The 137,880-nt window shown below is 42.6% G+C and overlaps 15 protein-coding genes and 4 long non-coding RNA genes across 26 annotated transcripts; 11 read left to right on the forward strand and 8 right to left on the reverse strand.

Moving 5' to 3' along the window:
• The first annotated feature begins 3,106 nt into the window (after positions 1 to 3,106).
• LOC4339994 (SPX domain-containing membrane protein Os06g0129400-like) lies at positions 3,107 to 9,321 on the forward strand. Of its 2 annotated transcripts, none has more exons than NM_001421019.1 (11): positions 3,107 to 3,308; positions 4,694 to 4,766; positions 4,986 to 5,106; positions 5,583 to 5,894; positions 6,049 to 6,153; positions 6,252 to 6,709; positions 7,129 to 7,430; positions 7,543 to 7,724; positions 8,136 to 8,326; positions 8,491 to 8,624; positions 8,730 to 9,321. In NM_001421019.1, exons 2-11 carry the CDS (start codon positions 4,714 to 4,716, stop codon positions 8,966 to 8,968), a joined length of 2,097 nt encoding a protein of 698 aa, NP_001407948.1. In that variant the 5' UTR covers positions 3,107 to 3,308; positions 4,694 to 4,713; the 3' UTR covers positions 8,969 to 9,321. The 2 variants fall into 2 exon arrangements, with proteins under 2 accessions (NP_001407948.1, XP_066167224.1); XM_066311127.1 differs by having other exon boundaries at positions 3,217 to 3,681; positions 8,730 to 9,143.
• Positions 9,322 to 12,663: 3,342 nt separating this feature from the next.
• Positions 12,664 to 22,392, forward strand: LOC9266623 (GDSL esterase/lipase At5g45910). The gene is made up of 4 exons (XM_015786665.3): positions 12,664 to 14,116; positions 14,220 to 14,445; positions 20,603 to 20,744; positions 21,514 to 22,392. Exons 1-4 carry the CDS (start codon positions 13,819 to 13,821, stop codon positions 22,042 to 22,044), a joined length of 1,197 nt encoding a protein of 398 aa, XP_015642151.1. The 5' UTR covers positions 12,664 to 13,818; the 3' UTR covers positions 22,045 to 22,392.
• Positions 22,393 to 22,802: 410 nt separating this feature from the next.
• LOC4339996 (nudix hydrolase 14, chloroplastic) lies at positions 22,803 to 25,445 on the reverse strand. Its single transcript, XM_015786236.3, has 6 exons — positions 25,074 to 25,445; positions 24,879 to 24,956; positions 24,277 to 24,369; positions 24,100 to 24,192; positions 23,821 to 23,919; positions 22,803 to 23,312 (listed from the first exon to the last, which is right to left on the reverse strand). The coding sequence occupies exons 1-6, from the start codon at positions 25,410 to 25,412 to the stop codon at positions 23,037 to 23,039; spliced, it is 978 nt and encodes a 325-aa protein (XP_015641722.1). The 5' UTR covers positions 25,413 to 25,445; the 3' UTR covers positions 22,803 to 23,036.
• A 3,088-nt stretch (positions 25,446 to 28,533) lies between these two features.
• LOC4339997 (uncharacterized) lies at positions 28,534 to 30,135 on the forward strand. Of its 2 annotated transcripts, none has more exons than XM_015788502.3 (5): positions 28,534 to 28,770; positions 28,851 to 28,900; positions 29,137 to 29,333; positions 29,584 to 29,710; positions 29,803 to 30,135. In XM_015788502.3, the coding sequence occupies exons 1-5, from the start codon at positions 28,584 to 28,586 to the stop codon at positions 29,932 to 29,934; spliced, it is 693 nt and encodes a 230-aa protein (XP_015643988.1). In that variant the 5' UTR covers positions 28,534 to 28,583; the 3' UTR covers positions 29,935 to 30,135. The 2 variants fall into 2 exon arrangements, with proteins under 2 accessions (XP_015643988.1, XP_025882336.1); XM_026026551.2 differs by having other exon boundaries at positions 29,809 to 30,135.
• A 195-nt stretch (positions 30,136 to 30,330) lies between these two features.
• Positions 30,331 to 34,005, reverse strand: LOC4339998 (cytochrome P450 704C1). The gene is made up of 6 exons (XM_015788501.3): positions 33,636 to 34,005; positions 33,010 to 33,225; positions 32,515 to 32,799; positions 31,869 to 32,207; positions 31,132 to 31,332; positions 30,331 to 30,759 (listed from the first exon to the last, which is right to left on the reverse strand). The coding sequence occupies exons 1-6, from the start codon at positions 33,978 to 33,980 to the stop codon at positions 30,568 to 30,570; spliced, it is 1,578 nt and encodes a 525-aa protein (XP_015643987.1). The 5' UTR covers positions 33,981 to 34,005; the 3' UTR covers positions 30,331 to 30,567.
• Positions 34,006 to 36,762: 2,757 nt separating this feature from the next.
• LOC4339999 (uncharacterized) lies at positions 36,763 to 44,331 on the forward strand. The gene is made up of 13 exons (XM_015788476.3): positions 36,763 to 37,117; positions 37,205 to 37,296; positions 39,761 to 39,786; positions 40,371 to 40,611; positions 40,700 to 40,795; positions 40,880 to 40,995; positions 41,078 to 41,158; positions 41,838 to 41,961; positions 42,463 to 42,512; positions 42,976 to 43,066; positions 43,627 to 43,662; positions 43,743 to 43,843; positions 43,925 to 44,331. The coding sequence occupies exons 1-13, from the start codon at positions 36,825 to 36,827 to the stop codon at positions 44,039 to 44,041; spliced, it is 1,464 nt and encodes a 487-aa protein (XP_015643962.1). The 5' UTR covers positions 36,763 to 36,824; the 3' UTR covers positions 44,042 to 44,331.
• A 93-nt stretch (positions 44,332 to 44,424) lies between these two features.
• On the forward strand, positions 44,425 to 45,769 carry LOC136356866 (uncharacterized). The gene is made up of 3 exons (XR_010741892.1): positions 44,425 to 44,518; positions 44,860 to 45,143; positions 45,259 to 45,769. It is a non-coding gene; the product is annotated as an uncharacterized lncRNA (long non-coding RNA).
• A 144-nt stretch (positions 45,770 to 45,913) lies between these two features.
• On the forward strand, positions 45,914 to 50,598 carry LOC136356867 (uncharacterized). Its single transcript, XR_010741893.1, has 2 exons — positions 45,914 to 46,205; positions 49,781 to 50,598. It is a non-coding gene; the product is annotated as an uncharacterized lncRNA (long non-coding RNA).
• On the forward strand, positions 46,666 to 47,619 carry LOC136356868 (uncharacterized). Its single transcript, XR_010741894.1, has 2 exons — positions 46,666 to 46,912; positions 47,004 to 47,619. It is a non-coding gene; the product is annotated as an uncharacterized lncRNA (long non-coding RNA).
• Positions 50,599 to 53,757: 3,159 nt separating the features above from the next.
• On the forward strand, positions 53,758 to 60,652 carry LOC4340000 (LRR receptor-like serine/threonine-protein kinase SIK1). Its single transcript, XM_015785764.3, has 26 exons — positions 53,758 to 54,278; positions 54,745 to 54,816; positions 55,041 to 55,112; positions 55,213 to 55,284; positions 55,566 to 55,637; positions 55,849 to 55,920; positions 56,018 to 56,089; positions 56,177 to 56,248; positions 56,333 to 56,401; positions 56,519 to 56,590; positions 56,716 to 56,787; positions 56,871 to 56,942; positions 57,027 to 57,098; positions 57,181 to 57,252; positions 57,341 to 57,412; positions 57,527 to 57,598; positions 57,690 to 57,761; positions 57,874 to 57,945; positions 58,042 to 58,113; positions 58,203 to 58,274; positions 58,361 to 58,432; positions 58,524 to 58,594; positions 58,680 to 58,811; positions 58,917 to 59,255; positions 59,338 to 59,708; positions 59,840 to 60,652. Exons 1-26 carry the CDS (start codon positions 54,040 to 54,042, stop codon positions 60,191 to 60,193), a joined length of 2,943 nt encoding a protein of 980 aa, XP_015641250.1. The 5' UTR covers positions 53,758 to 54,039; the 3' UTR covers positions 60,194 to 60,652.
• Positions 60,653 to 61,911: 1,259 nt separating this feature from the next.
• Positions 61,912 to 68,422, reverse strand: LOC4340001 (protein TPX2). Of its 3 annotated transcripts, none has more exons than XM_015785766.3 (15): positions 68,050 to 68,422; positions 66,613 to 66,762; positions 66,333 to 66,489; positions 65,816 to 65,924; positions 65,381 to 65,428; positions 64,724 to 64,845; positions 64,565 to 64,640; positions 63,754 to 63,863; positions 63,374 to 63,443; positions 62,986 to 63,051; positions 62,844 to 62,906; positions 62,688 to 62,762; positions 62,556 to 62,599; positions 62,369 to 62,454; positions 61,912 to 62,192 (listed from the first exon to the last, which is right to left on the reverse strand). In XM_015785766.3, exons 1-13 carry the CDS (start codon positions 68,300 to 68,302, stop codon positions 62,561 to 62,563), a joined length of 1,338 nt encoding a protein of 445 aa, XP_015641252.1. In that variant the 5' UTR covers positions 68,303 to 68,422; the 3' UTR covers positions 61,912 to 62,192; positions 62,369 to 62,454; positions 62,556 to 62,560. The 3 variants fall into 3 exon arrangements, with proteins under 3 accessions (XP_015641252.1, XP_015641251.1, XP_066167478.1); XM_015785765.3 differs by having other exon boundaries at positions 62,552 to 62,599; XM_066311381.1 differs by having other exon boundaries at positions 62,986 to 63,044; positions 63,370 to 63,443.
• Positions 68,423 to 78,019: 9,597 nt separating this feature from the next.
• Positions 78,020 to 81,767, forward strand: LOC4340002 (1-aminocyclopropane-1-carboxylate synthase 6-like). The gene is made up of 4 exons (XM_015788647.3): positions 78,020 to 78,589; positions 78,691 to 78,840; positions 80,183 to 80,343; positions 80,426 to 81,767. The coding sequence occupies exons 1-4, from the start codon at positions 78,131 to 78,133 to the stop codon at positions 81,282 to 81,284; spliced, it is 1,629 nt and encodes a 542-aa protein (XP_015644133.1). The 5' UTR covers positions 78,020 to 78,130; the 3' UTR covers positions 81,285 to 81,767.
• Positions 81,768 to 83,337: 1,570 nt separating this feature from the next.
• Positions 83,338 to 84,269, forward strand: LOC4340003 (peptidyl-prolyl cis-trans isomerase CYP18-1). Its single transcript, NM_001421020.1, has 2 exons — positions 83,338 to 83,421; positions 83,511 to 84,269. Exons 1-2 carry the CDS (start codon positions 83,419 to 83,421, stop codon positions 83,988 to 83,990), a joined length of 483 nt encoding a protein of 160 aa, NP_001407949.1. The 5' UTR covers positions 83,338 to 83,418; the 3' UTR covers positions 83,991 to 84,269.
• Positions 84,270 to 84,764: 495 nt separating this feature from the next.
• On the reverse strand, positions 84,765 to 89,123 carry LOC4340004 (barley B recombinant-like protein D). 2 transcript variants are annotated; one of them, NM_001421022.1, is made up of 3 exons: positions 88,860 to 89,123; positions 87,261 to 87,374; positions 84,765 to 86,028 (listed from the first exon to the last, which is right to left on the reverse strand). In NM_001421022.1, the coding sequence occupies exons 2-3, from the start codon at positions 87,327 to 87,329 to the stop codon at positions 85,102 to 85,104; spliced, it is 996 nt and encodes a 331-aa protein (NP_001407951.1). In that variant the 5' UTR covers positions 87,330 to 87,374; positions 88,860 to 89,123; the 3' UTR covers positions 84,765 to 85,101. The 2 variants fall into 2 exon arrangements, with proteins under 2 accessions (NP_001407951.1, NP_001407950.1); NM_001421021.1 differs by having other exon boundaries at positions 88,855 to 89,123.
• Positions 89,124 to 90,791: 1,668 nt separating this feature from the next.
• Positions 90,792 to 92,038, reverse strand: LOC4340005 (histone H1). The gene is made up of 2 exons (NM_001421032.1): positions 91,719 to 92,038; positions 90,792 to 91,629 (listed from the first exon to the last, which is right to left on the reverse strand). The coding sequence occupies exons 1-2, from the start codon at positions 91,971 to 91,973 to the stop codon at positions 91,162 to 91,164; spliced, it is 723 nt and encodes a 240-aa protein (NP_001407961.1). The 5' UTR covers positions 91,974 to 92,038; the 3' UTR covers positions 90,792 to 91,161.
• A 1,636-nt stretch (positions 92,039 to 93,674) lies between these two features.
• On the reverse strand, positions 93,675 to 94,562 carry LOC4340006 (histone H3.3). The gene is made up of 2 exons (XM_015788057.2): positions 94,391 to 94,562; positions 93,675 to 94,282 (listed from the first exon to the last, which is right to left on the reverse strand). Exons 1-2 carry the CDS (start codon positions 94,460 to 94,462, stop codon positions 93,944 to 93,946), a joined length of 411 nt encoding a protein of 136 aa, XP_015643543.1. The 5' UTR covers positions 94,463 to 94,562; the 3' UTR covers positions 93,675 to 93,943.
• Positions 94,563 to 96,834: 2,272 nt separating this feature from the next.
• On the forward strand, positions 96,835 to 102,435 carry LOC4340007 (protein DECREASED SIZE EXCLUSION LIMIT 1). Of its 3 annotated transcripts, none has more exons than XR_001546876.3 (13): positions 96,835 to 97,005; positions 97,152 to 97,214; positions 97,292 to 97,360; positions 97,741 to 97,797; positions 98,625 to 98,779; positions 98,909 to 98,964; positions 99,108 to 99,201; positions 99,995 to 100,058; positions 100,285 to 100,367; positions 100,491 to 100,582; positions 101,259 to 101,382; positions 101,646 to 101,709; positions 101,878 to 102,435. XR_001546876.3 is itself a non-coding variant. In XM_015788055.3 (13 exons), the coding sequence occupies exons 1-13, from the start codon at positions 96,872 to 96,874 to the stop codon at positions 102,016 to 102,018; spliced, it is 1,179 nt and encodes a 392-aa protein (XP_015643541.1). In that variant the 5' UTR covers positions 96,835 to 96,871; the 3' UTR covers positions 102,019 to 102,435. The 3 variants fall into 3 exon arrangements, 1 of the variants encoding a protein (XP_015643541.1); XR_001546877.3 differs by having other exon boundaries at positions 101,293 to 101,382; positions 101,878 to 102,393; XM_015788055.3 differs by having other exon boundaries at positions 101,276 to 101,382.
• Positions 102,436 to 109,806: 7,371 nt separating this feature from the next.
• Positions 109,807 to 111,108, reverse strand: LOC107281348 (uncharacterized). Its single transcript, XR_001546655.3, has 2 exons — positions 110,725 to 111,108; positions 109,807 to 110,192 (listed from the first exon to the last, which is right to left on the reverse strand). It is a non-coding gene; the product is annotated as an uncharacterized lncRNA (long non-coding RNA).
• Positions 111,109 to 122,284: 11,176 nt separating this feature from the next.
• LOC4340008 (arginine decarboxylase 1-like) lies at positions 122,285 to 125,646 on the reverse strand. The gene has a single exon (NM_001421035.1). It carries the CDS (start codon positions 125,011 to 125,013, stop codon positions 122,905 to 122,907), a length of 2,109 nt encoding a protein of 702 aa, NP_001407964.1. The 5' UTR covers positions 125,014 to 125,646; the 3' UTR covers positions 122,285 to 122,904.
• Between the last annotated feature and the right edge of the window lie 12,234 nt (positions 125,647 to 137,880).

The following is a 137,880-nucleotide window of genomic DNA, read 5'->3' on the forward strand; positions in this document are numbered from 1 at the left end:
CGTCAGAACTAGTGTACAAATGTACATCCTTGGATACTTCTGTATACTGAAATAAATACAAGAGTGATTCCTTATCATGATGAAATTAAAAAAACAGAAGTCTAGAACTACTCCAATATTCATTTCTGAATTCTTGCCCGTTAATTCCACGTGAAGTACTTGCCTTTTTTTTTTCTTTCTGGCAGATGAGATCTAGCTACTGCTCATCGTCTCAATTACTAAATTCTCAATAAGAATTTAGAAGCTAATGTCAACTAATCCTCCTGGTTTAATTTAGCGATCGCTCTCGATCGTGCTATCACATGCAGAAGACCTATGCCTCGTACTAAGAATGATTAATTGTGAGATATATATATATATATATATATATATATATATATATATATATATATATATATATATATATATATATATATATATATATATATATATATATATATATATATATATATATTCCTATATGGAACGAAATAATATATGAACCCTACACTCTTCCAAACAGGCCTGATCATTTCCCTATATTCAGGTGACGGCAACATGCTACCAAAAAGGTTTCTTTAATTATCATCTTCATATATAATCATCCGGCAGTTTATTGATTCCGTCCCCGAAACGGCATATTCGCAAACAAAAAATAATTTATAAATAAAACTTTTGCATAAGTGTTTTTAGCGATTTAAAAGCAAAGACTGAAAAATAAAACTTCGATGAAAAAACCTTACAATCAACTTCAAATTTAAAATTGAAAATTTAAATTTTAGCTTATAAATATAAGTATAATCGAAAAGATAATGTCGTTCCAGCACAAATCCACATGCAGCGTCTCGTCGCCGTCGATCATATCTCATCTCATCTCATAGCATGATTGATCTACACTGTCCGAAGATAGCGTCGTAGTGAGTATAGCCCACATCAGCAGAGCCTACCACGATTTGAACCATTGATTACATTGCCTTTTGTTTTCTTTTTCCCTTCTAGCCTCATCTCGTTTGCTCTATCGACCGTTGATAAGTCATAGAAAACTTATATGGTAGAACTTTTATATATTTATATATTTGTTCTTCGTCAATCTCAAATACGTCAGTTCAGTCTTTCGCCGATGCTTATAAAAATAAAATGTGATTGCGTGCGTTTATACAAATGAGTGTGTGTTTTATGAACATCTACATCTGTGTTGTATTTTCTAAAATATAATCTATCAAATTTAGTTAAAGAATAGTAACTTTTAAAATTTAAATTTTAGCTACGACAAGTCACATGGAAAACAATGTGAGGTTGGTTGGCGAATTTTTTTTAAAAGCAATATGATTTTAATGGAAAATCGCAAAACTATAGGTCAGTTAGGCGAAATCGCAAGTTTAGCACCCTGTCGAACAACCGCGGTTCGACAGGGATACCTATCGAACAACCACAGTTCGACAGGTACATGTCGAACTGCGTGAGTTCGACAGGGTAGGTGGTCCAAAAATAAATAAAAAATTACATGAACAGTATCACTACAATGCTAGGCAGGGACATATCGAACAGCCAAAGTTCGATAGGGTTGCGTGAACAGTGCGCTACAGTGATGCTACAGTGCTCGCAGGCACATATCGAATTGCCTTAGTTTAAAAAAAATTCGTTGGTTGGCGATCATAAGTCATGGTCTGGCCTGAAACTGAAAGCTCCATTCATTCCGGCCATCTCAATCGGTTTGGATTCTATATTGATTCGATAGATAGACAGACAGATCGTGATGATGCACTAATCCGGCCCAGTAGTGTGACTAGGAGTAAATATTTCAGTTGATTAATACTCCATAATTAGGATAAGGATGGCCATGTGTTGCATTATTATTATCATGGTATTTATTTTGATGTCGGCTTCAGCTTGCTGCCAAATCAAGTTTTTTTGTCCCGATCGGACGCGAGCTAATCTTCAGCCGGTTTGAAGGCGAGAAGAGCCAAACCAACTTGGCTTTTGTAATCTGGCTGTCGATCTTGTGGTCAGGGTTAATGACTCGCCTGACTGCCATTTTTGACGGGTTTTAATAATTGCTTTTCTTTTCATCTTGCGTTTTGCCGCATGTTTATGGTGTGGTGTTCAACTTTATTTTTTTTTCTTTTCTTTTTTTTTCGGGGAAAGGGAAATAAATTACTCAGGAATAATATCGTTTCTTACCAGACCTAAAATACAAGTGCAGCTATTACCGCACCAGAGATTTTCTTTTCGGAATGGTGTTCAACAGTTCTGTTGCGTGTGTGGCCATCGTCGTATGCTTGTCAACTTATTATTAATTATTCACTGCTAAAAATTGAGTTTTGTAATTTAATTCTAAATTTTTTTATCATGGTTTATTTTTCAATGTTGATTTTATAAACCGCAAACAAAAAATACATAGAAATTTCGACTTATAATAAAATATTCGTTTTACTTATCAATCATGGCTCAAACAATTAGTTTAAGATGGAATGTTTGTCCACCAACCAGCAATGATGTGGACTTGTTGAGCCGCCGGCGCCAACATTTGATCGGATTATTTATTTATTTTTTCCCCTCACGATGCAACATGATCCACTTGTTCACTGCATACTTAGAGTAAAAACAATAGCGGACTATTAGCCAGTTATAAACATATTTTAATAAAATAAAATATGAGAGAAAAAAGCAGCGGGCTACAGATCTGTAGCCAATTGCAGTATGGACTTTAAGACACATTGTGCGTATGATAGATGGGACCACATATAAATAGCATAGTAAATAGCTGTTGTATGAATTGACTATAGGTGAATTGGAGTCATTAATGGGCTATACTATTGAACTTGCTCTTACGGGTGGGCCCCAACCTAGTACTGCTGGAGCAAGAGAACGTGCGGCCGCCGCAAAATCCCCACCACCCACGCGCGCATCGGTCGGCTGCCAGCTAAGCCGAGAGCAAACATTTCGTCAAAACCCCCTCAACCTTTCGTAATATTCACAACCGTACCCCTCGATCTACCCACCGCCGCCGCTGCTGCAATGATCGGAACAAGCGAGCGCCACGTGGCGTGTGATGTGGACACTCCGGAATATATTTTTTTTTAAAAAAATAAAAAATATATCACCGCGATTTAAGCGGAAAGCTGGTGTTCCCTTTCCGAAATTGGCTCGCCCGAGAAGAGAAGAGAAGAGAGGCGAGCTCGCCGCCGCGGTAGCTTCTCGCGCCTATAAATACCCCCCGCCCCGCCGCCGCCTCCCGCGCTCCTCCTCCTCCTCCGCCTTCCCCCCAATCCGCGCTCCCTCGCGGCGGATCTCCGATCTTCTGCTGCGCTGTTGGGCTGAAGAGAGAGGTAATGGCGAGATCGCCTCCGGCTGCAAGCGAATTCGCGCTTCGATTTTACTTGTTTACGCGAGGAGGGTTAGCGCGGGGTGGTTCGGGGATAGGCTGGGAATGCCGGAAGAGGAGCAGCTGCGAGTCGTCGGTGGCGGAGGCGGTGGAGCGGAGGAGGGAGCCGAGGAGGCTGCGGTGCGGAGCCCCCGCGCGCGGAGGAAGGAGAAGTCGGCCTTGGCGTCGCGCAGCGCCAGCGTCACCTCCCGGTATAGCCGCCGCCGCCGTCTCCCGCCGAGGAAGATCCCTCCGCTCCCGATTCCGCACCCGCGCCCCCTCCAGCCGCCGCCGCCACCTCCTTCCGGCTCATCCCCGCCGGTTCGCTCGATTTTGGCGTAGGTGTTGCACCTGTGGTAACTGCTAACTTGGGGTTGGGGTTGGGGTTGGGGTTGGGAGCAGAGTCGCTCCGCTCCGATTTGTGATCTGTTACAGGTTTTGGGAATAGGTTGACAAGTTAGGATTTACTTAGCTTCTACTACATGTCTGTCTAGGGTTGTATGATTTTCGTATTTGTTGGTTTATTATGCTTGGAATTTGTAAGGCTGGAATTGTAGAATTTATGCTATTAGATTCATACCTTCACTTTGCGATCTACATGCACGGCCCAGTTGGAAAAAAAAACAAGTTACCTTTACACTGAATTTCGCCAGTCTTCGAAAAGCTGTCTGTAGCCATTCCCTCGGATGTATTTACGAATTATAGGTTCAGTTCTAGTTGCCTGCATGGGATTCTGGTGCTAAACTGTTACAGTTAGTTGCATAGTTTGCTTTTTGTGCCTTCATTTTCCATGAATCATTTTTGTGTTGTCCAAGTTCATCCATGTTTTTTTTTCTTAATCATTGGTCCAATATGTTAGGTCAACTGAAAAGGACCGGGGAATCGTTGTCAATATAAGTTCATGCATGTCTCATTGGTTACTGAGAACAGAGTAGTGTGTGACTGCCTAAATAAAATTAAGAGTATTGAAAGGGCGTCGGTTACGCGCACAAAACTACAACATGATTTTGGTTTTATGCATAGTAAACCTTGCACTTGAATGACATCACAACAAAGCGACCTTATTGCAAACCAGTCATATGAAGTGTATTTCTGGTGCACTTATTTTGATCTCCGCTACTAAGTTTGTCGTTTTGTTCCGCTTAAAACAGCTTGCACAGTTTGTCTGCACAAAGGCACTGAGATACATTGAGCAGTGCTCATTTGTTCAGAAGCAGATTACTTTCCTAACTTTGTAAATTGCCAGTCCTGTTCCATTTTGATGGCACGCATCTCATCAATTGTATTAAATATGTTCATAATTCCAGCTGTGCTGCTGACAAGTATTGACATACATAAGTTCCTTTGCAGTTTAATATCTCCAAGTCAAGATGGTTAACTTTGGGAAGAAATTGATGGCTGATCAAATTCCGGAATGGAAAGGGTATGATTCAGGGCTTTTATTACTTTAATTTTTATGGACCATTCTACGCTTACCAGTTCTGTAAATATCATCAGTCTTCCACCCCTCACCAGATAATTTTTTCTATGGAAACTTATTATTTTTTTCTTAACAAACCTGATAGTCTAATGATACATTGAAATAGTTGATACTTAGTTACCGAAATTTAGCTTTGCCTCTTTTTTATACCGATGTTTCCAGGTACTACATAAACTACAAGTTGATGAAGAAGAAAGTAAAACAGTACGGGCAGCAGGTTCAACAGGGTGAGAAAGATCGTCGCCGGGTTCTTAAGGATTTCTCGAAGATGCTTGATGATCAGGTAATGCCAAGAGATAGATGCTATGAAAAGCCATTACTTCATTCTCCCTGATCTGCTTTAATTGCAGACTTTAGCTTCTCTGTGGATATTTAGCTTGCTGAGTGTAGCATCAACATGGTGAGCATGTGTAATCTGTATGTCAGTGTTTACCCACATATGCTCATATATCAAATTATCCATGCATGGCCTTTCTAAGCAAAGGAATTTCAATAGTTTTATTTTAAATAAACTGTAGCGGAGTTTTGTCACCAATTTTCTTGTAGAAACTGAGTAATACTATCAAAATGTTACAAGCCAACAGTTCTAGTTGACGACTTACTGTTCTTTATTTTTTTTCTTTCTGGTGCTCACATGTGAGCCCTGTTTTCACCTGGTTCCATCCCTTGTGCGAGATTTTGATGCAACAAATTTATCTAATTGACCATACTAAAATTTGTGTTTTACATTACTGATGTTCTGTTTTCCTGTGGCATCAGATTGAGAAGATTGTCCTATTTCTGTTGGAGCAACAAGGAGCGTTGGCAAGCAGGATAGAGAAATTAGGAAAGCAAAGGGCAATATTAGCAGAACAGCCAGATATATCTGCCATTGCTGAGTTGCGAGAAGCTTACAGGGAAGTTGGCCTGGATCTTATCAAACTTCTCAAATTTGTTGATCTCAATGCGACTGGCATTCGGAAAATTTTGAAGAAGTTTGACAAGCGTTTCGGCTACAGATTTACTGATTACTATGTGACAAGTAGATCGAATCACCCATATTCTCAGCTACAGCAGGTCTTCAAGCATGTGGTAATGTACTGACTCCAGATTAAAGTATCATCAAATTTTTATACTGCTTTTCATTTGCATTGTATTGTACTATTTGCATCTATGGATCTGTGATCTTGCCTTTTGAATTCCATGAAACACAAACCAGTATAACTTACACGTTTTATGCAACCAGGGTGTTGGAGCTGTTGTTGGAGCGTTGTCACGTAACCTTGCTGACCTTCAAGAGCGGCAGGGAAGTTACTTGTCAATTTACGATCAGCCATCTACTGCTCTTAAGGTTCGTTCATCTTTTTTGCTGCTATCCTGTACGAAAAATGATAGAATAGCTTGTTATAGGGACTTCATTTTTACTGAGTTGTTCTTGATTCGTCGCAGGACCCAATCATTGATATGATAAATTCATCAGTGGATAAGCTAACACGCTCAACAAATTTTCTTAGATTTTTGGGGCAACATGCCCTAATTGTTGGTGAGGAGTCTCCTAGTACTGCAGAGGAAGAAGAAATAGAAGATCAAAAATACCATTTCATGTCCCTTATGCTGAACTTGGTGAACACATTCCTTTACATGGTCAACACATATATCATTGTCCCGACTGCAGATGACTACTCAGTGAGCCTTGGGGCTGCTTCCACTGTTTGTGGTGTTGTTATTGGTTCGATGGCTGTTGCGCAAATATTTTCCTCAGTTTACTTCAGCGCATGGTCCAACAAGTCATATTTCAGACCACTTATTTTCAGCAGTATTGTTCTTTTCTTGGGTAATGTCTGCTACGCAATGGCATATGATATGAAGTCCCTAACAGTCCTCATTATTGGCCGTCTACTCTGTGGGTAAGCGTCCTAAATACTAGTAAGCATCTTCTGTTTTAGCTTTTTTGTATGTTTTTTTTGGGGTGTGTGTGTGTCTGCACGTGTGTTTATTGCTTCAAAATTAGTCTTATGTTTGCATTTTTCAGTTATCATCCCTATATTCTAGTGTGGGATAGAACGTGTTTCTGTTGAATATATATAACACACCCCATTTGTTATTTTCCTGTGACATCGTTGGTTGCAACCATAGTAGGAAAGCAAGTTTTTATTGATTAGAAAATTCACATACAACTACAAAGGTCATATTGTTTCTATCTGAGCACAATTTCCTGTCAATAAGTTTTTGTGGCCACAAGAAAATTTTAGTGATATTGGACATGCTAGTTAAATATCTTTTCAGCATTGTCTCATGTTTAGTTAATGTAATTGTTGTCATGCAGAATGGGTTCTGCAAGAGCTGTCAATCGCCGATACATCAGTGATTGTGTCCCTGCAAGGATACGCATGCAGGCTTCAGCAGGATTTGTCAGTGCAAGCGCACTTGGCATGGCTTGTGGGCCTGCATTAGCTGGCTTACTTCAGTGGAAATTTAAGATTTACATGGTTACTTTCAACCAATCAACTCTACCTGGTTGGGTGATGGCTGTTGCATGGCTTCTGTACTTAGTTTGGCTATGGATCTCGTTCAAGGAACCAAATCGTGCCACTGAGGTGAATGGTACCCAGCAAAATCCTGCTTCTGGTATGTACTGCCTCTAATGCTTTTTATTACTTCATAACTGGTTGGATATTGCACTATAAAGAATTATCTAATCCATCCTCATGATTTTATTTTATGTTCATTATGATGGCAGTACAAAGGGCAGATATCGAGCAACTAGAAAATGGACTTGCACAACCATTACTAAGAGATTCAAGCAAAAAAGATGAAGATGATGACGAAGAAGTCGATGATAGCGAAGAAGGCACACATGATTCTCGCAAACCCGCGACTTCGATTGGTTCAGCATACAGATTGCTTACACCTTCAGTAAAGGTATAATATTATTTCAGCTAAATTGATCACTGCTTGCATTATTTGCCTGACTTTCTTTTTCTTTTACCCACATAAAGTTGTTTCTTTACTAATTTATTCAAGTCAATAGAGGAAATCTAGCATTAACTTGATATCATGCATCTTTAAGTAGCACAGTTAGCCTCATGGTCCCCAATATGCAATTTGGGTTTTGATTTTTAGTTGACTCGTTCATTCTTTTATATAAAGACGATCTGTTGTTACAACTGAATTTTTCACTGAAAAAATAAATCTCGGGATAGAATAAATCATTAAAGAGCCTTAGGTTCCAACCCCTACATTGCATTGCATTGATGGTAGGCCAATTGTACTGCTGAAAACGAAGTCTGTGACCACAATTTCTTTATTACTTACTCTGCTTCTCCTGTGTAGGTCCAATTGCTGATATATTTCATGCTCAAATACGCGATGGAGATTTTACTTTCTGAGTCAAGTGTTATTACCAATCACTATTTCAATTGGAATACAAGTGCAGTGGCGATATTTCTAGCAATTCTTGGCCTAACAGTTCTTCCTGTTAATGCTGTTGTTGGGACATATATCAGCAACATGTTCGAGGACAGGTTTGTGCCTCCATGCTTTATCGCTGGCATCACATGATTCACTTTCCTTTTGTTTTGCAGCAAGTCCATAACCAAGGGATAACCTTAGAATCTTGATCTGCATCTGAAAACAATATTTCAGACTCTGTTGACCTCTTTACCAAATTGCGTGATGTTTTTGACAGGCAACTCCTGATGGTGTCTCAAATCACACTGCTGGTCGGCATTATTTTCAGCTTCAAAATCACGAGCACATACTCGGTTGTCCAGTATGTCGTCTCAGCACTGGTCACATTTGTGTCTGCTGAAGTTCTTGAAGGTGAGACATCTGAGAAGCATTTTTTTTTCTTGGAATGTTCATCTACGGCTCATTTCTTCAGCCAGCACTGAATAAACCGTCTAAATTTTGTATCTGCAAATGCAGGAGTGAACCTCTCCCTCCTATCAAGCGTGATGTCGTCCCGTCTCTCCCGTGGCACCTACAATGGCGGGCTCCTCTCGACGGAGGCTGGGACCTTGGCCCGGGTGGTCGCCGACTGCACAATCACTGCAGCAGGGTACCTGGGAATCGGAAAGCTCCTCAATGTGACCTTGCTGCCGTCTCTGGTGATCTGCGCTGCTTCGATCGCGTCAACCTTCCTGACGTACAACTCCCTCTTCTGATGGCATCAACCTGTTCCATGATGATTTTAGAACTGTCGTTGCCCGAAGGGACAACAGTATGTAGTTATCTCAATCGATTCGATTTGGCTGTAATATCGCAGCTGAAGCGTGCATGGCATGCTCTGTAAAATTTTGATCAGTTTTGATCTATGATCGATGCCTCTCCATTCTGTCATGCATCTTCTCTATGATGTGCTGGTCACATTGGACACTTCGTTAGATGGATGCATCTCTGTTCTCTCGTGTTGTATGCAACGAGAAGACGAAGATTTTGGTTAAGATCAAAACGTGCTTTCTATCTGAAGTTCAGATTTTGAAGGCCGGCAAAGCTGCTGATTGAGAAACTTGTTGCCATGTCAGTCTTGTGGATTTGTGTTGTCTTGTTAAAGAACCTAAACATTGCCATAAAGTGAACTTTCAAAGTTTGGTAGGTTGAAAATGGAATGGACCTTTCCTCTCCAGGACTTCTTTTTCTTCTGAACGGTTCTCCAGGACATTTGAGTAGTTCTATTTGACACAAACACAGCGGCGAATTCACAAGGGAAATGAAGGCAATTTGGCCGAGACAGCGACCATGGAAAGACGGGACACACACAATGCAAGACAATATCAAGGAGAGATGCTATATACCATCATCTATGGATCAGCGTGGACCATTGGGGCGATTTCGATCGATTATTCTCCATATCGAGAGAGAATAGGATAAAGTTGCAGGGTCGAAGGAATAGCTGGGGAGGATATCCATGGTACAAACCCTCCCTAAAAAGTCAGAATGCATATATCTCACTGTCTCATCTCACCACCACAATGGCATATGCCGTTTCGCTGCTGCTTCATCTTCTTCCTGTCGCCCTAGCTATAAGAGGAGCTAGAATTCTGCCAACAGAAAGGCACAAGAGGCACACTACTCAGGTCACCAACAACCAAACAGATAAAAATTTTAAGTTTTCTGATGCATCCATGTGTTTGTAGGAAGACAAGAGGCAAGTCTTCTAAGTCTTTGTGATGCATTCGTAGGTGTGTGAGTGTGAGCGTGGATGTGAGAGAGGTGCAAGAACTAGTTGAAGACAGTAGTAGGCAGCTCTCCTCTGGCAGGTGCATTCTAGGTGATTTTGTAATTGTATATGCATCCAAGGTATATACAGTCCGGCCATGGTGCTACATTGCAATCATCCATATGTGATTGCATTGTGTATATATATACATGGTGGCCTTTGATAGACCATCATATATCGGTTGGTTATGTGCATGTATGTATATACCAGCTGCTACTAGCTTTGATCGATCGCCATGTAGCGATTGAATTCACCAAAACGGCCTGCCAAAGGAGAGTTGCCCTGCGACTGTCTTTAACTCGAAGTAATTTAGATAGTGTTTTGTTTAGGAGTTTAGCCCCTGCCGGTTCATATTGATCTCCAAGTCCAAGGTACGTTTGATTTTGTCAGAATGGAAAAAAAAATATGCTCCTTCTTGTAAGATATATATCGGAGATATGTTATTAAAGCACAAGGTGTACTACTAACTCTCTTGTCTCTACTAGAAGCAGATTATCGCCTATGACTGGCTACTTCAGTTGTGGAGTTCCAAGCCTGAGTGATAAAGAGCATACTGTAGCAATTAATAATTTTTACATATGTTACCGAGAAAAGTAAACGAAGTCTGGGCGGCAACTACTTCTAATAATTTTTACTATAAATTTAGTACTTCTTTCATCCCAAATATAAAATTTATAGTACTCTTTTTATACTGCCACCCATTTTGTCCTAGATCACCGGCGGCAACTGAGGTCTACGTGCAGCGTGGCTGCTGTCTCGAGTGCTAGAGACTAGAGTACTCGCATTCTGAGTCATGACCGGAGTGCACAATCTGCGAATATCAATTTGTGCAGAGCTTCATTGGAATTTGAGAGTTTGGCCCATAACTTGAATTTGTTGGACTTCAAAAGAGAAAAATAGTGAAAACCTAAGAATTACTGTTAGATATAAAAATAATGTTTGAACGTCTATTTTGATTTAACGGGAGTTTTCCGGTTTTCACTACATATGTATTTTGTACACATATTTTTTTCCTTCAAAGTGCCAAGGATGCAAGATTAGATATTTTTTAAAAGTCTGTGGTTACGATATAAGATTGACCATTACTACGATACATCTAATTAATTATTCAACAACCACATCTACCTATCTGGTTATCGTGATCCCATTAATTTATATGATGTTTAACTTTTTCTTCATGGTCTTTGATGCATGACCTTTCAAATTTTATATTAGAATAAATTTATACTAAGATACATTAAGCTTAAGAGATATTATGAAAAGTACCTTTCATGAAAAATCAATATGTACATATACAACATTTATTTTTTGATAGTAAGCCTTAAGCCTTATAAAGTTATTGATGGACAAAGTATCAAATACTTCACTTAATTCCATCCAAAACATCAAATAGAAGTAGTTGTCAACAGGTTTATTGCATGGTCTGTTGTCACAGCTCGTGCTTGTTTGGAATTAATCTCAATTCATTTTCATTATTTAAATTTTAAAATTATGAAGTAATCACTACTTATTTGTTCTCGTGTCCGAGTCTTAGTTTAGTATTTTCCTTAATTTAACAATATGCAAATAGTGAGTTGCTAATTGAACTTATATAGCTTAGAGCCCGCGGATTTCCAATGACATATGTATTTTATTTATCACATACTAGATTATTATATGGGCTTTAAAAGTGGGCCAAAACATAACAACGGCCATATGCATGCCATGTTGCATGGGCTTTGCAAAATGGTCCATGATATTAAACATCGATTAGCTTACATGGCAACGATCATATAATTCATCTAATCAATGGTTAATTTTTTAAGTTAACATAGGAATTTTGTTAAAGTATGTAACTTCCCCTAGTAAAGCGGATTCAAGATCATGTTGGTAAAGTGCTCTCTCTCTCTCTCTCTCTCTCTCTCTCTCTCTCTCTCTCTCTCTCTCTCTACGACCTTGGGCCAATTGGCACTCTCAGGTTGTCTAGTCTAAACTCTCAATCGCCATTGAAGACGGTCGCACTAGTCAGTATCGGTACCACTCAGCAAAGGCACTAGTAGTATGCAGCAGGGTTGGAAATTTTGGAATTTCGGTCATTTCGGTGACCCCCGATACGATATTAATTCGACCGAAATTTTTGAATTTTTTCATGAATTTGGATAATATTTGTTCAAATTCAACTAAAAATTTTGTTCAAAATTTCGAAAATTTTGGACCGAAATTTCGGGATTTCGGTGACCCCCGATAGAAACCCCTGAACCGATAGAGTGAACCCTGGTATGCAGTATGCTCTCTGTCTCTCTCTCTGGGTAGTTGGTAGTAGTATCAAGTCTTAATCGCCATTGAAGATGGTCAGTACTCCTCAGGAGTAATCACTGATCACAGTACTCCTACACATGAGTGATCAACCTTAGTTACTACTTCATCAGTTCTATAATGTAATACAATGGATCCAGGGATATAAATTTTGTTTCAAATTAGAAAAAAAATCCATTTTACTATCCCAAACTATTTTACCTGAGGATCTCTTATACTAAGGGGTATCTTATATTATGATTTATGGGACATGATTTTGTCAGGTTTCCGTCGGGTAATTTATCAGACTATTTAACCATCTATTTCAAAAAAAAATCATTCTAAAAATAAATATAAATAAATACTTGTTCACATTTATTCTGAATGATTTTTTTACGAGAGAGTGCCATAAACACATAATATTTATTTTCCTAATCCATAAACACATAATATTTATTTTCCTTAGGGTTCTTAATATTAATATGTAGGTACCACACCAGAGTCACCAAGCTTCTCGCTGGAGCTCTGGGCGGTGAACGTTGGTAGTGGAAGGGTGGATGTGCGGCTAGGAAGGAGGTGGCCCCGGCATTGGCATGGAGGAGGCAAACATGGTTGAGCCCATAGTTATGGGCTGACTTAAGCCACAGGAACCTGGGCCCAGTATTAAGAGTTTTCACTATGTTGTCCAACCTCATGAAAAATCAGTAGGTTGGACCAAGCCTTACATTTGGGCTGGATATGCCTTTGCTCCTAGTCCTTAGGACGCTTCTATCCCATGGTTGTGGCACTAGGAAACACCACTTCCATGGGAAGCATGGTGTGGCGCCGACGCTCATCCTTCTAGAACGCACACGTCATCCTCCGCCACCACCGCCATCTCCTCCTGTCCGCATCCTCGTAGTCGTGGTCATCGGAGTCAAGATCCAGCTCCGAGAAACCTTTTTTGATGGAACCGAGGTGTGATGGACACCCCAGTATTTAGCTGTGCATGAGTGCATCTCGACCATAGCAGCAATGGTGTTCTCCCTGCGGGTAGTGGTAGAAGCTATATTGTCACTGTGGTCGTCATTGTAGTCGGAGTACATCTTGGCGCTGGTGAGACATTTTGCCTGCATCAGTCCAAACAATTGCACCATGTTGTTTATTGTTTTGGGGGAGGGGGGAGAGAGGATGAACACAAGGGAATAGCTAGGGGCAAAATAGACTTTTCTCATCATTAGTACATTGACATACCATACAGCCAGAGTGGCAAAAATGGTTTTTTTTTTTTTAAGAAACCATAACTCTCTAGTGACAAATATATAGTGCCAATTATTGTATATGTGGCAAATAAAGAGTGGAGCAACAAATAGTTAAATTTCCCTCAACTTTGCTCGTATATATAACTTAAATTAATTTGTGGCCTGGTCGTGTGTATATATATCTACTTTGTGGACTGTGGAGTGTGTGCTAGTATTGTCCGGCCGGCTTCGTGCAGCCAGCAGAAGTGAAGTGCAGAGAGTGCAGGAAAACGAAAGCCATATGGCGCAGCAAGCACACGCTGCTGCCGTCGTCGTCGGCGTACTGCTCTACTGCTGCCTCTGCTTGTTCGTCGGCGTCGTCGCCGGCGAGCATGGCGGCGGCGGCGGCGATATTAAGAGGCAGTACAAGGCCATGTTCAGCTTCGGTGACTCGCTGACGGACACGGGCAACATCTGCGTGAACATGTCGGCGGTGAATCGTACCGAGCTCACCATGGCGCAGCCTCCCTACGGCATCACCTTCTTCGGCCACCCCACCTGCCGCTGCTCCGACGGCCGCCTCGTCGTCGACTTCCTCGGTTCAATTCGATCGCCATTGCTGATCGATCGAAGCTGCTTATTATTTCATCGATATATATAATATATGATCATGAAATGATATCGATGTATAATTTGATGCAGCGGAGGGGTTGGGGCTGCCGCTGCTGCCGCCGTCGAAGGTGATCGGCGGCGACTTCCGCCGGGGAGCCAACATGGCCATCGTCGGCGGCACGGCGCTGGACTTCGACTTCTTCGAGTCCATCGGCGTCGGCTTCCCGTTCTGGAACTACGGCTCCATGAACGTCCAGCTCCGGTGGTTCCGCGACTTGCTGCCCTCCATCTGCGCCACTGCTGCACCACAGAGTATGTACGTTGTTTCATGTGTTTAGATACTTGTAGCTGTTTTTTTTATAAGGAAAGCACAGTGGAGGAGGCTTTCACGGTATATATATTAAATAAAAAAGGGCTATATAAAAAATAAAAGCAAAACAAAATAAAAGCAAAACAAAGCAAATTATATACTTGTACCTGTTGATCAACAGGAGTACTATTTTTAAATTTTAACCGATTTTCAAATGTTTGGACTACGTGAACAGAATTTTAATGTCTTTCTAAATGATGCGAAATATTTTGATAACATAAGCATCTTTTTTAAGAGTTGTATAATTTTTTTCTGTTGGAGTTAATTTATTTCTAGAACATACCAGCCTACTCTCTAACCCTCTCTACTACTCGTGAAACTAAAGTCAAGGTTGAAGTCCTTGCTCTATAAATTTTCTAGAACAGTGTAGTGTGTAGACATGCATGATGTGATTTGACAGTAGTACTAGTACCAGTGAAGTTTGACAATGTAGTAGTACTACAAGTCTCTAGCTAGGTCCTGAAGCTTCCTACATATCGGTTTATCAAGCCTATAAATAGAAAGCCAGTGCATGTGTATAGACTGATGATGGTGTGCTGCCCAACGTACAAGCAAGTGTACTGTTCAGCCCTCAAGCAAGCAAGTAAAGAAACCAGTTAAAACTAGCACAAGCTTCTCTGCTCCTCTTCTCTGATCCCCTGCTTAGGAAATATTTAGCACCAACATGGACTACGTGAACAGAATTTTAATGTCTTTCTAAATGATGCGAAATATTTTGATAACATAAGCATCTTTTTTAAGAGTTGTATAATTTTTTTCCCACAAAAAGACCAAAGATCATCAAATTTAAACAAGAATAATGTCGTGGCAAGTACTTCCTTTGCCCCCCACAAACTCCATTTTATAAATAAAAGTTAACAGGTTAATGGTGAGGGTAGGGACGTAGGGTTGTCAATTTTGTTTTGGACTAAAATTTCGGTGCACTGAAAATTTTTAGAATTTTCATACTTTTTGTCCAAAATTATTTGAAAATGCAATAAAAACTGATTAAATTTTAATAAAATTTGATCAAATTTAAAAAATACAAAGAAAAACCAAAAAATTTTGGCCGACATATTTGCTTGCCGACGGAGGACGAAGTTACCAAAATTGACAACCTAGGTCAGGATAAAAGATTAAATTGTTTATTATTAAGAATATGGACTGTATAAAATTTCTCGATTTGCGGGGTTAAGGTTAGTTATAAGAGAAATTTTTTCCTTTTTCAACAAAGATGAAGGGCCAACATGTTTTTTTTACCAGAGGGAGTATTTGGCTATCTGTTCGACTGTTCCTAGTAGCTAGCTAGCTGTCGTTACAAACACCATTATTTCTTTCAGCTAATTACTCCCTCCGTTTCAAAATATTTGACACCGTTGACTTTTTAGCACATGTTTGACCGTTCGTCTTATTAAAAAAAATTGTGAAATATGTAAAACTATATGTGTACATGAAAGTATATTTAACAATGAATCAAATGATGTGTGTCGACGTTTGATATCTCGACTACGGTATTTGCATGGCATGGGGATCGTTGGTACTAGGATATACGCGAGACTGAGGTAAAAGAGATGGAGACAGGGATTTTTATACAGGTTCGGGCCCCTGAATTGTCAGGTAATAACCCTACATCCTGTTGGCCGAAGCCGGAGTTGCTTTTTATTCACCATAATCACACCAGTACAATATGTGAGGTAACCTATCTAACTGTTGTCGACATGGTGGTCTGAAGGTCTGACTCGTAGTCGACAACAGGGTAGCCTTCCTCCTCGAATCCGTGCCCGGCGAGATCAGAGATAGCGCATTCGTCTCTCCTGACAGTATCCGGAGACACCGTAGGGGACTAGCCGTGCCTATCTTTGATGTCGATATCTGGCGTCTTGTCTTGGCGTATGTTGGCTTGTATCGGCTTGTGGCTTTGTGGCGTCTATATTGTCCGTGTGTGTTGGTTGTTGTAGTGCCCGTTCCGTCGTGGCGCCTAGTGGGAAAACTATCTTTTAAAAATCCTAAATACGAAAATTGTTTCTTTATTTGTTGTCCAGTGTCCGCGCCATTTCAGATCTCAAATCCCCAATCCATCATCGAATCCAAACCCTAATCTCAAATCTGTCCCAAATCAAATCCTCTCGAAAAGTCTATTTTGCCTCCCTCAAGTTTGTGGGCCGATCTCTTCTCCCCGGCCCATTTCCTCTCAGCCCATCTCTTCTCTCCCCTCCATCCTTGCCCGCACGTGCGAGGCACGTGCGCCGCCCGGGCGCAGACCGAGAGAGAGAGAGAGAGAGCTCGCTCTCTCTTTCTTTCCTCCCTCTCTCTCTGCTCTCGCTCCCTCTCGCTCCCTCTCCCGCCGACGCCGCCCAAATCGCCGCGCCGTTGCTTCCCGCGCGCGCGCGTGCCGTGGTGGCCGACCGGCCAGTCGCCGCTGCCATCAGCACCTGCCACGCCTGAGCCCGCGTCTGACGCCCTGTAGCCGCGCCCTTCCAAACCACCCCGCCAGCATCGCCGTCGTCATCGACCCGGCCCAGCCACTCCCAGCCACTCCACTCCAAGGAATGGAGGCAGAGCTCCTCCTCCTTCTGCCTCATCGCCCTCTCTCCCTCTTTCTTTTTCCAAAGTGGCAAGAGGCAAGCCTCCTTTCCCTCTTTCTTTTCTTCTTTTTCTTCCTCGCCGGCGTCATGCCCTCTGTCGCCGTTTTGGCCGTGAGCGCCGAGCGCCAGCTCGCTCCCTGACCGCCCTAGGTCGGTTTCCAAACCGACATTGCCCTCCTATTAAACCAAGGCGCCCTTTCTTCCTTCCCCTCTCCCATTCACTCTCGCTCCACCGCGCCATTGCCGCCCCCTCTGTCTCGCTTCCGCTGACCGCCGTCGTCGCGTGTGCCGGAGGAGCCGGTGCGCGCTAGGACGCGGAAGGGGACTCCGGGCGCTCGTCTTCTTCCTCTTCCCTGACCCGAGGCCGGAGAGATCACTCCCGTGCCGTCGGCCTCTCGTCACAGCGCTCGTCTCGTCTCGGTAGAACACCTCTCCCATTCTTCCTCCTCGCTCTCTCTCCTCCCCTTAGATTTGGCGGTAGCGATCGTAGCACTCCTCGTAGCCTGTAGGCGCCGCCCCAAGTCTCGCCGCCGCCCGGCACGGTCTCGCCGCCGTTGCCGCTCGCCACCGCAAGCCACCGCTCGTCGCCAGCCCCTCTCGGCGTAACCCCGCCCAATCCGGTGCTAGGAATGCAATCCCGTAGCCGCGTAGATGCTCTCGCCGCCAGGAATCGGCCCCTCATGGTCTCGTCGCCTTTTCCCTCTTTTGCCGCCGCCGGTGTGCGCCGCCGCGATTCAACGTTGTCGAGCCATCTTCGGTGCATCCAAGCCGAAGGCATGATCCCTCTCGTTCTTGTCGTCACACCGGTGCATCTCCCCTTGGCCGAAGATGTCCCAACGAGCTCCGGTGAACACCGCCGTCGCCCGCCGTCCATTTCCGGCCGGTCTCCCTTCGTCCTCCTCCAGCCGGCCCATGTGGCAGCCACGAAGGCGCCACGTCGGCGCCAGCTCGGCCGCGGGCCAGGACGGTTTGAACCCGGTTAGCCGTTCCTTCGATCCGTTCTCTCGTGCGCGCGTGGTCCACTGAGAGTCAGCCGGCTGCGCGTGGGCCCGCCGCCTCCTAGTCCACCCGGTGCACCATCTGTGAACCGCGTCCGCAAACCCTAGCTCCCCCGTGCCGCGTAAACCCTCTCTCCCGTGCACCGAGTCACTGACTCGTGGGCTCGCCCCGGGACCCTGCACGATGGATCCGGGTCTCCCTCTCTCTCTCCCCGCCTCCCTCTGTTGGACCGCCTCCTGAGGCCGCGTCCGCCCAATTAATTGGTCGAGCCGCGCCAACTCCTCTCGGGCCGCGCTCAAGCCGCCCGCGAAGTCTACATCTCCTCCCTATCTCGTTTCTAATCCAAAAAGGAGGTTACTAAATCCTTTTCTTTTAGCCCAGTAAATCCTTTAGTCTTAGAAAATTCCAAATCTTCTCAACCGTACATCCGTTTGACTCCGTTCAACTTCCAAAATTCCTCAAATCTCGAGATCTATCTAATGGCACGCTTAGAGGTCAATAATAGGGCTTTATTTTTGCCGTTTGTTGAGTTGTCCCGTTTCGCGTGTAGTTTCGGAGCCCGAAGACCCGCAGTGCAAGGATTTCGAGGATCAAGCTCAAGATCTCGAGCAAGGCAAGTCACATTTGATCATCTTGCACCTATAATTTAAATCTAAGTATTTCTCTTCCGCAAATATTGCGTGAATAGGTTTAACACAAGTAATTCGGCCGCGGCTTGCGAGATAGCCTACCGGCCCCAATCCTAATTGCTGCAATTACCCTCCTTGAATTATTGAACAATTAAAACTCCTTTGTCAACTGTTGTGCTTCGATGCACGGGCCTTCGAGCAAGTGCATGGGAGCACCTCCCCTCAAACTTAAAATATCCAACGATGGGTAAAACTTGGGGTTTTACAAAAGACTTGGAAAACCCGACACCTGGGTCGGTGCTTGCGAACTAAATGAATTTCCAAAAATCACAGACCGGGGGACGTGCCGGGAGCACGGTTTCCCGCTCTTGCACTTAAGGACCGATTCCTTTGGAATTTCATCCGTACATATAACAAGTACGACCACATGGGTGGAATGGGACACCCATGGCTGAGTAATTAGCTAATCAGGGGAGCCTTGATGCCGGGAGACAAGTGGATTCGCCAGGATAGTGTCGGGGAGGACCCCTGGGCTTCCTGGCACAGTATTATCTGGGACCTAACCTGTTGTTGGTCTGGCATATAGTAAACCTGTGTCGGCTCTCGAAATGCCTTGTCATGAAAACCTCAAGGTCACCAGACGTGGCTGTTCTGCACGGGCTGGGTGATCCGGGTTAGTAATGTCGTGTGAGTAAAGTGTGCCCCCTCTGCAGAGGTTATTAAACTGTTCGAACAGCCGTGCCCACAGTCATGGACGGATGTAAGGTGATTCCTTAGCGTAGTTTTGTTTGACTACTGCTCTGTGAAATTGCTGTTGTGGACTTGGGTTCGATGTTTGGAACATCTGTGGCTGACGGGATCAGCTAGGCCCGGGTGGCCATTTGAAAGTTGTGGCCGGGTGGCAAATCTTGAATCTATCAAAGACTGATACATTACACATACTCCGACCGGACGAGATGCACTGTCTCATCCGTGTCGTTTGAGAAGCACTCACTTAGTTGTTTTAAAAAGGAGTTTAACTAAAAATCAATTGTAAAAACAACAGCCTTTCCTTTGAATCCTTCATTAAACACAAAATTCCCATGACTTTGCGGAGTACTCCTGTACTCACCCTTGCTCTATATAAATATCCCCCCCAGTTGCTGAAAAAGATGAGATGGATCCCGCTGACGAGGAGTTCTTCCAGGAGCAAGTCGGCTATGATGAGTTTTAGGGTTTCGATCTAGTTCCTAAGTCGTGCCTGTGATGTATGGTCCAAGTCTTGGCTTCCGCTTTCCTCTTTTGTAATGCAGTTGTGAGCTCGGGGTCTGTCTGTAGCCCAACATGACTGTAAACCTACTCTATAATAAAGAGACCTCTGTTGCTGTGATATTCTGTCTTCCTGTGATACCAGCACTGTTTCCTGGGACTGGTATCCGTTAACAGGTTAATTTGGAGCGTCACGGGTTGGTTCCGTTCGAGGCTAGTTCGGGGCGTGACAGTTGTCTTGGTTGTCCCCTCTCCTCCTAGGGGGTCTTGTATTTATACCCATAGGTGTCCCCTTGTCCAAGTAGAATTAGGGATACCAATATGGATACAATCCGAGTATTTCTTGTCGTTTCCATGTAGAACTCTGGTTGTCTTTCCTTATCCGGAACTCCTCCTATATCCGCAGGTTGTTTCCGTATAGAACATGGTATGTGGTGGGTCCTGCCGAGATCTAGTCGACTACTATTAGATATATGGTATCCATAACCCTGATAATATGAAAATAATAAATAATTACTTAAATTTTTTGAATAATACGAATGGTCAAACACGTACTAAAAAGTTATCTGTATCAAATATTTTGAAACGGAGGGAGTAGTTGACAAAAGTACAATCTGAATTAATGTTATTATTTGATTTTGACCTCGATCGATCAAGTTGCAGAGCCTACCTGGCCGAGTCCCTCTTCTTGTTCGGCTCACTAGGCGGAAACGACTACAACGCTATGGTCTTGTTCGGCTTCACCATTGATCAAGCCAGGAACTACACGCCCAAAATTGTCGACCAAATTGCAAGTGGCGTCGAGGTAATTAACATCACATATACTCTTTCCGTTCCAGTATAAGTATAATTTAATATAGATGTGACATATCCTATTTAAGACTAAAAATCTTGACACGTATATACTAGCTTACACTTATATTGGAACGAAGAGAATATTAATTAGAGTAAATTGTATCAAGTGCACAGATTTATATGGTGGGATACTTTTTTTTTCGTCTTTCCTCCTTAATTGGTCTAAATAATCTTACAGATAGAGGGAGTAGCTAAGCTAGAACCGGTCATAATCAAATAATTCGTGTGGAGTTAACCTTGATTAATTGATCTCTGCAAAATATTTTTGAAATATATTTTCGTTTATATTTGAAAAAAAAAATCTGCCACCAACATTTTCATATTACATACTCCTTCCATTTCATATTATAATTCGGTTTGACTTTTTTCTTAGTCAATTATTTTATGTTTAACCAAATTTATATATAGCAACATCTACAACACCAAATTAGTTTTAATAAACATAATTGTTTGTGTTAAAAAATTATTATATTTTTATATAAACTTGATCAAATTAAAAAAAATTGACTATGAAAATAGTGAAAGCGATCTAATAAATACCAAACAGAGGGAGTACTATATATTACAAGATAGTCATTCTATAAACCGTGGTTATCTATCATCTCTAAAATGAAGTTTATATATCTGTAGGGACGAAGTGCATATATCTCACATTTTTCCATAGTAAAGTACTGCCATTTAGCTAGTAATAGTAAATCATATGGCAATCGCATATGCAGAAGCTGATAGCGATGGGTGCAGTGGACATCATCGTCCCGGGAGTCATGCCGTTCGGATGCTTCGCGCTCTACCTGACGGAGCTCAAGAGCAGCAACAAGTCCGACTACGACGACTACGGCTGCCTGAAGCCGCTCAACGAGCTGGCCATCCACCACAACTCGCTGCTGCAGACCAGCCTCGCCGCCGTCCAGGCCAGGCACCGCAGGTCGCCGTCGTCATCGCCGTCGTCGCCGTCGCCGGCGGCGGCGGTGAGGATCATGTACGCCGACTACTACGCCGTCGTGGCGGAGATGATGCAGGCCCCGGCGCGGCTGGGGTTCAGGAGCGGCATCGCGGCGTGCTGCGGCGCGGGGGGCGGCGAGTACAACTGGGAGTACGTGGCGCGGTGCGGCATGAGGGGCGCCGCCGCGTGCGCCAACCCGTCGAGCGCCGTGTGCTGGGACGGCGCGCACACGACGGAGGCGGCGAACCGGGTCATCGCCGGCGGCTGGCTCAGGGGACCCTACTGCCACCCGCCCATTCTGCTCTAGATCGAATAATAGAATAAGATATATCATTCAGCATATGGATATATCAATAATTAAACAAGAACATCATCATCATATATACTCCCTTCCCTCCGTCCCAAAAAAAGATAACCTAAGATATGTCCAAATTCGTTGTCCTAGGTGATATTAAATCACCATTTAGGTTGTATTTTTTTGGACGGAGGGAGTATGTCGATATCACATTATTGTCTGTCCGTCCATCATCATTTATCTTTGGAAAATGTACTCTCGTAGAATTAAATTCAGTATTGTAATCTTTGGACAAGTTTGTATGGGGAGTAGATGTCATATAGCGAACTCTCAGTAACAAAGGGATTTGGTTTGTGTCAAGTGAAGTTTGTTTGTGAAGATACATAGTGGCCGCGTACATGTATTTGGGCTTAATTGGTTGTCGGTCATATTTTGCCACGTCTAAAGTTAGCTAACTATGACTTAAACAATTGTATGGTTTCAACTATAGTTGTGATAAGATTTTCTTTGAACTTATCTTCCAATATATTGACGTGCAATCCTTTTGCGCATTCGAGAAAAAAGATTTTCTTTGAACAAATCAGATCCCACGCGTTGATGACTTGAAGAAATGTGATAGAATTTCTTGGACTTGCTAAGGTGTGGTAAAGATTTTAATCACATAACCTTAAGCAATCATGACAACTTTTGTTGGTAAACGGTGGTCAGATTCTGATCACATGAACTTAGACAATTAAGACAATTTTGTTGGTAAATAGTAACAGACTATGGGTTGCAACTGATGGTCATGTATATCATGCAGATAGCTGTTTGCCGCGTGACTGACGGTGTTTACATACGCTTTATTAATTTCTCATATTCTACATCAAAATGCATGCAATTAGTCATTTACACAGGTCGATCTTGCTGTTGTATTAAGGCACACACTCCACAGTAATTGGCTCGCTCTGCTCATTAGCTGTTCTGACAAAGCACACGGCTAGCTAGCTATAGCTGACTGGCTCTTACAAGTTGGCCGACGACGAGCTGCCACGGCGGCGAGAGGTCGTCGGAGACGACGGCAGGAGGCCTTCCCTCTTGGCCATCTCGTACAGGGCGATGGCGCTGAGCGCCTTGGCGTCGGCGGTGGCGCGCCACAGCTGGCTGTACGGCACCACCCGCAGCTTGATCAGCTCGCCATGGTCGCGCAGCCCAGTCTCCTTCCCTTGGAGAGCCCTAAGGGTGTCCTCGTCGGCGTGGCCTCTGTACAGGAACAGCCCAATCTCTTCGTCGCAGCCACCCTATGGGTAAGGAGACAGTTGGTCAAGACTGAAGAGCTCGTGATAGATCAAAAAATTTGTAATCTTTTATGCAGGTTACTGTACATAGCACAGATCTATAGCACATTCAGAGTTTCAGACCCATAAACAGTGGAAATCTCTTGTAATTCTTGCTACTCGATTACATATAGGCAGGAGGGATTCTGCACAGAAATGTAATTTCCCATCCCTCTGCATCGCATCTGCATCTTGACGCTATTTTAATTCCTCTTGCAAGAAAACATTTTTAGCTTCTCTATGTGTTGTCTAAATCTGACTTGCGACAAGTAAAACACAAGGAATGACCAGGCAAGGACTAGTGGACGACCAAGCAAGAATAATATGCCCCCCTGATGCAGTGATGCCTAATACTCGAGCCAAATTGAGTAACACACTAACACTATACACCTATATGCTTATACATAGCTTCATTTCTTGAAGAGAAGTTATGCCAGATATTGCGCAGAGAAGGGAAATATTTGTCATTTACCGGTGAAGGAAGCATTCTGCATCCAGTGTCAGGGTTCAGCAATGCAGTAAGGTCAATCATATCCTCTAAATTTAGCTTAATTCCAGTTTCTTCTTCAACCTGTCAGTAATGAAAGACCCTTTATCACTATACTTCAAATATGGTGAACTTCTGACTCAATGTTATATACAGTATTACTATGGTCTGTGAACCAAACTGGCAAAGACCGGACGAGTGCTAGCATTACTAATCTCCAACAACAGCACATACCTCTAGATAAAGAAAAACAGGGATACTAACCTCACGGACTGCAGTGCCAACAAAATCTCCCTTTTCATCGTCTAGCATCCCAGCAGGTAGTTCCAATATAAATTTTCCAACAGGAACTCTAACCTAAAATTTTCAGAGCGGTCGATACTCAACACAAGGTTCTAATACCAGAATATGAGCCATTCACAGTAACTGATGATAACATACCTGTTCTGTAAGAACAGCGTAAGTTTGCCCTTTAGACTCCAAAAGAATCAACACAGCAACAGCAGGCCCTCTTGCAAATACAATTCCTGGAATCTGGATATATTGTCAAAACTCAAAATATAATACACACAAAATCCGCTTACTTTGAATCCTATACAACGACCACATCTAATTCAACATGCTACAAGGAATATCAATGAATTCACGAAACATATACATAGACACAGTCCAAAAAATTCATTTGAAACCATAACCATTTTGTGCCACGATCAAAGCAAAACCTGGTGCCACTAAAACTTACTCGTGTGGAGACTATGGTTATACGATATTCTGCATCAGCAATTGCAAACCATGGTGGCAAAAAACATATTTCAGATGAAGAACATCTATTTGTAACAAGCAAAACTTGAGATATTCATATCAGTTTCAGTAGCAACCAATTTTCAAGGATACTCATTCCAGTAGAGTAATCAGCAGACTATCTAAGATGTAATCGTTTTTTCAGGGATCTTCCTTCTAGATTTCTAGTAGAGCAAGCTGCAGATTATCCAAGGTTTTAATAAAAAGAGAGCAGGGAACGGCGGCAGCAACATTTCGATCACCTTGGCTTTGGTCTCCTCGTCGATGATGTCAGCCTTGAACTTGACAAACCCCACGCGTTTCCCAAACATGTCAACCCCCTGCACCCAATGCAGCGACGAAAATTAAGATTCACGCAAAAAAAATTTGCTTGCGCAGCTCATTTTTGATCGAGAAATGTAGCGGATTCAACACAGTGAGACAGTAGCGTGGCTCACCTGGATGAGGATTTGCCTCAGGTTCAGCCTCCCGTAGGTGAGGACCCCCTTCTCCTCCTGCAGGTTCTTCAGCCACTGCCTGAACAGCGAGGATTCCACCGCGCTCGTGAAATCCGCCTCGGTGAGGCCCGGCGCGGCCACGACGCGGACGGGCGCGCCCGCGCCGGGCACCGCGACGGCGGTGCTGAGCTGCGGCGCGTGGTCGCCGGACGAGGCCATGCGCGCGCCGCGGCGGCTGGACGGAGCGGGAGAGGGAGCGCGCGTGCTCAGGAGCGGGAGAGGCGGCGGCGCTGCTCGTCGGAATCCAAGCAGACACTGACGCGCCGCCGCCGCCGCCATCTCGCCGAGAAGAGAAATTCCACGCACCCATCCAGGTCCAGTCCAGTCCAGTCCACCACCATCTGCTATCCTTCGTGGGCCGGAACGGCCCATCAAAAGCCCATTACAATGTAATCCTAGAGTTTATCTCCGGGTTAAGTCCACCAAACGTTCCTCATGTTTTCATCGAGCTTAAATCATATCTCTAAACCGCAATACCGAAAATATTCACCCTCCAACTTATAAAATTGGATCAAAGCAAGAGAGAAAAAGAGGAGACGGGAGAAAAGGGTAAAGAAGAGGGAACAGAGATGGTGACCCGGTCGGTGACTCTTTTTGCCTTAAGCCGCTTCGCCGTCAGCACTCTTGGACTCCTCCCTCATCCATCCACGCCACGACATGTTTTTTTGATGGCCTGCATGAGAGGGGGTAAAGCGGTGGAGGGAGGAGTCTGGCGGTAGCAACGCCTCCACATCGTGTCGGCAATGACGACGGCTTCACATCACGTTAATGGCGGCGGCTCTCCTCGCCCTGAGGCCTGAGGGACAAGGGGATGGATGAGGGAGAGAATAGGGGAGGAGAGTGAGGATGATATGTGAGGTCCACTTTATTTTTGCCAGATAAACTTCTAATTAATACGAGTGGATCAGGTCAATTTGTCATGTCGGTAAACCAACTATCTCTAATACCGGAGGACCTAATCTATCTATTATATCTTTAAAGTAATAGAAAAAGGAGTCTCCACGTTCGCTCTCATGGCCTAAAAATTCTCACATTAATCAAAAAATAAGAAAAAGGAAAAATAGAACTAGATTAGGATTAGTTAAAAATTAAAAACTGAAGAAAGAAAGAAAAAAGGCATATTAAGAAACTCGAATCGGACAATCGTTAAAAACAAAAAAAAAAGGAAAACCTAATCATACTACTGGAAACGGAATCGGACAATCTGTCTTAAAAAAAAGAAACAAACAAACAAAAAAAGGAAAACCTAATCTACTGGAAACGAAATGTACAATCGGTCAAAAACAAAAAAAAAAAGAAAAACATAATCATATTGGAAACGGACAATATTTTGGGAATACGTGTGTTCACACCACTTTTAGAAACATTGAAAGGCAAAACAATCCTAATCAAACTCTGCCGTTTCCGAATTGTATCAGTATTGTCATGCCAATAAATACATAACCAAGCCAAAAATTAGCAAGCCAAAAATACATAACCACGTTTGCTGTGGAGGCTAGAAATTCCCACATTAATCGGAGAAAAAGAAAAGAAGAGTCCAAATAGAAATACAATCAAAAATAGCTGAAATTTGGAACTAAAAATATGCAATATTGAAAGAGGAGTCCATATAGGAACTCAATACGTGATTAATTAAAATTCGGAATAAAAATAAAAAAAATCGAAATTAGAAAAAGGAAAAATAGGAGTTCGAGTAGGAATACAATTTAAAAATAACTGAAATTCAGAATTAAAAATAAGGAATATTGAAATAAGAGTCCATATAAGAATCCAATACAAGATTAATTAAAATTCGGAATGAAAATTTTTAAAAAAATCAAAATTAGAAAAAAGAAAAGAAGAGTTCAGAATACAATTTAAAATTAACTTAAATTCGAAATTAAATATAAGAAGTGTTGAAAATAAGAGTACATATAACAACCTAATAGTAGATTAATTAAAATTCAAAATAAAAAATAAAATAAAATCCGAAATTAGGCGAATTAAAAAGAGAGTTAAAGTAGGAATACAATTTTGAAACAATTGAAATTGAAAATAAAAAATAAAAATACCAAAAGAACACAATACGAAAAATAAAATAAATTGTGAAATTAGGAAAAGAAAAATACTAGGAATACCATTTATAAATAACTAAAATTGGTGATAAAAAATCAAGACTATTGAAAGAAAATACCATCTAAAACACATGGCGAGATTAATTAAGTAACATGCCTATAAAGGAGTAGAATGGTGGCGGTTGATACGACATATAAAAACTGTTAATAAAACACCAAATAGAATCCTAATAACGATTGAAATGAAGGACGACGGGTAGGCCGTGAAGCAATCGATCAAGGCGGTTGCCGGGACTTCTAGAAAGTAAAAAAAAACAATGCTAATCATATTGGATTTTTAAAATCTCAATGATAATAAAAAGGAGAAGCAGTGGGCGGGATGTATAGTAGAGCCGCCGACGGTTGGCGGGACTTCTAGAATATAAAAAATGAATTCCAACGATAGTTATGTTAGATTTTTAGAATCTCAATGACAATAAAGAGTAGGTGGCGGAAGGGCAGAGGAGTATAGTGACATCATTTAACGGGATTTCTAAAAATTATAAAAAAGAAACCAACAAGACTATAAACTCTAAAAACTACGAGGTCCAATTTTTAAAGGTTTGGAACTTCTAAAAAGTAAAAAAAACACAATGATAATCATGTTCGATTTTAAAATCTCAATGACGATAAAGAAGGGAGGCAGCGGGCGTGCCATAAAGGAAAACAATGGCAAAGCCGCTGACGGTTTAGCGGGACTTTAGAACGTAAAAAATGAACCCGAACGATAATTATGTTCGATTTGTAAAATCCCAATGACAATATAGAGAAAAGACAGTTCACGGCTCGTAGAGGAGTATTATGACTGCGTTTGACGGGACTTCTAGAAATTATAAAAACTATATGATCTGATTTTTAAAGGTTTCAAATAGTGGTAGATCAAGCAAGCAAATAAAAAGGATATGATAGAAGTAAGGGGTAGTAGCTGGTGTGACTTTTAAAAACTATATAATTAGAAATACGGGGATGATAAGCTTTGGTCTTTCAAAGTCTTAAGACAACGTGATAGCAATTTAATAAATTTTAAGTAAAATCATACTGAAAAATATATGATTTTGTTTGGGTGCTAGCCGCGCAATTGCACGGGCCACCCAACTAGTTTAACTTGATTTTATAAGTTGGAGGTTCAAGATTTCAGTTGTTGCGGATGCCAATTAAATAAGAGGGATTGTTGGTAGACATATTCCATTATATCTACATGGGCCTAAAGCCTAATGATAAATAGGCTTTGGGCCCATGTGGCAACTGGCCCATTGTGTAAACCTCGCCTTCCTCCTCGAATCGAACCGAGCGGCGGCGGCGGCGGCGACCAAGGGAGCAGTGAGAGGCGGCGGCAGCGGCGGCGGCGGAGGAGGAGATGCCGGGGAAAGGGCAGAGGCGGAGGGAGAAGAACTACCGGGCGGCGCACGGCGGCGAATCGCGGCTGCCCCCACCACCGAAGCAGCGGGAGCTCGACGCGCTCCCGTCCAAGCTCCGCCGCCTCATCGCCATCCAGGAGAAGCACAAGGGCGGCGAGAAGGGCGCCGTTGCCGGAGACTCCTCAGGTGCGCTCCCCTTACGCCTTTCACCCCGGCTGCCGCTGAACTGTAGTTATAGCCTGATGAAATTCCTACGTCCTCTACAGGGAAACAAGGAGAGAGCGATGCGGCGAAGAACAAGGCTCGCAAAGACAAGGTACTGCGGATTAATTTCCTGGATAAACACGGTATCTTTAAGTACATTTTCCTGCTATTACGTTGCATTTAGTCCGTTCATCTGGTTGCTGTAATACTTTTGTTCATCGCATTCTATCGTTTGCTCTTTGGAAATGCAAGAGAACTCTACTACTCTAGTATTAATGCAATTTGTTAGCTTGTGCCCGATTTGCTTCCGCAGTTGGTACCTTGTCATATTCTGTATGTTCCATGTAGAAAACTAAGAAGCAGAACTTGGAGCCTACTGCTGATAGCAAAGCCGCAGAGATTAGTGGCAAGGATGGACCGGTTGGCGATGAGAACGCGAGTGTAGATGAAAACCGAAGGAAGCGGAAGAGGGGGAAAGCTGTGGATCTTCGTTTTAAAGAATTAGATGAGGCAGTTGCAGTTTCAAAGAAGCAGAAAAGGAAGAAGTAAGTTGTTTATTGTCTAAATGTCTGATACACTAGAGATATCACTTTGATTATTTCTTTGTTGCATCATGTAAATCGAAGATTGCCCTTTTGTTTCCAAGAACACGGATATTCCCTTATGAATTGATGCTAGTCTAATAATCTCTATTGGAAGTTGGACATGTCTGATGATTGCCTAAAGGGAATCGTTGTGCTATCTGTCTCACCCATTGGAAGGTATAGACATGAATAACATATCTCAATGTCACAGGTACCTGGATGAAAAGAAAAAGAAGCGCAAGGGCGACAAGATGGAAACTCTTCCAGAATTCCCTGGACGTGAAAAGGTTAAATTCGGTGAAGTTGTTGAGGCTCCACCAAAGTTGTCATTCCCTAAGGTATCTTCCCTTCTCCGCACCCTAATCTCTCAATCCAAACTCCTTTCACTTAATCTATTTTCTGGATTAAATGTGGTATTCTTCTTTCGAAGGTGAAGAATGCTTTAGACGCTACTCGTGAGATGCTAAGAAAAGAGGCGATTGAGAACTACAGAAATATCAAGGGTTGGACATCAAGGCCTGGGCTCCAGCTTCCAACTCTAGCTGAAAATAAATCATTGTGACCATTTATTTCATATCTTCTCATTGTATCCTTAGCGAACTTACTCTGCTGAAATCAGAGTAGCTTATAGTACAGGTCTTGTACCCTCTTGTAGGCAATTTTGTAACAAACGTTGATTTTTGTGTTCTGGGTCATCTACTCTGTTTATTTTCTTGAAGTAATCTTTTTAATACTGGTAATAGGTTTTATGTGATTGATAAAATGTTTGGTTTCATTCTCAGTAGGTTTTTAGCACAATGAAGGCTACTTTTCCTTACCTCATAGGATTGGCAGGATGCTTACCTGGCTCTGGATTGATACTTAAAAGTTTCTTATGCACAAAGACTATCTTTAGTTATGGACAATATAAGCTATAGCTTTCCAGGCACATACAAAGAGGTTCTTGCATCCAAAGAAATGAAGCTTAAATACGTAGTTGATGATATAGCTGCATCCTCTTTCTTTAAGCACCCTATTACAAGCATATTAAATTGTACAAGCACCTTACTTTTACCGGGCAAATTGTCCCATTGCTACTTTGTTGTTTTCATACGACTACTTGGGACAGATTATTATTACTTGCCTAATAGGACGGATGTTAGAAATGCATATGTTCCAATAAAATAACAAAAGGATGCAGTAGCTTGTTTGGGGTTCATGGTGAAATTTCTCGAGGGTTTGCAAGCAGATGGAGACCATTGTCGATATGGAGAGTGAACATTGTTTTATAGATTGGCTCCTTGGATTCATCTTCCAGTCTGAACTTGAAGAAATGTATCAGGGTAGCAGCCATGATCTTCATCTGCCTGTGTGCAAATTCTTTCCCCAAGCAGATACGTGGCCCAGCCTGATCATGGTAAAATAGACTTATTAATGGAGATTCTTGTCTACAGGAAAGTGAAATTGTCTTGGGTTATTTTTAGAATATGAGAACTGGTGTTAAGTGTTAACACATGCAATTATGGTTTTATTTGGCTAAATGTAACCGCATGATGCAAGTTTCAATCCTCATCCTCAAAATACAGGTGATATTATCACCTCATTCTGAAAAGAAAGACATGCATGGGATGATTTATTGTTACTTGCAATTTTGTAGCATGATATTCTTTTTCCCTGCTTCAGTTGGAATGCGGTATTGTATATTTGACTTTTCTTCTTGATCTACAGAAGGCTAGATTTAAACATGTTGAGGTAAATGATTCTTGCTGGTAGTACTTACATTGAAAGACACAAACTTGAACGGGCTCTCTTGCTGATAAACTCCATTCACAAGCCATCTTTCAGGCCTGAACTCCTGTGCATCCTCACCCCAAAGGTATGTCATCCTCCCCATGGCATAAATCATGTAGTTAATTCCATCTCCTTTTACCACTCTATAGCCATTTGGTAGTACATCATCCTCGTCTGCCATCTTAGCATCCTGCAAAAACAATATAAAAGTATTTTTACGAAGGCGATGATGTTTTTAGTCATATTTTTTTTTTGTGCGTACAACGTTTGAGAAATGTGATATTGATTTTCCCTTTAATGAATATTGCAGATTGCACTAAAATCTAACAGTACCATAAAGCTATGCTGCATAATTAAGACTTCTCTTTGAACAACACTTGCCTTGCAGCCTCTTCCTATAATATTTCCTTACTTTACAAAAAGATGGTGGACAAATGAAAATACTCCTTAATATTTTTTTCTTTTGGGCAAGAATTCCCAAGGATAACTAAGATTCTCTTTACTTTGTTTCTCATTATTTACTGTTATATTCAGATATCTCATGGTAATGTAGGTTTCCATGCTGAGGAATGAACCCTTCAATATGAGATAACACTTCCAATACTAATATCCATTGTTGGCATGTGACCTACTTAATACCAGATCCATATCGAGCCAAATCATGACTAGATTTATTTTAGTTCAACTCCACTCTATACAGGGAATAGCCGTGAAAGTTATTCATACCACTGGGACAGCAGGATATAGCCGGAGTGTCTCGGAAATTGTAGCCTGGAGGTAGTGCATTTTGCTAATTGCACCTTCGTCCAGTCGTTTGGTGAAGCTTTCAATAGTGTTATCTTCCTTGCTCCATTCAACAAACTCTCTGATTTCAAGGGCAACCTTATCCTGCACTATGGGGTTCTTGCATAGCAGGTAGAAGAACCAGGTAAGGGTATTTCCTGTGGTGTCTTTCCCAGCTATCAGGAAGTTGAGGACTATGTCACGCAAGTAGCGGTCATCCATTGTTCCAGGATCTTGCTCACTTGCTAGTACAAATCTTGATAGGATGTCCTCTTTGGTTTTCTGCGTGCCATAAAAAAGAATTAGAAATAAAACAATGCAGTATGTTAGCTCTGTCTTATATTTTTTTGTATTAAGAAAACTTAGAGTGACTAAATTCAGAGTTCATTTTGGATTTGTGGAGCACATCAGACCACAGAACTGCATTCAAGCAAGTTGAAAATGAAATATTTGGGAAGCTGCTGTTATTTCACTAGCAAATTCAACTTTATGCATCTACTTGTTGCTCCAGAAACATGAGCTATTTGGAAAGGCATGATATCATAAACTGTAGAAAACAACATTACAGATAGAATTTTGAGTCCCTTACATAGTCAGCTGCAATCTTCATTTGCTCTCTCTTCTGATGGATCAGTTTCATCACAAAGCTGTCGATGATCTGAATGTTCCTCTTGAGTTTGGCTTCTGATCCAATGTTAAGATACCTTTTCAGTTTCCACATTATGTCAACAAATCGGTAGTAAACAAGGGAGTTTGCCTCATCAAAGGCCTTGCTGAATTGAATGCCAGATTCATCTGATCCAGATAGTGTGTTGAGCTCAAAACCAAACCCCACTTTAAAGATTGAGTCCATAGTTGCTCTCATCAAAAGATCCTGAGGAAAATTGAATGACAATAACTTGATTTGCAATTAAAAGGGTGAAATAGTGAGAACTACCAGTTTTTTCATTTATATGTAGGTTTTGTTTTAATTTTTGCAGTTCTGTAAAGGTGCTGAACTAAAACGCGTATAGATTACAGCTATAAATTTGATCTTAGCATTTACCAAAACTTTCTTTTGTGCTGATCTTAGTCATGGAAGTACCTGAATATTTATGCTAATTCTGTTAGCTGCTGCACATGAGATCTTCTCTGCCAGTTTTGCAGCATTCCTTCTGAATGTGTCACTGCTGAAGTCACGTAACACTTTGGTTGAGAATTCGTAGCTCGCTAGCTTCCTCTGATGACGCCACATATCCCCATCTGTTGCAAAAATTCCATCTCCAAAGAGATCCTTCATGGCTGTAGTGAGGAAGTCCCCCTGTGAATCAGGCTCAAACACTGTAAGATCTCATAGGCTCAACTATATATACTTTCCATAGTTACTAGTAACTTGCTTATGAGTTTAACTCATATGGACATGCTAACTAACTTTATATAAATATACTGTTCTCTTAAGTTAATTATTTATATGGAAATGTGTTTTTTTTTAACCGAGCCATATATGGTAATGTTACTCGGTCATTTTAGCTTTTATTTCAGAAATGAATATAGTCATGTGTATTGCACTAAGCTATATTTTTTTTTATAATAGAACATATCATAGCATATGCCGTATTGTACAGCATGCAAGCTTTTGATCATCGTTTGTACAAATCTTGCAGGTAATAAACGCCTGACATACAGAATCACAGGCGGAAAATTTTGGTAAGAAAGATTGAAGTAAAAAACCTTGCTGTATTTACTGAAGCTGTTCTTGAGGACATGCTCAACGACGGCCGGATCAGAAGTAAAGACCTCGCAGTGACCGGGATACACAATCCTGCTGGTGCGATGCGCGGTTGCATAGTTGACATGTTCATCGAACATTCTGTCGAAGTTCTTGAGCTGCCGGAAAACTGTTCCGACGAGCGGCGGCCGGTCGTGGGCTCTCTCGGCGAACTCCTTGGCGCAGAGGACGGCGAAGGAGGCGACGACGCCGATGATGTAGAGGGCGATGGACAGCAAGGCGATGGCTAGAGCTGAAGCCAAGCACACTCCTGCTGATGCAGCTAGGTAGGTGAGCTGGGTAACCATAGCTGCTATACTGATGTTGCTTGCTGATTTGAGTAAGCTCACTTCTCTACTTTATACTCACTGAATCTTATCTCTGCAGTTGACAAGGTCACAAGGCTAAAGGCAACAGCTATATTGGCCTTGTTTGGATCCTCTGAGCTATTAAATAGCCCTTCGAAATCTTGCTATTTAGAAGTATTAAATGTAGATTAGTGACAAAACCCATTCCATAACCCCTAGGCTATTTTGCGAGACGAATCTAATGATGTATATTAATCCATAATTAGCGACTGATTATTGTAGCATCACTGTAGCAAATCATGGATTAATATACCTCGTTAGATTCGTCTCGCAAAATAGCCTAGGGGTTACGGAATGGGTTTTGTCACTAATCTACGTTTAATACTCCTAAATAACAAGATTCTGGAGGGCCTCCGGATCCAAACAGGGCCATTGCTTTTGTTTTTGTGTGCATCCCTTGCCTTCTAGAAGAACACGTCTCTTTTCAATAATTGATCCCGTTTCTGAAGTACTACAATGTCTACTATTGTAATATGAGTATCTATTTAGGCAGTCATGTCATGTGCTATGGCATATGGATAACAGTATATTGTTTGATTGCTCTAAAGAATCTCAAATGTTTTTTCTTTTTCTTTTTTTGGTTGGTGAAGAATAAATCTCAGTTCTGAACTGTTGAGCAGAAGTGAACTGCAGAACTGTCATCCACGAGATCTTCAAATTCAGTGAGACTTTGCAACCAAATACTACTCGTATTTTACAAGTCTGCATACGTAAATGCATACTTTCATTTCATCTTATATAACGACTTTATGATAATACTACCTCCGTCCCACAAAGGTGGACGTTCTAGTAGTTATGAGATAAATTAGCTCACAGTTAAAGTTACCAATGTGCCCTCCAGTTGTCAGTGTGTTTAAGTGCTTGAGAAATAAAAAAGAATTAATGTGTATGCACTCAGTTCAAATGAATGGACCAGAATCACCAGAAGAGGTAGTAATGGCAGCACGGAACTGCAGCGACAGTCTTTACGGGACATTTAGCAAGGGGTAAAATGACTACTTTTATGGGACGGAGGGGTACCTGTTTTTGGGCGGCCTTCTCTCCGACTTTTTCCTTTCGGAAGGCGACACATACTGCTGGGGACAATTGCATTAATTATGGAATAGTGCATTTTTGTGGTTTCCTTCTAGAAGCTGAAGGCCATCGCCACTTCACTTCATTGTCACGAGCGTTGTGGCTCTATCTGATTGGGATGCAGAAACGAAAAAAGTCTGTTGATTGGAACTGGCAAATCTGACAAACTGCATCTGCGTGACGTCGCAGCTGTCCGAGACCATCCAATTATCCAAAGTGCGTGTATGTTCAGTTTCAAAATCACAATTGGATTCCTTTTTATAGAGAGAGTACACGCCCTATCATTTGGTTTCTTGAGGGAATAAGTTAAACAGGATATTTATAAACGAAAAATATTTTATAAATAAAATTTTTATATACATGTTCTTAACGATTTAAAAATAAAGGTTGTAAAATAAATTTTGATAAAAAAAACTCAAAATTAACTCTAAATTTAAGGTTGAAAGTTTAAATTTTGGCTGATAAGCCTAAGCGAAAAGATGAGACTCTACGACTCTTTATCAGTTGCCGTGTCATTGTCATTCACCCCAAGGTTTCCAACTTTGCATGGCCATAAATCTAATCTTAGTTCATATCAAGGGAAAATGGAGGAAATATCGGCTTGCTTTCATCCTTGGATTTGGTTAGCAACAGGGGCGGAGCTAGAACAAAATGGAGAGGGGTGCCATTCGCTTGCTTTACTCTACTTTAGGCCGAGTTTAGGTTGATATGAGTGCCTGAGTTTGGATTAGAGGGGTGCCTATATGGTGAAAATAAATGAACTACAACTAAAAAAATTTATTGACCGGGTTTCTGGGCACCCCCTCTTCAATGTAGCTCCGCCCCTGGTTAGCAACAAGCTAACAGTCGAAGCACTGGAAGTCTGCAATAGAAAAACAATTAATTCGGCAGAGAACATACTGAGTCATTTTGGAGATTTTTTTAATCAAATATATTTAGCGAGAATAATTACATGACTACACGAGAAGGTAAATACTGTAAATAGGTTTGACCTTCCTCGCCTCTGGTCTAAAAAAAATATACTACTCCCTTGTTCTTGTCTGAAGTACTACAATGATTCGAAAAGCTCCCTTGTTCTTGTCTCAGGGAAGATGAAACTGAATTCAACAATGAGAGGCTGAGTTCTGCAGTAAGCCAGTAACAAGAGTCTACAAAGGCAAGGAGCTTCAGCAGAAAATAACTCCAAGGGCCAATTTTTTCATCTGAAATAATACTATGACTTGTGCAGCCTGTATTGGAGTATCTCTGAAGTAGTGTATTACTCTTTTCATCACAAGAGCAAATCAATGGCACATGACTTGAAATTGAATTATCAGGATGCTAACATAACAGACATGAATAATCCTATGCCTGTGTAGTAAGTATTGGAGTATCTCTGAAGTGCTCTTATACGGAATAAGTCTGGAGGTATGCGATGCAATTCGACCATGGGCAAGACTGGAGGGATGCCAAATAGACTTATTTAGACTGGGAGATGAATCAGTGTGGCCCACTGGTCTGGCCTGATAAGTGTATAGCGGTATTGTATTGGGCTCAGCCCATGAGCCCATGTAGCCCCGAGCCCGATAGTGTTCGTTCCCCTCCGCCGCTTGCGTGGACTAGTGGACGCCCACGCGAATACGCGATCCTCCCCTTCCTCCTCCTCCCCACCAACTCGATCGCGCGTCGCGGAATCCGGATGCTCCCGGCGGCGCTGCTCGCCGTCGGCGCATGAGCTTCCTCCGCGCGCTCGCGGACTCCCTGTCGTCGCTGCTGTACTCGGCGGCTGCGAAGGGGGGAGACATGGACGGGGCCGCGGCGGCGCCGTCGCCGGCGGCGGTGGTGGGGGAGCGCGTGGCGGTGAAGCTCAGGGGATACTTCGAGCTGGCCAAGGAGGAGATCGACAAGGCCGTGCGCGCCGAGGAGTGGGGGCTCCCCGACGACGCCGCCGCGCACTACCGCAACGCGCTCCGCGTCATGCTCGAGGCCAAGGCCGCCCGCGTCCCGGACGCCGTATCCTCCAGGTCCGTGCGTGCGTGCGCCCTTCCCTTCCCCACTGCGCGGTTAGGGTTTGTGATTGCTGATTGGCGTGAGTGCGTTTTTGATTGCAGCGAGAGGGGGCAGGTTAGGGTCTACCAGGAGAAGATCGCAAAGTGGCAGACTCAGGTGGAGGAACGACTCCGGGTGCTCGGCCAGAGGAGTGGTGAGTCGATCCACTTCTTTCCCCCCATCAATTTACCTCCGTCTTATTCGTCTAGAGAGCAACTACCACCGAGCTCATGAAATGTGGTTTCCCAGCCATGTCCTCCACTTATTCGTCTAGAGACATTAACTTGTACTCCATAGTTTACTCGTGAACCATTGCGTGTTGGCAGTGGTGGAGCCAGGATTTCTCGACGCCTAGGGCTCAAATTGAAGGCTAAAACTACCCATGAAAATTTGTACACTGCAGTACGGTAGAAGTATAGTATAATCCGCCGATTTTCAATGCTAGCAAACAAATCTAGCGCAATATAGCATAACATGCAATATTCATCCAGCCATCATTCATCTTGTTTGTGAGCTATGTTTTAATTATATACATAGCTAAGAAGGCTCAGTCTTAATTAACAGTGTTGGCAATCAAATTAGTTTAGTTTTTTTAAAAAATCTAAGATAGAAGAGCAACACTTGGCAACGGAAACAATCGATTGCTTTTCGCCATCTCATGCCTCATCAATTAATACCGCGAGGAATCATCAATTTATACTATTTATGAGGTTGGTGTGGATTCATTGGAAGACTTGATAGAATGATTTTATCACTCTGCTCTTCATCTAGGAAATCAAACAAGATTTCTAATTGATTAATAGCTACCAAATGCACAATGAGAATACGGATCGAACATTTGAGAGAAGACCAACCTATATTTTAGGAATCAAACTTTCTTGGGTGCTTGACTTGAGGCCTGAGACTTGAGCAAAGATGCTGGGTTGGGAGACGAAGTTGCTGAGGAAGGGGAAACGTCGTTGCTGTTGCTAGCTCGCTGCCGATGCCGATGCGTGCCGTGGCCATCTATGTGGCGAGACGAGAGGAGGTGAGGTGAGGGCGAGGCGACGAGCATCCTGCTGCGTCAATGGCTGTGGTTGGGAGCAGATGCGGCGCAAGCGCTCGTGTGTCGTGGCTAGGGGGACGGTGGGATTGGTGGGGATTAGGGTTAGTTGCTACTGGGCTGCTATGGGCTTCCAATTGGGTTGAAGGACACGAGGCTGAGAATGGCCACGCATAGGGCTGGGCCATTGGAGTTTGACAAAATCTGAAAATATATGGGTACAAGTTAGGGATGGCAACGGGGACATCCCCGACGGATAGTGCCCGCCCGTCCCCTCCCCCGAGCAGTTGGAAATCCCCCGCTCCCCATCCCTGTCCCTGCAGTCGGGGGCAATCTTCCTCCCGTCCCCGCCCCAACCGGGGTTCCGGGGCTCTGACGGGGGCGCGCACCCGAGAGGAAACACAGTGCAGCACGGTGCATCAATTTGGGAATTGAGAGGAGACACAAATACAAATTCAGAAAAGTTTGGGAATTTGGGAGTAGAGAGAATAGATGCACAAGAATTAAGAAAAGGAAATGCTTAGTCATGCACCCAGATGACAAATCCTTTCTTTCTTTCTTTTTTGATAAAGACACACATCAGATCCATGAATCAGAAGAGAGAAGTTACATGATTCATTCCAATTCCCAAGAGCAAGCTATGCACCAATCAAAAGCAGTAGAATCAAAGTTCATGTGGCTGCTGTGCAGCTCTCACGCTGTGCTTTGCATCGGCAGGCCGCTACATCGGCGGCGGCTCAGCCCAGGCGCGCAGCGAAGCGACGACGCGGCCGGTGCCCAAGGCGAACAACGGCAGAGGGTCAGGACGCGGCGTGGGGCACAGCCTGGAGTCGTCGCTGCCTCGGTGATGCATCGATCTACGCCGGCGTCTGTAGCTTGGGTGTGTGGCGGCGCTTGGGTACCTAGCCGAGTGACTAAACGAGCTGTGTTGTGACCTAGGGTTTCTCTATTTATATGTGTATCTGTCCATGTGAATTGGGCCTGGATAGTTGGGCTTCTGATCTCTAGATGGGCTGAGGAGAGGTGCACATGTGCTACACTCGGGGGCTCGGGGATTCGGGGACGGGGGCCTAGAGAACGCCCCCGAACCCGCCCCACCCGACGGGGCTTGCTTTTGCCCGTTAACAACCCCATGGGGAGTAATATGGACCTATTTATAGCCCCTAATAGAGTTTTTCCCCACGGGGATTCAGGATTCGGGTCCCCGTTGCCATCCCTAGTACAAGTCCACTAAAATTTCTCTCACGAGTAGGCCTCGGGCCCAAGCTGCCCTAGGCCCAGTTCCGCCCCTGCGTGTTGGTGTTAATTTAGGAATTTACGTATATGATATAGATAGAAGCTTAGAACGTCCATTGCTTGTATGCTTGGATTAAACAACAAGCAAGTGGGGTGTGTTTTCAGTTACAGGTCTTAATGTTCTGCTTTTCAGTTTCTATGATAGTTCATACCAACATAATACATGGACGCTTGAGTTTCTTTTGTCTTTTGTTTTGTTAACGTACATAAACTTGTGCTTGCTTTGGTTTTGTATTGTAGTTCACTGGGAGTTAACTATCTATATCATCTGATTTTGCAGGAGCGGCTGCACCAGTGCCAAAGAAGGTATGGATTTCATTGAACTGTAGTTGTTAACGTTGTAATTCTGTCAAATTTAGCTTTAATTGTTTTCCAGGCTGTGAATCTTAGTGCATTGGTGTTTGTTTGTTGCAATTAACATGAGTGCTGCATGCGAAACTGAATATGCAGTAGGGTCAACTCTCTTACTTCTAAATAAGATGGCATGTTTTCTAGGTGGAGCGAGCGTGCCTGTTGGTTTTTTTTCCTTTTGTTCAATAATTGTTTACTCAGCTGTTTATTTTCTACACTTCACTTCTGACTTAGCCATTCAAGTGTGATTGCTATCAATGTAGCCTTTTCTAATGAGTATTTGTAATTTCAATAATAAAATTTGAAAATTGAAGTAACTCATGAAACTTCAAAATGCAATTAGGTCTCTACTTATTTGGCTTTGACGGTTTGCTGCTTTAATGACATGCGTTCAGCAAAATGTCCAATCTAAGAAAATTAAGTAAGATTGTTTGCAAAGTTATGTTGAGGTTTTGAACACTGTATTTTCTTAACGAGTTACTTGTGGCAAGCGAATCGATTATGTATTTTTTTCAATAGCTGTGTATTATATTTTACAGGTTGTTACAAACAATCCTGTTAATAGGAATGACAGAGCCGCATCAACTAGCTTCCATAGGCCTACTTCGCAGCCTAGCCCTACCTTTAATAGAGGTGGTCAAGCATCTTCTCATCAGAAGAGTAGCAGTGGAGGTGCCAAACCTGTGCAAAGAGCTGGTGCAAACTATGATGATAAGCTTGTTGAAATGATAAATACGACCATTGTGGATAGAAGTCCTGCTGTTAAATGGGAAGATGTTGGTAGGAAGCTTATAATTTGTTTTTCATGCTATGGCAAATAAAACCTAGTGTTCATTGTAGTGTTCTTATCCTCTGCTTTGATCTGCAGCTGGCCTTGACAAGGCAAAGCAAGCACTCATGGAAATGGTCATTTTACCTACCAAGCGAAGGGATTTGTTTACTGGTCTTCGGAGGCCTGCTAGAGGTAAACATCTTCGCTCTGATAATTTCTGTTATATACATTGTTTTGTAATAATAGCCATCTTATGTACATCATAATATACCTTAGGGCTTCTTCTCTTTGGTCCCCCGGGGAATGGAAAGACGATGCTTGCCAAAGCTGTTGCATCAGAATCTGAAGCAACATTTTTTAATGTTTCAGCTTCTTCACTGACATCAAAGTGGGTATGTGGCCATCCCTCCATACGTTACATGCTTACACATATTCCCCACTCTGAATCAAGTTTATTCTTTCATTGCAAAACAGGTAGGAGAGGCTGAAAAGCTTGTACGGACACTCTTCATGGTCGCTGTCGATAGACAACCATCTGTAATTTTTATGGATGAGGTCCTCATTATAAACCCTTCTTGTAGTGCACTTGTAGTTAAATTTATGAAGTATAAATTGATGTCAACACAAAATGTTTTCTCGACTCCATTTTTTTCCTTAGGAGTGTTTTTAGTGTAGCCCATCAACATGAGTTGGAACCATGTCTATCATCTTTTTGGAATGAAAAAAAAGGATGTTTCTCTAAATAGTTTGCTTCTGAGAACTTCTATCCATTTAAACCATGTGATTAGAACATGTAAATATATGTGTTCTGCATCACACGTGTTTTGTGTAAACTTTCCACAGAATACCAGAATGTGCTCATCATAGCATTCTGCTATTAGGCTTACTCTGTTATGCTGTGATGTTGTCATTAAGGCTTCTATGGTTTCATGTCACCCCTTTTATTATTTTGAACTTTTGTGATGCTTGCCTGCTGAGGTCATTTGTTTAATACATCGAGAATATTTTTTTATTGTTATTGTTGTCCACAAATTCTACCAGAACGTTAACGTTTGGTTCTAAAGCATTCCTTTCCATTCAAATCTATCAAGAAATATAGATGAATGCAAAGATGTTATCTGCATATCTGGCTTTCTGTGCTAGCTTAGTCGGTCTAGGATCTTAATGTGTTTAGCTACTTTATTTTTATTATTTTAGATAGTTGCTTATTGCCCATGTTGACTGCCTTTTACAGATTGATAGTGTCATGTCAGCAAGGTTAGCTAATGAGAATGATGCTAGCAGGCGGTTGAAATCTGAATTTCTTATCCAGTTTGATGGGGTCACTTCAAACCCTGATGATCTTGTTATTGTTATAGGTTAGCATCACTATCTTTTTCTAGTTACTTAATTGAAGTTAGCTTGTGTTATGATTGGTTATGGAGAAAATATTTATTTACTACTAGTATCGTATAACTATTTGTCATGGTCATATATTACTGAGTGTCCATGTTAAAAGCATTTCTGAAATAGGGAAAGTATTTATGACATGCTACTGATTTGTTTCCTGATTCAATTCATTTATATAAGAAATTGTTAAAAGTGTGTTCGGGTGTTGTTAAATAACTCCAAACTCATTTTTTTGGTATTATTTTTTGTATACTAGGATACTTCTAAATAGTTTCCAACATTATCAGCAAAAGTTTGTGATCTTGAGTGATACAGCTTTCCTGATTTTAGTGCATGTATGTAGGTCGTTTTCTCACTTAGTGAGTGTATGTTAAAACGAAAAACAAAAATTCTTTGTCGCCAATATTTTTTTATACTAAGTGTCTTCTTTTATTACTTGCGTCATCTATTAATGGAATTTATTTGTTTAGGTGCTACCAATAAGCCACAAGAGCTGGATGATGCTGTTCTCCGTAGACTGGTAAGATTGATATATATTTGGGACTACTGCCACTATTTTGGCTTCATGTTTCCTGCATTGCATTTAGGTCTTCAAAATTTCTATGCAATAGTTTCTGCTGCTTAATGCCTGGTACAAGTTCCACCTTTGCCCGTGGGTATTGTGGTACAAGCAATTGGTTAGGAACTGGACTAAAGAAAATGCTATTTTTCACTGTTTACAAGCAGGCAGCTTGTTGTGGTAGCCAGGTTCTTTTAGAAAGAAGAGTCTGAGGTGTTATTACTTATAAATAATGCATATATCCATATTCTTGAAAAAAGGCTGAGCACTTATATTTTGGTACATAATGCAGCTTGTTTATATAAACCTTTTACTCCTGAATTTCTAGTGCTTATATATTGTAGTAGTATGTATAGGAGCCAGTAATTTGAACTAGCTTTGCTCCTTTTTTTGTGAATGCCATAACATTTATTCCTATAAACAGGTAAAGAGAATATATGTGCCATTACCTGATCCAAATGTCCGAAGATTACTGCTGAAAACTCAGCTCAAAGGACAATCATTCAAATTATCCAGTAAGTAGCTGCTTCTTTATTACGTTTTAGGTTTCACAAATGCTCTGTCTAGTTGTTGTTTAAGGCCTTCTCTTGGTAGCTTCTTTGGACTACAGCACTAGTGTTCATTCCTTCACAGAAGTACATTAACCAAAAGTAAAATTTCTTGGAAACAAAAGTTCGCCCTGGATTACAGTTTATATATTTGAATATTTGACTACTGGAGATCATTAAAAAATGATGTTTTCGCCTCTTCTTTTAATCCTAACATGATTGAGTCTATATCACAATTTAATTTTTCCTAGATGATCCCTAAATAGTTTTCAAAAATCACAGTGACCTAAATTTGCAATGGCCCCCTTCAAAAGTCACCAACTCTGGATTTTCATACTAAAAGCTTCTTTGGAAATCAGCCTTTTGTTCCTTACCTGAAACATGGACTTCTCACTTAGTGATCACTGCATTGTGGAAAGACTAGTTCGAAAGAACTGGGGAATTTCCCAGATTATTCTGTATGTCTGCATGTCTTTCGGCTTTTGTATATGTAGTACCACTCTAAATCTGGAACTGTCCCCTTTCAGGTCATGATCTTGAAAGGCTTGCTGCAGATACTGAAGGTAGTTTTATTTTTCTGGTATATTGCCATTCTGATAAGACGACATATGTGTTACTTGGTGCTGAAATAAATATGTTATAGGATATTCCGGGAGTGATCTGAGAGCATTGTGTGAGGAAGCTGCCATGATGCCAATCAGAGAGCTTGGTCCACAAAATATTCTCACTATAAAAGCAAATCAGGTATTTCGAGTTACATCTTCATACAGTGTGAGCTTTCTGAAGTGTCCTAATCATATCCCTCCTTTTCTTACTTCATTGTAGTTGCGGCCCCTGAAATACGAAGATTTCAAGAAAGCCATGACTGTGATTAGGCCAAGCCTGCAGAAGAGCAAGTGGGACGAGCTAGAGAAATGGAACGAAGAATTTGGTTCAAGTTGACACTAGACAATGGTGCGCCCTATGCATCAGCAGTTTTAATTTGGCCAGTATTACCATCTCCTCAACATAACTATTGGTTTGCAAGTGGTCGCGCGCCCATTCAGGCATTGATATCCCTTGCCATCTGTAACATGTACATGTACAAGAAAACCCTATATTTCATGAGCCATTTGAGAGGGGAAGCTAAAGATGAACTCACGGTGTAAATAAACGCCCATAGCTTCAACCCGTACCAAAACAGTCATGTAAACAAACACTGCTAAAAATTTACATATACCACTGTTCCGTTACTTTCTTTGTACCGTGTGCAGATACTTTCGAATTCCATGCCATATACTGGTATTTCAGTTATCGTCACTTAAACCGAACTCTTTCTGCCCTCTTGCAGGCCTATCTGAAAGCCTGAAAAGATCAAATTCTTGAGATGCCATCACAACTGAAACTGAACACACGAGCGAACCATCAGTTGATGCCCAGGTCTATTAAAACCTTTGGCTTTAGTTCTTTTTGAATTATTTATTGGATTGTTGAAACGAATTATTTGCGCTCCACGCTTTAAAAATGCATTTTCTCAAAAAAAAACTTTCTTATATTATATATTGTATTTCTTAGATCACTTATTTTAGGTCATTTGTTAAGTTTATTTATCAAAATATTTTGTCCATCCATATAATCAAAATATAATCAAGTAGATAATCTGCAGCAACAATATGTACAATAACCTATTTCAAACTGAGGCAAATAGCTCTACCAATCCAGAATCATATAGCCATTTTTATCAGCTGATGCCCAGATCTAAGCAAGCTCTACAAATCCAGAATCCAGATAAGCCATCTCATGATTGGAGAAGAATGATTGGTGGTGGCCAATTGGTGAGGCGACGAGGAGCTAATCATGTCCCGGACGAAGCCAGCGTCGCGATCGCCATGGCAGCAGCAGCAGGTGGACGTTTACTCATCCGCATGGCCCATTTAGCGCCCCCATTTGCGATTTTTCGCAGCATCACGGAGAAAAGAAAAGAAAAGAAAAGGCGCGGATGGACGCAATGCATGTGCCGTCGCACAGAGCTGGATCTCGCAGCAGCAGCACCACACCACCTATGGTTGGTCCACCTCCCCTGTACATCCTGATCATGAGCATACGAACTTCACTGTTTCTTATTACCAAGAACCAAGAAACAAATCCTCATCTCACCACCGGTATTCGATCGATTGCAGATGACATGTGAGCTGGGACGAAGTTCACATGCTGGCGAGGGGCCCACCTGTCAGTGAGTGATTGCAAACCGCCGATATCCGATGACACGCGGCGAGAGTTTACTGAACTCGACCAATTACATCAAGATGATACAACCGTCCTGAGAATGCTTCTGATCCCTGTATAGATAAGAAATTGGAGAATTTAGGCTGCAGTGGCAGCTGCGAGCTACTCGTGACGGGTTTGATAAGTAGATTTGGTTGTCGGGTCGGCTGGTGTCGGTGATGGCGATGGAGGCAGAGGAGGGAGCAGTGATTTTTAAGTTGGGCGGCCGAGTTAGTTAGGAGGAGTGATGTCCATCCACAGTGTCGCCAAAGACTTGTTCTTCATGGCCATGTGACAAGGAAGGAAGGAAGCAGATCAGGCTGGGATCATCAATGCAATCCTGGCTTAGGATTCTTGTTTTGGTGAGCTGACCACCACTTGACCAGAGTAATTAAGCCAATTAAGATGGTTATTACTACTACTACAATCACATTCTCTGGTCTCTCTCCACAGATAGTGATCTGATCTGATCTGATCAGATGCAAAGTTGTTGCTGTAACTGAAAAGCCATATCTTTTCCTCTCAGCTCTACAGCAGCTATCTTCTGTGCAAGATATTCAGAGAGGGAATATGTGTCACTGTGTGGCTTTGGCCTGCAAACGCCTACTAATCCTGGGGAATTGCAGTGGCAATGGTGAATGGTTCTGATAATCCTGTTTTGTGCTGAGGTGTGGGGCCTGTGGTGAGGGCCCAGTTGTCTGTGCTCCACTGGTGGGTGGGCCAGGTTACTTGGATCAGAATGTTCCTCTTCTCCTACATACCCTGGCTGGTGATGATGTGGATCTCAGGTTCAGCAGTTTCAGCACCAATTGCAGGTTTATGGTATCATCTTGACGCCATATCCCAATGCCCGAATTTCAAGGTATATATATTTTGCAGCTTTTCATACAGTAAGTACAGTCATTAGTCTAGTCTATTTACTTACTCCACTAGTTACTATTTTTGCATAGACAAATGAAGTTTAGTGGTAAAAGAACCCATGCTCTTCTGGCACCTACTCTAAGAAACTGCATGCTATCACATAAAAACCCATTAGACCTCAATAATTCTTCATAAATCATATACTCCTAACAAAGAGTACTGGATAGAGTATAAAGTTCAGATATCCATCCAAAATGCAGCATTTTGTCAATCTTGAAATTTATGGAGCATGGACACACACATACTCCAAAAATGCAGCACTCCTATAGGAAGGTGATAGAAGGACCTTTGGTTGGGAGTAGTATAATTAATAAATAAAGTTTTCTACCAGCATACACTCCACAGTCTACCACCATACATATACGAGTACTATGCACTGCAGGTTCCCATCCCCCTAAGATGATAGCACCAGCTTTTGTTTTGATTGTTCGACCATGGCCCCACATGGCAGCCACTTTTCACACCTACAAGAAACCTCTCACATCCTTAACTACAGTACTACAGTACGGCTACTCTTCTACACAAGGGAGGCTATCTCTATTCCATGATGGATCTAGAAATGGTGTTCAAAGAAATGCTTCAGTTCAGGAGGCATTGATGGATGAACGGATGGATGTGGCATGTGGGTGCCATTGTGAGTGCCAAGATGTATGAGGACTCCTATCCCATCACTCTTTTCTCTTTTCCTTGTACCAATTGAAATGAAATTGAAAGAAACCTCCTCTGCTCCCCTCTTCAGGGCCATGCAACTGAGGGCCTGTTTGGGAAACAGTGACTTATTTTAAGTCCCTGTCACATCGGATGTTTATACACTAATTTAGAGTATTAAACATACACTAATTATAAAACCTATTCTATAACCTTGGACTAATTCGCGAGACGAATCTTTTGAGTCTAATTACACCATGATTTGACAATGTGATGCTACAGTAAACTTTTCATAATTATGGATTAATTAGGCTTAAAAAATTCGTCTCGCAGATTAGCTTTCATTTATGAAATTAGTTTTTTTATTAGTCTATGTTTAATACTCCAAATTAGCGTCAAACATTCGATGTGACACGGACTAAGAAGTTTTAGCCCCATCTAAACACCCCCTGAGTGAGTGCCGTGCCACAGTCATCACAAGAACCTGCCTAAAAGGAGGTCACTTGTCATGGGAATAGATCAACTAATGAGATGCCATTACTATCAGGCATCCAGAGAACTAGTAGTGGAGTTATTTCATTTCAAGGAGGGACAAAAGTTGGTCCTTTATGTATCTAACATATTAGTCCGGCAGTTATAAAATATAATCATTTCCGACTATGTATCATCGTTATAAATACTTATATTTTGGAACAGATAGAGTAGAAGTACATCTTTTATCTTGTTGCAAATTACAATGTACTACACATAGAAAACACAAGAAACTCATGTTGTACAAATCAACATCAGCTTTCCCTAACTGAAATGTATCATCATAGTGCAAGTGTTTGGCACACCCTGATCAGATTAGCTATAGGCTTAAAGTAAGTAGTTTTCACCTTGCTGTCCTTACCTCTTGTCACCAGACCAACAAATACCAGAACTTTTGTTATCTTATCTATCCTCATTTCTGGGTGTGCCATCATCATGCTTTGCTCTGCCTTCACATGGCCTGTGCCCAACAATAATATGTCCACTGGACCCAGTAATGGGGCATCAGTACCTCTGCCACACAGCCACTGTGCCCTTCTTTTGGCCTCCCCTTTTGCAAACAAACCCCTCAACTTCTCAACCACATCAACTTTTACCCCTCCCTCCCCTTTCAGTCCTTCCTTTGGCTAGACATGAAGTAGGTTTGCATTGTCTGCAGAATAGCTAGGCTGGCACCTGCCCTTAGCTGTGGTCCATGGTGTTTCTCATTCTCTTTGTTGTACAAATGCTTTAGTTATTATCCATGGATAATATGAAGTTGCAAAAAGAAAAAAGTTTATGTCATACTCTACATGCAAGACTGTAGCTCCTTTGGAAACACAGGGATAGCGAAAATGTAGCATCTTAAATCATATGGATGGAGCACAGGAAAAACACACGAATCAAAAGACAAATAGATACAAAGGAATTTTTCCGAGAGGTTGAAGCTCATGTTGTAATTCCTCCAAAATTCCTATAATCTGAGACAATCGTAAGGAATTTCAAAGGAATAAAGGAAAGTCATTCCTATTTTCCAAAGGACCATATATGAATTATTTCCATAGGAATTCAATTGTTCAAAAATCGTCCAAAATTCCTTAGTTCCAAAGGAGCCCTAAAAGGAGATATGGGTTCAGAGGCTTCTAGAGTGTATTCATTCATATTTTGCTTATGGATGTTGCTCAAGCCCATCAATATCCAACTCTGAAGAGTGGGACATGTGTGGAAGCAAAACACACATTTGCATGCAAAGCAAACATGTGTATGCCATTGCCAACAACAGCCTCTCTCATGCAGACACACACATGTACTACACTACTACTACTACTACCCATTTCATTTCTTTTTGGATGCTATATGTTTCTTCCATCATGTCTTCTTCATTAGGAGAGGAGTAAAGGAGGGCTACCCATCACGGATTCTATGATGGGTTCAATCAATCCATCCTCACTGCATGGTCCTAGCTAGCTAGTGTATGTAGTAGTAGTAGTATGATCCATGGGAGTACATACATTAATTGATTATGAAATGCAAACAAGTTGAGAGAGGGCTCTACTGTTCACCTGCATTATCCATTGTAGAGTGCACCTACATTATCATTAGGGTGTGTTTAGTTCAAGCCAAAATTGGAAGTTTGATTGAAATTAAAACGATGTGACGGAAAAGCTGAAAGTTTGTGTGTGTAGAAAAGTTTTGATGTGATGGAAAAGCTGGAAGTTTGAAGAAAAAGTTTAGAACTAAACCAGGCCTTAGTAAAATTCAACTCTCAGAGCAAGAAGGGGGAGAAATGAAAAGAAAGAAAAATTAGAAAGAGAACAATATTATTATTTTTTTGGATAAAGGAGGACTGTTATCCAACTCAGCCAATTACATCAAGTTAATACAACCGCACTGAGAACATTTCCGGCAATGGCGAAAAAGAGAACAATAGTAGTATATACTAAAGCCAATATCTATTGAGTTCCCATAGTTTTTTGTGTATAGAAAGAGGGGAGAAACTACTCCTACATGTGTTGGCCTGTTGCTGATTGATGGGACCTGTGATCTTGCACAAATAAGGGTCCTGGATGCATCTGCATACAGCTGTTGCAGGGCAACAGCATTCCTTAACGTACACATTGCACTGTACTCATCTTGCTGAAAAATATACTCCCAAAAGAAAATACAGTGCATCTCTGAACATGCACCCAAAAGAAAATCTACAAGCTAAGCAATCATGGCACATATGATTGATCAGAGTATATTATGAAGCTTTAAAGAAACTAATCATGCATTTGGCTTAATTTGGTGGATCACTCACATAGTATGCATCCTCTTTTTACCTGATCCTTCTGAAGCAGTGAAAAAACCACCGTGCAGGGATTCAGAACATTGCAGGGGAGCCTGAAACCTTCCAAGGAATTGCCATGAGACCCAGAGAAGATGGTAAAAATTTCTCTCTACTGTTGCAGCAAGCTGGTCCCCTACCACATGCCTCTCTCCTGTTGCTGCAGCTCTTCACATTGCCAAAAACCGGTGCCATGTAATCGTACCCAGTTCAGTTCAGATCCACTCAGAGCAATCAGCAATGCAAATGGGCTGGCTGATCTGATCATCTCCATGGTGTTCTTGGCAGCAAGAAAACGAGAACCAAACCAAGAACAACATGGCAGCAGCAATGGTGTTCCATGGATGGCATTGCAAATCGATCTCCACAATGGCAGCAGCAACCTTTTGACTAGTCCAGAATAAGGCACGCAGCTCTTGTCCTCCCATGTCTCCTGGCTGGATGATGCTATTGCTGCCGCTGCTGCAATTGCTTATTTACCCACTGGTCATGGCATGCATGTATTTTTATGTATGTGATGTGTCCCCATGCTCTGTTTGTTACTACACAACAGTTATAAAGGTGCAGCTCCTTTGCATACTTCTGGCAAAAAACTTTCACCCAAAGCAAAAGAAAGAGATTCATCAGCAATGTCATGGATTCATTGAAGGCAAAGATTTGATGCATCCTGTTGGCAATTGCTAAACACAACTTAGAGAGAGAGAGAGAGAATGAGAAAGATAGAGTCTTTGGAATGTTCATATTTGTTTGGTTGTGGTGTGTCATGTGCATGAATGAATCTGCTGCCTGCTGTATGGCTAGCTGAGCTGAGCTGCCCTGACCCTTGTGTTTAATTTTTTTTCTCTGATCTGATCTGCTCATCTTTTTATCTTGTTTTTTCCTTTGGGGTTCTTGGCTTAGCATGGCACACATGGCTCACAGTGAGAGGAGAGCTAGCTGGCTAGTAGCTCTAGTTGTGGTGAAGGCTGCAAAGTTTCAGCATAAAATCTGAGCTAAGCTAGTCCTAGTTGGCCTGAGGCCCTGAGCTGATTTGTGGTATGACTTTTGCATGAGCCATTGAGATTGTTGTTGCTATCCTCTTGCAAAGCATTGCTCTCCTCTACATCTACTCTTTTTCTTTGTCTCAGCTCTGGCCTACAAGTAGCCAGGCATTGCATTGGGCTGCTCAAAGGAGGCTACATCACACACATAACATGCATAGGTCAGCTTTGCAAAGGTTGAAAGGAGGTAGAGGCATGTCTAATTTCAGACACCTGTACCGTCTTGGTCACATCAGCAATGAAAACCAATAATACACCTATAAATTTCAGATATGAATAAGTGCGCTCATTATGCAAAGTTATAACAGAACTCTCAACTCTGAATATTAACCAAGCTAAGGCAGGTAAAATAATCACAACAAAGGCCTTCAAAATTTTACTCATGTAATCATATGGAGTTCTCCAAAAAAATAAAAAGATCAACACATGGTGGTTCCCATCTTGGATCCTGTGATCTGGTGAGTTGATCAATGAAAGGATTAATTCCAAGCCTGCAATTGCATCTGCTCACTCTGAACCATTGGCATATATACACAAACTGGGGCACACCTAGCTAGATATATGTAGTAAGTACATATATACACACGGCCTATGTGTGTGTGCATGATGCAGAGGCGGCATTATTTGCTGGATAGCCTTGTGTGCATCTCGATCGATCATGTAGCAAGTGTGACAATGCACACACTGCATATATATGCATATACATATATGCAGCAGCAGCAGCAGCAGTTATACTATATACTAGTATAGTAGTTAGCTGTAGGCTTGATGAAGTGAAGAAGGCCATAGCAGAAAGATGCAGGAACACATACTATGTGTAATTACATTGCATGCAGTAGATGCTGCACAAGAGAGGGGGTCAGAGCTACATGTTTGTGTAAGGTGTTAATGTCCTTAATTGGTATTTCTCTTTCGTACGTACGCATGCATACGTGGCTGCCTGCCTGCCTGCACAACTGCATATGCATGCATACTTGGCAGTTGGCAACTTGGCATGCAGAGAACAGTTGAAATTCTGGAGGCTGAGAGGAAGCTAATTAGCTAAATCAAGCTAATAACTAAGGGTTCATTTCGAAAACATAAGAATAGAGGGCACAGGATCAGTGGCGGAGTGTCAAGTCCGGATGACTAATAGTGTTTTCTAGTGATCGATTAATTTTTATAGGTGTCGATGGCCATCGATAGTAGAGACAGCAACAGCGAATCCTGGGCAGTTACCCGACCTGCCCGAGAGGTGGCTCTGCCACTACATAGAATTACAATGTCTTATATTAAGAATTCCTATGGGAATTAGAAATGTAGGAATACTCTAATATAGTCATTTAGACGATATGCAGAAAAAACAGAGAAATTATAGACACAATAAGAGAGAACTGTGATGTACAACCTCATGTTTTGTTTTCTTCCAAAATTTCTATGAACTAGCTCATTCCATGGGTTTTCCAGAGGAATTTTCGGACATATATATCCTTTGTTTTGAATGAGTTCATCATAGGAAGTTTATCCTAAGAATTTAAATCCTCTAAAAATCCTTCACATTTTCCCTTTGTTCCAAAGAAAGCCCAAGTGTTTTTTTTCCCCTTTTCAGGGTAGGTTGGGTGGGCAATTTTAAATATTTTTACCTTTTTCGGTTTTATGTACACGAGATTCAGAGGTCATCTCTATAAATGAATGCTGATGGATGATCATGTTAACTATAGGAATGGATTAAATATTATATGAAAATTTGAAAAACACCCACAATAGCCGAGTTAATTTGCATGTATAGGTTGTGTTTAGTTCCCTCAAACTTCCGAAAACCAATTGCACAGTTTGCATGTAAATCGCGAGACTAATCTTTTGAGCCTAATTACGCCATGATTTGACAATATTGTGCTACAGTAAATATTTGCTAATGGTGGATTAATTAAGCTTAATAGATTTATCTCACAGTTTACCAACGGAATATGTAATTTATTTTGTTATTAGTCTACGTTTAATATTTTAAATGTGTGTCCGTATACGTAAAAAAAATTAAAAAGGAACTAAACACAGCCATAGTATTTTAGTTTACCCATATTTATATCTCACCTCCATCTTCACGAATTAATAGGAATAATCTCAAAGGTGCATATGTCAATCAGCTAGCTCATGTGGGATGCATGCATGTGTACAATTGAGCAAACCCTACTCCAGGGACATCTGGTCTACCGAGACCACCACCTACCACGATTCATACGATTGATTGGTTTAGCTAGCCAGAAATTAATTGGCAATCAAACAGTACAAAAACATCCATCCATGTTAGTATCATCTGCTACACTCCTCATTGCCTTCATTATCTTTCTCTCTTCATCTCTTGATCAGCTCTTGACGATGGTTTAGACGACAGGCCGTACGGTGCACGGCTGGTCATGGCCATCACTCATCAGTCATCACCAACGGCGCCACACATTCCGTCTTGTACTACAAGATTAATTAATTGAAAATAAAATTGTACTACACGAGATGGCCCCGGTGGGCCCACCTGGCAGCCGCTCACAGAGTTACGGCCGCAGAGGATCCCGAGCCCCCCCCCTAAAATTAACCAACCAAACCAAATCGCGTTTAATTTTTCGCGCGCCTCCTCTAAACCCGCCTAGCTTAAACCCCCTCGTCCACCGATACACTGACATGTGGGCCCACACCCACTGACATGTGATCGCCCAAGCCGACCCGGGCCCACATGTCATCGACTCATCAAGCAGCCAGCCAACCGTGGTAGAGAGATTTTTTGAAAAAAACTGGAAGCCACGGGCCCCTACGCCTACACGTACCCCCCTACCCACCGGGTCCACTCACTGACGAGGTGGGCCCCACTTTGTCAGCCTTCCTCCTCCTCCTCCTCTTTCTCTCTCCTGCCACCACCACCATGGCACCAGCTCAGCTCAGCTCAGACACCCACACAGTGAGCCCCTCTCTCTCTCTTCTCTCTCCTCTTTCTCTCTCTTGGTTGCTGCTGCGTGCTGCGGTGCAGTGCAGTGCAGCGGCTGCCTCCCGAAAGCAACAACAGTCACGTCGCTATCGGCACCACCCCCACAAAACACCATTGCTCCCCCCCATCGATCGATCAGAGCTCAGAGAAAGAGAGAGAGAGCCATGGTGGTCGTGGTGGTGGTGGTAACTCGGCCAGGGTCGATGCACTAGTGACACAACGAGTGCGAGTGCCCTGAAAGGGGGGAGGAGGAGCGGCTTGAGAGGGAATAAGCTAGGTGGTGGTGGTTCTTGGATCAATGGCGGCGGCGAGGGCGCCGTGGCTGTGGTGGTGGGTGGTGGTGGTTGTTGGTGTGGCGGTGGCGGAGGCGGCCTCCGGAGGAGGAGGAGGGGGAGATGGGGAGGGGAAGGCGCTGATGGGCGTGAAGGCCGGTTTCGGGAACGCGGCCAACGCGCTCGTCGACTGGGACGGCGGCGCCGACCACTGCGCGTGGCGCGGCGTCACCTGCGACAACGCCTCCTTCGCCGTCCTCGCCCTGTACGTCCTCCTCCCTGCGAAGCTCGGTGTTCTTTCCTGGGCAGACATGGCGCGCGGCGGCGCGGGTGGTTGCGTTCTTGTTCTTGCAATCTTCTCTTGTGGTGGCTGTTGGTTTTTTCTTTTCTTTTCTTTTTCCAGCGTGCACTCTGTGCTTCATGTGATTTTTCTCTCTTGCCGTGCTCGCTCTGGCATTCTGATCAGGAGGAGCAAATAGTTCAACTGTTCTGTTCTATTCTTGCCTCCCTTTTTTTTCTGAATAAAAACCTTTTCTTGGTTGGTCTATTTGTGCCTAGATTGCTGTGAATGTTTCTTCTTGATAATCTTGTTGTTATCGTATATATCTAATGGAAAAGAAACGGGTTTTTCTTGTTATCTTGCGTAGGTCTTTGGATATTAGTGAGGCTATCTTGTTTGTTATGCTAAAAAGGATTTTTGTGATGAGAGTGTTTCCCTGTGTGAAAAACAGGAACTTGTCAAATCTAAACCTAGGAGGTGAGATCTCGCCGGCCATCGGAGAGCTCAAGAATCTACAGTTCGTGTGAGTACGGATATGAGTAGAGAGTACTATTTCCCCTTGCTTTGCATCTACCTGAGTTTTTGTGCATTTGACTAGCCTGTATTTTCTTTTTATAATCCTGCACACTTCACCTGATTTGACCCCTCATGCCATGATGTGACACAGTTCTTTACTATTTTACTTTAAGCCTGTGGATTTGCTCGCTGATTAGTTTATTTGTGCTCTAATGATTTGCCTCTCTGCAGTGATCTCAAGGGGAACAAGCTCACTGGCCAAATCCCAGATGAGATTGGGGACTGCATCTCCTTAAAATATTTGTACTTCACCTAATCTAAGTCTTCTTTTATTCTGTTACTTTTTGTAACAGGGTGTTCTAGCTAATTTTTTAATTGGGCTCTTTTGATTCTTGCCATGCAGGGATTTGTCTGGCAACTTGCTGTATGGAGACATCCCCTTCTCCATCTCCAAGCTCAAGCAGCTTGAGGAGCTGTAAGCTCTACTTTTTTTAAATCTTTTCCTACCTTTTCTTTAGCAAGAGCTATGGCCTATAGCTGTTGAGATATGGGCACTTCCTCTCCCTTCTTTGGAAAGTTCAGGCTAATACTGAGACATCAGAGACTAATTGATTTACATTAAGTTTTGGAACATCTTGTTCTAGAATCCAGATTATGATACTGAACATCTTGTTGGAGTAGTAGTAGTTTTTTTCATGGTTTTGCGATGCTTGGGTTGTAGTGGTAACATTTTTTCTCTCTCATTTATTGATGCAGGATTTTGAAGAACAACCAGCTCACGGGACCCATCCCTTCCACATTGTCCCAAATTCCAAATCTCAAGACATTGTGAGCCTCTTAGTACCTTACTCTATCCGTGACTATTTACTTCTTTGGGGTTCTTGGACAAACTGGGTGATCTGACTTCTACTTGTTTAACTGTTTTTGTGTTATAATGTGCGTGCCACGGGAAACATGGCTTGCTGTGTCATTTTTTGCATCTTAAGTACTACTAGTTCTTACTTACTGATAAAATCCTTCCTTAATTATCTTGGAATAGGGACCTGGCACAGAACCAGCTTACAGGCGATATCCCAAGGCTCATATACTGGAATGAAGTTCTGCAATACCTGTAAGAATCCTATAAAAGAAAATTGTCTAACTGTTTTAGCTGGTAGTATAAGAAGGTATTTTTCAGGCATTAACACTTTGCTTCTCTTAATCTTCAGAGGTTTGAGGGGTAACTCACTGACTGGAACTTTGTCACCTGACATGTGCCAACTGACTGGCCTGTGGTACTTGTAAGTCATCTCCTCTCCCTTTGGAGATGTTGCTGCATATTGTGCAACTTGGCCTTGTTGACAGTGGTTACTGTTCTTAATCTACAGTGATGTAAGGGGAAACAATCTCACAGGGACCATTCCAGAGAGCATAGGGAACTGCACCAGCTTTGAGATTCTGTATGTTCTTGCTAAGATTTCAGTAATATTTCAGTGTTCATGAGTTTCAGACACCATAATGCGAGTTTCTTATTTGTATTGCAGGGACATTTCGTATAACCAAATCTCTGGAGAAATACCTTACAACATAGGCTTTCTTCAAGTAGCCACACTGTAAGTGTTCCTGAGTTATTGCAAATCCTCTAACATGTAATCTGCTGTTTCACTCTTATGCATATAGATGCTTTACTTACAGCCTTTATGTTGAACCATTTCTATTCATGTTCATAGGTCACTTCAAGGAAATAGACTGACTGGGAAAATTCCAGATGTGATTGGCCTGATGCAAGCTCTTGCTGTTCTGTGAGTAGAGCACGACATTTCAATCCATAGGTTTTAGTAGTTTCTGTAATATTTTTTTGACTGAAATTCAGTAGTTTCTGTAATATTGGATAATGAATTCTTATATTCATTTTTTTTATTCTCAGAGACCTGAGTGAGAACGAGCTGGTAGGGCCCATTCCTTCTATACTGGGCAATCTATCCTATACTGGAAAACTGTTAGTATCATCAGTCAGACTTTCTTTTTCACTGAGATTGCTTTCTTCTCTTCTCTAACACCTACTGTCACCTTTTCCTTCAGATATTTACATGGGAACAAACTTACTGGAGTCATACCGCCGGAGCTTGGGAACATGAGTAAACTTAGCTACCTGTAAGTGATTATATGGTATGCAGATATTGTTGTGCTCCAGTTGGTGTGGAACACTATAAGATGTTCAGAAATTTTTCCATGCAGACAACTGAATGATAATGAATTGGTGGGCACAATTCCAGCAGAGCTTGGCAAACTTGAAGAGCTTTTTGAACTGTAAGAAATTTTATCATGTCTATGAGTTACGTAGTATGCTTTATTTTATTCTGTGCAATTGTTGACCAAATTTTGCATGCAGAAATCTTGCCAACAACAATCTTCAAGGTCCTATTCCTGCAAACATCAGTTCTTGCACTGCTCTAAACAAATTGTAAGTTAGCCGGTACTAAGTCAACTTATAAGTTAACAGGGCATTTTTTACTCCACATGATTAAACATGTTTTTTTTTTGCCTCTCAGCAATGTTTATGGCAATAAGCTAAATGGTTCTATTCCTGCTGGTTTCCAGAAGTTGGAGAGTCTGACTTACTTGTGAGTAATTGTATCTGTTGCATTATGCTTACAGTAATCATTTAATTCACTCGGCGAAATTATTGTATTTCACCTAATGTTTTTCTTGCTTAAAAATACATTTAAAAAATACAGGAACCTATCTTCAAACAATTTCAAAGGCAATATTCCTTCTGAGCTTGGTCACATCATCAACTTGGACACATTGTAAGTAGAAACTTTAGCTATAATTATTTACCTGGTGTTACAAGACCTGTGGGCGCTAAATGATGTTCCTTTATTATTATTTTTTGAACAGGGATCTTTCCTACAATGAATTCTCTGGACCAGTTCCTGCTACCATTGGTGATCTAGAGCACCTTCTTGAACTGTATGTTGCGGACCAACCTCCTAGAAACCATACTGTTTTTAATGAAAAAACCATAACTTATTTCATATGGCCATTATTACTTGATGCCTAAATGGTTATGCTTTGACTGCAGGAATTTGAGTAAGAACCATCTTGATGGGCCAGTTCCTGCTGAGTTTGGAAACTTGAGAAGCGTCCAAGTAATGTAAGTGTGTTCCCTTGAAACACATGTAACTAACTATTATCTGTTTGAAGCCATCCTATCATCATGATTCAGCTGAACCAAAATTTAAATTCTCAGTGATATGTCCAACAACAACTTATCTGGTAGTCTGCCCGAGGAACTTGGACAACTTCAAAACCTTGATAGCCTGTGAGTTGTATATCATCATAAATTCATATTATGCGTGTGAGATCGAAAATCACCTAAATATTTTACTGAGCTATGGTGTTATCATGCAGGATTCTTAACAACAACAATTTGGTTGGGGAGATCCCTGCTCAATTGGCCAACTGCTTCAGCTTAAATAACCTGTAAGTTTTGTGTGCAAGCTCTGCTCTGTAGCATTGTATACTGGTGATAACTTGGGCAGGATTATTTATCCTTAAGTGCATTTCAGGAATTTGTCATACAACAATTTATCTGGACATGTCCCGATGGCAAAGAACTTCTCGAAATTCCCAATGGAAAGGTATAAGATGGCACCATGCACAATCTCTGTTATCCTTCTATTAGCATCTTCTAATTTCTGATTGCAACCAGTACATAAATCATAAATGCAGCTTCTTGGGTAATCCATTACTGCATGTTTACTGCCAAGATTCCAGCTGTGGACACTCTCATGGACAAAGAGGTATCAGACAAGAAGCTAACCCCTTGTAGCTTTTCACTCCATTTGCTTTTCTGCTAAACACATGTTCACTTAATTTCTATTGCAGTTAATATTTCAAAGACAGCAATTGCTTGCATTATCTTAGGCTTTATCATATTGCTCTGCGTTCTGCTGTTGGCTATATATAAAACAAATCAACCACAGCCACTTGTCAAAGGATCCGATAAGCCAGTGCAAGGTATGTGTGCGCTATATCTCACCCCTCCAGTTGTCGTCGATGAAATTAACAGCAAGTATGCTGGCATAATGGAATTCATCTTAACCTTTTCTTAATCATATTCAGGACCTCCAAAGCTAGTTGTTCTCCAGATGGACATGGCTATCCATACTTACGAGGACATCATGAGGCTGACAGAGAATTTGAGCGAGAAATACATCATTGGCTATGGCGCCTCAAGCACTGTCTACAAATGTGAACTCAAGAGCGGCAAGGCCATTGCTGTCAAGCGGCTTTACAGTCAGTATAACCATAGCCTCCGAGAGTTTGAAACAGAACTAGAGACAATTGGCAGCATACGGCACAGGAATCTTGTTAGCCTCCATGGCTTCTCGCTATCTCCACATGGAAACTTGCTCTTCTATGATTACATGGAAAATGGTTCCTTGTGGGATCTTCTCCACGGTTAGGGCTTGAAACCTTTGGCTCATGGATAATTTGTTATCATTATGCATCTCCCTTATGATCTATATATGATCCTTTTCAGGTCCATCAAAGAAAGTGAAGCTCAACTGGGACACAAGACTGAGGATCGCGGTCGGAGCTGCACAAGGGCTGGCCTATCTCCACCATGACTGCAACCCTCGCATAATCCACAGAGATGTCAAGTCCTCCAACATCCTGCTCGACGAGAACTTCGAAGCGCACCTCTCAGATTTCGGCATAGCCAAATGTGTCCCCTCTGCCAAGTCCCATGCCTCCACTTATGTGCTAGGAACCATCGGCTACATTGATCCGGAGTATGCCAGGACTTCCAGGCTCAATGAGAAATCTGATGTGTACAGCTTCGGCATCGTCCTTCTGGAATTGCTCACAGGGAAGAAGGCCGTCGACAACGAATCGAACTTGCATCAATTGGTAAGCCACCCCACTTCCACAGTTCCACTCCATCCTCTCATCACATTGTGCAAAATTATCACCAATTCTAGAACTTTTCTAGCATGATCCAATGGATGATTTGTATGACAAGATCTTGTGTCAATGTTCAGATACTCTCCAAAGCTGATGACAACACAGTCATGGAGGCAGTGGACTCGGAGGTGTCAGTGACGTGCACGGACATGGGACTGGTCAGGAAGGCCTTCCAGCTCGCCCTTCTGTGCACCAAGAGGCACCCTTCAGACCGGCCGACCATGCACGAGGTTGCAAGGGTGCTGCTCTCCCTGCTGCCGGCCTCCGCCATGACAACGCCCAAGACGGTGGACTACTCCCGGTTGCTGGCGTCGACGACGACGGCGGCCGACATGCGAGGGCACGACGTGACCGACATCGGCGACAACAGCTCCTCCGACGAGCAGTGGTTCGTCAGGTTCGGCGAGGTCATATCCAAGCACACAATGTGATCTTCTCCAAACCTCCAAAATTTTCTCCTCCCCAAGATGCTAAAAGGATAGTAGCACAGTGCAGGAAATAGTAGCTAGATGTAGGATCTGAAGTTAGATGACCATGATGATGATGTTAATGCCATTGTTCTTGACTCTTTCTTCTTCTTGGTGTTGATCTAGGATTGCCCAAAGATTGTCCCTAGGAATTTGCAGTGACATACTAGTGTTGTTCATGGTATTCAAGAGAGAGTGAGTAGATCAGTGTCAGGTTCAGAGATGTCTCGTGAGCGCCATGAAGTCGCCGTCTTTATGATGTAATATATTTTGATCAGAGAGGCAGAGGGAGGCCATCAGTTCTTGGATCCTGGGGTGTGTGACGACGCCGCATTGAATTGAAACCATGCATTCCTGCATCGACAGGATTGTGCTAATGTAAATGCCCTTTTTTTGACGGTATTTATTAGTTGCTCTGCCTCACTCTTGCTGTGCTGTTAGTGTACGTCTGTTTGCTGCTGCTGCTGCTGCTGCTGCTGCCTCTGAAACTCTGAATCTCCATGCCTAGTATTTATGTCCTGCTTCGTTGGCTCGTTGCTGTGTCTGTTCATCAGACATGGAGTGTAGCTGGCTGGCTGCTCTTACTGTTGAATGATATTCATAGCTGCTGCCTGTATCCACTCCTAGGCATGTCACTGTTAACTTTTGCATTGAAAGAACAGTAATCCAATTCCTTGTCCTTTTACTTGTTTCCTAGGCTAAGGGTTTATGATCTTGATTGGCTAGCGAATTCCCGAGCCCCTTCAAGACATCAATTTTCCATTAATTTTGAATGAATTTCAGAAAATTTTGAACAAAACCATTCGATATGCACATTTCGAGCCAGCTCAAAAGATGTTAGAAATTCGTCGAGACGTTAACCCTTCCTAGCAGTAGCAATCTTCTCGGCTAGGACTAGGGTTCACCTTTTGGATTGAGTGCTGGATCCCAGCCCCCAACGAGATTGCATTTTTCTGCAAATTTTGAATAAATTTCATTTGAATTTAACCATTTCAAATTTGAATTCTCAAAAACCATTCGACATTTCACCCGGAATCTACTTTCGTCCTGCGTTGGAACCTCGAAATTCCGTGGTTTTTGATTGGTTTTCGTCAAATGATGTTGAATCTGTCACAGGTTCTAGCAGAAACTGGACTGGACTGTGAACTCCTATTGGGGCGTCAAAACGCAAGCCGTCCTAGTGTCCTCCACGGCCAGGGCGTCCTGACCATTCCGTGCATCATCGTCTGCTAGTCAATGGCAGATCTGCGAGCAAATGTCCCTTCCATGCTTTAGCCGGCCTGGCCCCGGTCGACGCGACGTGCCAACACGCAGCCACAGCAACAGCAGCAGCAGCAGCTAACTTTTGTTGAGATGAGATGCCTGAGCCGTTCTGATCCCATGCTACTCCAGTATGATGGCTACACTTGTTTGACATGTACAGTTTGGCTCACACGTACACCGTGACACCACTGCCATGGCATCTACTCTATGTAGGTCAGGTCAGGTCATCAGCCATCAGGTGCTCACCCTGACCATGCCACAGTATTTTTCTGGTTGGACAAGCCTGTATGCCCGTCTTTGCCCGACCAGCATCAGAATTCAGAGCTACGGGTCCCATGGAGTTAGTATCTCTGTGACTATATCTCCATGGTTCCTGGCTAACATTGTTTTCCCAGTAATTTGAACGATGCAAGGAGAGAGAAGCAAGCAAGCAACTTTGCTGGATGATGATTGGCAACAAGTTACAGATCTGGAGTACACACCGGCGTCATGGTTAGTTTCTCTGTACAAATCGATCTCCGCCATGGCCGCGAGCAGGTACGGAATTATGTTCAGCTGCACGGCAGCGGAGACGGGAGGTTGCCGGGGATGGCCGGGACGGTGCCTTGGTCGGTGCCTTCAAGTCAAAATAATGTATCGCTCCATCTTTGTCAAAACTCAAATGAAGTCGAGATCCTACTGTCCAAAACAGACGCTTAGCCTACATGGTAGTAGAGAGCAATGTCAATGCAGTAGTTCACCCCAAGTATCAGTGTCATGAAAATACCCAAATGTATTGCTGAAAAATAATGGAAAGTTGCCAGGGTGTGAAATGACATGATGCACTGTGCGAAATTGCGAATCATGAAACCTGAAATATTAGGAGTTAACGTTTACCTTTGTTCAGGTGGAGAAAAGGAATCTGAACCAGGAATTGTCAAAGAGAAGAATTCCTATGTTTTGTATGTCTTGACTGACTGGATCTGAAAAATGGTAAAATGTGGAAGGGTGTGATGCACTTGTTTCTAACTTGAGAAGCGACATGATAAATGCCCCGTATGGCAGTGAAATATTACTTACCTACCATAGCTAGCTTTGCATGTTACCAATCATGTTCTCTTTGCAGTCCTTGCATTAGATTAGGAGTGATATTTTAGTTACTTTGTTTAAAGGCGCAAGGGAGTAAAAACAAGCTAAATTGAAACAAGGAAAGAACCTTGGTGGTAATATAATTTGGAAGATCAGCAGTCCGGTGATCTAAAGCACGGCGTGCTTCAGTAGTTAAAGTGAGCTTCAAAAATAATACGAGTAAACATCAGAGCAAATAATCTAAGGAGTAAGGGCAATCAGTTTCTGTTCTATCAGTACGTACCTTGTTGAAGAGTTCAGATAATGGAGCCTGCTTACCCTTCCTACCAGTTGACAACTTAAATTCCTAGGATTTTCAAGCAAGAAATATGAGTGAGGAATTTATAACAAACCACAACACACACACACACAGAGAAAGAGAGAACCTTAGGAACTGTTGTGCTCCTTTTGGCATTTTGAAATACACCAATATCTCCTTTGCTTCCTAGTATCTGTTCCAAGGCAAAGAAAATGTAAGATTCAATGGCTGCATTTGCAGTTAATCAAATATGTGAAACTAGAACTTTCCTATATTCTGTCTGTAGGGTTGTTTCTTAAGCAACTGCATATTCAGCAATTAATTCCTATCTGTATTATAAAAGTAGGGCCACTGACACCCAGAACATGAAATTGCAACAGGTATATCAATCAATACAACTAGGCGCTATCCAGGCCATTGGAAACTAGGGTTCAAACTTCAAAGATAAACAGGTCCAGAGCAGTATGAACTAAAAGATTCAAAGCAAGCATAGAAGATCCATCCACAGCACCAACCTTTTTATCCACTGGTCGAGCTTTAAATTTAAACAGGTCATCTCTGCACTCATCCGGCGTTTTGCAAATGCTGTTAACAGAGCACAGAAAATAGCCACAAGTTCAGCTCTATTTACAGAAGATCACATCATTCTGAAGTTTCACTGCCTTGGGAAAATCATAGGTACTGGGTAGAATCAAAAGCATAACAGTCTTTACTATTGCATTATTTGGTTCCATGAAGAAACCTGTCCTGACCAAAACTAGAAAATTACAGGAAATACTTACAAGAGAATAGTAGGAGGTATATTTTACTTTCCTTTGTACTGCCGAATAGGATGGATATTATGTAAATAGTAATGGGACTAGAAGTGAGGAGGTATATAAAAAACAAGCCTTACTTGTCAAGATGCCTTGGACGATTAGCAGTACACACTGGCACATTTGACCCAATACCGCGATGTGGAACACTTGCATGCTGATGATCATTGCGCCCAGAAGGTTGCACAACCTGCCAGAGAACCAAGTTTTTAGTAGGCATGGATAGTGTGTATATGATAAGTCGTTTCAACCTATTCACAGAGAATAAAGATTATATAGTGCAAATTAAAAGTTAACCATCTAAATGTAGAGGTGCCTGTCCTAGTACAGGACAATGATTCAACTTTGAGGGCAGAAAATAGCAGTAAACAGAACAGCTTCAACCATGCAATTAGATCCAGAATAGTGTACAAGGGCACATAATAAATTGGAAAAGATGATTTAAAAACTATGTGTATGACTTTCACTGATTGAACTGAATGTTTTTTTTCTAAATATTTCTACAAATTATTTGTTTCTTTGGACAAAACATAAATGAAACCATTTCTGAACTGTCACAGTTACAGTTACACTATCAGCCACCAAGACGCTGTGCTATTATACATTAAAAAAGCAACATTCTCTTGAGATCTTGACATGTACATCTCTGCTATGAATATTTCTGTGGCCTCACAGGTGCCACCGTCTTCTAAAATTCTTTGAGATTAGGGAACTCTATCAAACAAACTGAGTATTGCCATCCTCCAAAAATTGAAAACCATAGAATGAGTCATACATATTGTCTGGCAGGGCTCGCTCATGTATGTAAGTGTGAGTAACCTACTTTATTTTTTAATAGTTAGTGAAGACAACCAGAACAAGCTGCAAAAACCCAACAGTAATGTAATCCACCTTTCTAATCGATGACGCTTGTGTCATAGAAATGGATTGTGCCGCCTGTTTGTTTAGCTGCTTTGAATTAGTTGGCCTGAAATTTCAAGAAAAGGACATGAGCTGCCTAGAAGTACTTGACATTCAGGCAAACAGGAGAGCGAGAGAAAATGACTTTACACTGCTCTGAGTATCCTTGACCTCTCTGCTCTTAGCTTTGTTGCCAATTCAGGTTCTCTGGGAATTGTAATCTTCAATTTTGGTACAGCAATGGCATGATCAGAGCTACTAGTCATAACATTCTGTGTCAACCATGAGAAAGCATCGTCAAGCAAAATTTGAGGCACAGCCTCAGAGAAATCATGTATAAACTTGCACGATGAGCATGTTTTGTATCATAAAAGGTATATTCTATATTAGAGATTGTTAATAGGGGTGCAAGTGGGCTTGTCCGCGAACCCGCTTATAGGCAAAATTAGTACGTAACCCGCGGGTTTGACCAGCGGGTTACCTATTAATTTGACCTATAAATGGATTTATGGATCGATCCACTTGCATATCTAGATGCGGCAAACCGGACCACGACGCGAAAACCCATGAATTATCATTTATTTGACCTATAAGTGAACTTGCGGGTCGGCCCGCTTGCATCCCTAATTGTTAATGCATAGTATAACAGCTATGATTGGCTAGTTGCAGGAGTATGTCAAGCACTTTAAGAAAAACTATAGTATAAAAAGTCCAAATAATTTTCTAATTTTTTCTATAGAATTGAAATGGAACAGCTGAAATATTCCTAGGAAATGAGAGAGAAGTAAATGTTTGAGGTGTCTTGACCTTTGCATGATTCTTATGGATCAACTCAGGTTGATTAGTTGAAACAACCTGTGCAATAAGTAAAGAAGCTTCAGTGACTAGTTATGCAACAAATCAATATCAAATAGGCACTGATCACTCTGTAGTGAAAAAACAGTATAAATGGTTTTGTGGCTATTACTTTGGCGATGCTAACAGAAAAAATTAGCTGCCATTGTCAGTTGCCATGAGAACCATGACTGTAGTCAATTAAGTATTCTCGATTAATCCAGACAAATATAATCTAGTTTCTAGTATGCAATCTCAAAACTAAAGGTAAATGCCCTACCAAAATTATGTGGTATTTCAAGTTAAAACTGTACCGACAAACTTCACTGTGTTTTACAGTTAAGAAACAACTTCACCAGATAATTTGGGGTGGTCATACCCCCCAGAAAATAAAAAACAGCAAAATACCTTGTTGAGATGCCCTCTTTCTAGTCTCTGCCTTTTAGCAGCTTGGTAGGTGCAGTCATTGGAGCTCATGGTACTTCTATCACTTCTCACCCCAACCGACTTTTTACTCCTGATAGTAAAGCAAATTGGTACATAAGTTCAGAAACATGAAGACAGCATTTGCTTTAAATGTATTGAAAAATCCTTGCAGTGCAAATCTAAAACAAAAGGAAAGGTGGTGAAAGTCCGGAAATAATGAAGTGAAAGAGAAAAACGTGATGGCTACACAAGCATATACTGACATAAACGGTTAAGATCAATGCTAGTGGATGGTTAATTCATCAAGAATGGCAGGTGAGTAAACCAACAAGAAACACATGTTCATGGAACTGCAAGTATGGCAGGGTAAATGCATCTCTTCAAAATCAGAAAATTGTTATAAAATCATCCAACAGAGAATAATACTCCAAATTTTGTATGTACCAACCCTAGGACAGCTAAAGAATATGAATTAGCATAAGGCATAACATTTACATACTGTGTGGAGTTCTTCACTTCAATTTGTCTGTTTTGCCTGGCTAATTGACTGGCTGTAGGCTTCATCAGTGTAGACCTCTTTGGGATAGTTCCTTTTCCAATAGTTCGAACGCCATGTTTTCGCTCGTTCGCTGAAACTTGATGGCAAGGTATCCTTCCTATTTTACATAAAAGAAGCTGGGTAAAAGATCAAAGCATAACAGGCTAAATGAAATGCTCAAATATGGTAAGAAATGCAATAGGAAAAAACATAATGGAGAAAACTTTGGGCTTATAGGGACCTTCATTTGGTATATGTGGCCGATGGATCGTTTGTTCAGCACCATTGGAACATTCATGAGAGGATTTAGAGCAATGTGCTGCATCTATATCCACAGTGCTTCTTAAACTTTGCAACCCAAGATCTTCAGCCAACATCTTGGCAATTAAGGCTGCAGAAACAACAGAGAAAATTTCAGTCATATTAAGTTGACAACAAAGGGCAATAACCAATTAAAAAGGAAAAATGAATGTAATGACAGTTCAATAGCGAGTTAAACTGTAAAAATAACATCTAACGTTTCCATAATTCATACAGGTCAAATAATCAAACAAGTGTCATTATAGTAGTAGTACATATTTTATTCACTTCTTGTTACTGTTTTTTATGCTACCTTGCTAGTGTTGTAACCATAAGTTTCCCTGTCATGTAATATGATAGTTCTATCTTTGTCATGAGCTAAACATTAAAACTACAGAAATAACCAAAAAAATATTTGTACTTACATATTAATGATAATAGAAAAGGCTTGAGTAGTAAAACAATGAACTATCCATCGTAGTTTTGTCCAAAAATTGATGCATACAACCAAGGATGATATTTCACTTTCACCTCCCATATCATTTTGGGTTTGTAACACATGTAAATTTAATCAATTCCAGAAGACCAGAAATACCAGGAAAGTATATACTAACAAACATAACTCTACCAGCTTACAATTTATATCTAGCATTAGTTGTCAAAGTTTTAGGGTGAATACACCAAATTAGTTGCAACTAACCAAAGTCTGTTTGTTGCAGTCACATGTTCCAAGATGTCTCTTAGTTGTGGATGCTCATGAAAGAAACCTAAAAGGCCAATGGCCATTGCCTTGCTACATCATACATTCCTTTTTGCTATGGGCCTGGATACCTGTGGGTGCCTTCTCTACCATTAACATCTCAAGAACATCAGTTTTCCTTGAGAACAGCATAGCTTTTTCTTCTTCATTTATTATCAGGAAAATGGACTCATTGCGGTTGACAATCAAACTTTAACATCGAGGCCAAATTACACAATTAGAAACAGGAAAATCTCTGTTAAATGCATCCCTCATCCATCTAAGTGATCAATGCTGACCCGAATTGATGACACTCAACCATTTCACACTCTATTGAATCATGCTGGTCTGAAAATGTTGGGAGTATTTCAGAAAATTCATGTGCATGCTGCCCCTAGAAGCACTTCGAAATTAGGGACTCCCAAACCTCCTTTCTCGGATCAATAATGCAAGGGAGAACACACTGCATAATAGAAATCCCACCAATGGCGCACATACTAAATCGACGATTTCAACCGCGAATCGATCGATCGAACTAAATCCCATCCCCAAGGACCCAACCCCCCTTCCCGAATCATCCCCGCCATGCAGAAAAACATCACAATAAATTAAGAGGTGTAGGGATGGATGGGCACGCACGAGAGGGCGGGTAGCTGGGCGCGGAGGCGAACCACAGCTGCGCCGCCGCCGCCTCCACCGGCGACTCCTCCACGGCGAGGTCGAACCACCTGGGCGCGTCGAACTCGTACTCCAGGTCCACCTCGAACCACCTCACCTCCATCACCATCACCCCCTCCCCCATCCCCTCCTCGAACCCCGCGCCCTCCCCTCCGCCGCAGGAGGAGGACGACGTGGACGAGACGTCGCGCATATCCTCGTCGTCGCCGTCCATGGCTAGGGCTCGCAGGGTGGGGTCAGGGCCGCCGCGGTGGTGGTGGTCGGCGGCGAGGTATTTAACGGTGGCCGGAGACGAGGAGGAGGAGGCGGAGGAGGAAATTTGAAATGCGGGGTCGGGACCGGAAGAAATCGGGCCAGTGCCGGATTTGACCCCGGCAGCATTTACAAATCACCCCCTGCACTTCATCACATTCACCTCCCCGTACTAAAAAAGCGTAAGGTTGAACATGGAGGGGATTAGGAGAATTTTTCAGGGTGTCATCTGCAAATGTTGCGAGAGCGCTGTGAGCCTTTTGGGTGGGTCCCACGCGCACGTAATCGGCGAGTCGTCGCCTCGTTTCGCCCCGGAGCGCAACAAATATTTTTCTGTTCCCGATTCTACCCTTCGCTCCGTAAGGAAAAAACCAGAGGCCCGTGCAGTTATTCGCGGGGGGCAAAACCGTACTTTGGCGTGTGCCTCGGAAACCGCGCGTGGGTATCCGATGTTGTGAGAGAGCAGCTCTTGTCGGGTTCCATTCTACTACTACATACAGTACAGGCGTCCGTCCATCCGCAGGGCGTAGCGTATCTCACTCGGCGTCCAGTGTGCGCATCGAGATCCGTGCTGTTCCTTGATTGCTGTGATTTATATTTAATTTTTGAACCGAATTTGGGTTCAAAAAAATTCGAATCGCTATGCTTCACACTTTGCTTGGAAGACAGAAGCTTCACACGAGTTTCAGAGCAGAAAAGGTTTTCTTTTCTTTTTTCCAGGGAGTAGTGGATGGGTGCGGAATTGCAGATGCAGCCTGAAATTTGTCCGTTCAAAATGGATGCAGGAACGGCGGTGGTATTTGGAGTGTCGTCTGCTTTAGTTTTGTCCTGTTTCAGTTGAGTGTGATGCCATGTAGTGTAGCTGCTATGGTCACGACTCACAACTTACAAAAACAATGCTGAAAAATAAATTATAACAAAAAAGAACATCAGCATCAATTCTAAACGAGTTTTATAGTTTAATGACATATTTTGAATCGCAATAATGGAAAAGCATATAAAAAAACACAGGATTCTAACAGTAATTCAAGTGTAAAATAAATGATTGTAGAACACATAAAAAAACATAAGAATGTTTGTCTGATTTAACCACATGAAAAACATATAAATTTGAGTAGACATAAAGACTCGACGGAAAGCTTTCTAGAGATTATACCTCATGTTAAATTTACTTTAAAACTTGTATGGAATGAGATATTCTGTAGGATTCCATAATATTCATTCTTCTGATTTTAAAATCCATATAAGAAAATTCCTATAGAAACGAAATTCTTATAATTTTTCAGTGAATCGAAGAGGGCCTAAATTTCCGCTAGCTGAAAAACAATTAGTGTTGTCCCGTGTTGAATTGAGTGTGATGCCATGTATGGCCAATCTAGCTATGAGGACCACCCTCACCTGCGTCCTGTAGCGGCCGCGGGTGGCCGGCCGGCCGGCCGGCAACCGTAGTTGTCGCAGTAGCACGCGCAAAGTGTACACGCAGCAGCATGCATCCTCCTGAGACGTGCCCTCGCATTTACTCCAGTGCTGCGTTGTTGGAGTATAAAACAAAAGTAGAGGAGAAGAGTACACGTAGCAACAGTGGCTGTACTCCTCGCGGCATTCATGAGACGTGCCCGCTACCTGTGCTGTTGCTGCGCATGCATGATCATCATGAGCACACCAGCGGACCAGCCTTGTGAAACATCTGTCCTATAAAGAACAAATTTCTCACGTTCAGATTCATTGATAACAGATGATACCGTTGACTTTTTTTAACATATTTGACTATTTATCTTATTCAAAAATTTTATGCAAATGTATAAGATATAAATCACACTTAAATTACTATGAGTGATAAAACAACTCATAACAAAATAAATTATAATTACGTAAATTTTTTGAATAAGACGAACATGTGAGAAAAAGTCAACGGTGTCATCTATTGAAAAACAGAGGTAGTACAAGTTACTCTGCTCCATTCGTCTCAAAATATAATTAACTTTTAAGTTGAACACGGTTATTAAGAAAGTAGTTAAAATTAAATATGGAATAATTTCATTTATCCCATAATATAAGTATTTTTAAAGTTGGACACAGTTATTAAGAAAGTAATTAGAATTAAATAGGAAAGAATTGTGTTTGGATGAGAAGTAGATGTATGTGAAAAAATTGAATGGTAGAGGGTTGTGATTACCTGATTGTTTGAGAAAAGAATGTTAGTGTAGAAGTTGTTATATTTTAAAATAAACTTTAGAGAATACAAGTTGTTATTTTAGGCTGGACGGAGTAATAGCAGTTGGCGCCGCGTGGCCATTGCCAGGTGCATTGAGTTATCAGGTGACAGATATCGATGCACGCAGTTAACGCGACACAGAGAGCCAGACACGCATGCAGACGACGAGCTGTTTCTGTGCAGCAGCAGAGAGAGATAGAGAGAGCGACGAAGGGAAGGCCCCGGCCGAGACGTCGGCGAAGAAGAAGATGGTGGATGGCGCGGGGCGAAGTCGTGTGTTCTTGCCCATGGTTTCTTTCTCTAAAACCGCTCGTTACATCGGCCGCCGCGAGCACCAAAAGGCGTCGTCGGCGACTCGGCGGCGTTGCTGTTGTGGTGGAGTTGGGCTGGTCGGAGATTCAGAGGCCCAGAGATTGGCCTCTGTGTTTTGGTTCAGAAGTAATGGGCCAGAAGGATATTGCTGGGCTAGATTTGCACAACGCTTTTGTTTGTTTAAAGCCCACGTGTGGTCCGGCAGATTTTCCTCCTCTTCTTCTTTTTCTTTTCTTTTTTTTTTTAAAAAAAAAACAGGAAGAAGACGGGTGCGCCGAAAGGAAGAAACTCGTGTTATTTAGACTTTTGCTGAGAACACGAGGAAAAGAGGGGTAAAGTAGGAGAAGCGTAGGCACGCAATATGCTTGTGTACTGAAGTGTTTTCCTCGTCTCCTTTTTGTAAAGAAAGAGAAAAAGAAGACGTATGTATGCTGCCGTACTGACTGACAGCAAGAAGAATTTCCTATCCAAACCTCTCGCCCTTTAACCAGCTTTCCTTGCCCCCAGATATCTTCAGTCTCCCTTTTATTTAAGGGTGTGTTTAGTTCACGATAAAATTAGAAGTTTGATTGAAATTGAAACGATGTGACAGAAAAGTTAAAAGTTTATGTGAGTAGGAAAGTTCTGATGTGATGAAAAAGTTGAAAGTTTGAAGAAAAAGTTAGGAACTAAACCATACCTAAGATCAGTTCAATATGTGTGAAGAAGAAAAAAAATCAATCATAACTTCATAAGAAGAGTCATCTCATCCGTGAGCAACAGCCATGACAAATTTTCTGGAGTACTACAGTACTAAAAAACGAGTCAAAAAAATCGCTGCAAAGCAAAGTCAAGTAGCAGCCGTTCCTGTGTGTTGTGTCACGATAGAAGTTTGCAAGCAAACCGGAGGAGGAGGCCAGCGTGCCCGTCTCGCTGAACCAACCAAAGGCTAAGGATAACACATACTGACATACAAACACAGAGGCAGTCACGCGCGGGGTGGATCCGCCACGCTACTCGCAGTGATGGAGTCAGAAAGAATTTTGAGTCCGAACAAATTTTAATATAACTAGTATTTGCTATAGAAATTTTACCATCAATTAACTTATCAATATAACAAGCGGTTGCTGGTAAAGTCGGAGCTGTTGTGTCGCTTTGGCGGCAAGCTCGACAACGATAACACGGTTGCAAAGTCCAAACCCTACATGTTGTTTTTATCAAGCTTGGTAACGACAACTCTACGTTGGGTTCCATTAGTGGTTTCAGTTGCTAATGAATTGTGGCGTGTGCTGTGTAGCTGTTCAACCAGCCGGTGTTTTTTTTTTCTTGTAACCCATTTAGGGTTTTTACTCCTACTTATTAAAAATATAATTGGCTGTTCTTTTGCCGGTTTAGTTTTAAAAAAAAAACAAGCGGCTGCTGGGTCTAGCCGGGCGAGGGCTCCGCCACTTGCTACTCGCCAATCTCTCGCCGTCCCTCTCTTTCCGGGGACAGCGGCGCGCTGCTGCTGCTGCTGTTCCTGTGCAGAGAGGCTTTGGACCATGCCTCTTGGCGTTGATGAAGAAGAGGTAAACGTTACGGTTGGGAGAGCTGGATTTTTCACATTTTAGTCCTTTTAAAAAACTTATTTTACAAATAGATCCCTAAAAAAACTTATTTCAGAAATGGTCCTTTTGGGGCGCCAGAGTGGCTGGCGCCGTCCCCCTGCCAACGTGTCGGGGCGATGCTGAGGTGACTAGGGGGAGCGCGCCAGAGTGGCTGGTGCCCCCTCCCCCCCAAAATTTTTTATTTTTCTTTTATTTTTCTTTTATTTTTTTGATATTTTTTTCACGCTTAGGGACACATAGGAACCAACCATAAAAAAAAACTCAAATGGACGTAATATGTGACCTGTATAATTTTTTCTCTTCTCTCCTCTCTCTGAACTAGTGCAGAGAAGAGAGATGTGCAACTTTTTTATTTTTATTTTATTTTTTTGATATTTTTTTCACACTTAGGAACTCACAAGAACCAACCATATAAAAAATAAAATCAAACGGACGAAATATGTGGCCTGTGAAATTTTTCAAAGCTCTATCGAAATACTTCTCTCCTCGAAAACATAATCTTGCAAGTGGAATTTGGAGGTTTTAATATCGCCGAATCCGGCAAAGCTGAAGAGAATCGGGTGTAACTTTTTCTGTAAATGTCCGTGGATATATTATTTGCTTGATTCCGAGTCCGTATGAGAAAGTTACGCCTATTTCAATAAATGGCATATTTTGTCCGTTTCGGTAGAGTTTTGGAAAATTCTACAAGTCACATATTTTGTCCATTTCGGTAGAGTTTTGGAAAATTCTACGAGTCACATAATTTGTCTGTTTGAGTTTATTTTTTATATGGTTGGTTCCTATGTTCTCCTAAGTATGAAAAAAATATCAAAAAAATGAAATAAAAATAAAAAAATTGCATCTCTCTATACTGGTTAACTTATGGCTATTATTTCATGTGGTTATATTTTGAATTAGATTAAGTAATTTTATATAGTCTAATTTACTAAAGGATCTCTCCTATGTTTAACATGTTGATCAAAGAGTTTTACTAAAAGAGTTATGGTCTAATTTTAGTGAAGGTGCAAAGTAGACTAATTAAGTGGTATGCTAGCTATTTTCAGACTTAGCTAAGTGGTAGTTCAAGTTTAATTTTTTTTGTGGTTGGTTGTATCGTGATCTTAAGTGTGAAAATACATCCGAAAAAATAAAACAAAAATGACACCGTTGCAACTCCATACAGAGAAACAAGAATGGAGGTGAGGGGTGGGGGGGGGGGGGGGCCAGCCATGCTGGCGCCCTCCTCCCTGGGGCGGTGCCAGCCACTTTGACGCGCTCCCCCTAGCCACCTCAGCATCGCTCCGCCACGTCGGCAGGGGGACGGCGCCAGCCACTCTGGCGCCCCAAAAAGGACCATTTTTGGGATAAGTTTTTTTAGGGGTCTATTTGCGAAATAAGTTTTTTAAAATGACCAAAATGTGAAAAATCCAGGTTGGGAGAGCCTACGGGGAGGAGACAGGTGCTGCACCTGCATTGGTGATTTGGTAGTACTACATGGTTGCACCTGTTGCTGGGGACCGGACGGACCCGGCAGGTTTCTGTAGCACGGATGGGATGTGTGATGCACTGTGCTACAGTGGGATCTGCACGGTCTGGTTTTGGTCCAGTCCTCATGCGTGCCGACCGATCGCGTTCACTGTTTCAAAATGGGGTTGCTTTCACTAATTCCTTGGTAACAAGTAGTATTTTTTTTCCGGAAGGAATAATATAAAGGGTTAATTTGATCCGTGATATTGCAAATATATCTATTCAGATAAATGCCATTACATTTCGTATCCGTGCTACTTAAAATTTACAAAATTAGATCCATACCATGGTCGTCACATTTTTTTTATCTTCTTCCTTGTCTACACATGGGACATAGTCATTTGATTCAACTTCTTCCTTCCTCATCTCTATGTCGCAACGAGGAGCGAGGAGCGCGGGTAGGACGGAAAGAGCAGCGATGCCCTTGGTGCGTTCGCACTAAGGCCCTTGACTGGAGTTCATGGCCATGGTCGCCCCAGGGCTCACGCGTGCGGTGCGCGAACGTGATGGACATGTCGCCAATGTCCAGCTTGATGCGCACTGTGTCGTTCGACCTCGTTGTAATCGTGTATCCACCGACAATTCTCCAGGCCGCACAGGTTGAACTCACCTAGTCACCGTGCACCAAGCATGAGTAGTTCTTGCATCGATACGCATCCCACACGACGATGGTGTCTGGCGGGATGGCCCAGAGGCTATTCGGTAGTGGTGTTGGCTGCACGTACCCCGCTGCTCCTCCCATCCTGTCCGCGCTCCTCGCCACGACGGAGAGATAGGGAGAAAGAAGATAAGGGAGGGTGAAAAGAATAAGATGAATATGACGGGTGGGTTCCACGTGCAGATGGGGAAGAATATGGAAAACGTGACAGGGATGACATGATTCCAATTTTTTAAAATTTGAGTGGCATGACTACAACCAGACGAATTGTGATATCATTTATCTGAATAGGCACATTTTGCTGAAACTTGGATAGTAAAACTTTGAAGTTACTATTACATGAGTACTTTTATGTTTAGCATTATGATTTCTTTGTAATAAAGTATAGTACAACTTTCGATTTTTCAACGAACCAAATAACAAAGTACAAATAATTTACATTTTATTAGGTAGAATCATAGAAACACGATTTAGTGTGTTTAGTTGACGTCAAAATTGGAAGTTTGGTTCAAATTAGAACGATGTAACGGAAAAATTGAAAGTTTATGTATATAGGAAAGTTTTGATGTGATGGAAAAGTTGAAAGTTTGAAGAAAAACTTTAAAACTAAACAAGGGCTTAGTCATCGCGTTAACGCTCACCGTTGATTGCCTCAACGGAAATGATAGGCCTGTGCTTCTACTGTGACTGTGGCCAATCCGACAACTGCGTGCCACCAGAGTCGCCCACCGCTGCGGGGACAGTGCTTCTGCATGTATTCTACTTGTACCAGTCTACGACAATTTTTGTGGTTGGACACAGGAAACAGCCAACAGTGCAATCCCATTGTGTGACCCAGATTCTCTCAGGGGAATCTCACAAGATCAAGAGAGTTTGCCCGATGCTCGGGTTGTTTCGAAGTGTGGGCACTGGGCTATTTGCCAACAGAGAGTATTTCTCTTGCTTTCCTCTTCAAAATTCAGATATCTCTGCGAACAGGGGTCTGAACTTCGTTTCATCAGAGAAAGGCATTCCTTTCTAGACAAACACACTGCTACACTGGAGCAGAATTTTTTAAAAGATAATATAATGAATTTCGAAATTTGCTTAAAAAGCTACAACTACTTATTACACAATTCGTTTAATGAAAAACACATAAAACCCCAGGAAATAATGATGCAGAAACTAATAACACCAACACTTAATAGATAAACATTTATTCAAGTTTATTTATATACATACATCCGTAGTTGGCAAATATTCGCATAACCATTTATTCTAGGTTTCAATATGTGGTATGGATTAGTTTGTTATCCTCACTACACCAAAATTTCGAAACTTACTTTTAGAATTGTTTTAAAGGGTATTTTAAACCTACTTTCTTTTTCAGCGTTAACTTTTAAGACGTTTATATAAAAAATATATTTATAAACTATTTTTTGTCGCTAATAAGGTGTTATGATTTATAATCAGCCTAGCCAACCGACAGTGCTGCAAAGACAGTGTATGCGTATCTGTTTATAGCTAAAACTGGACTCGTTTGCCGCCAGCAACATGAAAAGATCGTCGTCTCGATCTTCAAGAGTGTATTGCAGGTTAACTGAACATGTCCAAGATGCTAGTAGTAGCATTTAGCAGCTCCTTTATCCCTGGTTTGGTACATGCTTAACTGAGGATGCATTTCACTGTTATTAAACAGAAAAGAGAAATCACCGAGGCTGCAGAAAAGCGAGCAATGCTTCATGTTTAACTGACTTCCACTGCTGCCATGGAATCTTTCTTAGTACTATTCTAAGCTGGATGCAGCAAACGATTATTTAACGCTTCCAATGCAATCAAAGCTCCTTTTTTTTTAAAAAAAAGAATCTTGGGATATAATTATATACTTTCTGCCCAAGTGCTCGTCTCTTGCGGCACAACTGAGGCGATGAAAATTTGCACTAGAAGGCAACAGGCAAAGGCCAGCAGCTTCGGAAGCTCCTTTTGTTATACAAAAAAAACCAATACGGCTCTTGGGAATTCAGAAGCAGCCAACCAGTCCCTCTCTGCAACAGTTGGCAGCAGGTTGAGATTTCGTCCTAGGCTTCTTGCAGCAGATGCGAACAAGAGTGTTTTGTTCACAACCCCAGCTGCGTTTTCTTCCCGGTTTCACCTGTCCAATACATTGTTGTTGTCACTGAATTCCATATGCATCTCTCGTCCGTTTTTATCTTCAGGCCTGAACGAAAATACGAAATGAGTTCTCTGAAGAAGAAAAAAAATGATTGGTGAAATGAACAAAGCCTGAGTTTGCAAGTACTTCCAAACAGCAAGAGGAAGAGAAGATGAGAGTTGGGAAGAACACGCCCAAATCAATCCATTTCTGTCACTCCACTTGACACAATCACATCGTGAACCCCAGGGTTGCAATTTGCAAATTACAAACAAGCCTCGAGAACCACTCGAAAATCCTATCCTAACCACGACGATCACCAACTCCGAGTGAAGTGTATATTCTTTTGCTACGCTTATAGCATGCCGTGGCAACAACGTCGTTACGTTGAAGAGATCACTAGATAGGCAAAGCTTCGAACTTTGGGCTGAAAACAAATTTTGCTCGTGCAGAAGCTAATTTAGAGAAGCTGAATTTTCTTGCCATTTTCAGGTACGACTAATAAATAAGCCGCGAGAAAAAACTTCCAAACTCAAAAGGTTGAAAAAGGCATAAATAATGATTTTTAGATTAAAATTTTATTTCATGATATTAGCAATACAAAGGAAAATCCCTAAAATTAACTTGGAAAAGCTTTAAAATTATAATATTAGCTACGATAAGCCAACGTGCAATTTGTTTGCGGAATGAGTGCAAAAAAAATTATCATTCTCTGTGCGCATACTTTTTAAATTGTTAAACGGTGTTTTTTTATATAAAATTGTTGTTTTAGAAAATCACATTAATCTATTTCTAATCTCAAAATAATAACTTAATTAATTATGTACTAATGACTCAATTTTAAAGGTTCATTTGTAAAAGCTGTGAAAATTGGAGGCATGTTCAGATTGATGGCCATACCATTATTTGGTTGATAATTACGTGTCTACGTTTATTTGTTACCATTAGTAATGTGAATAGAATTTGGCAACATTATTAAGTCAATTTTACCAAAAATTTTATAATACTATTGGTATTATTAAATTTTGACAAGGTTTATTTTAACATCAAACAGCTGGTTACCATCCATCACTAACCATTCGTCCATTCCCCGGTCGTTCGTTCGACCGCCGAAACCAGCGGAATCACGGCGAAAATCTCAATTTTTTTTACCCCCGGCGTCGCGTCGTACTCGTACGAAAGAAAGAAGAGGCAAGACGCCAAATCCGGCGTGCCCCTCTCCTCCTCCTCCTCCCCCCAAAACCCCCTCCCAAATCCCTCTCCTCCCCGCCAACCCAACCCAACCCAATCCCTCCACACCCCCCGCCTATGCACGCCCGCCGCGCGTGGCGCCGGGCGGCGGGGTGACGTGACGTCATCTCCTCGTCGGTCGGCGTCCCATGAGGCGGAGCGGCAACGGCGGCGCGGCGAAGAAGAAGAAGAAGAGGAGCGCGAGCGCGGCGTCCGAGAGGAGGCCGCGGGCGGACGGCGGGATGCGCATCGTGGTGCCGCTGCAGGGGGTGGTGCAGGGACGCGGGGGGCTCGTGCTCGGCTCCCTCATCCCCTGCGCCCTCTTCTACTTCTTCCAGCTCTACATCAAGCGCAACCGCGCCTCGCCGCCGCCGCCGCCCGGATCCCCCACGGCCGCCTCCGCCGCGGCGGTGTCGCCGATCCACCGCTCGCTCTCGCGCGGCCTCCTCGCCCCGCGCGCCGCGCTCCCGGCCATCTCCGCGCGCGGCGCCTCCGTCCGCGACGACGACTCGCTCTACTACGCCGGCCTCCGCCGCTGCGCCGCCGACCCCTACCACCCGGTCACCAACCCCTCCGGCATCATCCAGCTCGGCCTCGCCGAGAACTACGTACGTTCGCAATACTCTCTCTCTCTCTATCTCTCTATCGTTAATTTCGAAGCCGACGATGGTGATGACGCGGTTTGGTTTCTGGTGATTGGTGCGTGCAGCTGTCGCTGGATTTGGTTGGGAGATGGATGGAGGAGCACGCGGCGGAGGCGGCGTCCATGGCGGGCGGAGAAGACGAGGACGAGAGGGAGCTCTCCATCAGAGGCCTCGCCGCCTACCAGCCGTACGACGGGATACTTGCCTTGAAGATGGTAAGCCAAACGTTTCCCCCCCCCCCCCCCCCTGATTCCATACGACGAAAAAAAATAAACATCCATTTCTGTCAGAAAGATAGGTTCTGTCTCTGGCAACAAAAATGTTGCAGAATCCCCCCTGATCCCATCCATGAGAACATCGAATCCAACAACTCGCCCTGTTTTGATTCTTCCAAAGCTTTTTTTGCACTTAGCCCATTACCCCAGTGATGCTACCTCAATCTTTTTGTTTCTTACACAAAAAGAATACTTTTGTTTTCTCATGTTTCAAGAAAGCTTTGCTTAAAATTGATTGTTTTAAGCGGTTGTTCTGTTTAGATGGATGTGGTCACATAGACAAATTTTTGGATGACATAGCTCGATCAATAACAGTGTTAACAGTGTGTGATTCATTATTGGATGGATGAAGAATTATGGCAATTACAACTGACCTTATTAGCGATTAAGCCTGAATTGGAATATTATTGTTGACGCGGTACTGTGCATTTTTGTTTCCTTCTGCTCTTGTTTTTTTGGTAGCCACATGTATGTTATCTGCAGAAGAGGTGTCGCTTGCGTTTATTCTTGGATGTCATTTTTTGCTATGGTGGCTGCAATTGTGCCATCTGTCAAACCTTGACTTCAACTGAAAAGATCCACTATCTTGATCAGCTCTTTCGTAGAATTAAAAAAAATAATCAAGAGTTCCATATTATTGACTTACTCTGTATTACGCTGCTGTAAATCCGCGTGAATTTGAATAAAATTTCATATTATATCATACCTGCTAGAATGGTCTCGCTTCACAGTTCATTGTTGAATGGCATGCTGATAATCACCAGTTATCATACTGAAGCTGGCAAATTTGTCATGTCTGCTGTTGGACCTTAACATCATGCGGGTTTACTTTATCTTTTTGCTTATTTTCTGTATTAGCTTGTAAATTTTGGTTGACCTATTTTCCATTCAAATGATTAGAGGAATCTATAAAGCTTTTTTTTTTCAATTGTGATGTTTCATTAGAACTGGACTGTTCCACCAATCTAGTACAGCATATGATTCTCAGGAACTCATTGTTGTGCAGTCACTGAATTTATTATTGAACATGTAAACACATGACAATGTGAGCATTGCAAGATCAGTACTTTGTATTGCTTATAGTTTTCCTTTCCCCTGTCTTGTGCTTCATGCTTCAACATTGTCCAAAATCTGCATATCTTTGCTAGCATCCCTCAGTTTTACCCTTTTTCCACACAGTGGTTTTGATCTGTTACCTGACATTGAACTATTTTCTCCATGATTAATTTGTGTTCTTCTGTGTGCAAATTTTCCGATATGAAGTGTTAAATTTCTCTTTCAGGCTCTTGCTGGATTTATGAGGCAAATCATGCAAGGATCAGTGTCCTTTGAACCATCTCAGGTGGTTATAACATCTGGTGCAACTCCTGCAATGGAAATACTGAGTTTCTGCCTTGCTGATCCAGGAAATGCATTTCTTGTTCCATCACCATACTACCCTGGGTATGTCTCTTCTCCAATCTCTAGGTTCATCTGTATGAACGTATTGGAAGTGAAGGTACTAACTGTCACTTCATTTCTGCAGGTGGGACAGGGACATAAAATGGCGCACTGGAATTGAGTTGATACCTGTTCCTTGCCGTAGCACTGACAACTTCAACATTAGTATCACTGCTCTAGAAATAGCCTACAATCAGGCAAAGAAGCGAGGAATAAAGGTTCGTGGGGTTCTCATATCCAACCCAAATAACCCTACAGGAAGCTTTGTGCCCAAGCAAACACTGCATGATCTTCTAGAGTTTGCTGCAGAGAAGAACATCCACTTGATATCTGATGAAGTGTTTGCTGGCTCAACATATGGATCTGGAAAATTTGTAAGTGTGGCAGAGGTTGTTGATGATCTAGAAGACTTTGACAAAGGCAGGGTGCACATAATATATGGACTCTCGAAAGACCTATCTCTTGCCGGGTTTCGGGTTGGGGTAATATATTCCTATAATGAAAGCATCGTGACAGCAGCTGCTAAGATTGCTAGGTTCTCGTCTGTGTCAACTCCAACACAACGCTTGCTTGTTGCCATGCTCTCGGACCAAAAGTTCATTTCAGATTACCTAAAAGTTAATAGAGAGAGATTGCGCAAGATGTACCATTTGTTTGTTGATGCTTTGGATCAAGTGGGGATTGAGTGCTACAAGAGCAGTGGAGGGTTCTACTGCTGGGCAGACATGAGCAAGTTCATCAGGTCTTACAGCGAGAAAGGGGAGCGCAAGCTTTGGGATAGGTTATTGGAGGAGGCAAAGGTCAATGTCACTCCAGGTTCATCTTGCCATTGCATCGAGCCTGGATGGTTCAGGTGTTGCTTCACGACATTGAGCGAACATGATATCCCTGTCTTAGTGCAAAGGCTCAGGACGATTACAGATAGCCATAAACCGAATCATTGAAACACCAGGATTATCCTCTCGAGCTTGTCATGGAATGGAATAACTGCTTTGCCAGGTACTCCACAGAGAATCCAGGGGGCATAGAGGAAAAAGATGGTATAATCCTTCTTTACCATGGGAACTACTCCTAACAACCAGTAGGAGCAATCGTACGCCTTTGCTGGAACAAAGACAAATCAGGACCATGTTTGTATTGATCTGTTGAAGAACAACAGTTCTTTTGAAAGTTGTTGCTGAGTTGCTTTTATTGATCTGTAGGTCTCAGCTGCTTCCATTGTAGGGGTTTCAGATAGAAAATTGCCCATCTGTTGATAGGTTAAATCAAGCATAAGTTCATTCTCTCTGTAGGTCCATTGTGACATAAGCTAGTGTTGGGTTTTTGTTTTGTGAGTTTGTAAATCAGTTCCTGCTTGTGCCAGGGTTTTGGACGCGACTCATATGTTGTCATCAAAATTATTTATTTATTGGGGTTCATTTTTGTCACTAGAACAGTTTCACAAACAATGGAACAATCATGCATAGGAAAAAAAGAACATGTTGGTTACAGAATTCAGATGAAATGTATTGCAAAAGCCCTATTTGATCAGTTTTTTTCTTGTGTGGCCGTTGTCTCCTATCTCCAGAAACAAATATTCAAACGCAAAACTCAGGAGCTGACAAACCGTGAAGAAATAAATAAAGGAGTTAGAAGTAGTTTATAGATAAAATTATATTTATGTTTATATGAAAAGATAACTTATCAATAATTTATTATAGGTAAACTTTTATATCCTGTTATTAATGGTTTAAAAACAAATGCTGAAAAATAGAATATGAGAAGACCTTAAAATCAATTTACAATTGAAGTTTTATAATTTAACTATAACTGATAAGCTACTAATAAGTACTACTTTTTTTAGAGATAATGAGAGGCTAAAAACTTTTTCAGAGGTAAAGAGGCTAAAAACTTGAAAGATACAAATCAAATTTGTTAGCTACCTCCGTCTCTAAATATTTGACGCTGTTGATTTTTTTAAAAAATATGTTTAAGTGTTATTTAAAAATTTTATAAAATATGTAAAACTATATGTATATATTAACAATAAATTAAATAATAAGAAAAAAATAATTACTTAATTTTTTTAAAGAGTAAATTTCACTTTGGTCAACCTTTATTTACCAAAATTTCACATTGGACTAGAGTTAGACTTGTATTTTCACTTAACACCATATATAGTTACCATCATTTACACTTTGGACTGGGTTTCACAAATCACACATAGTATAATGATTATAGATCTGATCTCATTTCTTTTTTGTGTTAGAAAACTTAGAATTCAACAATTTGTACTAACACTACAATTGGGTATTGTAAAACATGTAATATATTTTCTAAAAAAATAGTTCTTAAACTCAATATTTCTCCAATTTTGTCTCTAGTATAAGGGTTGTGAATGTTCATATGTAGTAGTAATGAAGTCCCATTAATCTGATAGGATATCCTGTAACATGTTACAATCATTGTTCTTGCGCTAAGCATATTTGCATGGCAAAAATTTCCATATCATTGTTTCTTGTAAAATACTAAGCACCTAGACAACAACTCGTGTGATGGTAACTATAAAACCAGGTCTAAAGTGCAAAGAACGGTAATTATACGTGGTGTTAAGTGAAGACATGAGCTTAGCCCTAGCCCAATGTGAAATTTTGGTCAATAAACATGATCCAAAGTGAAATTTAATCTTTTTTAAATAAAACGAAGGTCAAACATAATGGAGTACTCCCTCCGTTTTTTAATAGATGACGCCGTTGACTTTTTATCACATGTTTAACCATTCGTCTTATTCAAAAAATTTATGTAATTATAATTTATTTTGTTATGAGTTGTTTTATCACTCATAGTACTTTAAGTATGATTTATATCATATACATTTGCATAAAATTTTTGAATAAGACGAATGGTCAAATATGTGAGAAAAGGTTAACGGCGTCATCTATTAAAAAACGGAGGTAGTATTTGTCAGTGCGAATTCTCGATCCATAAAAATGGCGGCCCAGCCCAACCCACCAAACCGTCTTCCCCAAAGACTCGAGACTTCTCTACGCTTCTCCTCGCCGCCGAAACGAAGCAACCCGTCGCCTCGCCGCCGCCGCCATGGTAAGCCCTCGCCGCTCGAATCTCACTCTCCCTCACCGGAAAATCTCTTCCCTGTGGCTGACCGGAGGACCGATTGATCTCCGCCGCAGTCGGTGACGCTGCACACGAATCTCGGGGACATCAAGTGCGAGGTGTTCTGCGACCAGGCGCCGCGGACGGCGGAGAACTTCCTGGCGCTGTGCGCGAGCGGCTACTACGACGGCACCATCTTCCACCGCAACATCAAGGGGTTCATGATCCAGGGCGGCGACCCGACGGGCACGGGGAAGGGGGGCACCTCGATCTGGGGGAAGAAGTTCGCCGACGAGTTCAGGGAGTCGCTCAAGCACAACGCCCGCGGGGTGATGTCGATGGCGAACAGCGGGCCCAACACCAACGGGAGCCAGTTCTTCATCACCTACGCCAAGCAGCCTCACCTCAACGGCCACTACACCGTGTTCGCCAAGGTCATCCATGGATTCGAGGTGCTCGACCTCATGGAGAAGGCGCAGACGGGGCCCGGCGACCGCCCCCTCGCCGAGATCAGGCTCAACCGCGTCACCATCCACGCCAACCCTCTCGCCAACTAATCCTATCTACTCCATCTAGTTTAAAATCTTTGGAATTCTGATTGCTTTTTTCTGTGTGGATGTGTTGTGTTCTGCTGCTATCTGAATCTTTGTTGCAAGAACACCGTACAAACTGAGTCTGTAACTGATATCCCAAAAAGTGTTTGGCTTCACGATTGATGCATCTGCAGACTTGGGTTTTGTGATTGTGTTTTCATGTTTCAACTGGCTGTGTGATCTATGGCTAAGTACATCAATTAAGCTACTACTCCCTCTGGTTCTATAATAATTGACTTTTTTTTTTATAAGGTTGAGATCAAACTTTTATAACTTTGGTCGTCATCAATAATAACTTTAAAAATATTTAGTTTAAAGAAACTAGAATAACATATATAGATTTTTCTTTCAAAACACTATAATAAAAGTAAACATGTATTTATTTCTTGTGTATATTATAATCGAAAAATAAGGTTAAATGTATATTTTGTATATTGTGTTATTATCTAAAACGTCAATTAAAATTAAATCGAAATCGGAGTGAGTAACAGATATTGATTGATACAAAGTGGCATGATTTAGCTAACTGAATCCTGTAGAGTTTGGGGATTTCTGTTGTTTCTTGCAGGCCTCTTGTCAGAGTAGCATCATGTACAGATTCCCTTGAAAAACAGATGTTGTGCAAGCAGCCTTCCGAACGAGCAAAAAAATGTTGGTATGAATCGTTTGGTGGCAACTGAATGTTTAGCTTCACATTCAGTCAGTTGCTAGCTACCAAACGATTCAGGCAAATGGCCTCTTCGACAAATATGCCATTCACTACTGGTCTACTACCACATAAATCTGGTTGTCAAACTATACAATGATCTGACGATGAATACCTGCAGACTACGGTTACATTTTTTAATTCTCGTGGGCTGCAGCGTTCTAGAGCCACGAGAAAATTCAGAGTTCAGAACGGGAGAGAAGAACCTACAGAACTTTAAACACAAAATTCTACCTACATCCGCTACAAACCAATGACAACCTTACAAAGACTGGCCCTAGCAAAGGGTTTAGGGAATGCAGGAGAAGCAAGATTTGCCTGATCTTCCCCATCTTTCCAGCTTGAATCACATCCGCGTTCATCAGCAAGCTACCGGATGGTGATGTACCGGTTTGTACCATGCTTAGCCCAGTGGTCCTTGAGGTCGACCGGCGTCGAGAGATCATGACCTTCGGCCGCTAGTCGGCTCAGCAGCTTTGTGAAGGCACCGCCGCTCATCTTCCGTCCCCCCATGCGAGCATGCCGCTTGTTCGGCATCACTGGGAGTGGGTACATGGAAATGTTCATGGTGCAACATGATGATTGCCATCCCCCGTTTCCCCACTTGTAGCATTGGCGAAGCTTCCCCGTGCATGAACAGGCAGGCGCGGGCATCGTGGAATCATCAAACGCAACTTGATTCAGACCAAGGTTTTGGTCCTTCCACTCGTTCTTCATCACAGAAGCATGAGCAGAATCATCTCCACAACCAGACATCCCGACATTCTTCCAGTCACCAGAAGGTTTCTTGGTTTTCCGGAGCACACCTGATGGCCTCTTCAATGGAGAGGCTTGGGAACTATTCTTCTTTGGCCTCTTTGCTTTTCCAGCACTCCCTGGAGCTGTTGAGATAGGGTATGCTTCTGATATGTGCATTTCTCTAGCATGATCATATGGAGAATCTGCCAGTTGCAGCGGTGATGACTGAGCATGAGAAAGCTGGTCGTGGTGGTGGATGTTCTTTGATCCGCTGAGAGATCCTTGGGGGAATCCATTCCCGTTATTCATGTTCAATCCGTTTGTACGTGCTAACTCAAGAGCAGCAAGGGCATTGTCCCTTTCCACGACTGCAGCATTACGCTCAGCCATTGCAGCATCCCGTTGAGTAAACGCCATATCGCGCTCAGCTATGGCTGCCTTCTTCTCAGCCAGAGCATGGTCCCTTTCTCGGATGGCATTATCTCTATCATTCATCAGTGCCAAGAGATTCATACTTTGATGGTCCTTCAGATGCCTTTGGGTCTGGGGCATCATCCACTGAAAAAAACATTGAGTGGATATATTAGTTGACATGGTTGGCACATTCTTTTAGAGAATGATTCTTTATAACAACTATCTTCAGAGAACTTTCATAAATGAAATCAATACATGCTGGTAAATCAGTTCATAATGTTATTTGTTTTGTTTGTGATCTAGCTGAAAAGTTATACATTTAAAGCTGAACAGTGCACATTTCTGAAAGATCTTTTGGAGGTTGCAATATCCACCTCCTGCTATAACAAGGACATACATAGCACAGAAAACGTAGAAGAAAAGGACAAAAAAAGCTCGCAACATGAAAAGATACATCAGCCTGAAGCTAGTTCATAAAACTCAGATTGGACACAGACACAGACATAACACAAATGTTCCACAAGAAATGCATGTTCCCTGCAAGCCAGCATTCACACTTGTAAAGCATAAATTACAATCTAACAGAACTGAGTTATCCTGTAAATTGCAAGAGAACTAGGACCATCTAGAGCACTTATGTGAGATATCTTATTGACAAAGAATAAGATAGGTAAAGCCTATGTAAACAATAGTGCTACGAATGCATGCTAAACGCAAGCTACACCAAAAGGTCTATTTTCTTAAAATCATGATTGACATAATTACATTGGACCCGCAGTAATTAATTTCCAACATGGAAAGCAGTTAAATACCACACGCACCATAATACAGGAATAAGTACAGAAAAGTAGAACATACATGAACAGTTATAAATGATTGCGGCTGATTGGATATGTTGTACCAAAACAGTTCCCACCCATCAAAATTTGTCATCTCCATAATTTGAGTATTCGGTTATTTTCCAAAATACCAACAATGTGAGCGTAATACACTCATTAAAAACTTGCATATGTGGAACTTTTGACTGGACAGCACACATAAGTTTTATCTAAGTGCCGTAGCAGAAGGTGTTCTGTACTTTGACATGTATATGCCTTTGTCACGCAGTACAGCAAAGCAGGACAGCTGATATCCCCATCTTTCAATTTGTTTGATTTGCACCTTTTTTTAGATAATGTTTTGATTTGCACTTTTGCAGTCAGAATTTAAGCAGTCTTTTATCTAACCAAAACATATATGCACATTTTGAGTATTCATCTAGGGAAATAATCCAATTGAACATCGTAGCAAATATATTAAACAATGGTAGATATTGCATGTGCCATACTAATATAAATAAATCTAAAATCATGCCTGCATTCTTATGATGCACAAACCTGGGTATGAAGTCCTTTATATTGGTCTGGCCTTTGCCTCCCATTTTCTCTATGGCCAAGGTTGTCCATTATCACATTTGCTTGTAACAGAAAAAGGGGCAATTATTCGATCACCTGAAAAATAAGAAAAGAAACAAAGATAAATGGTACCGCAAATGTTACTCCAGGGAAGGTATGTGCCAAATGCCAATGGTAAACTAGCTAGGTCAGGACCAAGCTTGGGGCTCAAGGGGGAACTAAAGAAAATGCGATAGAGGATAGACGACAGAGACAATTCAGTATAGGATAGAGTCTAGAGAGGGTTGACTTTTGAACCCAAGAGGAAGAGGAATGACTTCTTCAGGCAAGATGTATCTGCCTATAACTGTTCGGTATAGGATAGCCATGCAGAGACTTTAAAGTTGACAGGTATACAAGGAAAAAAGGGTACAGTAAAATTCTAGAGAAGTATTAAGGTAAAAACGAGTCCAGTAATAATAAGGCATGATTTGGTTCATGGTTATAAACAAGCAATAAGTCAATTGTGCGGATTATCCCTTTAAAGCTCTAGAAGAAATAGATTTATGCATTGGCTCCACAACCAGTGCACAAGTACTGAGCAAAGAAGCAATGTGAGGATCACCAAAGCCTTGGCTATTCAAATTACTACATGATACTGAAACTGAATACACTAGTACATGATTTCCTGATCATAGCCCAGTGTTCAAACACCTTAACCGAATCCTCAGAAACAAATCTGCAAAGTTTTATACACTCAAGCCGCACATGACGACAGCATTGAAGCTAGCTTTGCCCTATCTCCAGCTGCTTCCTACTTTACAGAGGTTGATTCGACCAAAGGTAGATATCTAAACAGACAAAGCTCATGCTCAGCAGAAAATGTATGGAGCTTGAGCCAGCACGGCATAGAGAAGAGCATCCACACTAAACTGACTTTTTAGATAATCGACAAACCAGCCGTTACATCTAAGATGCACGAAGTCACAAACAATTAGTGCAATAGTTCCACGCCATTTTGGAAAGATAAATACGCAACAAGTTCAACAATCATTAAAGAGGAACACAAAATTTCAACTCGCATATCCATAATCCACACCAAAACTGGCTATGAGTGACTATAGCACCTGATTCTGGCTCCACTACTACCATGGAAGCAGTCAAGCAGAAGCACTCACACGCTCGTCATCCCAACGCGCATGCTCGAATCACACCACCAAAACGATCTTATCAAACATGAACACTGCTACTACCACTCCATCATCCAAGTACTACCTCACATCACATGCATGTGCATTCAGCGCTTTGAAGCAAGACGAAGTAATTTGGAGCTCCAAATCAAACCTTTTCCTCCGCTGGCTTAATTGCAGCAGGAACTCCAAACCCGACGCTGGAAAAACCCACGTCTAAGCCCAAATCGGATTCCGCTAAACCCTAGATCACCCACCCACTCACCGAGCAACACCGCCGCCAAAAAAACGCGCGCGCCCTCGCTCGCGGCGGGAGCTCCCTTATCCAATGCGCGAAACCACCCGAAAAATCTGGGGGGAAACCACTCCTCAATTTGCGGAAATAGAGAGAGAGGGAGAGAGTTTACCCTACAGTATCAGCAGCTTCCCCTCCTTCTAGAGGCTTCCATGTTGGGGGTGGGAGAGGGGGCGGGGCCCCGCGCGCCAGAGGGAAAGGAGGAGGACCCGCCGCGCCGCCGGCGAGCGCAGGAACGGGAGCGGCGGCGCCGCCGGAGGCGGGTGAGGTGGGGGTCAAAGCTGGCAGCCGCTACGGCGACCACCACCACCGCTGCTGCTGCTGCTGCTGATGATGCCGCCACCGCTACTGTTTTTTCTGTTTTTTTTTTTTTTTTTTTTTGGCGAGGGTTGGGGGGAGCAAGAGGAGGGTAGCAGCGACCGGGATTGCGTTGGGGAGGGGAGGAGGTGGTGGCCCACGGTTCAGTGACACATGAGTGCTTGCGGGTAGATAGCAGATGGGGGCGGCTTGATGGGGAGAGGGGAGGGATGGATTATTTGCTGGTTGTCTCTCCGGCAAGGTTTATAAAACCGTGATATTGTTTTGTTTATCACGTATGATAATCCTTTTATTTTAAAAATACGGTACATATGTTAACTGTTAAATCGTAAGGTGACGGTAACCCCATCTCAAATGGTTTAGTAAATTCTAGTCTCTAGTGAAGCAAAGATTATTATTTGTGTATTCTTGTGTTACTTCCGTGAAACTGCTGAAATTTAACGTGGCACAGATCAAGAGTATTTAGAACAATTTAATGATTATTATTGTAAATTGTGAATTTGAGATTTGCATATACTACGCTGAAAGTTGTTGAGGTCATCTTCTCCTGCTCCGGAACTTCCAATACAACCGAGTTTTAAATTTAAATTACAATATCGATTTTGAATACTGTATTTCAGATTCCTTTAACGAAAAACTGTATTATGAATTATCAGAAGCGTGGAATCATTTAGCTTGCTATTTTTTACAAAAACATAGAGTACATTTCACACAAAGTTATAGATATTTAGATATTTTGATCAAATTATTATAAAACCGCAAATTTAAGGTGATGCATCACAAAGCTACATATTTTAAAAAATTATCACAATATTATAGGTTTAAGACTAAATATCATAAAACTAAATATTTAATAATAAAATTATTCCAAAACTATAAGTTTGTGGCTTAAATCGTGTCACTAATGTTATTTCTAAGTTATAAACGAAGATTTTGTTAAATTGTCATTAGACCTTCAGTTTTGTGATAAGTACGCTACTAAATTTGTATTTTTTTCAATACTTCGCATTAAATCTATTGCAATACTCGATATTAAATTTGTTGCAATATTTCATATTAAATTTATTTATAGTAGTATACAATAAATTAAATGTTGGACATATAGTATCATGTTGAATTTAGTGTTAAATCTGATTAAATTCCAATTTCTCCCTAGTAAACACACAGGCACAGCATAAAGAGACAACGGTGGACAGATGCAGAGCCGAACGAATGTTGGGGTGGTTTGACCTTACTAAATTTTGACAAGTTTTAGCGTAACTAATTTTAGTAAGATAAAATTATGTTTAAATTAAAGCTAAAATAGTCTAAGTTCACTATTGAAATGGTATATTTTCTTAGACATACCAAAATTTGGCTTCAAACCAAATAGACACTAAACATTATTAAAATTGCCATGGTAAGTCTAATTTATGTCTCAAACCAAACCAGCCTATTGATTCCACACAACCTTAGCAGAAATCAAAAATCAAAATGACGCTTTAGTGGGGCACAGATAATGAAGAAGGATCAGATGCAAAATATCATCACACCAATCGTGACAGCCACCGCGAGTCACTCAGCACTTCAGCAGTCAGCACACACCGGCCGTCCTCATCCAACCTACAGTGCGTCTTTTGCAGTTCATCAGCTTGCCCAATGCCCCAATGCGAGTGCCACACTGCCACGCGGCACCCTACACCTTGACATGGAACAAAATCATTCTCATCCTCCCGCGAATGATCCAGAGGCTGAATGAACTTGATGATTCTTTTTTTTTTTAACAAGAATTTAACTTGATCAGAATTCAAAACAGAAACTAACTGAAAAAAAGAAGAAGAAGAAGAATATGAACAGTTTGTTGATCATAAGGCAAAGCTGCGAGCGCCAGATCATCTTATTACTACAGCTTCTTGGCGATATGCTACAGTAGCTTCTTCCTCCCTTGCAAAAAGAAACCCAAACCTTATCTACAACGCAACACACACACCGGACACAGAGCGCTCGATCGATCGAAGCAGACGAGACGACGATGGCGAACTACTACTAGGTAAGCGACAACACCTAGGCTATACAGGGATACAGCGCGCGGCGGCGACGGGCGGCGAGACGGCGGCGATGATCAGGCGCTGGCCTTGTTGGCCTTCTTGGAGATGGCGGAGCGGATGGATTTGGGCGGCTGCATCGGCTTCGCGGGGGCGGCCTTCCTCGCCCTCTTGGCGCGGGCTGGGCGGGCGGGGGGAACCGCCTTCTTCGCCTCCGCCGACGACGCGGGCTTCTTGGCGGCGGCGGCGGAGGGGCGCGGGGTCCTCTTCCTCTTGGCGCCGCCGACGACGCCCTTGGCCGCCTTGGACCTGGCCGCCTTCGCCGCCGTCGCCTTCTTCTCCTCGGCAGCCGACAGCTTGAACGAGGCCTTCACCTTCACGAGCCGGCCCTTGGCGGCGAAGTTCCGCAGCTGCACGGCGAGCACCTTCCGGTAGTTCGCCGGGAGAACCCCCATGTGCTGCTCCCCCATGTACTTGGCGATCGCGTACGGGCTCGATCCCGCCTTGCCGTTCCCGTCCAGCGCCATGATCGCCTCCTTGATCATCTGGCTCAAAACCACACAAAATTCTCACAAACTCGAATCAACCCAATACATGATCACTGCATCGATCGATCAATTGATTTTCCCCTCACCTCGAAGTAGGGCGGGTGGTGTGGCCCCGCCGATCGGGGCTTCCTCGCCCTCGGTTTCCTCTCCTTCTTCGCCTTCTCCTTCTCCTTCTCACCCTCCGCCTTCTTCTCCTCCCCCTCCTCAGCCTTCGGCGCCTCCTCCGGCTTCGGTGCCTCCAAAGCCTCCTTCGCCTCCTCTACCACCGCTGGCGGCGGCGGCGGCGGCGCCTCGCCGGCGGCAGCAGCCGCAGCGGCAACCTCCTCGGTCGCAGTCGCCATGGGAGAATACCAGAGTGCTACTACTAGTGCGTAGTGGAAAAAGAGCTCAACTGCTGTGTGCGTGACGAGGTGCGGATTCGAGAGGCGCGCGGTTTATACCGGAGGGCGGAGCGCCGCGATTGGCTGGAGGAAGCCTCACACGGATCGGGATCCGGGGGAGATGAATCATGGCCGTACACGTGGCGCGCCGATCCGCGCATGCCGATTCTGGGAGCTTCTGGACCTTTTCGCCGCGGGGAGGTGGGGGATTGGGAGGGATTGGGGAAATGGGGAGTGTGTTTTTTCGGGTGTTTTTTCGGGAGGTGTTTCTGAACCCGATTTGGAGTTGCGGGTTTGCGTTTTCGTTTGGGGTTTTTAGTTTGGATTCAAATTGGGAGAGAGGCGGGTGTTGGGTGGTTTGAATTTTGAGAGATGGTTTTGTTTTTGGGGAGAATTTGAGGGTTTTGTGAGGTGGGGTGTGCTTGTGTGCTTCTTTCGGTTGAAGGTTTTTGGCTACGTGTTTTGGGGTTGGTTGGAGGTTGCTTGTTCTCACAGTTTTATACGCAGAAAACGAGATGTTACAAGTGATTTCTCTCAGTAATAAAATTTATGAACAAAGAAAAATATTATGCAAACTGTAATAACAGGTTAATTACTTGCACGGGGAGAAAGCAATAAACTATAAATGCACTGTGGTTTGTGGTGAATATTTCTGCCAAAATACCGATCACCAATGTGCCTACAGTTTTTTTTTTACTCTAGGAATCATTAATCATCATTATTTATTAATGAAGCCTACATACTCATACTAAAAAACCATTTCGGGTTGGTTTGATTTGTGGCCTAAATAAACCTTACTAAATTTTAGTAAAATTTAGAAATAACAAAATTTGATCAGGCAAAGTTGTGTTTGGATTGAAGCCAAAATAGCCTAAGTTTACTATTGAAATGACCTATTTTCTTAAGCATATCAAAAATTTTGGTTAAAGTTGTGTTTGGATTGAAGTTAAAATAGCCTAAGTTCACTATTGAAATGACATATTTTCTTAGGCATGTTAAAAATTTTGGTTCAAACCAAATAGACACTAAACACTATTGAAGTTGAAAAATATTGATAAACCTAATTTATGCCTCAAACTACACTAGCCCATCCCAACGATGCCGTTTGACTTGTCAAACATCAATCCACAACATTTGTGGAATGCCACAAAAGGCAGACTCTGTTTTGAAGCTGATCACTGATCAGTGCAGATTTGCTAAAGAAAATAGAGCCATAGTGACAGGTGGGCCCCACACAGCGCAAAGGATTGGATATGGTCTGATGGGGTATATGAGCAAAAATATTAGTTCATGGGCTTATTATTCAAGTATTGTCAGTTCATGGGCTTATTATTCAGTATTGGGCCTACAAGCCAGAGGATGCCCAGAAACCCAACAGCCCAAGCGGTTCGGCAACAATATTTTTTTGTCTTACACTGCCTATACGCGTTCACTCCATTTTTACTTTTACCAATTTATACAAGTCTAGAATACGAGCGGTTGCCATTCAAATTCCAAGGGCGTCACCGCCACAGCCGTGTTTCACGTGCCACCCGCACGCATTACTTCCATTCCACGGCGCAGACGTAATAATGGAAAAAAAATGCAGTACTAGTACGCAGGCGAATCACGAGCCAAACAGCTGGCAATCACAGGCAAACAGATTACGAACAAATCTCCATATAGTAAACGAATATTAATAGTCTTCAACACTGTTTTGCTTAACCGCAAAATCCAAAGAACGGCAATAACATTTGATTTTGAGTCTTTAACCGAACCCTGTTTTTACACTAATTAACCGACCAAACCCTATTACAAAGCTGCTAATGAAAACGAGATCTAAAACGCGGAAGCGAGAGGGGAATCAACAAGTTGACCACGTCACGTCGTCGTCGTTGATCCCCCCAGATCGCTTCGGCGCTACGCAACGCAACCGCGTCGAAGGCGGCGGCTTACGCGCGCTCGCCGCGGATGCGGCGGGCGAGCTGGATGTCCTTGGGCATGATGGTGACGCGCTTGGCGTGGATGGCGCAGAGGTTGGTGTCCTCGAAGAGACCGACGAGGTAGGCCTCGGCGGCCTCCTGGAGGGCGAGCACCGCGTGGCTCTGGAAGCGGAGGTCGGTCTTGAAGTCCTGCGCGATCTCGCGGACGAGGCGCTGGAAGGGGAGCTTGCGGATCAGGAGCTCCGTGCTCTTCTGGTACTTGCGGATCTCGCGGAGCGCCACCGTCCCCGGCCTGTAGCGGTGGGGCTTCTTCACGCCGCCGGTGGTCGGAGCAGACTTCCTCGCCGCCTACACAACAACACAAATCAGCAAAACCGCAAACCCTAGAACCACCCAAATCACAAAGCACCAGATCGGAACGGGAGAAGGAGATGAAACGACGACGCCGATACGCACCTTGGTGGCGAGCTGCTTCCTCGGGGCCTTGCCGCCGGTGGACTTGCGGGCGGTCTGCTTCGTACGGGCCATCTCCTCTTCGCTTCTCGGCGGCGACTTGGCTTTCTCTTGCGGTGGATTTGGGGGAAATCGAAATCGAGAGCGACCAAACTGGCGTGGAAAGGCGAACAGTGAGAGGGAGGAGGGGAGGTGGGGGGATTTTTATAGGCGCGGGGCTGGAGAGCGTGGGTTGCGGGGGGGCAGTGGACGCGTGGACCGAGGCGGTTTCTTGTGACCGTTTGAGGAAAGGTTTCGGGATCGCGATCGGATCCGACGGCTAGTGATAGGCCGTAGAAAGCACACGATCCGTGTGCTCGTCGCTGGTTGGTTGGAGAGCTCAGCACCACGGATCGGTGACGTGGCATATGTTATATGGGCTGGTGGGCCTGTTCAGCGGCGTGGGCACTTGTACTATTTGGGCCGAATTCCGCGTTTAAGTGTCAGGATCCAAATAAGTTTGACGCCGTGTTTAGTTCCAAAATAATTCTTCAAACTTCCAACTTTTTCATTATATCAAAACTTTCCTACACACAAACTTTCAACTTTTCCGTCACATTGTTTCAATTTTAATCAAACTTTTAATTTTTGTGTGAACTAAACAAAGCCTATACTATTGTTTTTTTTCATAGTATTTGTTTCTCTCTATATTAGGCATATTAGGCATGTTCTTGTCTTAACATAGGATACCGTATGGATGGAATATTAGGCATGTTTCTCTCTATATTACGCATAATGTATTTTACGATTTGCTCCAGAATTTGTAGGGTAAATGTGAAATTCGCTATCCTATACGCACTTCTTGTGAGAAAACATACAAATTCTGGAGCAAATCGTAAAATACATTATTGCCATAAATTCATTTTCCTTGGGAATAAGTTCACTTTGGGTCCCTCTACTTGTTCTCAACCCGATTTTCGTCCCTTGGTCGCAAAAACCAGGTATGACGGGTCTCCCAACTTACGAAACCAGTACAAACAAGATCCCTTGATAGTATTGTCCCTGGTTTTGGCTAACGTGGCGCCTATGTGGCTCATTTGGCTTGGTCTTTATCCCACATGTCACTGACGTGGCGCTTACTTGCCAATTCGATAAAAAAAACTAAAAGCAGCAAATTGAAAATAAAAAATCGAAACAAAATATGTGGGACCCACATGTCAGTGGGTCCCACTTATTCAACATCACCCCTCTCTACCTCTGTCTCCTTTAGCCACGCCGTGGGAGTGGAGTGGCGAGCGGCGGGACCGCGGGATTGGAGTGGCATGCAGCCGGCGGACGACAGAAGAGGAGCGGCGCACGACACATCTCTATCCTAGCATTGCCCTCCGTGACTATCGTGCTCCTCATCTCAATCCTAGCACCTCCTTCTGAGACCGTTGTGCTCCTCATCTCCATCGTTGCCTCCTCAACGACCGCGCGTGGTGGCGAACCCAACACCGTGAAGTCGTCCCTCTTCACTCCCCCTCTGGCGATTGATACAACCCCACCATTGTCGTCGACATTGTCGCCGAAGGTCGGAGTAGCTAAGGTTCGGTGAGAGAGAAGAGGGGAAAGAGCCAGAGGAGGAGGAGGCCCTGGTGGGTACCTCTGGCGCCGAGGTGGAGGAGGCGACGAGCCCTTCCGCTGAGTCATCTGGTGCCGCCGCCGCCGTCCCGAAAGAATCCGTCGAGGGGAGGCCGCAACTGTCGAGTCCGCCACCGACATCTCCCCTCCCGCGACCGACGAGGAGGAGGAGGAGAGTGGCTCCCGGCCCTTGGCGCCCTTCTTGCCGCTAGCCTGCTCCAGCCGCTGCCTGTCGTCCACTCCAGGCGTCGCCCACCCGATACACCGATGGGCCGCTCCACCAGCTGGAAAGATAGAGAAAGAGGTAGGGGATAGATGATAATCAGAGTACCACTATTATTTTTATTTTGCTTCTCTTGTTTTTAATGGCATGGTCTATTGATAAAATTAATTAAATTGTTAAAAGCAGGAGTAGTGAGGATGATATGTTGGGTCACATAGGCCTCACTATTTTTTATTATTTTGTATGTCAAACTGATTTGTAGGTCCCACGGTTTTAATTTTTTTCCCGAGATTGAATTGGCATGCAAGTGCCATGTTAATGCCACACAAGACGAAGACATAGTGAAAGGAGTCAGGTAGGCGCCATGTCAGCTAAAAGCAGACACAATACTACCGAGCATCGAGGGACCTCGTTTGCACGGTTTTGTAAGTTAGGAGATGTGTTGTATCCGGTTTTGCGGTCTATGATGAATTTTGGACTGGGCGACAAATAGAGGAACCTAAAGTGAACTTATTCCTTTTCCATGTAATAAAGTTCCCAGGCCCAGCCCTCCGGCCCACTCGGCTCTCTAGTAGGCCTCAAACCATTCTCATCTGGTCACTGTCTACTTCGACCTCACGCCGAAGCTTCCAGAAAGTTCTAATCTCGCAGCCCGAGCCATGGCCCTGGCCGAAGCCGAGAACCCGCCGCGCCGCCGCCGACCTGCGCCGGACCCCGTCGCGGTGCTCCGAGGCCACCGCGCCGCCGTCAACGACGTCTGCTTCCACCCCTCCCTCCCGCTCATCTTCTCCGGGTACGCTCTCCCCTCGACCCCCCAAAACCCCCCTTGCCTGATTCTCCGCCGCAGCAGCGCGTGTGTATGAGCCCTCGCGCTTGTGATCACGCTCTCGGTAACATCTCCTCTGCTTTTTTGCATTTTGGGGTTTGCTCTTCATCCAGCGCGGCTGACGGGGAACTCAGGGTTTGGGACACAGCGAGCCACCGCACTGTCTCCTCGGTTTGGTAATTTATTTCCGCGTCAACGATTATGGTTGGTTCGTTTTGAGGGATACTTGATGCGAGGGCATACGATTTTGCAGGGCTCATGGTGGATCGGCTGGTGTATATTCAGTGGCTGCTAGCACCAGACTTGGAAACAAAATCATTAGGTGAGTGAACAGAGGTGATTTTTTCAGGAGTTGCTGGCTGTAGGTTTGCATCATTATAGGATGCTATTGCAACAGGCTAGATAAGAAGCATCCGTAGCTGTTATGCGTTAAAACATCGGGTTGAATCAGTGTAATATTTTCGATTTGAGTACACAGCCTTTTCGGATCGGAATTGCATTGCAAGTAGGATTGAACCTCTTCATATCATATATGACCGTATTATCTTTCTGATTATTCAGTCTAGACAGCATCAGCGCATTGTACTATACAGATGGAACATAAAAATAACTTTAGTAGCATATTTTGAGTTGAGTGCCTCTCACATTGTTACGATTTGGATTGAATTTTGATCGATATATCTGTTTCTGATGCTGAGGCAGTCAAGGTAGGGATGGATCATGCAAATGCTGGGAAATCGAGGAAGCTGGGCTTTCACGGTATGACTCATTGCACATGAAGTGTAATAGGAGTTAGAATTGGATCTTTCTTTGGATGGAACATGCTAAGGATTGACATACAATTTTTAAAAAGAAAAAATAGAACATGCTACCTTTAACATAAATTAGGACTTGGTTAATAGTAGGCTTTACCAATGTAAATGCAAGGAGAAGAAGACATGGGCATACATATAGACAAAAGATATTTTGAATACTAGAAGAGATATACAACCCATCAAGAGAAGTCTTTGCAAGACAACTTTTACTCCTACACATGTAGGCCTCATTAGGTTTGATGCCACCAAACCAAGTGTATCTATCCTGAAACTACCTGCTATATACTCCACCATTTATTGCATCTGCTCCACAAAGTCCATCTGCTCAGGTAATTGGATACTCCATCCTGTTGTCCTCATTCTGCTGCAAGTGCATCCACCAGAGCATAAGTGTAATGCTATTAATGTTTTGTCAGTATATTTAACCTGATTATAGTCTGTAGGGCAGGTCCCCATATGCCTCTTGAAGATCTTATAGCTCTTAAATAATAAAAGAATATATATACCAACTTAGTGCTATCATATTCTTGTGTCAATGGACTTTACATGATCTGTAGTGGTAAATTGATGAAGAAACTTAAACAAACTAGTCAGAGCCTCCTCGGTATTTGTTGACTAGCACCTTGTCCTAATTAAGATGATAAGTGTAAGGTCCAGAAGGAATATGGTAAAACACATACTTGTCAACCTTCTTTGTTTGAGCTGTGTTTCATTTGTGTTTCTTATTTGAGTTTCCGTGGCATGCAAATCCAATTTCTTGGGTTCTTTCAGGAGGGCCCTATATACAATCAGAACAAGTACATACCATTTCTGCAAAATGTCACTCGTTAAGTCAACATGTTCTACATGCTGCACACAATCTGGCTTGATCTCCGCAACTGGTGATATTGAGTCACAAAGCACAGTTACTGAAGAACGTGAACTAGGTAGTGCATGATTTCAGCATCTCAAATAAAAGAGAGCAACTAGAAACTTGATCACTCTTGACAAGAAATTGGTGTCAGAGAACTCCTTAGTGACTCTCTTCATGATTGACTTAATGGTGTATTTCCTAGGCACTTGCTGTAAAGGACCAAATATAATGGCAATCGCTGGTCAAGAATCATCGCAGGTTAGTTTTTAATCTTGACTTTGAGCAAAACATAGCGTGATGCAATAGAACATAACTAATTCATCGTTTTTTTTGTGCCTACATATTTTCTTGCCCTGTTTTCAATTTTTTCATGTTGTCACTAAATAACAAAGTGAATACAGGTTGAACTTTGGGATATTGATAACGCAATAAAGGTAATGTGCTTGCCTGAAACAGGCAGCGCTAATCTGGCTGATCACCCGACCAAGCAAAGAGGTTCATCTCCACAACTTCTGCTGTAATTGTTTTGTCTTATGAACCATACCAAATGTAGGTTGAGCTAGCATAAGGTGGTACGTCTGGTGCCGATCTGATCTCTTGCTTGGTAGAACCTTCAAGCATTTATACTCCTAGGTTCTGGTTAGCCCTCACCATGTCTTTGGTGCCATATTTTTTAAAGCATAATGTTAGTTTTCAAGAAATAGTCGGAAGAAGCAGGAACTTGATGATAAATTAGGAGCTGCATTGGTGATTATAGACTGGCTGTTGGCATTGTACTAGGACAAGGATACCTTTGTCATTGCCTTGAAGGATAAATACTTGCTGAGCATAGCTGTATCTTTGTGTATTTGGCTTAACAGAATTATTTACGAGCCGTGTCACTATTTTACTTCCTTATGCACAATACCGAGTGTATTCATGCTAGCGTAGCATCCCATGATGCTGTCCCATCCAGCAGGAAATTGTCAAATCCTGCCGTCAGCCAGAAATATGTGCTTTACAAGTCACTGAAGCAAATGTTTCATAGATGTGGTTTAGGATGAATACATCTTCTATGATATGAGACTGCACGTATGTTCTTCAGTTCTTCACTGTAGTAGCTTGCTAAGTTCACGAAATTGCGCTTCACATCAATTTATCTATTATAGCTAGTGTGCTGTTATGCCGCTCTGCATTTGCACACTGCAGGACATTTATAACAATTCATTTGAATTGCCCAATGACATTCGTTTTTCCCTTGCATTCATGCTTTAAGTAATCCTTGAAAACTTCATGCTGTTGATTGTAGGACTATGCATGGCTGTGCAAGCTTTCTTCCCTTGTGGTGCAGCTTATGTAAATATTTTGTCAAGGTTTGTGTCCAGATATTTTTTTGTCAAGGTTAAGCGTGCAAACCCAAGCACATTTATTAACAGCCATTACCTAGGCTCCTGTTTTGCCACGGCAGAAAGCCTTTTATCCCAGTTGTTGTTGTTTAACAGTGTGTTTTTCCCTTGCATAAAGAAAACAAATGTTCCTTTGCTTAACATCTTTTGGACTGTTCTCATTTTAGTAAACCTTTGCTTTTATGGTGATCAGTTACGAAGATGGAAGCACACTTTTGTGGGATGTACGAAATCCTGGTCTACCTGTATCCTCAGTGAAATATCACTCAGAATCAGGTTGCTCTCCATTCTGAAAATTACTATTTTAGTTATTTAACCTATCCTTTTTTCAGTAGTAGCTATGTTTATATCTTTGGTGTTTGGAAATAATGTATGATCTAATAAGAGTCTGGTGTGCAGCTTTATCCATTGCTATTGATGGGCTATGCAATGGGGGGATCTCAGGAGGTGCTGATGATAAAATTGTCATGTTTGGCCTTGATCATCAAAAGGTGTGCACCAAATTTTCTGATTTCCTGTTTCCTGCTACACAAATCTTTACTCTTGTCGTGAAAGGTGCACCTTGTGAGTACAAAAAACCATGTTATGTACATGCAGTACAAAGCTAGCCCAAGTTGACATTGATTTTATGCTTTCTCTGATGTCGTGCTATTAATTATCTCCAATTATCTGCTAGTCATTCAATTATATAAAGAAATAAGCTGCTAAGGAGATCTTTGCATTCATTATTTTTCTGTAATATTGACTTCAACGTCATCTGCTATTGTCTTCTTGACAAGGTTCATAAGCATTTCAATTTCCTAAATGATGCAGTATACTGAAGGTTAAGTTTAGCAGTGTTTAACACTCAGAAGTAGGCCTAGAGTTGGAGACTGCACTATTATCCTTCTGATATCCACTTCTGACATCTGTGATATTTGAATCCCTTCATATCTGAAGCAAGAAACACGCGCACAACCATGGTTTTTTTATTAGCTAGATGGGTAGTAATTCTTTTCCTCAGGGAGGATAGTAGTTATTTCCAGTTACAGGCATATAAACATTCTACATTTCATAACAAAATTATCACCGCTGGAAAATGCATTTGCTTCTGTTGTAGCTTTTGCAATTACATTAGTGAATGCTGGTTTAACTTGGTAAGCCATCTTTTGATTTACTGGCATGCAGTTTTGTTCCAATTACAGGGTGCATTTATTCTCAGGAAAGAAATAAAACTTGAGCGACCGGGTATAGCAGGCACTGCAATTCGGCCAGACAACAAGATTGCAGCGACCGCTGGTTGGGATCACAGGTTTGTTTTTCCCATTCTGTTCCTTGATGACCAGGATGTTAACATAAGCTATTTTTAGTGGCTTCCTAAATCCTGAATTAACATGCTCAAGTTAGTAGGTACATTATACATATGATTTAATATATATAATCTATTAAGTAGTAATACCTGAGTGACGAGTACAAATTGTACTAATGATGGCTCCTTTGTGATTTTGGTCGCTACTAATCTTGTCTTCTAGTTGATGATTATGATCCAAGTTTGCAATTGTTACATCATTGCAGGATTCGTGTGTATAGCTACAGTAAAGGAAACGCTCTAGCAGTGTTAAAGTATCACAGTGCTTCGGTATGCAGCTTCTCTCATATAATAACATTTTCTTTCAAAATTTACCATGCTGTTTTTCCTCAGCTCAAAAGGGAAGGAATGCCTGTCGGTCCCTGATATCACCTTATATTGATCGTTCAGCCAAAGCTTCACGGAACATAACTTTGTGTTCGTCCTTTTGGCTTGCAGTGTAATGCAGTGACATTCTCATCGGACTCCAAGCTGTTGGCTTCCTGCTCGGCGGATACTACGGTTGCATTATGGGAGCTCTATCCTCCCAAAACAGATAGCCAAGTTGGTCTCAAAACGAGAGATGAAATATCCCAATAATATGGCCGGGCCTTCCTTTGAGGCGATGCCTCTGCCTCTTGACTGGAGGAGCACACGGCGGATGAATTAGAGTTAGTTTATGACATGTTTTGAGTGTTTTTGACACGGCGGAAGATCACGTGGCTAGCTCATACTGATTCATGGGGGTCGGAGTTTTAATCTCCGACCCTCCTTGCATCACTTTTCCTTCATTGGATGTCTTTCTCGCTTTAGCGAAATCGGTGTGGGAACGAGAGATGAAATATCCCAATTAATATGGCCGGGTCTTCCATTGAGGCAATGCCTCTGCTTCTTGACTAGAGGAGCATAAGACGGATGAATTAGAGCTACTTTATGATTTGTTTTAGCATTTATGAAAGAAACTTAGCTTGTGAATTTGATGTGAAGGAACACAGAACGGAGGATCCAGTTTTGCCAGAGCTAGCGACCAAGTGTACTCGTGGATGCCCAAATATAGACCTCAGAAACATATCTCTTACTGCTCGCTATAAGAGATGTTTTTCGAGAAACACAATAAACACATAATAGATACAATATTTTCACTATTAAGAGATATCTTATTCTTTTGAGAAACCTGATTTTTTTCCTAGGCGGGTATGGTCCTTAGAGCCAAATGGACGCCTACGATAATGTAACATGCTTGCACAATCCTGTTGCGAGATATAGGATTTCAGTTTAGAGCAATGCTCCAGTACTCTCTACTGGTAGTATTATATTACTAGTAGAAAATTTGAACCATTTATTATTAAGGATAAATTAGTAATTTGTTAACAGAGTAACTTAGCCATTTACATATTTCTTTTTAGGGTAAATGGGTCCCTAGCGTCAGGCCCATTTGCATCGTGGCACCGGTGGGCCGTTTTGATCGTGACACTAGCTGTGGCTGGCATGGCAGCGCATCGTCAATATTTCATCAGAAAATTGGATCGCAACTCGTTCGCCCGACGGCGCTTTTGGGTGGCGAGTGGCTAGTCCTCCGGCAGGAGGCGCGTGTGGATCCCGCCGGCGGCGACACATCCCCGGTAATCCGTTTCTCTGCATCCCGCTAGCGATACGTGTAGATCTCGCCGGCGGCGACATATATCCGGCTAACCGTTTCTCTAGCCTTTAAAGCAGAACTATAAATTAAAACTAGCACGGGCCAGCACGGTGGCCCATACAGATTGCGCGGCTAGTATCATTATATTTTCTCTCATATAATAGCATATATGTTTTCTCATTATTTTATTCAAATATATTAAAATGACAACATAATTTTAAATTTTGCAATAACTTTACAAAACTACTAATGTGTAATATTCATATTGTATTTTATATACGTGTTAGTAATTAATTATTTTTAATATCAAATTTTAGTTATTTGTAAATTAAAATATATTCATATATGGAGTCTAGATTCGTCTTTTAATATTTCTTTTTTTAATTCTGAATTTTCTGTAAATTGTATTTCTATATATACTCTATGCTCTTCTTCCAATATTATTTATTTTTATTTCTGAATTTTTGTTATTTCTAATTGTATTTCTATGTGGACTCTAAACTCATCTTTCAATATTCTTTAATTTTTAATTTCGAATTTCAGTTACTTCTAAATTATATTCCTATATTGACTTTAAACTCTTCTTCCCATGTTTTTCTTAATTTCGAATTTTAGTTATTTGTACATTGTATTTTTATACAGACTCTAAACTCTACTTTTAATTTTATTATGTTTATTTTAAATTTTAGTTAGTTTTAAATTCCTATATAGACTCTATACTCTACCTCTAATATTCCTTATTTTTTAATTCCGAATTTCTATTTTTTTTCTTAACGTATTTCTATATGGACTCTATACTCTACTTCTAATATTCTTTATTTTTAATTCCGAATTTCAGTTATTTCCTAATTGTATTTCTATATGGACTCTATACTCTACTTTTAATATTTCTTATTTTTATTCCGAATTTCAATTATTTCCTAATTGTATTTCTATATGGACTCTAGTCTCCTCTTCTAATATTCCTTATTTTTTAATTTCGAATTTCAGCTATTTCTAAATTGTATTTCTATATGGACTCTAGTCTCCTCTTCTAATATTCCTTATTTTTTAATTTCGAATTTCAGCTATTTCTAAATTGTATTTCTATATGGACTCTATTTTTTCTTTTTCTTCGATTAATGTGAGAATTTCTAGGCCATGAGAGCGAATGTGGAGGCTCCTTTTTCTATTCCTTTAATAATATAATAGATATGTTACGTTTGGATTTTATCCAGTCTGTTCAAACCGGGTTTAAAAAAACACGTGGTTTTTTTTATCATGCACACATAAATTAAAGCAGAACTACTATTTTTGAATAAAATATGTTACGTCTGGATCTCATCGGGATGGTCTAGACCAGGTTAACAACCAAAAACACGGAGTTTTCAGTGGTGCACACGTAAATTAAAGAACTATTATTTTAGGATAAAATATGTTACTTCGCGGTTTCATCCGAATGGTTTGGACTGGGTCAACAAAAAAACAAATGGTTTTTCGGTCGTACACACATAAATTACGGCTGGATTTCATCCGATCTGTTCCGAGTTAACAACGAAAAAGCATGTGGTTCTTCGGTCGTACACACATAAATTAAACTAGAACTATTATTTTATGACAAAATATGTTACGTCCGGATTTCATCCGGTATGCCCGGACTAGGTGGACAAAAATTGCATGGTTTTTCAATCGTGCACACTTAAATTAAAGCAAAACTACTATTTTAGGACAAAATAGGTTATGTCTGGATTCATCAGGATGGTCCAGACCAGGCCAACAACGAAAACACGTGGTTTTCGGTTGTGCACAGATAAATTAAAGCAAAACAACTATGTTATGATAAAATATGTTATGTCTGAATCTTATCGGGAAAACACATGGTTTTTGGTGGTGCACACATAAATTAAAGGACTATTATTTTAGGAAAAAATATGTTACGTCCTAAATTCATCTGAACAGTCCACACCAGGTCGACAACGAAAACACATGGGTTTTTTTTGTCATACACACATAAATTAAATCAGAACTATTATTATTTTAGAACATAATATGTTATGTTTGGTCCGTTCGGACTGGGTCGGAAAAAACATGTTGTTTTTTGGGTAGTGATAAATTCCCCTTTTTATAAATATAAGTTCGTGCACGATCCAATATTTTTGTTCTTTCTTTTTTTTTTCTAAGCAGTTCTATACATGGTATGTCCGTACGTGATCATATTTTCCTGTTCCCACTGCGGTTTCTTTTCCTGTTTTTATGCATTCCAATCGATACAGTTTTTATTTTTTAATCACACCCATGACATTAAATATTTATTTGTTTTCTCGATATTCACTTATTTTCACTGTAAACTTTTGCTGAAATAATGCCCTTACTAATTTATCCTTCTATTCTCGTTAGATGAGATGATAGTAAAAGAGATAACCTTTTAATTATATATTAACGGTTGAGATTGCTTTCTACCAAATGGAGGAGAGAGCTGATGTACTTCAGTTTATGTTTTTGTCTCTCCCCCCCCTCCTTTTTTATTGATAGTTCTGCACACGCTTGGGATATACTCAAACATCTTATGTCTTAATAGAGTAAATTGCAGATTAGGCCATGTATTTTGACCATAGTTTCACATTGAACCATCTATGGTTCAACTTTTTTATTTAACACCAGATCTTTTTACCCAAAGTTACAATTAGGACTAGTGGCCCACCTGTCAATGACGATTGAGGATGAAAAGGGAAAATTGGAGCTACTGATCGAGTCTAAATTGGAGCTACTGATCGAGCAGACTCGCCATCTCCATAGTTTGCGTTTGTGGTTGAGTATGGAGTTGGATGCTAGCTAGGGCCATGCTGCCGGCGGCGACGGCGGCGGTGACCGTCTCTGCTATCGATGTCGGCGACGGCGAGGAGAGGCCGTTGTGCAGGAACGGCAGCAGTTGTGACGGACCGACGGCAACTCATCGCCCATGGTGGCCGTGGTGTCAGTGGCCATCAGAGAGTAGGATGAAGCGGGAGCTAATCGTCTAGGCAAAGGCCGTGGCATCCATGGCCATCAGGGGTCGATGCAATTCAAATGTATTGCACCTATCTAATTCCTGAACCCTTTCTCTTTGTAGAGTGAGATCCATGTTTTTTGAAGCAGCTCGTATAGTCTGTTTGAATCTTAATCGATCCATTGATTGATGAATCGGCCTATACATGCCCCCTTTCTTTTTTCTTTTCTCCTGCGAAGGACTCTAATCGAAGGACTCTAATCTCATAGTAATGCAGGTGGAGAGATGTAGAGAGATGTAGGCACTAATAAGTGGGCAACTTTGGTAAAAAGATCTGGTGTTAAGTGAAAATGTTGAGTGGTTCAATGTGGAACAATGGTAAAGATATATGTCCCAATATGCAATTTACTCGTCTTAATATAAAGATAAGCAAATCATGTATTTCCTAAGTAGTGTTCCTCCACAATGTTAACTCAACAGAAAAAAGAATAACGGAGATATATAATACATTACGCATAAAAATATAGACATGGTGGCGAGAAATTGGTCTAATTATGTTAATTAATAGTGATTTTTTAAAGGTTTGTTTCAGTTTACTCCAAAATCTTACCCAAGATAAGATTTCAGTGTCATAGTAGCTTTGGAAAACGTAATTTAACAAATCAAACACAAAGAACACAAGCAAATATATGGAATGATCTGATGAAATATATATAGTGTTGCCGAACGGGAAAGGAGAGCAAAAACTGTGAATATAACATGTCTTAAAGTATGAACCTTATCATGCTGGTGGAATAAAACATGAGCAGTACTAGTGCCAAGTACCAACTAGCTCCACTAACAGTAAGAGAAATGCATCCACGAAGAAAACTCACATGATATTCCTATTGCTTAAGCTCATGGATATAAGGAAATACTCATGCAAGCAGTATGCCAGTAACAACTTCATAATTTCACAATGAGCTGCAGAGAGATACTTCTGTTGATAACTGAAAGTTGCAAAACTAAGGTATCACACTCAAAATGATGTTGGTTGCTGGATGGCTGATTGCCAAATGAGTTGTTTGCAGGTTCTGAATTGGGGCCAGTATTTCTTAAAGGTCTAAGTTTTTTTTTTAAAAAGATAATGGAATATAATCCCCAACCTTTCACCAAAGAGCTACAAACAATTATTACACCAATTTAACAAAAACTCACACTTAAATAAACAAAATCACACATAAACTAATAAAAACTCCCACAGCATAACAAGATCATAAAAATTATTAAATTTTATTTGTGAATCTCCATCCAAAGGTCTAAGTATTGGCAGTGGTTTAGCATTTGATGTTTCAACCGGCACAGTTTGTTCAAATGCCTATAGCAACAAAGGACAATTTTTAGACCAAGCCTTGTTTCATTTGTTTGGATGGGCTGAAATCCCAGCCCTGTGCTGGGAGAAGAAGCATCAAGGTCTCGACGGTTTTTTGGGCTTTGCCGATGAGCAGTAGTTGTCTCATGACGCCGGCCGTGCACTTCCACAAGTTCAGAGTTTCAGGTAAAACTTGCATTCGTTCTTCTATCAACACACCTTGGCTTCAAACGCATCACATCACTGAACTTGTTTAGGAATTCATACTGAAACCGCGAGAAAAACAATTTCATAATCTCGATCCAAACCCCTTGGATCGATATTTCTCTCTCTTTCAGTTCCAGGTAACGATCGAAAAGAATACGTACTATTCCGAGGCGCGAGACAATGGTGGTATCGTGGAGAAGTGAAGAAAGGTGGCGTTTTAGTGGCAGCAGCCAGCAGGTCGCGTTTTAGCGTGTACTATTATTTTAGCGTACAGGTACAGCACAGAAAATAGAAGGGGTGAGGCACGGAGGCTTCGAACCCAGACCGGCAAACCTACCACCTTATGGAGCTAGTCGGAAAATCTCTGGGCGTTTCTCTACATGTACAACACAGCGGCGGGACGATTTTAGCGTGGAGAAGGGCCAATCGATGTAAACTCTGAACCCTCACGTCATTGTCTCCTTTATTTGACAGACATTGGTGTTAAAAAATGAGCCTATATATCAAAAGATACCGTCGTAGATGTTGTGATTTTATAGGGATCAATACAGAGAGAATTGCAAACGTAACGAGAACATGAAAGGTGTCAAGGAGTAATCCCTGGCTCGCCTTGATCTGCACTTCTCCTCACTCACTCAATGCGGCCATCCCGTTGCAGAGGAGCTCCATCTATAGGGGAAGATCACGTGGTTTGTGATGCTGAATTACGGATCTCTAGGGGGTTCGGAGTCTAATTCTCCAACTTACGTAAAAAAAAAGTATAATTCTCCAACCCCTTTAGACCTTGTTCAGTTTGGAGTGGAATGAAGAGAATTGAAGGGGATTGAGGGGGAATAATTCCACACCATAATAGGTGTGGAATAAATCCCCTTCAATCCGGGGATTAAACGAACAAGGCCTTAGTTAGTTTCTTCAATCATCGATATTCGAAATATGCACAAAATAAAAAAGAAAAACGTAAAGGGGTTCAACACTATTAAATTTTCTGACACCTTGGATCTATGTATTTTTTTCCTTAGAGAACTACAGGGGGGAAGCGGTGGAGGGCGATGAGTGGAATTACGTAGCTCCCCTGCCAAGATACTTTAGATTATGCACATGACAATAGTTTCATGTTTATGTTATTCTTCTTCGTCCCATTATTTTATTGCGTAGTGAACATGTTTAATAACTCATATTTGCATATAAAAGTGAAGTGTGAAAATATTAGCTCAAAATGCATGGAGGGTGCTATCATGATACAGAGTAGAGAACTACTTATTACCAATAAGCTCAAAATGCATGGAGAGTGCTATCATGATATAGAGTAGAGAACTAGTTATTACCAATAAGTTAATAAGTTATTTGAGGATCAAGATCTGCAACTTTAGCAGTTGCAGTGCAGCCGATGGATAAAAAATCAACGGCTCAGGTGGCAGGAAAATGCTGTTCAGAAAATACTGTAGCAAATTTGTACTATATCGATTACTGTAGCATAGATGGTGAAACAGGATGACAGCGAATCCGGCGTTGGCTCCATCGATCCGATGGCTATAATGTGGTCCGACTGCTAAAGTTGCAGTCGTTACTACTACAGCACCATATCTGAATTCGTTATTTGAGTACAATTCAATTCATATACATGGAACAAGAACCCATGCATAAATACATACCATCATTTTAGTGAGATGTACATAATTTTATTGATAAGTAACAATGTCATATTATAAGCAAATTCCGTGACGATATTTTTTATACACCTCAAACTTTCATTTGAGATACTAACAAACATTTCATTCGATATATTAACAAACATAAATAGTATTGAATAAATGGATAACACAATATAGTATTAAGGGGGAGCACAATAAAATTCTCATACAATATACTTTTGATAAGAATACAACCAATGCAACCACTTAGTACAACCACACCAGGCATACTTAGTACAACCTCCAACACGAGACGTGGTACCAAAATAAAAATGTTATTTTTTAAATGAATTAAGGTAAAATGAAACATAATAAACTATGGTACTTCACACCATCTTCTTGTTTTGGTTTCCTCCAAAATCTCAAATCACATATTCACTGCAAATATGAGTAAAGGATGTACTGGTATATATACACAGTGTGTCAAGTAGGGAGAGAGAGAGAGGTACAATCAACACTTCAGTCAAATAAGGTGTGATAAATATCTCAATTACAACTAGTGGTAAGGAAGTCATGAAGGAAATCATGCAAGCAGTAGGCCAATAACAAAGACATAATTTCATAATGAGCTTAAGATAAATACTTTTGTTGATAACTGCGAGCAGCAAATCCAAGGTGGCACACTCAAAATGACACTGGGTACTCCAGTACTGGATGACCATGTTTGCAGGTTCGAAGGTTCATAATTAATTAGTTTAGGTATTTCGAAAAGGTCTAAGTATTGACAGTGATTTAGTATTTGAAGTTTCAGTTGGCACCCTTAGTTCTTGAAATCCTATGAATTTCCTTTGAATTAACGGGGGCCTTAATCTGTTGTCCCGTTGACTTACTTCGCCGTCCTTGCTGTTACCGATAAGCACTGCCGGCAGAAGATAACGTGCCTCCATGGGTGTCGAGTTTTAGTCACCGAGACCCCCTCTCCTGCAATTTTCATCATAACTAGTGAATTAAATCGCACGTTTTTCCATTTCGGAATGCAAAACTTTTTAAAGAAATCATGATCAAATTCACAAATATTTGAAAAAAAGTCCAGAAAAATGCTCAAAATAATTGCTTGCTAGAGGGGCGAAATTCCTGAAATTTCCATCCCTGACCTTTGTGCGACTAGGATAGAGATGGCAATGGATATGGACCCGACGGGTTTCCACTGCACGTACCCACACCCATTAAAACTAAATATGCCCACTAAAAAACCCACACCCGCCCACGGGTGAGAAATTCCCCCATACCCGCACCCGCATGGGTGATGGGTACCCACATCCGTTGCAACAATTTCAATTGTGCACAATAATAACTCAATAAGGTTATAGGCTGCAGTGATATGTACACAGCAAGATTGAAAAACTAAGGCTCAAACAAACCATACAGGATACATACAGCCTGTCACATTGCAAAATCAACAACAAGCCATCTCTACTCATGGTCATGGCCCCAGCCGGATCCAGCGACCTACCTCACTGCACCTGCGGCGGCGCTCCTGCCGACAGCTGACCGGCGCGCGGCGTCCCTGCCCCTAAGCGGCGACCGACGCGGTGGCTATCCCGCCCCCAGGAGGCGGCGTCCCTGGCTCCCTGGACCCTGCCCCAGGCGGCGACCGACGCGGTGGATGTCCGCCTCCACGCTGGCGGCTGCCCGCACGGCGGCGCCCCTACTCCATCGGCGCGACCGAGACCGGCTGGCGGCTGGTGCTGCGGCTGTGCGCGCCTACGCGGTGGTGTGCCGGCGTGTGGCATGTGCCGTGCGGTGCGACCGTGGCTTGGCCGCTTGGGGGATGGGGGGCGGCGGAGAAACGGAGACAGGAGGGAGAGGAGAGGAGGAGAAGAGGAATAGGGTTTAGAGGAGTGAGGAAAAGAGGATTTATACCTAGGGTTTTGATGGTTGTGGGCCTTGCGCCATCTGCATATTGGGCTAGGCCTACGGGTATTTTCAACCCACGGGTTAATGGGTTCGGGTGACAGCAGAACGTACCCACACCCGTGTACCCGATGGGTGAAGGTTTTGCCCGTTAACGTACCCATGGGTATGATGTTTGGAACGTTTATACACCCTAATAGAGTAAAAACCCAACGGGTTTCGGTCGCGGGGCCCGTTGCCATCTCTAGACTAGGACCATCCTTATAAGCTGTGTTTGAGAAGTTATTTTTTCTATATATTATTTTGATTGTTGCTAACTATTTAAAGTTTATATGTAAAATAACTTGTTCCCCTCAATTAAATATATCCGATTAGTGCGAAGTAAGCGTAGCTCATCTGGTTAGGTTCCTTGTGGAGGAACTAGTCCACCTACATTCAAATCCTAAATTTGTTCGCATTTATGGCTAATTATTCTTTTAATGGTAGACGACGTACCCGTCGACAGCGAGACGTTGGTGACTTCGTCAATCTCAAGATTTGTTGGTCCAATCTTCCGAAGAGACTCATATGGATAGGGGATATGCGTGTGAACGTTCATAGAGATGAGTGTATACGCACTATGAACGTCTCAAGAAATTTATTTGATTGGTCATATGGTCCAAAAGACTGTTTGGCCTGTTCGACCAAGCCAGCCCATTAGACCTATTGACAGATCAATGAGGCAACCACTCCATCAAAGTGTGTTGTTAGTGCATGTTCAGATTGCTGTTAAAAATAAACTTTTCTAAAATTTGCCAAGTTAGCAACATTGCCAAATTTGATCGGATAGATTAAATATGGTGTTGCCAGAATTCTTTAGACAACCAATATTTAGTAACAAACTAAATGCATCCACATGTTTATTGATTTTACAAAATAAAATGGTATAGTTCAAGATAGCACCAAATCTGAACGGGCTCATAGCCTTTTTCTTCTCTCTCTATATTTTACCCGTTCCTCATCTTGATGGCTAGGATTTTTGCTTTGGTATTTTTTTTTTCCTTTTGTGAATCCCATTGCCATTATTTGATACATGACGTGGCTTATCCTGGTTGCTTCTTGAGTTTCACTTCAGATAGATTTTCGTTGTGATACCAATTATCTCTGCTATCTATTGGGTTGTGCTGCGCTGCATGCGCTGCATGAATGCCACCGGCAGCCGCGACCACTTCCATAATCCCCAAGGCGTCGTCCGTAACCTCCTCCGGTGGCCAACGCCACTGTGTGCCGGTAGGACGGTGCCAGTGATCGATGGCAGCTCGCCGGCGTCTGTGTCGCGATGGAGGCGGCTTCTTTAATTTGGCTCACCGCCCGCTGGAGCCCGCTACCATCGCCATGCCGGCCGCCTCTCCCACCCTCTCCGGCCAACCCCGTCCAGACTTAGGAAGAAAAGAGAAGAAAGAAGAGGACGGCTGATATGTGAGTCCCATATACTTTTTTTGGCTGACTAATTAGGATGTCATATTAACGAAATCAGAGATCCATACCGCTATTGGACCTAAATTTATGGTTTTGTGTAGTTTTGCGGTGAGAGGAATCTATCATGCTGGATGTAAGCATGAAAAACTAATACTAATTAATTTGACTAACAGTATGGAAGCATGAAGAAGCTCACATGATATACATGCTGTTAAGCTGCTGGATATAAGCAAATACGTAGAATGAGATGAAATATCCTATTAACTGTCCGGGCCTTCCATTTCATTTCAGCAGCATTGCCCCCCTACTTTTAACTCGGGGAGCATACTCTTAAAACTGTCTATGTGTAAAGCTGCTACTACCAATAATTTAGAGCTAGTTTATGACTTGTTTCGGTATTTTCGAAAGAAATTGAGCTTGTGTAACTTGAGAAGGGAAAAGAGCTGAATGATCCAAAAGGTGGTTTGTTCTTTGATGTTTTTTTTAAGATAAAAAAAAGGTGTGCCGATTCAGCTGTCAATTTTACTCAAAAGCAACCATGCATCTGAAAATTCAGCTGTCGATTTTATTTCAAAGCGGCGTTCGCAAAAAAAAAAAATATTTCAAAGCGACCATGCATCTGAAGATCTTCAGGCCCTCGAGCGTTGAATCGGAAGTCACCAGCTGCCGCCGCTGCTCGGACGGCTCGCCGGAGAAGAATTGCCTCAGCTTGTGCTAATGGGCCTTCTGTAACCTCCTCCGGTGGCGGAGGCGGCTTGTCCCGGCTCACTGCCGGCGTACGGATCATAAGGAGAAATGCCAATAGTTTGATGTTTATATATATGTTCTTGTTTTTGGTCCCATTATTTTAGTAATGAACATGCTTAATTACTCATAGTTCTACTTCTTAGGTGAGATGGAATCAGAGTGGCACGGAAACGATTGACTTCCAGTATTATTTCCTGATCAACCACAGCGAAATGTGTTTGTGGATTGCCCAAAGTTAGCAAGACTAACATAGCACAAACATGGCATTGTGTATTTCAAAGGAGTAAGTATTAACACATGGCATTGTGTATTTCAAAGGAGTAAGTATTAACAATAACAGTGGTTCAGTAGCTGTAGTTCCAATCGACTTGAATTAGAATTTAACATTCCTATAAAAAAAATTAGAATTTAACATGAACACACGGAACAAATAAACTTGCTTTAAGTGTGAAATATTTTGCCAATCTCAAAATGCGTGTAAAGGAGTTATGATGATATAGGGTAGAGAAATGGCTATGGGAGTAGAATTCAATTCATATACTGGAATAAGAACCCATACATAAATAAATAATACCACCATTTTAGTGACAAGTAATAGTCTTACTATTATTGGTCGAATCCAATGCTATCTTTATATTTATATATATATATATATATATCATACGACTAGACTCCACCATCTTTTGTTTCAGGAAGCTAATTTCTTTCTTTATCTATTGTATTTTCTTAATAAAAAATATCCCAATGTAAGCTATCTTTATCCATTGTATTTCCTTAATAAAAAAATATCCTAACGTAGACTATTAGGTATATGGTATTGCCGTATTCTAACAACTCATATATAGGATGTATGTTTATTCCTAACACTAGTAAAATAAAATAGAATAATCTATGGCGTTATATACCCGTCGTGTTTTGATTTCCTCCAAAATCTCAGCTTGCTAACAGGCTATGGCTAAGTTGCATTAATGTAGCCTGGCAACCAACCAAATAGACGCAGCAGACACTGCAGCTATGTGTAAAGGATCTACTAAAATATATATAACGTTTCAAGCAGCAAGAGAGCTACAACCAACACTCAGGCAAATAATGTGTGCTAAGTATGAATCTATCGTGCTGCATGTCTGATGGTAGTATAAATCATGATCAGTGCAGATGTCAAAAAAAAAAAGAAAAAAAAGATCAGTGCAGATAAGTATTCTCAGTTACCGGTCAGGCACAAAGGAAATCATGCAAGCTGTATGCCATGCATAATTTTATAATGAGCTGTGGAGAAATACTTCTGTTCATAACTGAGAGTAGCAAATTCAAGGTCACTCTGGCGCCCAGGTCTGAAAATGGTATTGGGCCCAACTCATCCAGTTGGGCCAAACCTACACTATTAACTGTCTTGCGTTTTCGTTCTCACTTCACGCAAAAAGTTTGAATCGGAGTTAATAGTGACCGGACAGCTCATTCTTATAAGCTAGCCATTGTTTAGTTTCAAACTTTTTCTTCAAATTTTCAACTTTTCCATTACTTCAAAACTTTCCTACATATACAAACTTCCAACTTTTCCATCACATCGTTTCAATTTCAACCAAACTTCTAATTTTAACGTGAACTAAACACACACCTAGTATGAATGGAGCTGGCTAAGGTAGGGGTATTATTCTCTGTGGTACAGTGTTTCTCGATGCTACAGTACTCGGTTGCTACAGTACATCACAGTGTTGGGCTGCCCGTTTTGCTGCTGGGCTTTATGGGCCGGCTGCTGCTGCTGCTTTGCCCTTTCTTTTTTGCTTTCATTCTTTTTTTTTTTTGCTGGGGCGTCACAGTGACACACTCAACATGACACTGCAGGGTAGTCTGGTACTAGATTGACTTATGGCTAAACTAGTTGTCTGCATGTTCCTAGTTAAGTTATTGTTTCAAAAAGGTTTAAATATTGACAGTGGTTTAGCATTTGAAGTTTCAATTGGCACGCACTTAATTAGTTCTTGAAATCCTTAACTACATCCTGTTGGGTTACTTTGCCGTGCTTGCTGTCGCCGGTAAGCACCGCCGGTGCCAAGTTCGCCGTCGAATGGCGCATCGCAGAAGATAACGTGGCTTGCTCATGCTGATCCAGGGGTTCGGAGTTTCAGTCCGTGATACCAATTTTCTCTGGCTTTCGTGGGCCTTTTTGCTCTGCTACGCTTGAGAGAATTTGGAGAGGCGTGTGTGTTCACTTTCTCCATCAGAGTTACATGTCAGGAAAAAAAATGTTTGGAGCAGGTAAATCTTTCAGTTTTAGTGTCTGATGATGATTGCCTACTTGCATTTGTTCATCTTCCGTCAGCATCAATTTGGATTCTTTTCTCCTCTCAAGGCTGCGTTCTTTTCAGGCTAGTAGGATTAGATTCTCCTCGTTTTCCGTTAGCACGCTTTTCAAACTACTAAACGGTGCATTTTTCTGCAAAAAGTTTCTATACGAAAGTTGCTTAAAAAAATCATATTAGTCCATTTTTGAAAAAAATTAGCAGATACTTAATTAATCATGTGCTAATGGATCGCTCCGTTTTCCGTGAACACTGTTGAGGGTGGGGAGAACGCAGCCCAAGCTTCACATCTCACATCACCTAACTCGTTAACAATTCGTTCTGGAACCGCGAGTCAAACAATTTTATATATGTTCACTTCACAATGTGGCCATTTGGTCAACAGAAAATCTCATCCAACTAGTACATGAGTACTGAACTAGATTGAATTATCCTACCAATTTCAACCCCAAATAAAATCCTCCAAAAGTAGTAGGTACAGAACCCGTCAACCAGTTGATCGACACAGCAAAGCCATGACGAAAACACGAGCAACATCATGGAAAGGAACACGCAAGGTGATCATCTCCGAAAGATCAAAATAGTGGCTCAGAATTTTGACAATGACAGCAAGTCATATGGTAGAAGGATGGAAAGGAACACCCAAGTGGCCAAATTTGTGGAGCATGTTCAGTACAGATTTTTGTCAAGTAGAGGTAGGTATGTGTGGTTCAATATATCCAGTCAGAAACTAAGAATGTAAGTTTTGATGGATAATCTCTGTTCGTCCCAAAAAATAGAAAAAAGAAAACTTCATCTCATCCTCATATATTCCCCCTATATATAGTGTGCCTATATTTACATGGACTTTTTTGAGAGGTATATTTACATGCACTATGTTCTTCTCAGCAAATTAAAATGTGGAAGGATTAAAGATTGGCACTTGGTTGTAAAAAAAAAAAAACTCTATGAACTATATGACATGGATAAATACGGACAGATTGAAAATATTTTGGTTGAAGGTAAGACGTTATATCCTACATAAAATTGTTTCAGTCAAGTTTATCTGCACCTTCATCTAGTCCTGTCAAAAGGCGATAAGAACGTGAGTTCACATTTAAGTTTCATAACATCCTTATATCGTTCTTCACAAGTGTATACATTTAGTCCGATGGATAAATGCAGATGAAGCCATCCTAACTTTCGTTTTCTTGGCTGAACAAGCAATGCAAGGGCAACAAATTATTTGATCATACAAGTATACAACCATGAGTCTCTGACCGCCTGCTACTGCTGTCTGTATCTTACCAAATACTCCTACCAACTCCAATCTCTCTCAAGCATTAACCTACAGAATTTGCAGTTCTTCACGGTATCGCATTTCCAGCTAATATTTTTAACGATGCAAGTTGTATCCAACCTATTAAATGAAAACCGTTATCTAAAACTAATGAAAATCCATGTTAATAAATCTTATATTCGCATGTTTTACTCCAAGAGGACATCCAAAAGTATTACACATTTGCATGTATTATTCAACCATCGCTTAATTCTAAGCTAATAGTACATATAGTTTATTCAAGCTCACAATGATATTTAGCTAATCATTTTGGGATGCTTAGGTCCAACAACCGTTTATAATTCTTCAACTACACGTGCAGTTGCAAGAATACTATTATCCTATGGTTCAGTCCAACTAAAAATGCAGCCGGCGAAGTTTCATTAGTCCAACCATTTGTCTTTTGGTGTCAGTTAGCATGGGCAAAGTTTCAGAGTAGGAAGTTGAACAATCTACAGCCGAACCTAAGTCCAACACAGACAAAGACAATCTCGCCGCTTCCGATGTCGCATACGAGCGTCTCAATGTCTGAATTTTTAGATGTTAGTAAAAGTCTCGAGTACAATGCGTCTCAGCAACCGCTGATTAGCTGGTTAGCATGCATGTATCCTGGTTCAGAGTTCAGATATACATGCAGAGAACAGAACTGTTCACCAACCCTTTCTCCAAATCCTTCAAACAACTTGATCTTTCAAGTCACAGGATGAGTCACCTGCAGGTATTCAGTTTGAACTTTGAACTGTACGTTTTCTTCAGCAATCGGATAAGGGTAATCTGAGGCTTTTGATGCGAAGAAAGAATTTGCTTTAACAAAGCAATTGTTCAGACAAATCCATACTCGATCTCGAGGCCACATGTCATTTGTAGTCAAATGTACATCAAGATTCCACATTAGTACCAGTGCAATTTGACAGGAACATACTAATTTTGATTACTTGATATACAAATTAATAACATATAGATCAGTGCGTCTGGGCATGATTACTCCCAAGTTGGTGTTCAGAAAAAACTGCTGCAACTGCCGCTATCAAAGTACTTCTACTTACCAAACATGTCGCAACAGTGCATTTCAAAAAATTGCAGTTTGACCAGTCTAGCACGTGTGATATCGCTCTCTGGATGCATATGCATCTTGACCATTTCATCTTTGTGTACTGACGAGACCTGAACAACTGAACATGCAGCAGAGGAAGCTGCTCCGTTCTTGTGGCAAGTTCACCTTTTCTTTACCTAATAATTAAGTTTAGCATAAGCCTTGTGTAACATGAGTTGAATCCTGAATGGTGTTGGGATTTCTTCTGACCATGTTGACAACAACGATTAACGCTGCAAGATGACAAGCTTGAGAAGTTCCTTTCGTGGACTTGGCCTAACGTAGTTGAAAGAGTTCAGATATCTGAAGAAACAACATGAAAGTTTAACTTTTGGAAGAAAAAAGCACAACTTTACTCACCTAACCATGCAAAGTATGAATTCCAATATGAGACGAGTCATGCTTCTGATTAAAGAGTATGGAGCAGAATACGGATTACGTAATTCTGTTGAGTTCGTGTTAGTTAGCGCTTCATGAACCTCTTGTTTTTTCTTTAACACATCAAACTCCTTTTTATGGACTACTTTCTGCTAGAATATATGCACATAAATGAGTTTTTCGCCTCAAAGAAAAGGATTAATTCCTTGAATCCTCGTATGCCATTTGAGCATTCGTTCACATCATGCTTCTGAATGCAGAAAGCGGATTATTCAGACAGTATCAGCTCTGCGGCTAATGCTTATCCACAAAACCAAAGTGCAAGTGATCTTCCACACAATCTTGGAGGCAAGGAATCGAATAATCCCAGTAACCCAAGCCCGTTAACTAAACTGACACGATTTTCCAACGATGTAACAGCCGATGGACACCCGTATGACCGTCGAGAAGATTAGAGAAGATTCTTCAGGCACAGTAACACAAAGACAGCAGCTACCATTGCATCTCACCAGATGTGAATTCTACCAGTCATTTCTGAAAGCACAGATCAGCATGTTGTGAATAGATACTACTCTGAAAGAAACGGCGAATATAGAGCTTGTTTGAATTGAAACCAAGTATTTCAAGTTTTGTCCTACCGAAATTTTGGCAGCCTCAGTAATATCAAATGAATGTTTGGTTTGTTAGTACCCACACTCGTTTAAATTCTGTGCTACCGAATTTGGTTTTGGTACTACCGAAATTTTGATAGGATAAAAATTAGCTCCAAACCAAACTGCCCATATTTTGAGCATTTCATTTTCACAGCACAGTTAAGCACGCACTAAGCCACTAGTGCCACTAACTAAAACAGAAAGAGAAAGCTTTCGTTTTCAGGCTAACTACCTCCTACACTAGCAACGTGGCCCTCCAGATTTATAGTCCTAGAATATGTCACATAGATGTACTAGATTGTACTTATATTGAGATCGACGGAGTATTGGATCTGGAATCTCTCAGGTCACAGGGGCCATGGATGAAGAAAGAAGACGCCGAAAGGTCACTGTGTCCTGCATTGCCAATCATCTGGGAGCTAGTAGATCTGAATTTTCTGAATCTCTGATCCTCCTCAGCTGGGGACACACCACATGCTGGGGAAGCTGGGGAGGCGATGTAGGCCGTCTGATCAGCAAATGGACGGCTGAGATCGAGCAGGGGTGAGTAATAAGATTCTAGTTAAGTACTCCCTAGATGCTCTGCAGTGCATGAAATCATTTCATTCACTTGTGACCAATGGTAGGCCCCGGTTAAAGAGGATCATGTAGTACTGTGGAAGTGCTGTTCTTATGTAGGAGTACCAACCATGATGAATAATAATAGTATTGGCTGAAACCTAGCTTTGTTGCATCAGCAACCACCTGTGTGGTCACAATACTGAAGCAACCCTGACCAAGTGTATATAAATTTATGAAGTAGAGTATATGGAGTATGTAGCGATGTTTCTTCTTCCCTCTAAGGATTAGGGCTCCTTTGGAACAAAGGGAAAATTGAGGGATTTTAGGGCTTATTCGGTTCGTAGGATTTCCAAATCAAAAGAATAGGAAAAATAAAGGATTAGAATGTCGCGTGCACTCCATTACTTAGGAATTTTTCGAAGAGGTCTCATCTAATGCTAAAAATCTTATGGAATTAACTTGTAAGACTACAATCCTTAGGAATTCGATAAGATCTATTACTATAAAACGAATGATGCGCATAGGAAAAAAATCCTAAGGATTCAATTCCTACAATAATCCTCTAAACCGAATGAGCCCTAAGAGGATTGAAATCCATTGGAAATAATTCATACATGCTCCTTTGGAACGAAGGAATGAGCTCCGCAAAATCCATTGAGATTCCTATGGAATAGTAACTTATTTCATAGGAAAGTAAGCAAGAGGCAAGACCTCATGTTTTCTCTTATTTTTCTCTCAAAATTCATGTGTTTTTTTAAGTAGTACTACTACCAAACAACATTTTTACAAATTACTCTGGATCCACTTCCCGTAGGATTCAGTAAGCCTTGACAACTATTCATGTATTTTCTAAATCATGTCTCAAAGCAACCTAATAAGCCAGCATTCTTCTCCTCAAAACTTTGGGTGTGTTTAGTTCACGTCAAAATTAGAAGTTTGATTAAAATTGGAACGATGTGACGGAAAAGTTGAAAGTTTGTGTGTAGAAAAGTTTTGATGAGATAAAAAAGTTGAAAGTTTGAATAAAAATTTTGGAACTAAAACTCGGCCTTTGTGGATTAGATGATCACATCTCAAATGCTAGTCACATCAAACAATGGAATGTCCAGAAGGTTAAAATACTGGTACATATCTAAAGAAACATTTGCTTCACTATGGACCAACATGCGTTCAGACTTCAGAGACACCGAACCTGAAGAATAATGCTGTCGCGCTCGTAAATCCAGCACTTGGCTGCCGTCGGCCGAAGCCGCTCAACCTACTCCGGTCCACGTATCCGAAACTCCGAATCCACCGATAAAAAATTCAATATTTTCTTTTATATATACTACGATTTTGAGAAGCTGTGATCTCATATATGAAATGAAACCTTCAGGTTCAGTGCTCATATGAAACCTTCCAGGGTTCATCACACCTACTACGAGGAACCGGATGACTGACACGCAAGAACACAAGGTCTGAACCGGTTGGTTTTTCTCTCATAGGATAACAGCAACATGACACTATGACAGCAGCATCAAGTAGTAGTAGAGGCTGCGTTGAACGGATTGAGTCACTTGCACACGAATATCTCGGAGGATTATTCAGCGATTCCAATGGCAACGGCGACATCTTTGCCCCTGGGCTGAATCAAGCCAAAAACATTGGCCGAAATCGCATCTTTTTTATTTAAGTAGTGCTAGTCCAGGTTCACCTTTTCGATTGAGTGCTGGATCGGCGGTACGACATTTTTCTACCAAATTTCGACAAATTTCAATCAAATTTTGGTCAAATTTTACTGTTTCATATCTGAATAAACCATTTAAGTTTTCATCCGGAATCTGCCTTTGACGTCGTAACCTCGAAATTCTTCGGGTTTTAGGGGCTGTTTGGTTTCCAGGGACTTATTCCAAGTCCCTGTCACATCGGATGTTTGGACACTAATTTAGAGTATTAAACATACTCTAATTACAAAACCCATTCCATAAGCTTGGACTAATTCGCGAGACGAATCTTTTGAGTCTAATTACGCCATGATTTTGACAATGTGATGCTACAGTAAACTTTTGATAATTATGGATTAATTAGGCTTAAAAAATCCGTCTCGCGGATTAGCTCTCATTTATGAAATTAGTTTTTTTATTAGTCCATATTTAATACTCTAAATTAGCGTCCAAACATCTGATGTGACATGGGCTAAAAAGTATTAGCCCCATCTAAACACCCCCTTAGTACTAGTAGACTAGAGTAGAGGCTAACGAGAATCCAAGAGGTGGCCGTTTCTTTCCCGCCTTTTCTTCTTCTAACACCGGCTACTACTCACTCCGTCCCAAAAATAACCTAACCCTGGATTTGAACCTGACATATCTGTGTCCAAGTTTAAACCTAACATGTGTCTAGGTTTAAATCTAGGATTGGGTTTTTTTTGGATGGAGAGAGTACGGAGGGTCCAGATTTAAATCTAGGATTGGGTTTTTTTTTTTGGAGGGAGAGAGTACGGAGGGAGTACGTCGCAGGCAGATGCAGTGGCAGAATAGTTTTCTACTACTATCTTTTTGAAAAAGCTAATGGGACAAATGTAAGCACTGCTCGAGGTTTCCTTCACAGCCGATTATTGATTTCAAAGAAAACGAAGTGAAGAAGAATCACAGCAACAGAGACACCAAAGGAATGGCAAAATCTTTTCTGGACTTTGCATGTATTATTGTCGTCCTTGCCATGTTGAATTCTAAGAGAGAAAAAATACAATGGACAAGAGGGGGATGGAGATCGAGGAGATTGAGACGCCCCTACCAATCCCACACATCCCAATCTCATCATCTCATCTCGTTGCATCCATCCACTGCTCAAAGATTGAAATCTTTGGAGAGAGAGAGAGAAATTATTAAAACGAAACAAAAACAAAATTCTCATCTCATTGCATCCAAAATGAACAATGGTAAAAAATTGTCATGAAATGAAATGAATGAAGCAACTAATAATCGAACGAAACTTATTTGTTCCTCATCTTATTCTCTGATGAAATTTCAAAAGGAGAGCGAAACAGTGGACACTGACGCTTGCGAAATAAAAAGGTGGCGCCAGAAACTCCGGCGAGACTACGGCGACGAGACGCCCGACGACAACGACCATGACACGATACAACCACACACTGGGTGGAGATTACCGTCGGCGACGGCGACGAACACGACGGCGACGACGACTGCTCAGTGCGACAGGTACAATGGAGGAGGAGAAGGAGGTGCAAGAACTCCTCGCGTGAACACCAAGAAGCCGGCGATGGCTGCCTCGGTCACACGGTGAGCCCCCGCATGAACTCCCACTCGTCGTCATCCTCCTCCGCCGCGCCGGCGGCCGACCCCTCCGAGTCGCTGCTCATGCCGCTGCTCTCCCCGCTGGCCATCGCCGCGGCCTCCGGGTCGAACGACAGGTACGGCATTGCGCCGAACGCCCTGGCGAGCGCGGCGGCGGTGGCGCCGTCGGTCCTCTGCTTGAGCACCTCGAACATCACCTCGGGCTCGTGCTGCATCGAGCGGAGCACGTCGGCGCACGACGGCCCCGCCGCCGCGCGCGTGACGGCGAAGCAGTGCGGCCCGTCGCTCTGCGACACGCGCACCACGCTCGGCCCGCCGAACAGGTTGTGGAGGCCGCCGAGGGCCTCCTGGTAGGCGCCGCCGAGGAACATGCCGAGGTAGTAGCCGCGGGTGCCGTGGACGGGGAGCTCGTGCAGCGGCAGGCTGTGCCTCCCGCCGATGAAGTGGTCGACCTTGCCGTCGCTGTCGCAGGTGAGGTCGGAGAGGACGCCGTCGACCGCAGGGCGCTCACCGAGGCGCTGGATTGGGATGATCGGGAACATCTGCCCGATCGCCCACATGTCCGGCAGGGAGGTGAACACGGACAGGTTGATGTGGTACGTGCGCGGCGGCTCGGCGGCGCCCATGCCGCGGGCGACGATCTCGCAGAGGCTGTCCACCGCGGCGAGGTGCTCCAGGCCAAGAACGCCGTCCTTGAACTGATCGGCGCAGCGCCGCTTCAGCTGGTCGGCGTACAGAGCGCAGGTGTCGAAGTCGCCGCGCACCGCGGCGGCCATGAGGTTGCGGTAGTCGGCGTGGCAGTCGTCGGTGAGCTCGTCGAGCAGGTAGCCCGTGGCCGGGTCAATGCGGCCGGGCGCCGAAGCCGAGAAGGCCTCGAACACCAGGACAGAGTGGTGCGACACCAGCGCGCGGCCGCTCTCGCTGCAGATGATGGGATGCGCGACGCCCTTGCGGTCACAGACGCGGCCGACGGCGGCCACCACGGCCGCCGCGTACTCCTCCAAGCTGTATGCCACGGACATGTCGGTCTGCGCCGAGTGACTCCCGTCGTAGTCAATGCCGAGGCCTCCACCAACGTCGATGACGCGCATGGCCGCGCCCAGGCGGGCGAGCTCGCAGTAGATCTGCGCGGCCTCCCCGACGCCATCGCCGAGCAGAGCAGTGGTCGGGATCTGGGAGCCAATGTGGAAGTGCAGGAGCTGGAGGCAGTCGAGCATACCAAGGGTCTTGAGCTTGGCGACGACGGAGAGAATCTGCGCGGCGTTGAGGCCGAACTTGCCCTTCTCCCCGGACGTGGAGCCGAAGTGGCCGGCGTGCTTGGTGCGCAGCTTGGCGCGCATGCCGACCACCGGGCGCACGCCGAGGCGGCGGCTAGCGTCGACCACAATGTCGAGCTCCTCCTCCTGCTCGAGCACGATGACCGTGTTGAGCCCCATGGTGCGCGCGATGAGCGCGAGCGAGACGTACTCGTCGTCCTTGTAGCCGTTGCAGATGAGCAGGGCGTCCGGGTTGCCGCGCGCGGCGAGGCAGCTCATGGCGAGCAGCAGCTCGGGCTTGGAGCCGGCCTCCAGGCCGAAGCGGAACGGCTCGCCGAACTCCACAATGTCCTCCACGACGTGGCGGTCCTGGTTGCACTTGACGGGGTACACGCCCTGGTACCTCCCGCCATAGCCGGTGGAGCGCACGGCGTAGTCGAACGCCGCGTTCAGGGCCTCCACGCGGTGGCGGAGCACGTCGGGGAACCGCACCAGCAGGGGGAGCGGCAGGCCGAGCCCGCCGCCGGAGCGCGGGCCGGCGGCCTTGGCCACCACCTTGGCGAGGTCGATCTCCTGCCCGGGCAGGGTTGCGGCGCCGTGCGGGCGCACGGCGACGTCGCCGTCGTCGTTGACGAAGAAGTACGGCGCGCCCCAGCCGTCCACGTTGTACAGCGCGGACGAGAGGTCGGCCGACCACGCGGCCGCGTCCGGCTTCTCCGCCACCGCCGCAGCCGCGGCGGCGGGGCCCAGCAGCGGCGCGGGGAAGCGCGCCGCGTCGCACGCGAAGGCGTGCGCGACAGGTGCAGCGGCGTCCACGGCGAGCGCAGGCATCTCGTCACAAACCGGAGAACGCTAAAATCCACAGAAAAAGGTTAGCCTTCCTTCTTTTTTTTTCTTTTGCTGTAAATCTGTTGTCTGTTTCGGTGGCGTTAGCAGCGAAGAATCAAATCAAAGGAAAAAAGAATGAGGTTGTTTGGATGGATAGATGGATCGATCGAGATTAGCAACAAGAAGAAGGATAAGAAATCTAAAGCAAGAAGAAGAAATCGAAAGAAAGAAAGAAAGAAAGAAAGAAAGGGAAGGGAAATTGAATCAAGGATGCCAAAAGAGGAAGTTTTGGAAGGGGAGGTAGAAGAACTCTAGGACGGGATTTTGGATCCTGTTGTGAGGAAGGGGGCTTTGAAAGCCGCCGAGGCCGGAGCCCCGGCTACCCCCGCAAAAGAAGCAGGCTGGGGGAGCGCTCGCGGCGGAGGAGGAGTCGTCGCCGGTGGTGGAGCTGGGGCACCCCACGCCGGCGGTCAGGAGAGCGCCCTCGTCGTCGCAGCCGCTATCCACAACCCAACCACCCTCGTCGTCGCCGGCGTCTAGGAGGGTGTTATGACCCTACCGGCGTCGGAGTCGTCGGAATCGTGAGGCGTAGCGGCGAGCGAGCGAGCGAGCGAGAGATGAGATGGGAAATGCGAGGGTTTGCGGGTGGGCGTCGAGCCGCTTTTATAGCCCCCCCGCCCGCCCTCGCGGCGGCCCGCCTTGGCCCATGGGCCCCACCCCCCGCCGCGCTCATCTCTCCTCCCTTCCTTTCTGTTGCTGGCGGCGTCCGCGAAAACGTAAATAACTTTTTTTTTCCTTCTTTCCGTTTTTTCCTGGGAGACGGGTGGTAGGTGCGGTTTGACCCTGACAAAGCGGGGCCTACGTCGCAGCGACACATGGCAAAAAAAATGGCATATGGCTCTCCGGGTGTATGGATGGATGGTGGTGGTTGGGGTCGCGGACAGCGCCCGGTAATCGCTGCACATCTGCTTGGCTCTCTCTCTCGCCTCACTTCACATGCCTACTCATCTCGGCAACATTGGTCATCGTCTCTCCAATTCTCCATCACCCCACGGTGGTTGAATGCTTCAATCCTCCTCTCTCTCTCTCTGCTTCCTCCCTCACGGGGGGTCACGTTCTTTGATCCCTCTCTTGTTCTGTTGCGCGGGGCGGTTGGCTGGCTGGCTGCTGCTGCAGCTAGCGGCGATGGATGATGATGGTGGTGGTAGCAGCCAGCCACGGTACGATCTGGGCCGTTCGTTCACGATCCGGCGGCGGGGAGCGTCCGAGATCGGACTTGTGGGAGGTTTTGGATGCAGTTTATACGCGGGTGGGAGATAATAATAGGGATGTGGGATTCGCTGCGCTGCAGCAGGTGGTCGACCGATCTGCTGCCGCTGCCGCTGCCGCTGCTGCTGCATGCGTGTGGGGGGCGTCGCGGTCGACTGCTCGATCGGCCGAACACGACTGGAGATTTGAACCTCCGGTTAATTCTGGATTTTGCCGGTTGCTGGATTAAGGGCATGCTTAGTTGGCAAAAAAAAAATTTACCCCTACATATCACATCAGATATACGAACACATATTTAAAGTATTAAACGTAGTCTAATAACAAAATAAATTACAGATTCCACCAGAAAACAACTAGACGAATTTATTAAGCCTAATTAATCCATCATTAGCAAATGTTTATTTAGCACCAAATTGTCACATCATGGCGTAATTAGGCCAAAAATTCGTCTCGCAATTTCCTGACGAATTGTGAAATTGGTTTTTGTCTATATTTAATACTTCATGCATCTGTCTAAACATTTGACGTGGCAGCATGGAAAATTTTATAAGCCCTAATTTTTCTTTATTGTTAGTTTGTTTTTTTCTCGTAAGAGTTCAGCTTGGCAGGGGATAACGAGCTTTGAATTGCGGGGAAACGCTTGCGGTTTTTTTCACACTAGCTAGGCACGCCTGACGAAAATTCAGCATGGTTGGTGGTCCGAATTTTTTATAGGATTTTGCGCACGGGGATGGGATTAGAAAAAGTTTTGTGTACTAAAGGAAAACACTTAGTACCTTGTTTTGGGTTGTTGGAAAAACACTTTAAACCAAGTATGTATGATCCTTACAAACAAGATCCAAAGCAGACGACAAATCAACAATCACAATTTGGTTATTCTCTCTTTTACTCTCGTAAATCTCAAAGACGTGAGACCTGTGTTTGGCAACGAGGAGATGGTTAGACGTACTAGTTCTTTTCCATTCCTTCGCTCATAGCGAAATGAAGGATCTTTTGTTGTGGCTGCAATACAACGAGAGGACGTGTAAACCTTTTGGGTGTGTATATCCACAAGTGAATATGGATACCGAATTTCTATCTATTATCTTTTAGAAAATAAAGTAGATAAGATACATAGCTTTGTGACTAGCAAAGTTTATTTAGTGTAACATAGAGCTCAGATGTTTCGTACTAACATAAGAAAAGACAAAATGGATGAGAAAACACTCGGCTAATGGTTTCAATGGGTTAGGAGCCGTGAGATAAAAGATTATAGATAATGAAATATTTTATTAATTAGTGGTGACATGGTAAAGGATATATATATATATATATATATATCATAATGTGTGTATATCTTCTTATAAATATAGATATCGGATTTATATCTAGTATCATCTTAAAAAAGAAAATAGATAAGATAGAGGGTCTTATGACTATGGACAGAATTAATTGAGTGAGTGTGAACATACAACCAACCAAGATGTTTGATACCAACATAAGAAAACGAATTGACGAGGAAATACTCCATTAATGATTTTGGTGGATTAGGAGGTGTCAGATTTTTCGCGAACGCACAAAAGGATTGCACGTTAATATATTAGAAGAAAAGAGTTTTTCTTACACAACACAATCAGCCAGCCCGGCTTATGCTAGGGGAATGGAGAAAAAGCAAAATAAAAAACTAAAGCTTAGGATACTACAACAACCAAACACAAATCCAAACAGCGGGAAGGGACCAAACCACGCTACACTCCAAGAAGTCCATAAAAGCGGCAATGCCAGCTAAAGACCACATATCACCCTCCGAGTGGATGAACTCTAGAATCAGAGTCTGAGATCGAAGAGAGCGCAAAGTCGAAAACATGAAGTTTCGTTCTTTCCATAGATGCCAAGAGACCAAGAGGTGTCAGATGAAATATTTGCAGTTAATAAAATATTTTATTGATCAGTTATGATATGATAGAGTATACAGAATACTAGTAACTCATAACGTGAGACTTGAGTCTATCAATCTACAAGTAAATATATCTTCCTTCCATCATCGTCCATTTCTGTACACCGTCGGTTATGGGTTGGTATGGGTTTATTCGGTGCGTATAGTACAGCACCACTGATAACCACTCTACTGCTATAGCACTATACGTAGTACGTAACTGCTCGCATTTGCAAATTTGCATGGGTCGGAAGCCTAGGAGGAAAGCGCAGCATCATCCGAACCTATCCGAGCTCATATCCGTCTGACTTGGGACGAGGGTAGCCGCTCATGGGTTCAGGAGGGCTATAGGCCGTAGCAGCGCGCGCGGCGACGGCGAGATTCGATCGATGGGCGAGAAAAAAAAAGCGTCGTTTCTTTCTGGAAAAGCATATCGGATGGGCCTGCCTCCGCCGGCGTTGTCGCCTCACCACCACCCATTCATTCATTTCTGAGTCGGATGGATGGATCCAAGGAGAATCCGCGGGTGGACCGCGTCGAGGCGCCGCGTGGCTGCACGCGGGCCCCCACCTCTCCAGCCACAGATCTCTCGCGCAGATGCGTCGTCCCTGACCTCACGCTCCCCCCCCCCCCCCCCCCACTCGTCAAACCCCGCCGCTTTCGGCTTCGGCTCGGGTTTTTTTGCCGTTCGCCTCGCCCCGTCGTCCGCCAGCAAATGTTCCCCCGTTGATAAAAACGGCTCGAGTCCGGAAATATCCAGATTTTATTTCGGGGATCCCGATGGGCGGCCCGGATCGCCGCATCCTGTTGACTGGACGGCGATGCGTGCGTGCTCCACCCTGGCCGTTGCCGCGCGAGCCGTTTTCGCCGGCTCATGCGGAATTCCGGATTAGTATTATATACTCCCTCCGTATTTTAATATATGACATCGTTGACTTTTTGACCAACGTTTGACTATTCATTTTATTTAAAATTTTTGTGCAAATATGAAAATATTTATCTCATGTTTAAAGAACATTTGATGACGAATCAAGTTATAATAAAATAAATAATAATTACATAAATTTTTTAAATAAGAGAAATGATTAAACGTTGGAAAAAAAAATCAACGAAGTCATATATTAAAATATGAAGGTAGCTATATCGGCTTTCACTGGTACTCGTACTCCAATAGCGACTAGTGACCTGCAGCTAGCACACCGGATGCAGCTTGGAGTTCTGTTCTTTTTTGCATAGAGTGCACGTACGTACGTGCAGGACAGATTTTATGTGAGAGGTCAATTTTGATGTCTTGTTTCTTGTCAAGAGATATTAGCGTGCCTCCGCGCCAAAAAGGAGAAAAATGTGAACAACGCCACGGACAGAGTTACATTTTTCACTCCGTTCTCATCACTTTCTAAGTGACAAATATCTACCAGGGATTTTGTTATGTTTACTACGACTAGAGTTTAATTCCACTTGCAAGTGCCGCGATTTTCACATGAAAAAACTGAAGATTTATTATAGATATTATCTATTACTACTGGAGAAAGCCTTTTTCCTCTCGGTTAGTAACCCCTATACTCCTGGTTTTGCAACCGGGAGTAGAAATCCGGGATTAAAGATGAGTATCTTTAGTTATTCGGGATTAAAGATGAGTATCTTTAATTTTAGGTGAAATAACTGGGACTAAACATCCATCTTTAGTCCCGGTTGATGATGCCAATCGGGACTAAAGATGGCAGCGCCAGTCCCGGTTGGCTACTATATTTTTTTCATTATTTTTTCCCAAATCGATTTGGAACTGCACAAATCTCTTCCCAAATTGAGTTGATCCCCATATCCCCAAATCAAAATCAAAGTATCATCACAAACATAGATTCACATCACAAATTCTAAAAAAAATACATCTCAAATTATAAAAGAAATACATCACATATCAAATCAATCACAACTTCTAAAAATTCTCAGATCCAATGTATCACAAATTCTTAAAAAAAAACAAAATCGAGTTGCCGTTGCGCCACCGGTCGCCCACCGCCCGCCACCCTCCCATCCGTGCGGCCTACCACGCCAGCCGCCGCCTGCCCGCCCTTCACGCAGCCTACCGCGCCAGCTGCCGCCGCTCGAACTCGGCCGCCTGGAGAGGAGGAGGCGGGGAGGGGTAGGAGAGGGGGAGGGGGAGGAAGAAGCTAAGGGGAGAGGGGAGGGGAGATGACTGAGATGGAGAGGAGAGGTTGTTAATTTAATGAGAGGGGAGAGGAAGGGGAGGGGGATAAGATCGATGACGACGACTGTCGACCGAGACCGAGGCACGCAGCTCGGGGTTTTTAGTCCCGATTGTTTATAACAACCGGGACTAAAGATAATTGGGGCCCTGACTCGTCTTGACAACTTTTTGAACCAGAACTAAAAATAATCTTTAGTCCCGGTTCCTATTCGAACCAGGACTATTGTGGATTTTGGGTGATCGATCAAAGATGGTTTCTCCAGTAGTGTATATATGTAACTTGTGTAGGAAAACTAATGTCCAAGCCTTGCAAATTCTAAACCATTTGGATCAACAATCTAACCTAGATTTCATCACCACCTTCCTAAATAAAACAGCTCACGTCTCGTCTAATTGGCCCGTATTAGGGTATAGTTAGCCGCCGCCACCACCATATTGCTCCGCTCGATCCTGCCTCGTGCGCCACTTAGAGCAAGTTTAATAGTATAGCCAACTACTAGCTCCAAATTATCTAGAGCCAATATAATAGCTGATTCATACAATAGTTGATTACTATTCTATTAATATCTAGTCCCACCTGTCATACACATGTTACGTCTTAGAGTCCGTGCTGCAGCTGGCTACAGATATGTAGGCCGCTGCTCTTCTCTCTCTTCCTTTATCTCTTTAAAATATGTTTATAGCTGGCTTATAGCATGCTATTGTACCTGCTCTTATTGTCGTTCCTCCGCGTTATTCCTTCCGTCGTCTTAGAGCAGGTATAATAGTAGACGGTAAGACTTTAAATATTATATCTGTGATGACATGGAAGGAAGAGAAGGTTAGAAAAGGCAAAGGCGAGCGCTTCATTTAGCACTAGCTCCAGCACAGCCTCCAACGCAAAGTGGTGGGGCCCACGAGTGGGAGGGTATGGCCAGCCAATTGGATGGAGCTAAGCCGATTGATGTGCACAGTTAGTTGAATAAAATATTAGAAGTAACTATGATGAGCTTAAGTAGTATTTCTTCTTTTTATTTACTTTTGCTAAGGTGGATTATTTTGTAGCTGGCAGCCGGCTGCTCTATTAACCTGCTCTTATTTGTCTAGATATATTACCATCATTCGTCACCTCGTAATCTGCATTCTTCCTTGCCATCGTCAAGGATTCTACCCACTGCTCAGTGCTCACTAACAACCCCGCGAAACTGGCACAACTATCACCTTAGTGCTCCCCATCATCGCAGCCCTCTAAACCAAGAAACTCCCCCATCCTTCCACTCTACCCAGCTTTGTCCTCCCACCCTGACCCTAATTTTGAATCATATTTTGGTCAAGCCCGCTACTCTATTGTATCGTGGAAGGGTCGTTAGAGTTGCTGTGAGTCACCGAAGCTAGGAGCCTAGGAGGAAACTGGTGTGCAAGTATTTAAGCCAATCGGATGATCCATAATCTTATTTTGTTCGTCGATTTTTTTTCGTCAAAGAACGTTAGAAAATCCGTTAATTATAATGTGATGAGATTTCATACGATCGAGACAATATTTTCAGTTACCGGTACAATTTAATACTCCTCCCGTGAAACATGTACGACTCGTTAAGTCAGTGCACCCATCCCTGCATGATACATCCCGCCTACTAGATGCTGTGTACGTGACGGACGCCCGGCCGGCCTAGGGGCCTAAAGAAAACCGAGAAAAACGTTGGAACAGGACGACGTACTACGTAAAAGCAACGAAAGTAGCCTGCTCCTCCCCCTCTCGCTGTCTCTCGCTGATTGATACGCACGGACAGGTGGACGGAGCAGACTGGCCCGGCATGGAGACACACACCTCGCCCCTACTAGCGCGAGAGATCGCCGCGCCGCGCGTTGCGGCTGGATGATGAGTTCGCCATGTGCCGCCGCGGCGGCAGCGGGCGTCGATCGTCCAGGGCGGGGAGGGTGCAACCCGGGGGAAGCGAGATGCCGCCCGGGCGCCGGCCGGGGCGGGGCCCCGAATCCGCACGCCGCGAGACCGACGTTTGCTGAGATTTCGTGGGGGCTGCGCAAACGCAAGCGCGTGCGAGATCACTCTCAAACCGGTCGTTGGCTTGTTGCGTGACTTTCCACTACCGGTCTCACTCTTTCGCATATACAAATCAACAGATGTTAGAGTATAATTATTTATACCATAGGGCTTGCACATGATCGAAGGGGTTGTTGTCATGTTTGGAACAAAGGAGATATATACCTTTTGTGTTGATTCTAGAAATTTTTTTGAAAATATCTATTTTTTTGAAAAAGATTTGTGTTTACATACACTACTATAAAGAATTTACGAAAATATACCTAATCCGCAGATCAGTTCTGCGGTAGCGCAACTAAAGTATGGCATGGCAGCGTGGAGTAGACGGCCAAGGCGTTTGCGCGGAACGGGGCTACGGGACGGAGCCAGTCCCGCATGCCGGTAACACGGAACCGACACACTCCCGCAATGCCGGTGTGCAGAACGGCGGCGCCAGCATTTTTTTACTGCGTGGCAGTATATTCAATACTGTTTGACACTGTTTTACACAGTTCCATGTCAATTCCGCACAACAGAGGCGCGGCACCGGGCATGCACAGTGTATGAACAGTGCTGTACAGGGTCAAAACAGTGTATAAACTGTGCTGCACAGTGCTGAAGTCGCTGGCCACTGCGGTTCCGCGTTTTGGAGCTGCGGGATCGCGACGGTTCCGCGTGACCATCCCGCGGGATCGTCGGTCCCGCATTTTAAATCTGCGGAACCGTCGTTGGATGAGTATATTTTTGTAAAACCTCCCCATACATGTATATAAACATAAATTATTGAAAAAATAATTATATTTATAATTTTTTTCCGTTGATTCTATCACCTTTGTGAAACCAATTGCAGGAGATCTACCCTTAGCTTCGTTTCTTCAATGAGTTGGATTCTCAAGGGGTGATACAAGACAACGCCGGGGACCCTGGATGAGGGACGTTCTAGCATCATGGGAGGAAACGTAAACCTTTGCCTCGTATCTAGAAACATTTATTGTCAAGTTATTGACATCCGAGCAAGTACTAAAAATCTTGATGAAATCTTGATGCGAAGTTGATTGAAGAGCGAGACAAAGTTTCCACCACTCTGTTGCATCACATCTAGAAGGCAAAGAAAACATACACTAAAGCCATTTTTCTTTACATACGTGGTGGATTACCCTCCCCTTCCATCTCAACCTAGTACAATATATGCTGGGGAATTGCTCTACAGGCAATCAGTGTCATACTTATCAAGTATTATTATAACATATGCTCATATTCGTTGTAGTAGGATATGTTCTATTCGATATTAGATAGTTATATTTTAGGATAAAGATAATATATTGGTACATACTATCAACAGAAGGGAAAAAGATCTAAAGTCGTGAACGTTTTTCAAAATTTTAGTGTTTTCAAAACAACATTTTCCTCCATAATAAAAAACAATATCTTTACCTGTAGGGTTTTGTGAAATTGGTGTAACATGTTCCTTTGAAAAGGTAGATACACATAGTGCATACTACTCCGTCTAAAAAAACCGAATTCCTAGCTATGAATCTGGACACAGGAATGGTCTTTTTTTTTGGGACGGAGGGGTAGTCATTAGTAAACGAAGGTGACCCACTTTTTTTGGTTTTACACAGTTCATAGGTTACACGATTTTTTCTTCTTCTAAAATCTCATTTCATCTTCTAAAACCATGGATCTCACATGCAATTTCTCCATCATACAGTGGTGCCGATAAACATCGAGTTAGATCCTTGGTTTGAAAAAGGGCCATTTGATTGATCAAGTAGGAGGTGAGAGGGCCATTTGATTCGGATCTAACCATTGAGGAAGTGGAGATATAGATCTAATAAAAATTAAAAATTTATGTGAAAAATAAAAATGAGAAACCCACTAAACACCTGTAACCAAACATACGAAGAAAAAAGAACAAGCTGAGATTTACAATACGTCGTGGTCACCTCAGGGCGACACTCTAACATATCTGGTGACTCGGGATAAACCTAGAGTCACCCGGCGGATTCGAATGGGATTTAAGAGTTTCCTTTTTATGGGGAAGGGGTGATCGAAAGTTGAGACTATGACATAACAATGCCTTCAGGACTAAGACGTACATGTTAATTTCGTCAAAAGGTACAAATCTTAGTAAACTACTCTCGTAGGATGAATTGATGGCTGACCGTATCTAGTGGATGATGGGATTGCTTGTATGCCACCGTCACTTTGCAAAAACCGTGTTGATAAAATGTGGCCTGCTAGGCTGTGACAAAAATAAGTTTATGATGCATTTTTGTATGTGGTTTTTATACTGACACCAGTAAACGATTCTTGTATGCAGGGATAATTATGACCCGCCTACGGTATGTAGGAGGTTTGGTTCGAAAAAATCGATTATGTAGTACTGTGATGGGGTAGTCTGAATTTATATAAAAAAAGTGTTACAAATCATAGTTATAGCACGAACCAAAAGCTTGCTTAAACTAATCGGCAGTCGATGTCAAAATGTCGTAAAATTTAGCACCCAATCAAAATGTCCCTCCTGTTCGAAGGACCGTGGGAGTGGGACAGACAGCAAAGCAAAGAAAAATAACTTTCTGAAAAATAACGTGAGCCTACGGCTACAGAAGTACTACAGTACTGTATTTTCAGTACAGTGTAGCGTCAGGCCAGTTAACCTTTAGCTCTGATTCTCTGAACAGTTAGCAACGGCGTCTTGTCGCGATTTATCTACGCAATCTGCAGAGCACTGTACATACGTGCCTAGATTCGTGTCGCTCGTCACCGGCTGGCCCGTCAACGATTGCATCTCCGGCGACAAACTCTGACGCTAATGTTTTGGGGGATAAATAATTGAATCTTCTAATGCAGATTTGGTTGGTATCAGATCGACAAGCGAAAAGGAGATAAAAGCACCGTCAGCATGCACCTTCGATTTTACTATGCAAAGTTAAGCTCGGTGGTTCTGCTTGCGATTCGCATGTGTTACTGTAGCTGTCATTTCCAGGAAGCTAGGTTAGCACGTGTGTTTACCTTACCTGGTCAAAGGTTTTACTACGTAATGACGTAAACTTTTCTTGAAGAAACTTCTAAACATGTGCAAGTTGTCACAGAGCACGTACGTTCTCTGTTGGTTACAGTCCTAGGGAAAGATATCGACAAAGACACTGAAATAATAACTAGTATCAAATCTTATCGTCAGATAAAGAAAATGATATCCCCGGCTGCTATCCTAAGTGGAGCTATTAGTTCAAGGGCCTGGATTAGTTTCATCTCTCTTTTTTTTTTTTGGGGAAAAGTTTCATCTCTCTTTAACGTCGTCACAAGTGGTCTCTTTTTTCGCATTATTGAATCAGCAAAGAGTTAAAGAGAATGCTGTGACCTACTTGATAATTGAGACCTAATTCCATCCTCTCCCCTTTCCTGTGGATATACCGAATTAATCTGCCATGTTCCAAGTTGCATACCTGAAAATAAGAAAAGGAGATGGCATCATCGGCAAAAGGCCTAACTGACCGAAGAAAACATGCGTTGTCGCCGATGTAGCTTGCAGATACCTAAACATGGCGTTGTTCATCCAACCTATCCTATGTTTGTGTTTCTTATCGCCTAAAGACGCACGCATCTGATAGAATGGTGATGCGTGTTCTGCTCCCTGCTCCCTTTGTGTCCTATGAATCAGGTCATAAGCTACTGTTTCTGTGATTCTTGTTGGTTGTGATAATTAATTGCACACTGTTTTCTCCATGAGCTTAATCATGGGTCATTGTATTAATTGTTTGTAGCTCGTTTGAGTAAAGGCCGGATATTTTATTCCATTATCTAAAAAAAAATTATGAGTCTTTGTATACTTATCATTACTATTACTAGTACTATATACTCCCTCCATACTTGTAAAGAAAGTCATTTTGGACAATGACACGGTCTCCAAAACATAACTTTGACTTGCTGTTTCTATAACAATATTTATTGAAAAATTATATATGTATACTTTTATAAAAGTATTTTTCAAGACAAATCTATTTATATAATTTTTACATTTTCAAACTCAACAACTTAAGAGTTATTCATGATTTATATTCTCAATGTTTGACTTAAATATTATTTTAAACGACTTTCTTCATGATTACGGAGGGAGTATACTTGTCAATGTGAACTAGTACCAACAGAAGGATCGTGTGACGACTGCGTTGGGGGCAACCCATGTGTGAAGAGAAGCAACGATGGGTGGAAAGCTTTGTTTGGTCGCGGCTCGTGAGCACATGTATTTTTGTGCTTCAGGATCAGCGCATCCATCCGGTCGATCGGCCGCCGTCTGGCCTGTCACACGCACAGGACAGTGTGTCGCGGGTGGAGAGACGTCTCGGCCCGGACGCATACGGGAGCAACCCACGTACGCCACGCCGCCGCCGTCGCCGCGCGGCTCGCATCGCAGGATGCAGCGCGTGGCGCGGCGCGGCGGCAAATGCACGTCACAAGGCGGCGCGGTGTTGGCGGACGTGGTAGGTCGTCAGCCGCTCGCAGCACCGGTGGTGGGCCGCGGCGCGCGTGGATCGCGTGCGTGTCGTGGACTGGACTGGTCGGGGAGTCCGCGCGCAGCGGGTGCGGGGACTCGGGACGGAAGAAAGTCCAAAAACGAGAGGAGAAGCGGGGAGCGCGCCGGGCCGGTGGTTTCCTTCCAGAGGAGAGGTGAGGTGAGGTGAAGCGTGGGATTGGGCCGTGTGGCACCGCGAGAGCATGGCGGAAAGGCCGAGAACGCGCACTGCGCGATTGGCTGGACCGGGCTTCCGGTACACACGAAATCAGTTCAGTACATGTGTTTTTTTAAACTTGTAAGAGCATCAATATACGTGCTTGGACAGGAGAACAAATTTATGCACATCAATATATTAGCAGGAGATAAAAAATTTACAATTATGACCTGCTGTAGCGGTGATGAGAGTTTTACACAGGAAGAGAGGAGGGCAGTTAGCTAGGCAAAACTAGACCCTGAACAAGCAAAAAGACAGAAAAATAGGAGATAAGGATTATATAACAATAAAAACTGCTAGAGGACTCGACTTCACTTCCCTCCAGAGCCTACCCTCCTGTGGGATACGAGTGACCAATGTATGCACCTGGAAGAGGACCTTATTAAAGACACGAGTTGTCAGTATCCTGATCTATATTCTAATATCTTACGACACTACGATCCTATCAAAACGAAATGATACCGATTTTACCTAGTGTCCTAATTTTCATAGTATCTTGATCCTACTATTTAAGTACCACACGACCCTACGAAATCTTAGGTAGTATCCCGATTCTACGATCCTTACAATCATACAAAATATTATTTAAAACAAAATGGTTTGAAAATAATGTAAATAAATATGCTCAAGTTTTTTTAAATCAGTTAAATATATCAAAAACTAATGTGGTTTCTCTCGATAAATGTCTCTATTTGCATGACATATATTATTACTATATTTTTTT

Source organism: Oryza sativa, chromosome 6 (genome assembly GCF_034140825.1).
Source record: "Oryza sativa Japonica Group chromosome 6, ASM3414082v1".
In the NCBI taxonomy this organism is placed as follows: Eukaryota; Viridiplantae; Streptophyta; class Magnoliopsida; order Poales; family Poaceae; genus Oryza; species Oryza sativa.

Excerpts from the sequence above, each read along its gene's own strand:
- LOC4340008 (NM_001421035.1), bottom strand. The coding sequence starts at position 125,013 with ATGCCTGCGCTCGCCGTGGACGCCGCTGCACCTGTCGCGCACGCCTTC.
- LOC4340001 (XM_015785766.3), bottom strand. The coding sequence starts at position 68,302 with ATGGACGGCGACGACGAGGATATGCGCGACGTCTCGTCCACGTCGTCC. Across the intron at positions 63,864-64,564 it reads AAGCGTCATCGATTAGAAAG|GTTGTGCAACCTTCTGGGCG; the intron begins GTGGATTACATT and ends GTTCTCTGGCAG. Across the intron at positions 63,444-63,753 it reads CGTCCAAGGCATCTTGACAA|CATTTGCAAAACGCCGGATG; the intron begins GTAAGGCTTGTT and ends CTCTGTTAACAG.
- LOC4340007 (XM_015788055.3), top strand. The coding sequence starts at position 96,872 with ATGGCCCTGGCCGAAGCCGAGAACCCGCCGCGCCGCCGCCGACCTGCG. Across the intron at positions 97,798-98,624 it reads GAGGAAGCTGGGCTTTCACG|GAGGGCCCTATATACAATCA; the intron begins GTATGACTCATT and ends GGGTTCTTTCAG. Across the intron at positions 100,368-100,490 it reads GAAATATCACTCAGAATCAG|CTTTATCCATTGCTATTGAT; the intron begins GTTGCTCTCCAT and ends TCTGGTGTGCAG.
- LOC4339994 (NM_001421019.1), top strand. The coding sequence starts at position 4,714 with ATGGTTAACTTTGGGAAGAAATTGATGGCTGATCAAATTCCGGAATGG. Across the intron at positions 5,107-5,582 it reads CGAAGATGCTTGATGATCAG|ATTGAGAAGATTGTCCTATT; the intron begins GTAATGCCAAGA and ends CTGTGGCATCAG. Across the intron at positions 6,710-7,128 it reads ATTGGCCGTCTACTCTGTGG|AATGGGTTCTGCAAGAGCTG; the intron begins GTAAGCGTCCTA and ends GTTGTCATGCAG.
- LOC4340002 (XM_015788647.3), top strand. The coding sequence starts at position 78,131 with ATGAGGCGGAGCGGCAACGGCGGCGCGGCGAAGAAGAAGAAGAAGAGG. Across the intron at positions 78,590-78,690 it reads TCGGCCTCGCCGAGAACTAC|CTGTCGCTGGATTTGGTTGG; the intron begins GTACGTTCGCAA and ends TGGTGCGTGCAG. Across the intron at positions 80,344-80,425 it reads CCATCACCATACTACCCTGG|GTGGGACAGGGACATAAAAT; the intron begins GTATGTCTCTTC and ends TCATTTCTGCAG.
- LOC4340006 (XM_015788057.2), bottom strand. The coding sequence starts at position 94,462 with ATGGCCCGTACGAAGCAGACCGCCCGCAAGTCCACCGGCGGCAAGGCC. Across the intron at positions 94,283-94,390 it reads GGAAGCAGCTCGCCACCAAG|GCGGCGAGGAAGTCTGCTCC; the intron begins GTGCGTATCGGC and ends GTTGTTGTGTAG.
- LOC4339996 (XM_015786236.3), bottom strand. The coding sequence starts at position 25,412 with ATGGCGGCGGCGGCGGCGCGTCAGTGTCTGCTTGGATTCCGACGAGCA. Across the intron at positions 24,370-24,878 it reads ACGAGGAGACCAAAGCCAAG|ATTCCAGGAATTGTATTTGC; the intron begins GTGATCGAAATG and ends CAATATATCCAG. Across the intron at positions 23,313-23,820 it reads GCAGAATGCTTCCTTCACCG|GGTGGCTGCGACGAAGAGAT; the intron begins GTAAATGACAAA and ends CCTTACCCATAG.
- LOC4340005 (NM_001421032.1), bottom strand. The coding sequence starts at position 91,973 with ATGGCGACTGCGACCGAGGAGGTTGCCGCTGCGGCTGCTGCCGCCGGC. Across the intron at positions 91,630-91,718 it reads ACCACCCGCCCTACTTCGAG|ATGATCAAGGAGGCGATCAT; the intron begins GTGAGGGGAAAA and ends GTTTTGAGCCAG.
- LOC4339997 (XM_015788502.3), top strand. The coding sequence starts at position 28,584 with ATGCCGGGGAAAGGGCAGAGGCGGAGGGAGAAGAACTACCGGGCGGCG. Across the intron at positions 28,771-28,850 it reads CGTTGCCGGAGACTCCTCAG|GGAAACAAGGAGAGAGCGAT; the intron begins GTGCGCTCCCCT and ends CGTCCTCTACAG. Across the intron at positions 29,334-29,583 it reads AAGAAGCAGAAAAGGAAGAA|GTACCTGGATGAAAAGAAAA; the intron begins GTAAGTTGTTTA and ends TCAATGTCACAG.
- LOC4340004 (NM_001421022.1), bottom strand. The coding sequence starts at position 87,329 with ATGGACAACCTTGGCCATAGAGAAAATGGGAGGCAAAGGCCAGACCAA. Across the intron at positions 86,029-87,260 it reads ATAAAGGACTTCATACCCAG|TGGATGATGCCCCAGACCCA; the intron begins GTTTGTGCATCA and ends TGTTTTTTTCAG.
- LOC9266623 (XM_015786665.3), top strand. The coding sequence starts at position 13,819 with ATGGCGCAGCAAGCACACGCTGCTGCCGTCGTCGTCGGCGTACTGCTC. Across the intron at positions 14,117-14,219 it reads CCTCGTCGTCGACTTCCTCG|CGGAGGGGTTGGGGCTGCCG; the intron begins GTTCAATTCGAT and ends AATTTGATGCAG. Across the intron at positions 14,446-20,602 it reads ACTGCTGCACCACAGAGTAT|AGCCTACCTGGCCGAGTCCC; the intron begins GTACGTTGTTTC and ends ATCAAGTTGCAG.
- LOC4339999 (XM_015788476.3), top strand. The coding sequence starts at position 36,825 with ATGAGCTTCCTCCGCGCGCTCGCGGACTCCCTGTCGTCGCTGCTGTAC. Across the intron at positions 40,796-40,879 it reads TCTTCGGAGGCCTGCTAGAG|GGCTTCTTCTCTTTGGTCCC; the intron begins GTAAACATCTTC and ends AATATACCTTAG. Across the intron at positions 40,996-41,077 it reads CTTCACTGACATCAAAGTGG|GTAGGAGAGGCTGAAAAGCT; the intron begins GTATGTGGCCAT and ends ATTGCAAAACAG.
- LOC4339998 (XM_015788501.3), bottom strand. The coding sequence starts at position 33,980 with ATGGTTACCCAGCTCACCTACCTAGCTGCATCAGCAGGAGTGTGCTTG. Across the intron at positions 32,800-33,009 it reads GAATTAGCATAAATATTCAG|GATCTTTTGATGAGAGCAAC; the intron begins GTACTTCCATGA and ends AATTTTCCTCAG. Across the intron at positions 30,760-31,131 it reads TCAAGTTTGTGTCTTTCAAT|GCTGGGCCACGTATCTGCTT; the intron begins GTAAGTACTACC and ends TACCATGATCAG.
- LOC4340000 (XM_015785764.3), top strand. The coding sequence starts at position 54,040 with ATGGCGGCGGCGAGGGCGCCGTGGCTGTGGTGGTGGGTGGTGGTGGTT. Across the intron at positions 57,413-57,526 it reads TTGGAGAGTCTGACTTACTT|GAACCTATCTTCAAACAATT; the intron begins GTGAGTAATTGT and ends TAAAAAATACAG. Across the intron at positions 59,256-59,337 it reads CTTGTGGGATCTTCTCCACG|GTCCATCAAAGAAAGTGAAG; the intron begins GTTAGGGCTTGA and ends GATCCTTTTCAG.